At 36.1% G+C, this 133,520-nt stretch overlaps 2 protein-coding genes and 1 pseudogene across 3 annotated transcripts in view; all 3 read right to left on the bottom strand.

Moving 5' to 3' along the window:
• Positions 1–23,539: 23,539 nt before the first annotated feature.
• LOC145054869 (uncharacterized) lies at positions 23,540–97,933 on the bottom strand (annotated as a pseudogene). Its single transcript, XR_013684991.1, has 50 exons — positions 97,735–97,933; positions 97,503–97,673; positions 97,354–97,403; positions 96,949–97,033; positions 96,527–96,727; positions 96,323–96,399; positions 96,084–96,171; positions 95,379–95,440; positions 94,865–94,938; positions 94,403–94,489; positions 94,187–94,279; positions 93,577–93,694; positions 93,404–93,482; positions 89,773–89,922; positions 89,629–89,706; positions 89,148–89,203; positions 88,691–88,825; positions 88,507–88,589; positions 88,353–88,432; positions 88,098–88,277; positions 37,754–37,827; positions 37,282–37,368; positions 37,095–37,187; positions 36,510–36,611; positions 36,341–36,418; positions 35,748–35,801; positions 35,504–35,553; positions 34,703–35,200; positions 34,498–34,624; positions 33,864–33,974; positions 33,722–33,794; positions 33,235–33,321; positions 32,783–32,854; positions 31,531–31,587; positions 31,141–31,188; positions 30,965–31,036; positions 30,675–30,864; positions 29,882–30,032; positions 29,685–29,805; positions 28,555–28,823; positions 28,430–28,485; positions 28,291–28,354; positions 27,609–27,658; positions 27,117–27,279; positions 26,470–26,580; positions 26,330–26,401; positions 26,136–26,253; positions 25,413–25,474; positions 24,930–25,005; positions 23,540–24,696 (listed from the first exon to the last, which is right to left on the bottom strand). The product of XR_013684991.1 is annotated as an uncharacterized LOC145054869 (transcript).
• Positions 97,934–109,634: 11,701 nt separating this feature from the next.
• LOC145054870 (cell division control protein 2 homolog C) lies at positions 109,635–111,588 on the bottom strand. The gene is made up of 6 exons (XM_079003129.1): positions 111,079–111,588; positions 110,883–110,994; positions 110,689–110,782; positions 110,334–110,403; positions 110,026–110,164; positions 109,635–109,905 (listed from the first exon to the last, which is right to left on the bottom strand). Exons 1-6 carry the CDS (start codon positions 111,483–111,485, stop codon positions 109,813–109,815), a joined length of 915 nt encoding a protein of 304 aa, XP_078859255.1. The 5' UTR covers positions 111,486–111,588; the 3' UTR covers positions 109,635–109,812.
• Positions 111,589–132,528: 20,940 nt separating this feature from the next.
• Positions 132,529–133,520, bottom strand: part of LOC145050729 (uncharacterized) — a 9,756-nt gene continuing 8,764 nt past the window's right edge. The window contains exon 2 of the mRNA XM_078998932.1: positions 132,529–132,698. Within this exon, the coding sequence (XP_078855058.1) occupies positions 132,529–132,698 (170 nt within the window). The remainder of the gene's footprint in view (positions 132,699–133,520) is intronic.

Consider the following 133,520-nt stretch of genomic DNA (forward strand, 5'->3'; position numbering starts at 1 on the left):
AATTGGATTGTTTGTTAGTTGAAATTCATATTGATCAAGTCGATTATATTCTTTCTTTTTTCTTTCTGCAGATCGGGTTATGTTATCATATTCATTCTAATGGATGAGCAACTACTTTCACTTGATGAATAAGTAATTCCTATAAATTATGAAGAACAACAAGAAGAGTTTGATTTTTCTGAGTATGATACACTCGACAATGTAAACCTGCAGATTGTTGATACTAGTAACATCAATGACTGTGACTTTATTTTTATGTATGAAGTATCTCATTTTTTATAATGTTTTCTGTAATAAACATTTATATTTCACTTATGAATTTGTTTCTTTGTAAGGCGGTTATTCATACGCCAACCTTGGTTCTGACACACTCTACAATTATGGATTGTCAATTGGTGAAAGCAGTAAATCTAATGAAGGTGATTATTTTAATTATTTAATGTCCCTAATACCAACACAATTTAACTCTATATATTGTAATTTCATTCCTTTTGTTAGCAGAATTTGAAGATGCAGAAATCGACAATTACTCATCTGATGACGATGATATGGCGCAAAATATTGATCTACTACGTGGTAACATATTTTTTAACCCAATAATTTTACTGTATTCATATTTATGATTAATTACTTTCAGAACAATCAGCTGATGATCATGATTACATTTCCCCTGGTGGGTCACTGTATTGGACTCTAGAAGTATCTGATCATATTAAGCCAAAGATTAAATCAGTATATGATTCATATGTTGTTGCTGTTAGAATGTATAGAAACTATGCATTAGAAGCTGGATTTGATGTTAGACTTGGGACTCTTAGAACATCAACATTCTGTGTTATTACGGAAAGACATTTATTGTGTAACCGTGAAGGCAAACCCAACACTGGTAAAGTGGATACTTTGGACATTCAACACAACAAGCCTAAAAGAAGAAAAGATTCATTCAGGGTGGATTACAAGGCAAATAATGTTTTAAAGATAATACCGGACACTGTAAAGTATGTTGTTCATGATTTTACTGAGAAACTTTCTTACGCTTTGTTTATTAAGGAAACTATTCACCAATCACGTGCCAAGAGAAAACTTGATTACGCACAGGAAAGTTTTATTCACAACATGTCCAAACAAAACATTGGTGCGACAAAAGCACATAGATTCTATACTGGCATAACTGGTTGTCATTCTGATCAAGGCTTGCTCTCTGACTTCAAAAATAGTACAAGAAATCAACCCTCTATATATATATATATATATATATATATATATATATATATATATATATATATATATATATATATATATATATATATATATATATATATGGTTGAGATCGGTTGAGAACTCAAAGTTTCCCGAGAACCCGAGAACTAAAAGTGGACCGTTGGATCAAAAGTATTTCGTTAAGTACATGATCGTCATCTTACCAATTTAATTTAATGTTTAATTTTTTTTGTGTGTTATTTAATATCAGTGTTGTAAAAATCCTGATTAGGTCCCGATTAATCCCTAGGCGCTACTCGACCGATTAGAGAGCGCCTAACGATTAATCCATGCATACCAAAATGACTGAAACAGTAGAACCCAATGAAATTTTAACACTTTGAAGAAGTTATATCTCAATAGAAACTATTTGAGGTATGATTTGTGTTGTATTTATCATATTAACCTATTTTGTTATGATATTAGTGGTATTTATGAACTTTTATATGATATTAGTCATATTTAATTTTTTAAAATCTAATAAATTAGCAATTAATGGTCCCCGATTAATCTCCGCCTAGCCGATTAATCCCTTAACCCCAGTCCATCGACTAGCTAACGTTGAACGGTTTTTACAACCTTGTTTAATATATTAATATAAATTTCTAAAAATTAACAAAATAACTCAAAATTTCGGATTTATTTTTTTGTAAATAATTTTCGATTTTTTTAAACAATGGAGATTTTTTAATTTTTTTTTCAAAAAAACATGAAATTTTCAATTAAAAAATAAAAAAATATATTTTTTAAAAAACTCATCTTTTTTTCAAAAAAAAACTGCATTTTTTTTCCAAAAAAAAAACTGTATTTTTTTTCAAAAAAAAAACTGCATTTTTTCTAGAAAAAAAAACTGTATTTTTTTTTCAAAATTGCATTTTTTTAACAAAAAAAATCAACGTTTTAGGTGCATATATGTATATTTTTTCAAATGCATATATACATATTTCTTATACTATAATATTGGTAAGTAAATTATAAAAAAAAATATTTTTATTAATCATTCTATAAATATAATACAAGTATTTTATTCGATATAAAATAAAATATAAAAAAACTACAAAGATTCACAGTGTTATCGTTTCTTAATATCAAGATTTCCATATTTTCTTCAATTTATCATTTTCACCTCTTCAATATTTTCCAAAAATTCTTAGAAATCTACAAGAAAATTAAAAAAAAATTGATTAATGCAAGAACACACACATGTATATATCATGTAAGATTCACATGTGATTATATAATGTGATATTCACATGGGATTGTATATTTTAAGATTTAAATGTGAAATTCACAAGAAAATTTTAAAAAAAAATAATTAACGAAGAACACTTACACAAAATGCATGTGTGCATATAGACGTAATTCATATGTGATTCACTTGTGATTTACATGTGAATCACATGTAATTGATATGTGATTCACTTGTGATTTACATGTGAATTACATGTGATTAATATGTGAATTACATGTGAATCACATATAATTCATATGTGATTAACTTGTAAATCACATATAATTCATATGTGATTAACTTGTGAATCACATGTAACTCATAGGTAATTCACTTGTAATTTACATGTGAATCACAAATTAATCATATGTGAATTACATGTAAATCACATGTAATTCATATGTGAATCACATGTTATTTACATGTGAATCACATATAATTTATATGTGATTCACTTGTGATTTTCATGTGAATTACATGCGACTCACATGTAATTCATATGATCCATATTTGATTCACTGTGATTTGCATGTGAATCACATGTAATTCATATGTGATTCACTTATGATTTACGTGTGATCACATGTTAATTACATATAATTTACATGAGAATCACATGTAATTCATATGTAATTCACTTGTGATTTACATGTGAATCACATGTAATTCATATGTTATTCACTTGTGAATCACATGTGATTTACATGTGAATCACGTGTAATTCAAATAGATGAGATATATATCATCTGTCTATTTGACTGTTTATGCAAAAAAATAATCAGTTTTGGTACACTTAAAGTTACATGAACTGAAGGTGGATCCGTGGATGTACAGAGACTGTATCCTAAAACACAAAGAAAAAAGGGCAATGTCGGAACATATTCTTGAGGATTTACATTCGGTATTAAAAATAAGAGTTTATAGAATCACTCGCTATATGTAGTCTTTACTTTAAAGTTCCAGCCTCCAGCATACACTCACCAAACCATGAATCAAGTGGAACAGAATATCATTAAAATATAATTTGTTAACTTTAATTAGTTATGTAACATATAAAATTAACTAGCATAAATAAAACACCATGTCGCCTACATACATGGTCTCCTAACTCAAAACACACATTATAACCTATACTTCAAAGTGAGTAAGAAACATGTCATCCTCTAAAGAATGATAGATTCCACCACCATCAAAAGCAAGCAACTAAACAAACTCCACCACACATGGAATTCTCCATGCTAGTGGTAGCTAATTAATTTCATAAGTGCTAATTAACCACTAACTCATGAAGAAAAAGAAAAAAATTATCAATTTTTTTTAAATATAAGTAATCATAACTTGTCACAATAAATTTCCAAACAAACAAACCAAAATACCTTCTCCATAGTGCCATTAAACCATTAAACATGTAAAGCACTGTGTATTGGCCTGCCTCATACATACAACACAATTGGATTCCTAAATCAAAAAACAAATTAGACTTCCCAGAACTTTAGAGTTCAAACAAATTACAAATCTTTACATCTTTACATATATAATTAAACTAAGAAATTTGAACACATTCTAGGATAAGTATGAGATTTTAACAAAAAAACAATACATATTTATTACTTGCAATCAGCATATAGTCATATACGAATGAAAAAAATAACCCAATTCATATATGAATGATTCTTTTGTACTTCAAGGAACAACATTCTAGGATTAGTATATCTATAATTTTATCAAACCTCCATCCAAAAGAATTGTTAATCAACGTATCCATTTAAACAAATTGTAAACAACAACTTTAAAGTAAGCAGTTATATACTAAATCAATTGATCTTTTTTTTTTCAAAAAAAAAAAAAACTTTTTTCAGGGCATTAATTGTAAAGCTTACTATTTTCAAAATGGCAATAATGTCCTCGAGAGATGACAAAGTAGCATGGGATGATTCAACAGGTGTGGTGTAATTAGAAGCTACATGTCTTGGGATAGACAGAGATATATCAAAAAACTGGTCTAAAATCTACATGGAGTAAATAAAGTCAACATAATTTTTTAAGTATTAAGCTTTAAAAGCATTTTCTAAAAGCTTTACCTGAGCAGAAACTTTTCTAACTTTTGAATTTATATATGTGCAACGTGGAAGATACACTATGACTCTATCTCGCAAACACAATGCATCTCTATTTGGCAAAAGAAAAGCAACTGTACATATATACAAGCAATTACATAAATCAATAAATCATAATTCATAAATGATTTAAAGGAAACAGATTGTTTAGTTTATAAACTTACATGGTAAATTTGAAACATTTGACTTTGAGTTGCCAGTGACACAAAGAGTACGAAATTTTAGAAGCATTTCATAAACTACATGACATCCTCTTTTTATTTGGTAATTAAGAGGTGAAGAAACAATGTGATCGATTTATTTCAAGCTGTAAGAGTTGTTTTGTACGACTTTTTCCATCTTCCTCACTATAAAATATAAAAAAAAATTATATAATATGGTGATCTTAATTATGTAAATTGTTAACATGAATACTTTGTGAGAAGAATTCACAGCTCCAGCTGGATCATTAGGTAAAGAAAAGAAACATATATTGTGATTTCATTTTGAGATTGAGCAAACCTATTTAACGATGACATCTATAGTATAATTTGATACTAATTAAAGAAATATACACAAAATAAAATATGATTTAGCACTACAGGAAGAAATCTCCTACTACTAATCAATCGGGGAAGAAAACGTGAAAACGAGATGTTTACCGTCTAAAAGAGAGATATGTGGCTACCGCCGGTATGAGATATGTGGCCGGGTACGTTTTTGGTGAGATAAGAAGCCGTCAAAAAACCGATCGATCGAACGCGTCATTATACTCGATCGACATAGGATCATCTTCTCTAATAAAATATTCCAGAACTGAGGATCATCAATCTTCTCCAATACTCTAGATCTGGTGAAGATTCAACCGACACTAAAAAAGGAGAAGGAGGAGCAGTTGTCACGGCTTGCGGTGGAGAAAAAGGAAATCGATTCCAATTTCCAGATCAACGTCGACTAAAGATAACGACGATGAGGAAAAACATGAGAGAAGGGAGAGAACGGTGGGGGTTGAATCAGGGTAATTCATCACAAAAATGCCCCTGAATCATTTAATTATCATGCCCCCGTGTTGTTTTCTTCCCAAGTATTTACCAAAATGCCACCAAGGATCCTAACCTTTTATTATTTTGATCTAACAGCCCTAGTTTGATTCTTAGGTTTTCGGGAAACTTTGAGTTCTCAAATGATCATTCCTATATATATATATATATATATATATATATATATATATAAGATGTAAGACCCATATACTACATAGGTTAATTAAAAAAAAAATATAAAGGTCTAAATATTTAAAAACTTTGGATTTATAAGAAAATAAGAAAAATAATGAATTATTAAAATTGATTTTTTTTATCTTTAAATTTAAATAAAAAACAAAATAAACTAATGACCTTTGATTTGGAAATTTTGAAATAAAAATGTAAGTCCATTAATGAAATTGCTATTCATTTATTACTACATTTATTGTAATTATTACATTAAAGTATTGTGTAAAATTTATCAAAATAGAAAACCCCATAAAATGACATGTGGAAAAAAAATTTAATTCAAAATAACCACAAAATGACATTTGGCAAATTGAATGAGAATGTGACCCTAAGAACCATTTTTTAAATGTTTTCATTAAGGACATTTTGGACAAATCAAACATTAATATTATATTAAACAAACTTTCTACTTTTTAGTTTACAACTAGTTCGAACTTGTTGTTGGACATTCGTCGGACCGACGTTGGACTAACACCAAAGTCAATGACATTTTCTGGTCGTATTCACAACTTAATAAAATAAACATTGTAGTTTTTATTTCTTTGGTGATACTTTTTAATACATACCATCTTTTTGCAGTCAAATATATAAAAAAAATAGATTTTTGACATGACAAATTTAATTTTTCGAGTTTCTCTAAATTGTAGATTTCTTAAAAAATATAATGTGTAAAAGAAATATTAACAGTTTAATAAATATATTGATTCACTAATACACAATTTAATATTTGCATGTATACATTCATTCATATTTTAACATAAAATTTAGATAAAATATACAACTTAACATAGTCAATTTTTAGTTTAATATGTAAAATTCACAACTTAACAAAATTCATTATACACTAATGCACATATTAAAAGAAGTCAAACCCAAACTTTACTACCACTACCACCAACTACTACCACACGCCGCCGCTAAGCACTTGTGCCAGCATCGCAAACATCATTCATTCCAAATCAAATCTGTATATAAAATCATAGATTGACAACTCAAATATTATATTCAGAGTTTAATAAACCAATTAATTCACTAATTCAAAGTTTAATGCAAAATAATTATAAAAACTAATACATTCTTATATATTTATACAACACACAATTTAAATATATTCACAAAAAAAAAGCTAATACATTAATACATAAATCATTCTTATTTTAACACAAAATTTATAAAAAATTAACAGCTTAATATATTTAGTTCACAACTTAATATACTTAATTCATAGTTTAAAACACAAAATTCACGACTTAATATAATAAATTCACTATTTAGTACGCAAAAATTATATATTCACATCGATATTCTCAACTTGAAATGTATATTAATACCATTAGTGTAACAACGTAAATTTTCAAACAAAATTTTCATTTCAAAATAAAGTATTTTCATTCAAACAAGGCATAAACATTCCAAGTGTCATGTCAAAATACAAATCATATGAATCCCAAGATCACAAAACATCTATCAGTGTGTACAGATCACGCCGGCGCCTTCCAACGGTCCTCGCTAGTACCTGAAACACATACATAACAACTGTAAGCATAAATGCTTAGTGAGTTCCCCAAGATACAACTTACGCACATACACCTTTCCAGGCCCTGACCTTCCGGTCCCTGTGTCTCAGGGGACTTCCGTCCCTGCTGGGTAAACCTTCCGGTCCTACCCACGCCAACCTTACGGTCCACAACACAACGCCTTCCGGCCCATAACATAATCGCCTTCCGGCCCATAACATATTGCCTTCCGGCCCACATAAACATACATAGCACGCATAACAATTAACTTATCACATATAGCACATATATCACATATCATATCCGACCTTCCGGTCACACAGTCAAACCCTTCCGGGTACGGTATAGTGAGAAGACTCACCTCGTGAATATTGAAGGCTAGCAAATCCCGAAGTCACTCGTGCTCGATCCGCCGAGCTACAATCTCCCTATAACATCATACATCTCTTATTAACACTTTTATCTTCTAAGTTTGACTATCCCTAAGAAGTCAACCATAGGTCAACCCTGGTCAACGGTCAACGGTCAACTTGACCGGACTCGGCGAGTGCTAGGGCGACTCGGCGAGTCTAGACGTCCTCACCAATTCTCTAAGATTCCCTTTCTACTCGTCGAGTATCCCCCTTGACTCGACGAGTTCCTCCTGGAAGAATCGCGGGGCCACCCCGACTCAACTCGCCGAGTCTGAAGAACAACTCGGCGAGTCCCAGTTAATCTTCAAGCTACTCGCCGAGTCTGTTCATCGGACTCGGCGAGTCCATGCCATGCAACCGCTCAAACTGCTTTCTAAGGTCAGATCTGCTCCGACCATTCATAGGTCTGGCCTTCCTAGACTGATTCACCACGTAAAGTCCTCATTTCGGTGCTCATAATACACCCCATGACTCATAATTTACGTTTTGACCTAAGGCATAAGGATTCCAATCCAAAACCTCCATTGATTCCCGAAATACTCAGGCATGGGACATTCTGGACTTCCAAGGGTCCCAATATAGGGTTCCAATCGCTTGGGGGGCTAAGGAAACACTCAATCTAGCCACAAAAGGGTTCAATAAACCCTAAATCCATATACACATCAACATAGAAGAATGCAACTCGAAAATAATACCTGAACAACGTTGCTCTGTGTCCCCAATCCTCAGAATGTGGCTTCTCTTGTTGTTCCCTTAACCAAGCCTCCTCCTCCTTGCAAAATAACACTTCCAAGATCAATAATGGTCTTCTACCTTGCTCCAGATGCTCACAATCGAATTAGGGTTTCACTCACAGGACTAGGGTGAACAATGACGGCCATAAGGCCCCTTATATATGTCCCAAACCTGGACGGTTAGGGTTTTGCTAAACAGCGCGGACTCGCCGAGTCTATGCCCCGACTCGTCGAGTCCAGTCGCGAACCCGCGACCAGATCCGCGATCCTACTCGGCGAGTCTGAGCTCCAACTTGCCGAGTCCCCTCTTAAAACACCCAAAATCATAAATATAACAATACCTGGAATTCCGGGCTGTTACAATCAGATATATATATATATATATATATATATATATATATATATATATATATATATATATATATATATATATATAAAAGCTAGTGGTTTTTAAAGTTTATTTACACAAATATGCACAATTTAAATTTTATATACTTTATTCAAAATTAGATAAAATCAGATATATTTATAATACTTTTTCATCTCATATTTAAGAAGCGAACCTAAAATTCATAAAAAAAATCACATATTAATATAGTAAATTCACAAATTAATATAATAATCACAACTTAATACTGTCAATTCATAGTTTAATACAGTCAATTCATAATTTAATACAATCAGTAACGGATCAAGAAAATAAAACTAGAATATGCAACGAATATCCTTAAAATAGGTCAAACATCGTAATAATTTAATTTGTGAAAATTAATTAAAAAAAACATCATCGTTTTTAGCGACAAATAGACTGCATGTTATCATTTTTATTTGATCGAGTTTTTATTTTTGTGAAATTATTCCAACTTACAATGCAAAAAAAAAAAAAAAAAAAAAAAAAAAAAAAAAAAAAAAAACCTAAATGAATAAATAAATATAATAAATGATCTTTTTCAATTTCAAGCAAAACCAACAACCTAATTATATACCACCATAAAATTAACAAAACTTACTAATTTACAATTTAAATTAGAATAAATATTCCAACACACAATGAAAAAAAAAAGTTAAATGATCCTTTTTAATTTCAAAAAAAACCAACAACCTAATTATATACCACCATAAAATTAACAAAACTTACTAATTTACCATTTAAATTAGAATAAATATATAGAATTTAACAATCCATACAATTTTAAAATTAACCATCTTAAATTTATATTAGAGCTAACAAAGTTATTACCGCATTACAAATATTAATTAAACCTAGAAGAAAGACAAATACCTATATTATACTCATCTAAATAAATAAAATATAAAACAATCTATAAATAAAACAACTTATAATTATTTAAATGCTTATTATATCCACAAAGTCACATTAGTCAATAAAGCCATGACAATGACCATAAAGTTGTGACGATGACCATATACTTTTGCACTATGGATATCGAGAGAAATACAAGACTCATAATTGTTTATTCTATAATTTATTCCTCCATTCCCATGGGATGGGATGCGATGAAATAGAAGAAAGATAAAGTAGTTTAAGACTTTCGCTCATATTGTTCATAATTTTGATTTTGTTAAAACATTTTATCAAACATCTTACATGTATCACATAAATTCATAGTTTAATAAAACATTTTGAGATATTCATTTATATTTTAATAAAACAGTTTATCACTCTTATTCATGGTATTCACATCTTAAAAACATACTTGATTTTTGTTGAAGCATTCCATCAAACATTTTGTGTGCAACATACAAATTTACAGTTTATTAAAGCATTTTATGACTCTCATTCACAATGTAATAAAACAATTCATGACTCTCATTCATAATAGCTCAAAAACATACATGATTTTCAACGGTGGTCGACTTCAAATCCAGATCCGGTAAAGGTAAAGCAACAATGGCCGATTTCAGTTTCCCGACGACATTAGCAACTGTTTTTAGTGGTGGTTCGTGGTGGTGACTTCTGGATTGATATCTGATTCGTGGTGGTGGTTTTAAGATCCAGATATGGTGTGATCTGATGTAGGTGTGGTCTGATGTAGATCTAAAAGGTCTTATGCAAATCTAGTGAGATCTGATGCAGATCTAGTGATTCACAAGATATCAGAGAAGTGGTGGAAGAAGTTGTAACGCATGGAAATGGAGATGTTCCTTATTGCCCTTTCAGAATTGGAAGAATTGCATTTTGACCCTTGTAAATAGTACGTAGGGCGTACAACAGAGTACGCTTAGCGTACTAGCTAAGAAGCTAGTATGCAGGGGGGTACCTCATGTGTACGCTTAGCGTACTAATGGTGGATGATTGCGGATCCGAGGCCTCGTACGCTGGGTGTAAGAGGAGTACGCATGACGTATGAGGAGGAAAGGAAAACCCTAAATGTAAGGGTTGTACCCTATATAAGCTATAAGATAGCCTCTTTTTTCCTTGTTTAACCAGCCTCCACACCCTTGAAAACCCTAATTTGTTCATTAGCCATTGTTTGGGTGCTTTTGAGCTCGTATGAAGATTTTTGTGGAGGGTTTTGTGTATCTAGAAGAAGAAGAAGAAAGAGAAGAAGAAGTTTGAATACTTATTCTTTGGAGGAGGGATTTGAGATCCAACTTTAACACCTTCTTTTGGTGGTTTGTGAGGTATAAAGTTCAAACATTGCCATTTTTTTCTTAGATCTACTCCTTGGCATGTTTTTGGTCATTTTGGTCCTTTTTGGTTGGTGATTGGGAGTTCAGGCCGTTTTTGGAGCTTAGCCTTATAGATCTGGACATATTAAGGGTTCCTTGGGCATAAAGGTGCAAACTTTATGGTGGTTTTGGTTTCATGCATGTATTAAGTCGTTTATTAAGCTCTTTTGAGCTCTATAGCCCCATTAAGCCATGATTGCACATAAAGTTGGCAACTTTACGTGATTAACCACCTTAGGGAAGTCAGATCGGAGTTTGGATCGAAGTCTTATTGGATTAAGAGCCGAAGTGGGAAAGTTGGCGAAGCTGATGAGTATGTGGGGCATACAAGCATGTACGTTGTGTATACAAGCCTTTTAAGTTGTACGTTGCGCGTACAGGCTGAGTACACCCAACGTACCCAGCAGGTTGGATTTCTTTTGGGCTTGAGTGGGCATGTTTGTCTTGGGCCATTTTGGGCCATCATAATTAATTGGTTGGGTTGTTGAGTTTTGTTTGGATTTTCTTAAGAGAAGGCCCAACCCATGAAAGGGATTGGGCCCAATTTGGAAAATTGGACCATATTTGGGTCTTAGGTGCTTATTTTGGATTTTGGGCTTTTGGACATTTAGATTGGGCCTCGGCATTGGGCCAAGTTAGAGGATAGGTAAGAAGGTTTTGGACTCTTAGTGTGAGTCGGGACTCAGTTATTAATTTGTGGTCATTTTGGTACTTGATAGCGTGGGGATTTTAGCGGATCTGCAGTTAGAGTTTTGTCTGTGGGTTTCAGCTGTCTGAGGTGAGTCTCATCACTGTATTATGGGTCGAAGGCACCAATTTCAACCCATTTGGTTTATGTTATTGGAAGACCAGAGGGTGGCCCTTGGAATTTGTATGAAAGACCCAAAGGTGGCTCCTGGCAAAGCTGTTTGCAAGACTAGGATTCAAACTCTAGCAATTAAGTAGATAGTTAGTTGTAGATTATATGCTAGTTGTATTTGTGATGCTTGCATGGAAGACCAGGAGGTGGCTCCTATAACTTGTCTGTAAGACCTAGGGTTTTGGCCCCCGACCAGACAAGGAAAGACCATGATACGGCTCGTAGCATAATGGCAAGACTATGGTTGGCACATAGCACCTTTTATTGAATGTTTGATATGTATGATATGTATGACATGTATGTTATGTATGGTATGTGGTATTTTGAGGAACTCAATAAGCTTTGTGCTTACAGTTGTTGTTTATGGTTTCAGGTACTTCGGGTTCGAAAGGGAAGGGATCGACTTGATTGCAGCGCATACACCTATGTTTTTCCACAACAATGTGATTTGGGGATTGTACTCTGATAACTGTTTTATTATAAAATACTTCTAAGTGGTTAAGTAAATAATAAATGGGTGTTTTGATTGTATTAAAAATGAAATTTTTACCTTGATATTTTGGGATGTTACAGTAGTCGTTGGAAGAGCCGGTAGTGGTGATGTTGTCGACATAGGAGACGACGATAAAACCACCACCAGCCACTAGGAGAAGACGAGTTTTCATCATTTCTCTTCATATATGACCACAAAACAACCTTTTTGGCTTTAGATCTTAGAGCTTGCTATGTTTAAGTCGACTACCAGAAAAGTTTGACGAAGCATGAACCACAGATATGGAAGAAGGTGGAGAGGAAGCAGATTTATAAGGAGGCGACTGTGGTGGATTCTCACCGGAACTTCATAGATTTGTAGTAGAAAATTGTAGATCTAGACGCAAATATTGTATATCTAAGGTTGAAATCACAGATCAGGAACTGATTGGAACTTGTACAACTGATGATGGTAGTTCACCTGTGGTGGTCGATGGCAACAGTATATCGAAGATGCAAAAAGAAGAGGCATCGACGATTCAATCCCGTCGTCGGCGGTGATGAGGGTGTCGGTGGGGGTAAGGTCACCGTCAGCGGTGGTGGATATGGTGGTGTTCATCAGAGGTGGTTGAAAATGGTTGAAGAAAATGAGAGATTTTTTTTGTTCTTGCCTAATTATGAAAGAATTTTATCAGGTCAAAAGTTATAGAATGGATTTTACACAAAGACCATTATGCCCTTATTGTGTTATTTCTATTTATAAAAAACTTAAAAAATCAAAATGTTATAAAAGACAAAATTAATGTTAATGATAAGGTAAAAATAAGTACTTCTTAGGGTTCTTAAGCTTTTATGGTATTCATTTGATCTTTTAGCTATATATATATATATATATATATATATATATATATATATATATATATATATATACACACACACACACACTTATAAAGGAAACATTTTTCCTTTCACCACATTCATTTGAAACTCTCAAGACTTTTCAATTCTTTCTAATAATGATTATTAGTTGGTTAATAAGATCAAATAAATATCAAACCTAAAGTGTAATCATATATAAAGTAAATTTCAATATTAAAAGAATATATCTTTACTTCTACTAATAAAGTTATGTTTTTAACTTTTAACATATTATATTTAATTTATTAGTTTTAATATATTGTTTGGTGTAAACCATTATCATTTTAAAGCTACAACTTTTGAACAAATTGTATAAACTACTTAAATTATAAATTTAAATATGACATTACAGATTCAACTTAAATATAAATTTTAATTTAACTTAAACAACCCAAAGAATATTTTGTAAATAGTTAAAAGTGATAAATTGTGGTGTCTTTCTAATGATGACTATAAGTTGGTTAATAAGTTTAAATAAATATCAAACCTAAAGTGTAATCATAAATAAACTAAATTTCAGCATTAAAATAACATCTTTACTTCTACTTATAAAGTTATGTCTTTAACTTTTAACAGATTATACTTAATTTATTAGATTTAATATGTTGTTGTATGTAAACCATTATAAATTTAAAGTTACAACTTTTAAACAGTTTGGACAAAATACTTAAATTGTTAATTTAAATATAACATTACAGTATCAATTTAAATATAAATTTCAGTTCCACTTAAAAAACCCAATGAATATTTTGTGAATAATTACAAGTGATAAATTGTATTGTTAAATGCAAAAACTAAATTATAATCTCAATTTAACTAAAATGTTTCCTAAAGATATTTGTATAATCGTTAAACGTTATCAAATAAGTAGCTTAAAATAACATACAATAACAATAGTTAAAAATAACTCTATATAAATGATTATAATGTTACATTTAAAATCAGAAAACAATGTTTGATGTTTTAAATAATTATAATGATAGAAATTAAAACGTTAAACAAATAAATTTTTAAAAAATAATTAACAATAACAGCAACTATAAATAACATTAAACCATATATTATATTTAATTTTAATCATGAGTAACTTGCAGGTAGAAGTTATTCAAACGGTTGATATTATGCAATTATAATAGATGTATATATGATCATATAATTCAAAATAATCAATATATTATATCAATTTAGTATACGAATTATTATAACAAATATAACAACAACGTTATTATTATATTTTAAAAAACATATATTTGTAAAGATTTCAACTATATAGGTGTATATGCGCAACGCGCGGGCATTCGCCAAGTGTGTGTGTGTGTGTGTGTGTGTGTGTATATATATATATATATATATATATATATATATATGGTTAGGTTCATGTGAGACGGCCTAATTTTGTGAGACCGTGAGACGCATTTTTTTTATTTTTTTTAGTTAATTCAAGTTCCGAAAATAATATTTAAAAAAAGAATTTTTGTATTTTTCCATTTATTTTGCATTTTAAAATTATTTTTTAAAATATGTACAATGTAATATTCTATTAGAATATTTCACGTATTTTAAAAAAAAAAAACGGGATTTTTTTTTTATTTTTTTTAGTTAATTCAAGTTCCGAAAATAATATTTAAATTTTTTTTTTTAGATTTTTCCATTTATTTTGCATTTTAAAGTTATTTTTTAGAATATGTACAGTGTAATATTCTATTAGAATATTTCACGTATTTTTCAAAAAAAACGGAATTTTTTATTTTTATTTTTTTTAGTTAATCATGTTCTGAAAATAATATTTAAAAAAAGAATTTTTGGATTTTTCCATTTATTTTGCATTTAAAAATTATTTTTAGATTTTGTCTCACGGTCTCACAAAATTAGAATGGTCTCAAATGAACCTAAACATATATATATATATATATATATATATATATATATATATATATATATATATAGGGTCTTGCACATCGAAAAGCTCATCTTTCTCATCTCCTCATATGCAGCGTACTGCGGGACCAACAAAACCCTTTCTGTGAATTTGGCGGTAATCTCCTGCACAACTGTTCATGTTTCTTTTCTTTGAGTTCCTATGCACTTTGCATACTATAGAGACGTCTTGTGAAAGCTATCATCCCTGCACCTAAGTTCGGTTCTTTAGGCTTGGTCAGGTATCGAATGTGATTTGAGGTTTTCACGTAGTTCGGGGGTTACGCAAGCCTCGACAGTTCGGTCATTTCGAGGGTATAAGAATGGTGGTTAATCCTATATACCATATTAGTTGATGTGGCGCCAATTTTAGGGTTTGGGAATATAAGCTCTGATACCAAGTTAAACTTGGTAAACGTGAATTGTATATTGTATCTTGACCTAGGTGTGAGGCTCGTGTACTACACGCGTTGGTTAAAAAAAGGTTAAATATAAGGTGAAAACATTAAATATTTTTTAAGTAAATTTTGATATAAATACAAACGAAATGATAAATAAGTAAGTAATTCAATTTATATTAATAAAAAAAACTATTGACGTGTTTTAAATAATTGTACTGAATATCAAGGTGTAAAAATTAAACATTTTTTAAAGTGTACTTTTGAAATAAATACAATAAAAACATGAATAAATGGGTAATTGAATTTATACTGATAAAAAACTATTGATATAATGTAAATAATTCTTATGAATCACAGATTTCCAAAACTTCTTTTAATACAACATTAAATGTCATATTGCTAAGTTTACCGTTACTGTCTTAAATTAATATATTTAATTCATTTATGTTTTTAATTCTGAATAATGCAACATACAACTATCCATGAGTGAAAATTGTTTATCTAAAACACAACCATCACCTTCGATAGCGACTATTCTTAACTCTTGTTTATTATCATCTCAAAGCATAAAGCCAGTGGAAATTGTTTTCTTTGAAATGTAAAAAGAAGCATTTTATCTGAAAGGCTTCAAAGACATTTTTGGAATAAACATATGGTTTCCTATATTAGTTTCGGAAATCATCTCAGCTTCTGTAACACGCTTATCCAATGTTATAACCTGTAGCCTCGTTATTTTTTTGTTTGTGCTTATTTTTTTTACGTTTTGACATAACTTGTATCAATATAATAGCCAATACATCGAAATATATAAAAGCCAATGTACAAAAAAATAGGCATGTACATAAAAATAAGCATGAAAACATAAAAAAAATTACATTGAAATGTAGACAAACTCAATTTTATATTGACATGTAAATAAAAAGGCAAGTATTTTTTTTTGTAAAATTAATGAACGAAAGTAGTACATTTACGTTGAAACGTTAACCACATTGAATTTATACCGACAAATACATAAAAATTAATTTTTTTTAAGTTAACGCATGAAAATTATTATATGTGACCCGATTCATATTTAGAAAACACACATAAAATTAAGCATGAAAACGTAAAAAAAAAATTGCTTCGAAACATAGAATTAAATTGAAATATAATACATTTTTTAAAGTTCATAATGAATGTTATTATATGTGACTCAACTCATTCGTAGAAAAAGTACATAAAATTAAGCACGAAAACATAAATATATAAATAAATAAATAACGTCAAAACGTAGACAAACTTGAACTTAAACCAGCACGTGCATAAAGAAAAAGCAAGTAAGTTTATTTTTTAAAATTAACGAATGAAAGTCCAAAAATAACATTGAAACATTGATCACCTTGAATGTATACACACACACACACACACACACACATATATATATATATATATATATATATATATATATATATATATATATATATATAAACACGTAAAAATAGTTTTTTGGTTAATGGACAAAAGTTATTAAAGAAAACAAATTATATATACCATGAAGGATAAACAAGGAAGTTCAGAAAATTGAGGGTGAAAGTAATATTTTACAAAGTTCAGAATGAAGTGGGTCAAAGTGACATTTTAAAAATTAAAGGGGTGGAAAAGTCATAAACACATAAACATAAAATATAGACAAAATTGAATAAAAGATCTCTATGGTTTACCTATGGTCACAAACTCAACCCCTCCTACCTAAAACGACCAAAAGTAACGCTATAAGCAAAAAAGACGATTCACGCATGTTTTGGAAACCACCAGCACCATGTTCGTCCGTCAAAAAAAATTAGCAATCATTGAGTTTGTGTGTTTGGCAAACTACAATGACCATTTATGTAATTTTGTCTTTAACTAATATATACAAATAGAAGGTTACTTATCACAAATGGAAGGTTACTATGTATACTAATACATATTAATTAATATATTAATAAAATTAATTAATATGATGCGGCATTTGATTGATGGAGTTTGAATAAAAAAACATATAAAAATGACAAGTGGAAAAAAAAGAATTCTAAAACTTTCAAAAAATGGCATGTGTCAAATTTAATGAGAAGTTGACATTTGGCAAAAATCATCCTTATTTATTAGGATAGATGTGTCGATTACATAAGGTATTAATAATATATATATTTACACTATGATCCCTCTAGAATATAAATATGTAATTGATGTCTAATACTTATAATAACATTTATCTAATATCATGTCATGTAAAGCTCATCATTTCCTAAAAATAATAAATAAGCACAAGGAAGGTCATAGACTCATATCTTTTGTAATCAATGGAATGGAAAGAAGGCGTTAATTTGATAAAGCATGTTCGTAAGTAATTTCATAGCATGAAGTCATAATCACCCAACACCTTTTTTTGAGATTCAAAGGAACTAAATTTGTACCCTTTAAATATATCTTGCAAGTGTTTTTCATTTTTGTCTGACCTTAGTTGCTCTATATCACATGCAATTATCAAATTCACATATATATTCAATACTAATTTTATGCTTCAGATTAATCAGCAAAATATATTTGCTATAAATCTATAATTTAGGCTGATAAGTATATATTGAGAATTCTTCTCAAAGAGAAGACCCATCTTTTCCCAAAAAAAAAACTCTCTAAATTGTCAAATTAGTAGTGTAGTTTGTGAGGGTAGAAGAGTAAATTTACTTGCCTTTTTGAATTGTATTAGAATCCAGAGGAAACAGAAAAAGTAAATCAAGCAGTCGTTTTGTTTGAAGTAGTTATAAACTTTGTTCTGTATTTTCTCATTGTTGACAATTAGAAAACAAAGGCCTAAATAGGCAAAACATAAGAAAGGAAAGGCACTAATCTAGGAATAAAACAAGGAAATCAAATCAGAAAATATTTTCCATTCTATACTCCCCCTCAAGATGGAGCGTGTAGATTACAAACGCTCAACTTGTCTAGTAGAAGCTTCAATTGTCTAGCACCACTACCACCAAGGGCCTTTGTGAACAAATCTGCAATCTGGTCTTTAGAATTAACATATAATGGCTCAACCTCCTTTGACTCTAATCGTTCTCTTATGAAGTAGCAATCCATCTCAACGTGTTTTGTACGTTCATGAAAAATCGGGTTATTAGTTGTGCTTCACGGCTAGGTTGTCAAAAAATAATTGAGTTGGATGATTCTGATCAACATCCAACTCCTTCAAAATCCACAGTATCCAAAGAACCTCATTGATTGTGGTTTCCATCGTCTGATACTCGGCTTCTGCCAAAGATCTTGATACGACTGATTGCTTTTTTAATTTCCAAGATATTTGTGCCCCTCCTAGAAGGAGTAAAAAACCAGTTCTTGATCTTCTCGACAGCCAAGCCAATATGAATCTATGTAAGCAACAAGGCTTGTACCACCCTCCTTTAGGAGTAAAATTCCTTGCCCTAAAGTAGATTTCAAGTACCTCAAAACTCAGTTGCCTCCATATGACATTGTCGTGGATTAGCCACAAATTAACTTAATACGTTGACTGAATATGCGATGTCTGGTCTGGTTGCTTGTAGGTAAAGGAGTCTACCTACTAACTTCGATATTTGCTAACATCAACACACACTTCTTCATCATCCCTTTTAAGTTTTGAATTTCGTTCCATGGGAAAGGAACTTAGTTTGCACCCCATCATTCCACTATCCTTCAGAATATCCATCACATATTTTTCTTGACTACGAACTAATCCTTCTCTTGTACAGGCAACTTCGATTCCTAGAAAATATTTTAATGCACCAAGATCCTTGATGCTAAATTTCTCATCAAGAAATGTATTTGTTCCCTTAATTTTCTTAGAGTCATCACTTATGATAATAACATCGTCCACATATAAGAGAGCTGCCACAAAGGAATTGTTGGTTTTGTATATGAAAAGGGAATGATCAACATGTGATTGTTTAAAACCCACTTCGTTTAAAGTTGATGTAAACTTTTGGTACCAATTTCTGGACGTTTGCTTTAACCTATATAACGACTTCCTTAGCTTACAAACCTTTGTCCCTTTTCAAAGCCTTGTGGAATTTTCATATAAACCTCCTCGTTCAAATCACCATGTAGAAAAGCGTTATTAACATCTAACTGGTGTATCATCTAGTTCATCTTTACTACAACCACCAAGATAGTTTGAACCGTAACAAGCTTTGCAACCGGAGAAAATGTTTAATGGTAGTCAACTCCTTCCATTTGGGTGAAGCCCATTGCTACAATCTAGCTTTGTACCTCTCTATCTCCCCTTTCGGCTTGTACTTTATCTTGTATACCCACTTGGAATCTATTGCATGTTTTCCCTCAGGTAAGTCCTCAAGAATCCACGTGCCATTTGATTCAAGAGCGTGTATCTCCTTCTTCATTTCTTCTTTCCGATTCTCATCTTGTGTTGCTTGTTTGAAAGTCTTCAACTCATCAATTAAACTGATGGCAGCCAAGAAGGCTTTGTGAGAATCAGATAATTTTTCATATGAAACAAAATTAGCTATAGTGTATTGTCCAGGATTCTTGATCTATGACGAGTGAAGTTTGAGCAATTGATGGTGGGAGCTTGACGACATAATCATTGAATCGAGCAGGTTGCCTTCTAATTCTCTTTTCTCTTAACGTGTCATCATTCACCACACTCGTGTCTTCTGTTTGGATGATAGGATCAGTTATAGTGGGTTGTTATGTGTCGTGTTCTTGACCTTCATCATAATCAGTTTATACTTTCATGGGTATTTCATCCCCATGTATGTTTTCTACCACATCACTTCTAGGGTTGTTACCCCTATATACTTCTCTTTTATGGTTTTGTCAGCATGATCATCATGATACCATATTGGGAAGTCAAAAATCTCGTGTTCGTTATCTTTGTCATAGGATGCATCAGTGTTGTATGGAAACGTATTTTAAAATAACCTGCCATTCCTTGACACAATTATTTTGCCATGCTCCATATCATAAACTTTATAGCCCTTCGTCCCCGAAAGGTAACCCAAAAACACTCCTGGTCTCCCCAGTCCTTGAACTTATCACCTCCTGTTTCACTACTATGATAACATGGAAGAATTTTGATTCAAACTTGAAATAATCTCATACGATGTCTTATTTCGAGGGTAACTTTGCTTCAAACTTGAACGCCCTAGTGGTTTCGAGAAGGTGATGGTGTTTTCATTCAACCACACCGTTTTGTTATGGTGTGTGTGGGCAAGTTGGTCTCAAGTAAAATTCTATGCTCGGTGTAGAAACTGACCATTCGATTTGATGTAAACTCTCCACCATTATCACATTGAACCCTTTTGACAATTTTCTTAAATTGAGTCTTGATCATCTTGTGGAAAGAAATCAAGTAATCACTGGCTTATGATTTATGTTTTAAAAGAAACATCCACAAAGACCGATTGAAGTTGTCAACAATGGTTAAGAAATAGTTCGCTCATGTGAGGGATGGAGTTCGATACTTTCCTCTAATCGTTTGTGCCACACATCAACGGTGGTTATTATAGCCATCCTCTCGCTTCCTACAGTCTCCATTTGATAAAGCCCCTTTACGTATTTACCTACTCCAATTAGCTTATTTGTATGTATGTTTTACATAACACAGAAGTCCGCAAAGAAAGTTACTGCACACCGAAGATCCCTTGCCAATCGGCTAACTGACAACAAATTACATGTAAACTTTGGAACATGTAGGGTGCCCTTGATTCACAACCCGTTAGGCAAGTTGCAAACACCATTTCCTTCAACAGGAATTGAGTCACCATTTGGTATAGTAACTAATAACTCATGTGTGGTCTCTATTTTGCTTTTAAACCAATCGGCTCTGTGGGTGATGTGCTCGGTTGCACCCGAGTTTGTGATCCAATCATTAGGCCTTCCGTATCGTGTTGGCAACTATTGGTACACATTCTTCAACTGCTTGTTCTTTTGTGCAAAAATATTTAGAAATTGTTGATACTGTTCGTTGTTCAGTCCCGATATAGGACTTCTTTTGGTTTCCACATTAGTCGCCTTGATCTTTGTCTTTTGTTGTTGTCTTACCCTTCCTGACTACCACTCTGGATAGCCTATGATTTTGAAGCAATCATCACTTTTGTGACCATGTTTTCCACAAACCTCGCATTGCCCTTATTTGATCAATTGTCGATTTATCCCTGATCATGACGATTCTTTGATTTTAGGGTTTTTGAGTGAGCGGCTCATATAACCCGCTTTGATACCAAATAAACTTTGTTCTTTATTTTTTTCATTATTGACAATTGAAAAACAAAGGCCTAAATAGGCATAACATAAGAAAAAAAGCCACTAATCTAAGCACTAATCTAGGAATAAAAAAAGGAAATCAAATCAGAATATTTTCCATTCTATAGTAGTTGTGTAACGAGCTGCCATATCAAAACAATAATAGACATGTTAGAAACCGCAGCTAAGAAATGGAATCGTGGATTCCAACAGAGTTGGAATTCGAGATTCCATTTCATGACGTGTTTGGTTGACAATTGGGACGAAATTCAGTTATGTTGGATTTTCTTGAAATTCCGTTTTTAGTAATTGCTTCGCAGCCAAAAATTGGAATTCGAGATTCCATTCAATGGTGCATTTGGTTGAAAATTTGGACAGAGTTAAAATTTCAAATTTGATGAACTTCAACCATTCTTGAGGGCAGGCGTTTCCAATTTCATTACGCTTTTTATATTAAATGACCAAAATACCCTTGATCACGGTTGAAATTTGGACCTAATCTTTCCATTTAAAAAAAAAAAAAAAACAGAAAGCTTAGAGATCACTCAAGCCCTGTGAGAAAAAAAAATTTGTTTCTTACAAATATTAGCAAAATATTGTGTATAACAAAAAAAAACCACAAATAATTAACAATAAATTTTAGTTTTTTTGCAACGTTCGTCCCTGGCACTAACAGTGTAAAAAAATTGTTTAAATAAAATGACTGATTAGTTTCAAGTAAAATGGATTTTTTTCCCTTATCTTCATCTTCTCAATCTCTTTCATCTTAAATCATGAAAACCTAACTAAATTCAATCAACACCCAAAAATTAAAACAAAAACAAGATTTTAAAAAAAAATCTAACCTAACAACCTTTGGCTTTCTGTTTTTTTTTTCTTCAGTTTGTTGGTACCCATCATCTTAATTTTGTTTTAGTTTTAGTTTAATTTTTTGGGTTTTGGTTCGGTTAGAGTTTAAGATGGAGATTGAGGAATTTTAGTTTTAGAGGATGAAGGAGAAAAAAGAGAGAGACAAAATAGTCATTTCACTTGGACTTCATGCTCCCTCTTCCATAATCTCCATTTTTGTATCCATAAATTTCAGTTACTGAAAAGAACAGCATACGAACTTTCACTACCGAATCACAATTATATATGCATATAGGAGGCAAGGGGAACCTCCGAAAAGAATACATACTACCATATCATCTACCATCAATAACTTTCAAATTAAGAGAATTTTTAACATATTAAAATAGATTGAATTCTTCGCTAAATGAAAGTGAAAGCATTTTTTATCAAGTTAAGCATAGATAGACACAACAAATCCAAGTAGCAATTTATCAGTGCAACACTTATTGAAAAGGAAAAAAGAAAAAGGTTATGTGCCTTATATCAGGAACAATACACCATCTGGCATAAGCTTTTTTCCAAAAGCAGTTGGATATGCTAATATATCAGATTTCAAAATTCAAGAACCTGGAAGGAAATCTATAAAGGAAAAAATGGACTAAAAATTAATGAACCAATCTGATAGAATGCTTATTTTCTTTACAACAATGGAATAAAATGAATTTGGTTACTTCCTACTGCCTTTTCTATTTTAATATTATGGCTTGCCAAACATCATAAAGAAAGAAGTTGATTTTTGTACTGTTTAAAATTGTTAATTGCTACCAAAAGAATTTACCATTTTGATGTGCTTCTCCTTAATCTGTCTGCTTTGGCAACTGAAGAATCTCAGTATGTTTAACAAATAAGAAAGATAAACTGATATGAACATGTATGTATGTATGTATGTATGTATAAGGGAAAATTAGGTAAGTTCAATCCACCTTCTGATACAGAGATAGCAATAACTGCTTTACCATGCAATATTCACCATTTTTTTAATAAAAAGGCTCATCATTTCCTGAAGATAATAAATAAGCACAAGTTTTAGAAACTGAGGGGTATTACTGGGAATATAGAAACAGAGGGTCATAGACTCATATCTTTTGTAATCAGTGGATAGAAGGCTGAGTTTCATAATTTCGTAACATGAAGTCATAATCACCCAACACCCTTTTTTGAGATTTGAAGGGAACTAAATTTGTACCTTAAAAAACCATCAAGTGTTTTATAGTCATGTTATATAACACTTTGATTCTCGGGAGCATCTTCTTTCCCTTTTCTCCACCACAAGTAAATAAATAATTTAAAATGAATCTCTGACAAAAAGCTCAGCAACTGAACTGAAATGTCAAACTGATTAGCAACTGATCACAGTTTTAACCATTTCAAAGTATTAACTGTCAGGTGAAACTTACAATATGCAATATGGCTTGTGAAGAAGCATTGGGCATTAACTTCTGTTTGCTACATTTGCAGCATAAGTAAAGACGATTTAAAACTAAAGTTATAATTTTTTTTTTAAATGAAGAAACAATAGGAATGATGAAATCCTTCGAATACAAATTTTGGGGGAATCTGATGGGATCCAATTCCATCCATTTTGTCAACCAAACGTGTAACTCAAGGAATCTCCCATTCCAATTCCTTCAAATTTCTATGGAATCCATGAACCAAACATGCCCTAGGTTGTTCTTGGGATTACAATAGAACAACATGCTGATATAGAACAAGTGCCTCATATTGTAAGTGTGTTTTCATTTCTGCCAATACCTTAGTTTCTCTGTATCACATGCAATTATCAAATTCACAGGCTTTTATGATTAATAATTGTATATAACTGTAGTAAGCTGATGTATAGGCTAGAAATCTGTAATTTAGGCTGATAATTAGCTTGTGTATGGAGTATATATTGAGGATTCTTCTCAAAGAGAAGACCCATCTTTTTCCCAAAAAAAAACTCTCTAAATTGTCAAATTAGAAGTGTAGTTTGTGAGGGTAGAAGAGTAAATTTACTTGCCACTTTTTGAATTGGATCAGAATCCAGTGGAAACAGAAGCAGTCGTTTTGTTTGAAGTAGTTGTGCAATGAGCTGCCATATTGAAACAATAATAGACATGTTAGAAACCACACCTAAGAAATGGATTCGCGGATTCCGACAGAGTTGGAATTCGAGATTCCATTTCATGTCATGTTTGGGAATTCAGTTCTGTTGGATTTTCTTGAAATTCTATTTTTAGTAATCGCTTCGCAGCCAAGAATTGGAATTGTGGATTCCAAGGGAATTGGAATTCGAGATTCCATTCAATGGTGCATTTGGTTGAAAATTTGGATAGAATTCAACTCTGTCAAATTCCTTCAAATTTCAAATTTAATGGACTTCAACCATTCTTGAGGGCAGGTGGTTTCAATTTCATTACTCTTTTTTTATTAAATGACCAAAATACCCTTGATCACGGTTAATTTGGACCTAATCTTTCCATTAAAAAAAAAAACTACCAGAAAGCTTGTGATTCATCTTTCGTGATGAATAATGATATTGGAGAAAGATCACTCAGGCCCTGTGAGAAAAAAAAATTGTTTCTTACAAATATTAGCAAAATATTGTGTATAACTAAAAATCCACAAATAGTTAACAATCAAATTTAGTTTTTTTGCAATGTTCATCCCTGGCACTAAAGGTGTAAAAAATTGTTTAAATAAAATGACTCATTAGTCTTAAGTAAAATGGCTTTTTTCCCTATCTTCATCTTCTCAATCTCCTTCATCTTAAATCATAAAAACCTAACAAAATTAAATCAACACCCAAAAATTAAAACAAAATCAAGATAAAAAAAATTGAAAAAAAAAATCTAGCCTAACAACCTTTAGTTTTCTGTTTTTTCCTTCAGTTTTTTGGTACCCTGGATCTTAATTTTGTTTTAGATTTAGTTTAATTTTTGGATTTTGGTTTGATTAGAGTTTAAGATAGAGATCGAGGAATTTTAGGTATATAGGATGAAGGATAAAAAGACGGGGGCAAAATAGTCATATTTCACTTGGGCTTCAATGGCATTTTGCAACACCATCGGTACCACCAGGGAGAAAAGTTTCAACAAAATAGTCATACTTTATCGACCTGTTGTGCAACAAACGAAATATCTAGATGAAAACCATAAGTTTTGAAATATCACAAGGACGAAATTGTAATTTACTCTATAAATAATAATAGTGGCATGTTACCTGGCAATAACGAAGATCAAAGTTGTAGAACGAGTAAGTCAACAGTATATCATGCAAAATGCATATATTTGGATTATCATCACCCTCATAGAACAACAATGAGCTGTCAAGTCCTTACCTTAAAAACAAAAATAAAATACTTAAAATAAAAATCAACATTTTAAATAATTTGAAATGCATGGTTATTTTCATACCACATCATTCTCGATCAAACCCTCCCTTTCTCTAATTTTTGTAAACCTTTTAGCCTGTTCCGGAGAAATACTCTGCAACATAAATTGCAATAAATATAATACGTGGGTGACAGAAGTTGGAGGGCAAAATAGTCATTTACCTTCCATTGGTTTTTGACAGATATGTATTCTGATGTTTTAACTGAGACAACATACTGCATATTTGCATATGTTGAATTGTATGAAGAAGATCCTACTAAAATTGCCCAAACCTGGAATTACATGTCGATAGCAGATTTATTTAAAATTTGCCAAAAGGGTAAATGTGTGAATTGGGTAAAATTTTCAAAGTGCAATGTCTTAATAAGAAAGAGTTGAAAGTACGATAATGTAATAGAAAGAAGTGGATAGGGTGGGTGTGGGTGTGGGTGTGTTTATATTTTAGAAAAATTTTGGAATTAGAAAAATGTGGAAAACAATGATTATCGGTTTTCCAAAAATTTCCAACTTCTTTGTAATTTTAGAAAACGGAAAATTTTCATTTTCCGTGAAAAATTTAGAAAAATAGACGAACTAAATGCGTTTTCAAAATTTTCATTTTTATTGGAAATTTTTTCCGAAAAATGGCCCATTTTTCCGCAACTAAACGCAACCTAAGCATCTTTTTAGATTGATTCAACATGAAGTATGTTAATCCCATCATTTCCTGCAGATAAATTTTAGGAACGGATGGGTATTTATGGAAATAACCAAACAGAGTTATAGACTCATATCTTTTGTAGTTCAGTGGATAGAAGACGGAAATCACCTTTTTGATTAAAAATATAACTTTGTAGTAGCCTCGGAACAAAAAGCTCAGCATATAAATTGTTAAAAAAATCACAACACTTCTTGGAAGTATCCTCATTTGATTAAGATTCAAGCTTACTTTCCTCATGCCCCCAAAATACAATTTTCAATCTCTAAAAATCCTGCAGTAAGAAAATTACAAACATAAGTCCACATATTTTTGTAGCAATGATGATCAAAATCTGTTTCAAATATGAAAATTTTACACTTCAGCCTAACGTATATTAATTAGAAAGAAAACCTAACTTAATTAAACAGAAACACACAATTTTATATGCAACTTTTAGTTAGAAGCAAAATATACTTCTATTTCTAATTGAGTTAATACTACAAACAATAAATTTTCTTTCCCTGATTGAATCTCTAATAACATTAAACACCTAAAGTGCACAGAAGAAGAATCTACAACTAAACAATACTTTTTTGGGTTTCAAGACTATTTAAACTTAACTGTTGTTTGACCAATCATCTTCATTTGATGGGTGCTTTCTATTAGGTGACCTGCTTCAAAAAACCAACAAAACAAAAAATAAATGGACGAGAAATAGAAAGAAATAGAGAGATCACTCATGCTCTGTGAGATAAAAACTCTTTATTTCAATTATTAGCAAAATATTGTGTGTATAATAAATAAATAAATAACACAAAGTAAAATGACTAATTAGATAAAGTAAAATGACTTTTTTTGCCCTTATCTTCATCTTCTCAATCTTCTTCATCTTAAATCATAAAAATCAAACCAAATTCAAGCAACGCCCAAAAATTAAAGAAAAATCATGGTATTGTTTTTTTTTTTTTTTTAAAAGTTGTTGGTACCTTGGATCTTAATTTTGTTTTAGTTTTAGCTTAATTTTTGGGTATTGGTTTGATTAGAATTTAAGATTATAGTTGAGGAATTTTAGGTTTACAGGATGAAGGATAAAAAGAGAGGGACAAAATAGTCATATTTCAATTGGACTTCACGAACATTTTGCAACACCAACAGTACCACCAGTGAGAAAACTTTCAACAAAACTATACTTTATTGACCAATTGTGCAACAAATGAAATATCTAGATGAAAACCATAACTTTTGAAATATCACAAGGACGAAATTGTAATTTACACTATAAATAATAATAGTGGCATGTTACCTGGCAATAACCGAGATCAAAATTGTAGGATGAGTAAGTCAACAATGAGCTGTCAGTCCTTTACCTTAAAAACAAAAATAAAATACTTAAATAAAAAACCACATTTTAAATAATTTGAAATGTATGGTTATTTTCATACCACATCTTTCTCAATCAAACCCTTCCTTCCTCTAATTTTTGTAAACCTTTTATACTCTGCAACATGAAATTGCAATAAATATAATAATTGAGTGATAGAACTTGGAGGGCAAAATAGTCATTTACCTGCTATTGGGTTTTGATAGTCAATCATGTACTCTGATGTTTTAACTTAGACAATATACTGACTCGCTGTATATGTTGAATGGTATGAATAAGATCCCACCAAGAATGCATAAACCTGGAACTACATGTCATGAACAGATTTAGTTAAAATTAGCCAAAAGGTAAATTTCACCAAAATATAAAAACCTGTTTTTGCCCCTGTAGAATATTCTCTGTTTTAAAGCATCTGGATCCATGACTCAGCCTTCATAATCCAAAAAGCTTGACCACTGTATAACATAAATAGCATTATTTAATTTATTTTTCTCTTAATTTTTATACGAGTATACAAAAAGGCAGCTTTCTTGGAAAAGCAACATACTTTATTCTTTTTTCCAATATAGGCAATGTTCATTAGTTTTTACCCATAGCAACGTACTTTTTTTACCCATAATAGCAACGTACTTACATTTTTTTTAGCAATGTACTTTATTCTTTATCCATATTTGCAGCATACTTGAAATTATATTTTCAACCTGTAATGTACTTTATTTATTTTTTAGAGAATCTTTTTGGGGATTAGGGTATAGTTATGCTCCTTAAATGTATGACATAATTTTTTAATGAAGCTTTTTGAGGTTAAATTATGCTCCTTGAACATGGAAATGGAAGAGATGAAGAAGACATAGGCAAAATAGTCATTTTCATAAATTTAACATATGGGCTGTTTGAAGTTGAGACCCAAAGACCAAACAATACACATTATCACACAATGAAATGAGTACCACATTTTTTGTTGAAATTTCATCATGATCCGTGAAAATGGAAATGAAAGAGATTTAACATATAGGTGACGACCCAGTTACCAAAGTGTTATGAAACCATGAAATAAGGACCAAAATTGCAAAAATATTCCCTTTTGACGATAAGGACATATTGTTGAACTGTAACAAGACAAGACACTCCCAGAATCCTCCACTATATAAGTAAAGAGAAGGGAATGATATACCTGAAATCAGTAGAACACATTTTAAAAAAATGATAAACATATTTTGCCTTAAGGAATACACAAATGCACTTTAAAACCTCAGAGAATGTTAATAACAAATAAACATGATCAAATTATAGTACATAAATTTATCTGGTTAGACCTTTCATATATGGGCCCCATCCCAGCATCTATAGGGAGACTTATTTCAATTACAAGCAACTTCAATGTATTCAAAGTTGTTAAATTGGACTGTTCAAGCACCACAGCTGAATGAAGAGGTCCTGCAAAAATGGAATTTTTTTTTAACAAAATACTCATATATAATAATTTTATTCACCAACAAGAATTGAATATTACCTCATCAGAGATAAGAAGATAAACATTTCAACCCACCAAAGACCACAGCCACACCTTGTGGAATTTCCTTCCCTAATGTCCCAATTCGCTAAATTAAAAGCACATCTTTTTTTGATTGACTCGACATGAAGTATGTTAATCCCATCATTTCCTGAAGAGCACAAGTTTTAGGAACAGAGGGGTATTTATGGAAATACACAAACAGGGTCATAGGCTCATATAATCTTTTGTAATCATTGAGATTCGATGGAACTTAAAGTGTATATTTGTAGTAGAAGAAATGAAACAAGAATGCTAAAAAGGACAAATAAATGAAAGTAAGTTGTTATTTATTGCATTTAGCCTTAAAAAATAACCTACACTGCAATAACCACACACAAAATTGGGCATCAATAAGCCTTACTGACAAAAAGATTAAAAACTCAAATAAAAAATAATAATAATAATAAATGCATGTTCTTAAAGATAGATGTTTATGTCTGTTATTATGAATTTATGATAACAAGACAGAGTTAGCGAAAAGTTCAGCAAAGTCAAACACATTACATTGTGATTGAACAAAAGGATTTGAAGTTACACTAAATTGTAACAATTTTTGAAAATGACACAACCTTTTAACCCAGTGAATATGAGTTCTTGAAGGTTGTAGCATGATTTCAATAAAGAATCTTATCAGTGCAACTGATAAGAAAATGATTAACCATCATACCAGTATCAGAAGGAATCTTTGAACAAAAGCTCAGCAACTGATGACAACATTAACCATTTAAAAATATCAACTGGAGAAACTTACAATATGTAATGTCTGTGGCACACAAAATATGGCTTGTGCAGAAGAGTGATTCACTTGCTCTGTATCACATGCAATTATGAACTTCACATATACTCCTCCAATACAGGATCCATGTTGCAATGTTATACAATTGAACTTTTAAGACATAGTATAAAATCAGATACAAAACCAATTTGTATCTTATGAGAAGCTGCAAGGGCAATAAATAAATAGTTTTAAAATGATAAATTTTAAACTCTTAGAACTGTGTGCAACTTTCACTAGGTATATAATTAGCTGAAAAAACATACCGATGGGTATAGTTTCTATAGGTTATGGCTCTATGCATCAGTACTAACCTGTTTTAACCACTCATTTGTAGCCTACTTGAAAATAAATAAATAAATAAAAACATTTCTCAGAAACATCTAAAACTACATGGTGAAAAATAAAAGAAGAAGAAAGTACATGAATGCCATGATCATACCTTTTGATTCAAGCTAAATGCAAAACTGGCTTCTTTTTTTTGTATCATCTATACATCACACAAAGAGATTTAGAAACAGAGAACATTACACATATACAAAAACATTTTAACGTAACAAAGACTTTGTGTTCTTTATTCTTGGAATCTCAGAAATAAGAAGAGAGACGATGACATAAACAGGCCCACAAAACCTCTTGGAAGTATCCTCATTTGATTAAGATTCAAGATACACGTCTATATCTAATTGAGTAAAAATACAAATAATAAATTATCTTTACCTAATTGAGTCTTTAATTAAGACATTTCATCAAACACCTAAAGTGCATAGTAGAAAGATCTACAACTAAACAATACTTTTTGGGGTTTCAAAAATATTAAAATTTTACCCACATCACCACTTGCTTGACCGATCATCTTTGCTTGATGGAATGCTTTGGATTAGGTGACCTAATTCAAAAAACCAACAAAACAAAAAATAAATGGAGGAGAAACAAAAAGAAACCCAGGGAGGTTGTAGCGTTAGTTAAGGCTGCAATTAAGTAAAATCATGTCATTAATTTACCTTTTAGTGATGATGATGCAATTCTTAGAAAAAAAAAAAGAAATCAGATGAGAAAGATCTACAACTTTCTTTTTATATATATATTCTAAAACTTGGTTTTTTAATTTTTTTTTTTTAGAAAATTATCTTCTAATAAATTTCTTTTATATGAAATCATTTGTAAAACTGGTTTTTTTACAAATATTTTTTATGTGTGTTTTTAACATATATTCTGTCCCATCGAATTTTCTTTGTTTTACAATTTTATACAAATTTTGATAGGAATTTCAAACCAAATGTGATAATGTGATTAGTTTCTAATTAGCTTTTGCCTTTTATTCACACAAAACTTTTGCTTCCACTCCAATGCATAGAGATAATAAATAAGCACAAGCACAACACCCTTTTTGCAGATTCAAAGGAACTAAATCTGTACCATAAAAAACCATCAAGTGTTTTACAGTCATATGTTATAACACTTTGATTCTCGGGAGCATCTTCTTTCCCTTTTCTCCACCACAAGTAAATAAAGAATTTTAAAATGAAATGTCAAAGTGATTAGCAAATGATCACAATTTTAACCATTTCAAAGTATTTATTAATCGGGTGAAACCTACAATATGCAATGTCTGTGGCACACAAAGTATGGCTTGTGAAGAAGCATTGGGTGCTAACTGCTGTTTACTACATCTTGCAAGTGTGTTTTCATTTCTGCCAATACCTTAGTTTCTCTGTATCACATGCAATTATCAAATCCACACACACACACACACACACACACACACACACACACACATATATATATATATATATATATATATATATATATATATATATATATTCAATACTGATTTTATGCTTCAGATTTTTCAGCAAAATATATTTCCTATCACATGCTTTTATTGTCAATAACTGTATATAACTCTAGCAAGCTGATTTATAGGCTAAGAATCTGTAATTCTGGCTGATAATTAGCATGTGTATTGAGTGTAGATATTGAGGATTCTTCTCAAAGAGAAGACCCATCTTTTTCCCAAAAAACTCTCTAAATTGTCAAATTAGTAGTGTAGTTTGTGAGGGTAAAAGAGTAAATTTACTTGCCAGTTTTTGAATTGGATCAGAATCCAGTGGAAACAGAAGTAGTCGTTTTGTTTGAAGTAGTTGTTCCACCAGCTGCCATATCAAAACAGTAATAATAGACATGTTAGAAACTGCAGCTAAGAAACGGAATCACGGATTCTGACAGAATTGGAATTCAAGATTCCATTTCATAACGTGTTTGGTTGACAATAGGGACAGAATTTAGTTCTGGTGGATTTTCTTGAAATACCATTTTCAGTGATCGCTTCGCAGCCAAGAATTGGAATTGTGGATTCCAAGGGAATTGGAATTCGAGATTCCATTCAGACAGAATTCAACTCTGTCAAATTCCTCAAATTTCAAATTTGATGGATTTCAACCATTCATGAGGACAGGTGGTTTCAATTTCATTACTCTTTTTTTTTATTAAATGACCAAAATACCCTTGATCACGGTTGAAATTTGGACCTAACCTTTCCAATAAAATAAAATAAAGAACACCAGAAAGCTTGTGATTCATCTTTCGTGACGAATTAGCATGGAGAGAGATCACTCAAGCCCTGTGAGGAAAAAAAAATGTTTCTTACAAATAGTAGCAAAATATTGTTTTAGTAAAATGACTCATTAGTTTTAAGTAGGCTTTTTTTCCCTTATCTTCATCTTCTCAATCTCCTTCATCTTAAATCATAAAAACCTAACTAAATTCAATCAGCACCCAAGAATTAAAACAAAATCAAGATCAAAAAATAAAATTAATCTAACCTAACAACCTTTAGTTTTCTGTTTTTTTCATCAGTTTGTTGGTACCCTGGATCTTATTTTTGTTTTAGTTTAATTTTTGGATTTTGGTTTGATTAGAGTTTAAGATGGAGATTGAGCAGTCAAGTCCTTTACCTTAAAAACAAAAACAAAATACTTAAAATAAAAAACCACATTTTAAATGTATGGTTCTTTTCATACCACATCTTTCTCGATCAAACCCTCCCTTTCTCTAATTTTTTGTAAACCTTTTAGCCTGTTCCGGAGAAATACTCTGCAACATGAAATTGCAATAAATATAATACGTGGGTGACAGAAGTTGGAGGGCAAAATAGTCATTTACCTCCCATTGGTTTTTGACATACATGTATTCTGATGTTTTAACTGAGACAACATACTGCCTCTGTGCGTATGTTGAATTGTATGAAGAAGATCCTACTAAAATTGCCCAAACCTGGAATTACATGTCGATAGCAGATTTAGTTAAAATTTGTCAAAAGGGTAAATGTGTAAATTGGGTCAAATTTCAAAGTAGAATGTCTTAATAAGAAAAAGTTGAATGTACAATAATGTAGTAGAAAGAAAATGAAACTAGGATGCTATAAAACACTTACATAAAATGCCCATAGATTTGATTCATGATCAAATGCAAGTGTGTTTCTCTTGCTTTGTATCACATGCACTTATGAACTTTACACACACACACACACATATATATACATACATACATATATATATATATATATATATATATATATATATATATATATATATATATATAAGGAGTGAAAACCTCTTTATGGACTAAAACAAATTCTTTTGGAACCTTTGGATCCATTGCACCATTACTCTAAAAAGATGGATAAATCATTCATATATTCGATAATGAAAATTATCTATTAAGTACTAATTGGAAAACAAAATTATCTTCTATTAAAGTATTAAGATATATGATAAGGTAACAAAAATTGCAATACCTGATCCCATTTCTTGTACAGATCACCACCAGAAAGAATGAGATGAAATCCATACTTTCTTAACATAATTCGTTTGGCTAAAATAAAAGGTAACAACAACAATAATCACAGCTGAATGAAGAGGTTCCTACAAAAAAAACTGAAGTTTTTTAACAAAAATCCCATATATAATACTTTTTATTCACAAAAGGGAATTGATTATTACCTCATCAGAGATACGAAAGTATACATCAGCACCTCTTTATATTAATTGACCACTTGATTTTAACATTTCAATCCACCATGAGGCATTTCCTTCCCTGATGTAAAGATCTACCAGGCATACTAAATAAGTACTGAAGGTGTTTCTGTGCAATATTCAGCATCTTTTTTGATTGATTCAACATGAAGTAAGTTAATCCCATCATTTCCTGCAGATAAGCACAAGTTTTTAGGAACAGAGGGGTATTTCTGGAAATAAACAAACAGAGTTACAGACTCATATCTTTTGTAATTCAGTGGATAGAAGACAGAAATCACCCAACACCCTTATTTGAGATTCAATGGAACTAAAAGCGTATCTTTGTAGTGGCCTTGAAACAAAAAGCTCAGCATATAAATTGTTAAAAAAATCACAACACCTCTTGGAAGTATCCTCATTTGATTAAGATTCAAGCTTACTTTCCTTATGCCCCCAAAAATCAATTTTCAATCTCTAAAAATCCTGCAGTAAGAAAATTACAAACATAAGTCCATATATTTTTGTAGCAATGACAATCAAAATCTGTTTCAAATATGGAAATTTAACACTTCAGCCTAACGTATATTAATTAGAACCAAATACACTTCTATTTCTAATTGAGTTAAAACTACAAACAATCAATTTTCTTTCCCCAATTGAATCTCTAATAGCTCAATAATTTAATCCAATAACATTAAAACATTTCATCAAACACCTAAAGTGCACAGAAGAAGAATCTACAACTAAACAGTACTTTTTTGGGTTTCAAGACTATTTAAACTTAACTATTGTTTGACCAATCATCTTCATTTGATGGGTGCTTTCTATTAGGTGACCTGCTTCAAAAAACCAACAAAACAAAAAATAAATGGAGGAGAAAACTGTACTTTATGAAAAACTCCATGTCATTCAAGTTTTACTTGATAAAAAAAATTAAAAAAACAGATTGTATCACAGGAAATGTACTTACATAAACAAAACCATGTAATTTTAATGTGAAAATGAGAAACAATGGACTTTAAAAACTTACATGTAACAGGATGATCAAAGGCTTCATGGTCTGAGAAGGATAAACGGTAGCAACCTGACAATAAGAACATGTTGTTTAACTGTATCAAGAATGAGAAATAAATTTCAGAAGTAAAGAGGAGGGACTAGAATGAGAAATAAATTTCCCCTTATGGCACATGAAAATTTCAGAGATGTTTAATATCAATTAAACAAGATCAAATTATAGCACAAAAGAATGTAATATCAGAAAATGGTACTGCTTTTATGTTATGGTATAAAATTTTTTGTCTGACATCAAAATCATATGTGTATATTATCTTACTACTATACTATAACAACATACGCTAAAATAGTACTTTGGAGGAATAGGACATTTTCCATCAAAAATGAATTGTCAAATTATCCATGAGGCAAACTATTTGATGAGCCATGGAACATATTAAAAATAGGTACAACATAAAGATACAAGATGTGGGCTTCTAAATAAAGTCAATGTAAGAATATGTGTATATGAATATGAAATCTAGAGTTGATAAAAAAAAAAACAATCATGGAACAATTAAAATGCTGTTCAATAAAAAGAATTGACTAAATAACAAATATAATTTGTACCAGGTGTACCAAATAAGTTCTGATGGCGTTTTCATGCAATATTCAACATTTTTTTTTGATAAAAAAGCACATCAATTCCTGAAGATAAAAAATAAAGCACAGGTTTTAGGAACAGAGGGGTATTTCAGGAAATACACAAACAGGGTCATAGAGCTACCTGTTCACTTACATATTGTTTCCATGCTTTGTCAGGTTGTAATCAGTGGCAATTTGATAAAGCAAGTTCATAACATGAAGACCCAACACCCTTTTTTGAGATTCAATAATGTACCTTTAAACATTAACACAGAAAAGCTAAATAAGAACATAAAAAGCATCAAGTGTTTTATAGTGTTAAGGTTAACTTTGATTCGCAGAAGCATCTTCTTTTCCTTTTCTCCACCATAAAAATGTTATGTATTTCTAAAACCTTTTCTTGTTGCAGAGTAATGAATGCAATTTGTCAAAGGAATTGGAACTAAGAATATCAGAGTAATGTAAGGGAATTTGTGCTTCACAGAATATTTTTGAAAAAATCAGCTACACAACACTCAGTAATATTACTCTAAGAAGATTGATAAATCATTCATCTATTGTTTCCAGAATCATTGATATTCGATAATGAATAATAGTAAAACAAAATTATCTATTTAATTATTCAGATATACAAAAACTGCAATACCTTGATCGCATTTCTTGTACAGATCACTAGAAAGAATTTAAGTTTTTTTAACAAAATTAACATTTTTATTCACAAAAGGGAAACGATTATTACCCCATCAGAGATACAGCATCCTCTTGTTTTTAACATTTCAACCCACCAAAGAACACACCATGTGGCATTTCCCTTCCCTGATGTCCCAATTCACTAAATAAAACAACAATTTTTAAATAAATAAAAGAAATGAATAAATTACAAATATATTTTTTTTCAAAAAAAAAAAAAAAAAAAACAGGTCTACTAAATAACTGCTGAAGGTGTTTTCCATGCAATATTCAACATCTTTATTTGATTGGATCAACATGAAGTATGTTAATCCCATCATTTCCTGAAGATAATAAATAAACATAAGTTTTAGGTTAGGAACAGATGGGTATTTCTGGAAATACACAAACAGGGTCAGAGACTCATATGATCTTTTTGTAATCAGTGGTAATCACCCAGCACCCTTATTTGAGATTCAATGCAATAACCACACACCTTATTGAGCATCAATAATAAGCCGTACTGATTATAAAATACAAATGAAAATACAATGTAAATTTAGGCTGCTCATTAAGTCTACAACAAACAACAATTTTGACATGATGTGATTAAGTCCAACTGAGCCACCATAATACCATCTTTTTCCAAAAAAAAAAAAAAAAAAAAAAAAGCCTTTCTAAATTGTCAAATTAGTAGTGTAGTTTGTGAGGGTAGAAGAGTAAACTTACTTGCCTTTTTGAATTATATCAGAATCCAGTAGAAACAGAAGCAGTTGTTTTGTTTGAAGTAGTTGTGAAATGAGCTGCCATATCAAAACAGTAATAATATACATGTTAGAAACTGCAGCTAAGAAATGGAATCGTGGGTTCCGACAGAATTGGAATTCGAGATTCCATTTCATGACGTGTTTGGTTGACAATTGGGACGGAATTCAGTTCTGTTGGATTTTCTTGAAATACTATTTTTAGTAATCGATTAGCAGAATATTGTGTATAATAAAAAACTAAAAAAAAAAAACACACAAATAATTAACAATCAAATTTAGTTTTGCTGCAAGGTTCGTCTCTGGCGGCATTAAAAAAAAAGGTTTTAAAGTAAAATGACTCTTTTGCCCTAATCTTCATCTTCTCAATCTCCTTCATCTTAAATCATGATAAAAATAAAAAAATAAATAAAATAAAAATTAAAAAAAAAAAAAAAACTAACCTAACAACCTTTTGGTTTTCTGTTTTTTTCTTCAGTTTGTTGGTACCCTGGATCTTAATTTTGTTTTAGTTTTAGTTTAATTTTTGGATTTGGTTTGATTAGAGTTTAAGATAGAGATCGAGGAATTTTAGGTATATAGGATGAAGGAGAAAAAGACGGGGGCAAAATAGTCATATTTCACTTGGACTTTACTGGCATTTTGCAACACGAGCAGTACCAGGGACAAACCTTGCAACAAAACCATACTAACGAAATATCTAGATGAAAACCATAACTTTTGAAATATCACAAGGACAAAATTGTAATTTACTCTATAAATATATCATGCACATTTGGATTATCATCACCCTCATAGAATGAGCTGTCACAAACCACACTTTAAATAATTTGAAATGTATGGTTATTTTCATATATTCGATAATGAAAATTATCTACTAAGTACTAATTGGAAAACAAAATTATCTTCTATTAAAGTATTAAGATATATGATGATAAGGTAACAAAAATTGCAATACCTGATCCCGTTTCTTGTACAGATCACCAGAAAGAATGAGATGAAATCCATACTTTCTTAACATAATTCGTTTGTCTCAAAAAAAGGTAACAACAACAATAATCACAGCTGAATGAAGAGGTTCCTACAAAAAACTGAAGTTTTTTAACAAAAATCCCATATATAATACTTTTTATTCACAAAAGGGAATTGATTATTACCTCATCAGAGATACGAAAGTATACATCAGCGCCTCTTTATATTGACCACTTGATTTTAACATTTCAATCCACCATGAGGCATTTCCTTCCCTGATGTAAAGATCTACCAGGCATACTAAAAAAGTACTGAAGGTGTTTCTGTGCAATATTCAGCATCTTGCTTTGATTGATTCAACATGAAGTAAGTTAATCCCATCATATCCTGCAGATAATATATATAAGCACAAGTTTTAGGAACAGAGGGGTATTTCTGGAAATAAACAAACAGAGTTACAGACTCATATCTTTTGTAATTCAGTGGATAGAAGACGGAAATCACCCAACACCCTTATTTGAGATTCAATGGAACTAAAAGCGTATCTTTGTAGTAGCCTTGAAACAAAAAGCTCAGCATATAAATTGTTAAAAAAAATCACAACACCTCTTGGAAGTATCCTCATTTGATTAAGATTCAAGCTTACTTTCCTTATGCCCCCAAAAATCACTTTTCAATCTCTAAAATCCTGCAGTAAGAAAATTACAAACATAAGTCCATATATTTTTGTAGCAATGACAATCAAAATCTGTTTCAAATATGGAAATTTTACACTTCTGCCTAACTTATATTAATTATAGGCAACTCTTAGTTAGAGCCAAATACACTTCTATTTCTAATTAAGTTAAAACTACAAACAATCAATTTTCTTTCCCTAATTGAATCTCTAATAGCTCAATAATTTAATCCAATAACATTAAGACATTTCATCAAACACCTAAAGTGCACAGAAGAAGAATCTACAACTAAACAGTACTTTTTTGGGTTTCAAGACTATTTAAACTTAACTATTGTTTGACCAATCATCTTCATTTGATGGGTGCTTTCTATTAGGTGACCTGCTTCAAAAAACCAACAAAACAAAAAATAAATGGACGAGAAATAGAAAGAAAAACGAAACCCAGAAATCGGAGGAGAAAAGAGACAACTAAACTCACAACCTAGAAATCAGAGGAGAAAGACGGACTCTTTTTCTTGATCGATGATGACGGTGAACCAAACTGACATCGGAACCAGACGTCATACTACAACGACAAAGAATAAAGGTACAACCCAATAGCCCCAGTGATGAAGGGAGGCCTGAAGATCTTAGCCGAATTTAAAATACCTAACAAAAACAAAAACGAAATCAATAAAATACACACACAAAAAAATCAAGAACGTTAACCTAACAGAGGAAGAGGGGAACGCAGAGGATTGTTGAACGCCGGAGAATGAAAGAACGAGGAAACGGTGGTGTCGATAGAAGAAAAAGAGAGGAATGTGATACCTCCAGATAAAACCCTCTTCTTCAAAGAAAGATGTATGGTGTTTGGAGAGAAGCGAGAGGGATGAGTGAAGAAGGTTATTTTAAGCGCGAATACACCGACCCAACCCTTTCGACTTCCGATATCTAACGGTTCTTTTTATAAAACATTCCTAAATTACCATACTAACAAAATAACATTTCCATTTATCTTAAACCCCTTAACTTTTGTTTTTTACTTTTTTAAACCACATTTTTATCTTTTACTAAAAACTGGTCCTTACATTTTTTATTCTAGGCTTTAACCTGTCTTTTTTTAATTTTTATTACAAATTAGGTCTAAACTTGTTTTTTTTACAATTTTTTTTATATGTTTTCTAAAATTTAGGCTTTTTAAAAAAGTTTTTTTGTTACAACTTTACAAAATTTGATTTTTTACAAATATTCTTTTATTTACGTTTTACATATGTTTTTTTTAGATTTCTCTGATTTTATAAATTATATTTTTTTTAATTCGTTTTCTATATTCTACAAAAATTATTTTCTACATCTGTGTTTTTTTTTTCAAATTGTTTTTAAGAAATTAGTATTCTTTAGAAAGTTATATTTTACAAAGATTTATATCTTCGTTTTTATGCATGTATTAAAAAAACTATATTTAAATAGTTATTATTTTTAAAATTTTATTTACTATTTTTTACATATTCGTTTTCATGTGTCTATAGTTATAAAAACGTGTAGGAGTTGTGATTTTTTTTCTTGATATATTTGCTTTTAAAAACCAAAAGAGAATCTTTTTAAGGAAAGTATTTTTATATTACAGTTAAATATAATCCTACTATGGATGCTTATTGTACAAACTATATTTTCCGCAAGATATATTATGTCCCATCCAAATTTCTTTGTTTTACAATTTTGGAATTGTGGAAACATTTAAATATTTTAAAAGGATGTTCATCCTTAACTCGGAACATTTAAAAAGTCTCTCGTTTCATAATCTTTAAAATATATACCATTATATAACTAAATAATATATAACTAAAGAAAAAGAAAATGTTGAAATATTTAAAAATATCGAAAAATTCAATCACTATGTTGAAATAACTAAAGAAATGATCTAGGTTTATTCTATTATAGCAACTTATTTATGAAAAATAACAGAAGAATTACTAACCTCTTGATGTTCTTGATCTTTTGGAATATTCCTTAACTGAGATATGATCACAACCATATTTTCTTGGATGAAGAGGACCGGTAGTAGGAATCCCTGTTTGTTTCACACCCAAGACTCCAAGAGAGTACCAAAAAATAAACTAGGATGAGGGTCAATTTCACAAACCCTAAGAGGGTAAGAAATCGTCTACTAAGAAAGGGGAGGAAGAAGGACGACAAAAAATCAAGTCAAGGTTCAAGGAGAATGAAAATCCCAAGTATCTTATTTATAACATGGATCCTTGCATTAGTTTCATCCTCCATCCCATGTTGGATGGAGTGAACTGTGAGTTTCATCTCCTATCCTATGTGGGATGGAGTGATTTTCGAATTTCCCCTTATCCTTAAGTGTTTAGGAACATTCCAGTTAGTTAACATTTAACATTTAACCTGTTAATATTCAACTATTTAATTAAATAAAACTATTTAATTAATTTCCAAAATAATTTCTAACCAACTGGTCTAGATCAATTGGTCACCAGGGTTGCCTGGGTGGTTTTCCTTTGGGAGGTCTCGTGTTCGATACTTCTTGGAGGCTTTTCCATAAGTGAAGCGGGTAAAAGGGGTAATGGGGTAACTCCCATGGGCGAAGGTTCGGGAAAAGCATACTGCCCACTTGGATGTCACTGCCGACTAGAACCACTAACATAATCTTACTCTTTCGTTCTAAAAAAATGCAAAATAATTTCAAATTAAATTATTAAACTATAATAAATTAACAAACTTATTTTCTCCTACTTCTTTTTGTTCAATTGGGTTGTGAGGGCAAACTAAAAGGACCCTGTTATTATTAGAAAATTTTACCATTAGCTAATGACATTGGACACTATTTCCAACAAATAAATTATTTTTCCCTAATTGAATCTCTAATAGCTGAATAAGTTGTTTAATATTTTAATCTGACTTATGATTATTTACTTCTCTTTACATAATTTAATCGGAAAATGACATTGTATCCCTATAATGTTTCCGGAGTTGGTTTAATCAGTGCCTAAATATTTTTTAAACATTTTTTTTTGTTGCTTTTATGGGGAGCATAAGGTCATTTTTGTCAGGTCCAATTGGTCATCATGAAAGAATCGAAGGAGTAAACCAGTGTTTGGTGTGTCAAACCAATAAATATAGGGATATAATAATAATAATTAAACACGATTCACTGTACCAATATACTAAAAGATAGTATAAAGCAAGTAGGGTCGGTCCACAGAGATACGGGACTTAATGAATGACCATATTTTCACATGATACACTATTACCAATTGTTAAAAAAATAATGGGGAATTTTGTTAACTTTAAATTAAACTTCGCTAAAAGATAAATCAAAGGCTAAAATTCAGAAATTAGCATGACATTTTCGATTCCAAGATCTATTTGATTACTATGTTGTAAGATATGACATGATTTCAATTTATGTTCAATTTAGGTTGGTAATTAAGACATTAACATGCTCTAATATCTCTAAATTGACAAAAGTATTTTATTCAAAACAGGATCTTTAAGTAAAACTTCATTTAGTTGATAAAATCCAAACGAGCTCTTAGATTAGATCACCAAAAGACTTTAAGTTCAAACAATTATTACCAACAATGTCCAATCTTCCTCATAAACTCAGGAATATGAACATACAATCTTTGATTACACTAATTTGCATTATGTTAAAACCAATTAAGTGCTTGTTACCAATTACAAATCATAAAACATATACGAATTTCACAATTTGACGAACAAGAGTGATACGAACCCTAATTTTATTGATCAAGTGAAATTAGTACAAATCAAACATATAATGAAGACCAGATCAAAGATTACTAGATAAAAACATAAAATTAAGTTCACATCATAGTCTAACAACAAGTAATTTCGGATCTAAAACCGGAAATGAATAAAAAAATTGCCAAACATGACAAATTTAGAACATAAAATCAACAAGTTTTGATCTTAAAACAAACTTATAAAATGCAAATCAAAGTGTTTCCAAAATGCTAAATGGTGATATGATCTCCCAAAATCGCCCTCTTGACGTCCCAAGTCGAAGTGTCTCAAAAATGCCTAAAAAGACAAGATAAATCAGAAGTTGCAAAATTCAAAAGCTGTCAGACTGAATTACACAGCCCGTGTAATTTTTTCCTTGAGAAAGTGCGGGCCGTGTAACATGTTATTATGCTGAAAGATCTCCAAAGCGCGAGATGCATAATGTATGCTTTGTGAAAGCACGATCCGTGTGAAAACCTGGAAAATGCTCATTTTCCAATTTTTTAATTTCTTCAATTTAGCTCCGAAAATTCTGAAACTTCACCGAGAGCTTCCCTTGAACATCCATAAAAAATGGTGAAAAGAATATAGATCCTCGATTATGTCCTGAAAATGTAAAATGCATGTAAAGTTACACTAAATGTTATGCAATACTTGAATTAAACATGAAATAAGCATGTAAAAAGGTGCACTTTATGCACCTAACAAATCTCCCCAAGCTTTAACCCTTTCTTGTCCTCAAGAAAACAAAACAAGAATCATTTTGGAAAATATGAATTCAAATGCAAATGTAAATGAAAACATAGAAAGAAAAAGAAAGAATGCCTCAAGGTATTTATCCCGACAACATAATCATGATTAAAGAGTTGTCAACCTATACCCCATAGACATACGAATGTACTGCATTCCAAATCAGGACTGTACAAGACATGGAACACAAAGATTTGCCAATTACTCGGCTTAAATGCATGGAACCATAGTATAAGGCATCTCCTAATAACTTTTACCGACAATGCAGGTGCATCTCAATCTATAGGACGTGCTCACTAAAGCACTTAACTCGTCTGTTCACTCATTTCACAAGATGTGTGAACTCACTCATGTTGAAGACTCTACACTCGTTATTTAAGGTGGAGGGCACTCAGGGTCGATAAGGCATATCCCATTCTTCTTAGTATGAACTCCATGCTCTTCAATAGCTTGCGGTTACACAATCTTCATATCTTCTTCCAAAACCTGTGTCAACTCTCGGCAATCCATAATAGGAGATAAATCCATCACCATAACAAAAGCGCAGAAGAAATATATGCAACAACAAATATACAAAACAAGCAAATATCTACAAAGACTCAACTTAACTACTACGGAAGAAATGAAAAACTAACATAAACTAAACTCTTATATATATATATATATATATATATATATATATATATATATATGAACACAAAGCCCCCTACTTTTGATAGGACTCAGGACCCCATCAAAGCCACGAAGTGGCTATCTGACGTGGAGGGGTGTTTCTTCACGTGTTCATGTCCTACTGACCAGAATGTCAAATGTGTCCTGAACCTGCTGAGGTATGGGGCAAAGGACTGGTGGAGATTGATAACTGGGTCGTATTCTGATGACCAAAGAGTTGCAGTTACTTGGGAGTAGTTCAGGGATATGTTCCGCGCCAGCTACATTCCACGGGTCGAGCGGGAACGGTTGGCTCAGGAGTTCTTGAAGTTGAGATAGGATGGTGAGACGGTGACGGAGATCACCCGTATGTTCATGGAGAGGGCGATGTTCTGCCTGGAGTTTGCTTCTGAGCAGGTTCAGATGACTCGTTATCTGAGCTTGCTCAAGACTGACATTCGACAGTTTATGGCGACCCTGCGTTGTGATACGCTTTTGGAGTTACAGGAGGCCGTTAGGCGGCGTGAGTTAGAGATTGAGTTGCGGTTGAAGGAGCAGCAACAAGCCCCGACACAATCACAGTCGGCGCCAAAGCGGTTTAAGACTGCTGATTCCAAGTTAGAGGGACAGCAGGGCCGCACTTGTGGCAAGTGAGAGAAGGGTCACTCGAGGGTTTGCAAATTTAGCGGTGCGTGCCGCAAATGCGACAGGGAGGAGCACTATGCAAAGCATTGTCGCCAGACAACCCCGGTTTAGGATATGAGGATTTGCTACCACTGCCATTAGGTTGGTCACGTGAAGACCAACTATCCACAACTCATTGCCAGGCCGGCGCAGGCTCCAGTGCCGGCTACACTTAGGATTACTAACAGGAGTCAGGGTCGAGCAGCGCCCTCGAGGGCCCAGGGACACGCCTTCCAGCTTATGACAGAGAAGGCCAGGGCAGCACCAGACGTGGTTGTTGGTATGTTTCTATCCCTTAACTTACTGATTATATATGGTTTATGCTTATATGTTTGCATATGTGATTAGGTACGTTTTTAGTGAACTCCTTACCTGCTTTGGTATTATTTGACTCGGGGGCGATTCATCCATTTGTTTCTCAGTCATTCAGTAGGGAGTTCGGGTTGCGAGTAGGAGAGCTAGAGTGTCTGTTGCGAATCTCTATCGCTAACGAACAGGGATATCCGCTTCTACGGTCTATCAGGGTTGCGTATTGGAGATCTTCGGGGTATCTTTCCCGATATACCTGATTCCGAATCCTATGGGGGATGTATGTGTGATTATGGGTATGGACTGGCTTAGTCGCTTCGGTGTCATGATCCACTACGAGGGTCAGTGAGTGGTGGTTCGAACCCCAAGTGCGGGAGAACTGATTATCTATGGCGAGGGCACCATATTGGGATCAGGGTTTTGTTCAGCTGCCAGGGCTCGTGTCACAACTAGCATTTTAGCTAGGAAATTATGTTTTCATGTAAAAATCAATTATCGTAAAACTTGTACACTAAGTGGATATCATATTCTATGCTCAATCAAAATCATCCATTTGAATCAAAACTCCAGAGTGAAGTTCAAAACCTAATACAATGCATCTCATATACTTAACTATGGGTCTGAAACCCTAAATATCCCGGTTTGAATTTAGTATGGACTATGATCCTCTTATTGGACCTAATGGGCCAGTAAACCTTATATTTGATGATTTTGGGCCAATGAACCCATTTGGGCTCTAGTTGGATACACATTCGTCAAACCATAGCAATTGGGCCATGTTGGGCCTAAAATAACTCACTTATTTATCATGGGCCATAATGGGCCGTGAACCCACCTTCTCACCTCAATTGGGTCGTGAACCATCTTCTCGTTTTCAATTGGGCCGTGAACCCCATCCTTCCCCATTCACGGCCCAGTTTCAAAAAAAATAACAAGGTGATAATTAGGGTATTGCCACCTAATTATTGTTTAATGGATAACTAAGCAAATTATACACCATGTCTCTAGGAAATCTCATGTTTCCATGCAACAATCTTGTCATCTCTCTCTTCCCTACCTCTTCTTCTTATTCTCTGTAACATCCAGTATTCCAGGTATTACTATTATTCATTTTGTTTGTAAGAAAAGAGAGGGACTCGACGAGTTGAGTCATAGACTCGTTGAGTAGGACCGCGAAAGCTAACTGGATTGATGAACGGACTCGAAGAGTTAGGAAGAGCGGACTCGACGAGTCCGCGCTGTAAGCTGAAACCCTAATTCCCCGGGCCTGAGCCTTATTTAAAGGACCTTATAGCCCTCTTGTGCGGCTACCTGTCCAGAGAGAGTGTCCCTTAAGAGCTTGAGCGAGTTGAGAGTGAGTTAAGGCCATATTGATCGATTTTTGTGTGTTTAAGCAAAGGAGAAGTCATTTCCACCAAGAATAGGTCAAGGGAGCTGTGGATCTAGGGTTTTCAAGTTCAGATCTACACGTTTGAGGTATCAAATTGAACTCCCTTTTTGTTTTGGGTTAAGATCCATGATCTAGGGTTTTCTATAGCCCTTTTTGGGTTTGATAAATGGAGTTTATGGTCCCTTGCTATGTTAGACTTCAGATCTGGATCCATAGAGGTCCAGAGAGCTTTCCCCGTTCTGCTTTATGATGGTTTATGGAGGAAACGAGACTAGGTTGCCAATTTAGATGGAATTTCACCAAAATAAGCCTTGTACACGTTGCATGGGGGTCAAGATTCAACCTTTACGTGGTTATTGGTCGTGGGGAAGTCATATCTATAGATTAGAGAAGCAGATCTGACCTCAAGAGGTTAGATGAGTGTTATCATGGAAGGAACTCGCTGAGCCCATTAAGGACTCCACGAGTCGAGTCGGGTTGCCCCGCGATTCGCGACCTGTGATGACCCGGGGATTGAAGGGTTGACTCGGCGAGTCGAGTGAGGACCAGGGACGAAGAGACACGCATGTACTCACCGAGTCACGCGAGTGCACTCGACGAGTCGGGTCAAAGTTTGACCGTTGACTTTGGTTGACTTTTAGGGTTTAGTCCGTGTTTGGACTTATGAGCCATTAGAGGGGTAGAATGGCCTTTTACCCTTCTTAGAGAGCTTATAGAGAGGGGTTGGCCTAGTCTGTAGAAGTTGTATTAATTAGAGTAATTATTTATGTGATTAGGCGGAGGCTAGTGCAGTATTTCAGAGTTCGAGGTTTACCACGTTACCCGAGGTGAGTCTTCTCACTATACTTTACCTAGAGCGGTAATTAGAGTTATATGATAGAGTATATTGTATGCTATGTGTTATTTATGTGATTCTGTGTTATATGTGATTCAGAGTTTACAGAGTTAGGGCCGAATGGTCCACAGAGTTAGGACCATAGGTTCCATAGAGTTATGGGACTGGAGGGTCCCACTGAGATATTCTGACCAGAGGGTCATACAGAGTTATAGCCTCGAGTGGCTAATATATGTTGTATGTGGTATTTTGGGGAACTCACTAAGCATTTATGCTTATAGTGTCTGGTGTTATGTGTTTCAGGTACCAGCGAGGATCACGGGAAGGCGCCGGCATGATCAGTACACACATGAGGAGTTTTTTTATACATTATGATCTTGGGCTGTGTTTTATGGATTGATTTGTGAAACAATGAAATTTTATAATATTGATAAATGGAAATATGTTTTTAAAAAAAATGTGAAAAATTGCTTTGAAATTTACGGTGTTACAAATTGGTATCAGAGCCTTGGTTTGAGGGATTCGGGAGCACCTTCGGGTGTATCTAGACTCAAACTGAGGATTTAAGAGATTTTCAAATAAAAATCACAAAATTTTTCTCAAAGAGTAAAGTTTTAAAAAGAGCAGAGCAGAGCAGTGTGTACGATCAGCTAGCGCCCGAACGGTGATTTTCCCAAATAACCTTATATTATGTGTTATGAGATATGAAATAACATGTTATGCATGCTAGAGTAGGCTAGGTATTCTTATTAGGACTAGAGTGGCCTGATTTGTGATGCCTTAGCCTAGGGGGTTTGCTGCTAGGAGATGCTTGAGAGTGAGTAGATTGCAGCGAGGAGCTATGAGGGATCTGCTAGAGAGTAGACTATGCATAGTGAGAGTAGAGTACTTGGGATTTGGGATCCAAAGAGGAGGAATTGGGGTGAATATTGATGCAGTGTGGACGGTAGTATTGGGCCCGTACTACTAAAGACACCAGATCAGTGCGCAGCCCAAGTAAGAATCCTTAGGGTACCAGGGATCGAGTAGGAATGGGATATCGAGTGTGTATACGCTCGAGCGAGTCTCTGATATTTTGTGTTGTATTTCAGAGAGACATCATGGTTGGGACACGCCACACACCTGAGAGCAGTGGTGTCAGTGATGAGGAGATCCGTAGGTTGATTCATGAGGAGGTGGCTGCTGCCATCCGCACAGAGATTCCAGAGATGTTCGGGATATTAAGACCATGCTGATTGAGACTTTTGATGAGAGATACGCAGCGGTTACTAAGGCTGTAGCCGCTGCAGCTACCGCAGCTGTTGCTGCTGCCAGACCTCAGGGTAGTGATGTGTTGTTGTTCTGAGAGTTCAGCAACACGAAGCCACCAGGGTTTGATGGGATGCAGGATCTGATTGCTGCGATGAGATGGGTTTTTGATATTAAAGGATGCTTCTATACGTGTTCATGTCCGGAGCATCTGAGGGTTCGGTTCGCGCTGAACCGGCTTCGCTTGGGAGCGAAGGACTGGTGGAAGTTTGTTACAGTGCACTATTCGCCTGCTGATCTTGCTGCGGTGACCTGGGAGAGGTTCACCGCCATGTTCCGTGATGAGTACGTTCCCCCGGTGGAGAAGGAGCGATTGGTAGGGGTGTAAGTGAGCCGAGCTACTCGGGATCGACTCGTTAAAAGCTTGACTCAAGATCAAATTAAACGAGCCTGAGCCGAGCTCGAGCCTAAATATGAGGCTCGTTTATTAAACGAGCTCGAGCCGAGCTTCTATTAATGTGCTCGCGAGCCTAAACGAGCTTAAACGAGCCTATATATATATATATATATATATATATACACACACACACACACATATATATATATATATATATATATACATAGAGGGTCGTTTAGGCTCGATTAGGCTCGCGAGCCCACTAAATTGTTCACGAGCAGAGCTCGCGCTTCACTTTAAGGCTCAAATCGAGCTCAAGCTCGAGCTTCCTCAAAATTAAACGAGCCGAGCTCGAGCTTGGTCAGGCTCGGGCTTAGCTCGGCTCGTTTACACCCCTAGCGATTGGCCCAGGAGTTTTTGACCCTTAAGCAGGGTACTGAGTCTGTTACTGTGATCACCAAGATGTTTCATGAGAGGGCGATGTTCTGCCTTGAGCACGTGTCTACCGAGCAGGCACGTATGAGTCGGTATCTGAGTATTCTGAGGAGGGATATACGAGAGTTCGTGGTGAAATCATCATACCGGACATTGGCCGAGCTCCAGGAAAATGCTCGAAAGAGGGAGATAGAGCTGGAGACTCAGGTTAGAGAGGAGGCGGAGTCTCAGGGGAGGGATCGGCGACCAGATCAATCCCAGCTAGCAGCCAAGCGGGCCAAGCCCACCAATTCGAGATCAGGGAACAAGAAGGGCCGCACTTGTGGCAAGTGCGGAAAGGGTCATGAGGGAGTTTGCAGAGCAGGGTATTGCTACAAGTGTGGCAAGGAGGGGCACATGGCCAAGGATTGCCCCAAGGGGTTTGCAGTCTATTTTCATTGCAACCAGACCGGACACTGGAAGTCCGAGTGTCCACAGTTGCGGGGGTCATCCCAGGGGGCATCGCAGGGATCTGCCCTTGCTGCCGTTCGAGCTGTAGAGAGTCGGCCAGTGAAGGCCGAGGCGCCAAAGGCTCGCGGGAGAGCCTTCTAGTTAATAGCGGAGGAGGTCCGTGCAACGCCAGATGTTGTGGCTGGTATGTATTCTTTCATTTATTTATTTTGAATTTGTGGTGTTATGATTATATTATGATATGCGTAGGTACATTTCTTGTGAGTTCTGTACCTGCTTTGGTGTTATTTGACTCGGGTGCGAGTCGGTCTTTTATGTCGTTAGCCTTTAGTCAGCATATTAGTATCGGTCGAGAGGCGTTGAGTCAACCTTTGAGAGTTTCCATAGTTGACGAGAGAGCGGTGTATGCCATTGATGTGATCCGAGGATGTGTACTCGAGATCTTCGGCGTTGAGTTTCTGATTGACCTGGTCCCGATTGCGATGGGAGATGTCTGCGTCATTGTGGGCATGGACTAATCTAGCATATTGATAAATGGAAATATGTTTTAAAAAAAATGTGAAAAATTGTTTTGAAATTTACGGTGTTACATTCTTGACGCAAACAACCCACCACCACTTTCATTTTAATCTCAAATCCACTCAAACATTTCTCTCTAAGAACACTCAAAGAAACCTCCTCTATACTTCCTAGAATTCGTGTGGACTTGTGTGTGTCTCAAGGAAAATCTCTTCAAGCTTCATACTTAGGTAAGATCATGTAAACTCAAAGTGATTTATTTCATTTTATGATAGATCCATCCTCATGAACACATGTTTTCATGATCATACTCTTAAAAACTTCTTAGAACTCGAAGATCTCCTCTCAAGAAGACTTCTAGGGCCGAGATCCTTCTCAATCTTCATCCAAGACCGAAAACAACAACCCAAAGTGAGTTCATACCCCTATTTTCGATTTTTACTATGTTTTGGGGAGGAATACAAGTTGTTTCATGTAGATCTATGTATATATGCATGATTTTGTGTGTTTTTCATGTCATATATGTGATTACGTGTTATAAACTCCATGAACTTAAAGATCTACTAAAAGATGATGCTATTTGTAGAACATAACACTCATTTCAACTTATCTTACGAGGAAATGGTTTTAAAATACTTACAAGTTACCTAAAACTAAGAAAAATTGCATAAGAGGGCCAAAAGTGACAAAATGACCAAAAATGGGTATATTTATGCAACTCACGGTTAGCAGGGGTTAAAAAAAGATTATTTTTGATAAACATGGTTAGTTACAACATTTGAGACCCTAAAAGGAATAAAAATGTAAAAAATTTCATAATTGGGCCTTATTTGGGCTTCTCACGGCCTTGGGCCAAAATTTGTAACTTTTTGGGCTCTTGTGGGCTTAAGTGTCATTTTCAACATAGTTGTGTCAAAAATGTAAATTTTTGCTAAGAAAAACTAAAAATATAAATTTGTTATAACTTGGGCCAAAAAGATAAAATTATTTACAAATGGGCCACGAATGCACATTTTCATAAAAATCAAGCCAAAAATGATTTTTTGACAAAAGGGAGTTAAAATTGTTACTTTTACAAAAACCAGCCTTAAATGCAAGTTTTGTCCTTAAAAGGGGCCTAAAATGGTGTAACATCCCGAAATATCAAGAGTAGAGTTGAAGGGCTAAAAGAGTAAATGGGAAAGGGCAACTCGGCGAGTCCACGAGTGGACTCGGCGAGTAGGGTCGCGACTCTAGTCGCGTGTTAAGTGACCAACTCGGCGAGTAGCATGGGTGGACTCGGCGAGTTGGTGCTGAGTGGAGAAAACCCTAATTTCGAAGGTTGAGCACTTGAGCCCTATATAAAGAACATCATATCTTCTCCCCAGCCTCCTTATCATTCCTTGAGTTCCAGAAGCCCTAAATTCGTGAGGAGACCCCATTGTTGAGTGAATTAGAGCTTGGAGAAGGATATTTGGTGCTTTAAGCTTGAAGATTGGAGGCTTGTACCAGGAAGCTTGGGGAGATCCGAAATCTACAGTTGGTTAGGCTCATTCTAGGGGTAAGGAACCATTTCCTTAAGCTATTTTCTTCATGGGTTCATGTGTGGTGGTTGATATGACATCTAATTTGAGATAGAAGCATGGATATGAGGATGCTACTTCAGATCTAAGCTTGGGATGGTCTTATATGTCATAAAGTCCCTATTGATGAGTGATTGGTGAAGCTACCTTGTCCCAAACCCTAGCCCTAGGGTGTTAAATGCCTAGATCTCTTTGGATTCACGTAAAGTTTGCTACTTTACATGATGGATGGATTGTAAAAGAGTAGATCTATGGTTTAGAGCTTCTGCATGGCTTGGAAAGCCTCTGTGTGGTTTCAGATCTAGGGGTACTCGGCGAGTCACAAGGGTGTACTCGGCGAGTTGCTTGAAGATAGGCTGGAACTCGGTGAGTTGGTTGAATATGGGCAGGAACTCGGCGAGTTGGAAGAACAACTCGGTGAGTTGGTTGCAGATAGCCTTGGACTTGGCGAGTCTGGTCGTGAGGCCCTAACCTCTCTTCTGGTTGAGTTGTGAATTGGTGAGTCGAGGGATGACTAGGTGAGTCAAGTGTGAAAGGACTTAGAGTTGTAGACTTGGCGAGTTGAGTCACGGATTGGGGAAGTGCTGTGCATGGGGACTCGGCGAGTCATCGGGTTGACTCGGCGAGTAGAGTCAGTCAGGGGTTGACTTTGACTTTGACCAAGGGCTGACCAGTTGATTCCAGGGGCATTTTGGTAATTGTTGGTTATTGTTTTGAGTTCAGTGTTTCGGTGGTTGGCGAGTGGTGGAGATCTTATTAGTGGTCGGAGCAGCTTGGGTTTATCTATTCGGTCGGCAGTTGCGAGGTGAGTTATCCTCACTATATCAACGGGGTCTAAGGCACCAAGGTCGGCCCTTTGTCGGATTGAGATCCGGATATTTGTTGTTATGTTATTGATTTGATATGTTTGCATCCTCGTAGTTAGGATGGTATGTGTTAGAGACCTGGTTGAGGTCGGTATCTTGTTATGTAGGGTGATGCTATGCTAGTGACTAGTTAGGTCGGTATCCTGGTTAGGATGATGATATAATATGTGATCTGTTTGATCGGTTTGTTGACTGTGAATTGTTATATGATTGTATATTTATGTGCACATGGTTGTTTGGACTGGAGTTGGGTTGAGGCGGGTCCTGCTTTGTGCTGTAGGCCAAGATACCTAGGGCGGACCGGTTGTCCCGAAGGCCCAGCGAGCGGTCTGGATAGGCTGTAGGCCCCATGAGGGCGGACCAGACGTGCCGAGGCTCAGAGAGTGGACTAGGCCGACTGAAGGCCCAGTGCGGGCGGACCAGTCATACTGTAGACTCAGAGAGTGGACCAGGTGGATTGAAGGCCCGGTGCGGGCGGACCAGTCATACTGTAGACTCAGAGAGTGGACCAGGTGGATTGAAGGCCCGATGCGGGCGGACCAATCACATTGCAGACTCAATGTATATGGCTAGACTCGGAGGGTGGACCAGGTGGACTGTTGGCCGGTGCAGCGGACCAGTCACACAGTAGACCCGAAGTACATGGCTGTTCTGTGATCAGATATGTTGTGGCATGTTATGTGTGTATGGTATGTGTGGTTGGTATTTTGGGGATATCTCACTAAACTTTCGAGCTTACAGTTGTGGTTTAATGTTTTTCAGGTTCTTCAGGAGACCGTGGCAAGGCGAAGGCGTGATCGTACCGCTTGTGACATCCCCTAATTTCTCGGCCAGAAAAGACCGATTTACTTTATGCTTTTTAAAATAAAATCAGAGAAATCTTTTTAAAAGATGTTGCGGAATTGGTCCCCAAACAAAATATGATAAAAGTTTATCAAAACCCTTCATTAAGAAGGTATATGTTTTCCATATATATATCAAAACCTCGGGATGTCATGTTCCGATACAGATCCAAAAGCATAAACAAGACATTATAAGCCTTTTAACAGTTATTTACAACTACTGGCCTATAATCCAAAAATCTCTCGTTGTCCTCCGACTATGCTCGGGGTCCACTACCTGTAACATAAAAAGTTGAGTGGGTCAGGCTTGGGAGCCTGGTGAGCATATAGGGTTTTCAACCCACAATAATATTAAACTTACTAAGTTCATCAATCAACAATAACCCTGATTACCCGTTCCCGTTATCCTCACTTTATGTCCCTAAACACTTGTCACAAGGGACCTAGCCTAAAGAATATCATCGGGATGGACACTACTGCCAAGGGGTTTCCTCAGCCATACATGTCCTAAAGGCAACCATGAGGGGGATGGAGTACAGTGAATGAACACTCTTAGTTCATTAACACATACAGGTTGTGGACCTGCTAATGTTTCCCACTGGACTGTCTAGAAAGTCCGTGGTCGTCATCCAAACTCCGCTAGATGACTGGATCTCAAAACACATCGAGGCCTTTCATCAATTTTATTTTATCACACATCACAATCTACCCATGTTCTACCCAACATATTTGTAGATAAAAATACTTATACAGTTTAAAACTTGTATAAAACATCAACACAACAATCACCTCAAATAAATAATTAATATATTTACACATAGCACGTATTATAAGGTAAATACTTCATATCTATGTGTAAAATGAAAGTGACTATACACTCACATGATTTGATGATAATCGGGCAGCAATTCGTTTCCTAAAACGATCGTTTCTAATAAAACCGGGAGTTTTATTGAGAAACCGGGCTTTGTAAAAGTCGGGCTTCGAAACCGAAAAGATAAATTTTTCGGGCTTCTCGGGCACTTCGTGGGGTATTCCGGGCTTTACAATCGATACCGGGGCTTTGCGGGATGTTAATATGAAGAAAATATGGGTTTAGGGGCTAAATATGGCAAAATTCCAAAAATACCCGGGAGGTCTCGCACCCTCCTATTTATAGGGGGAAGCTTCTAATCGGACGGCCAGGAGGCTTCTGATCCGACGGCTGAGAAGGCTCGCAGAGGGGGAGGCTCGCATGAGGGCTGCGCGTGCGAAGGGCTCTCTGGCGGCTTGTGATTGGACCGAGGTCTAGGGTCCGAAGTAGGGGGTTCGTGGCGCCTGCGAGGGTTCGGACTCATGAGTCACTACACACGCGTCGGATGCGAAGCTCGCCACCGAGGCTTCTACGTGTAGTCAGCAAATTGGACCGCAGCTCGGACTCGGAAGGACATGACACGCCTCGCCAGGTGGCTTCGTGACCCAACAGCCTGGTGACTCAGCAGCTTCGGTGACTCAGCAGGACACGTGTCACATGCGAGGCGAGGGTGACGTGGCAAAGTGTGACTATGCGAAATTTCTCGGTTTTCGCGCCAAAACTTCTAAAATCCATAACTTTCGCATACGAGCTTCGTTTTTGACGTTCTTTATATGCACGCGTAGCTAAAATTACGATCTACAACTTCCGTTTAGACTTCATTGGCTAATTTGGACTTTAAATTTTATATTATTATTTTTAACAGACCAGGACAGGAAATCCGTTAAAAATTCATAACTTCTTCATCCGACGTCCGTTTTCGTCAGACTTTTTACCGTTTGTGCTCCTAATGACGAGACCTTCAATTCTCGTTTAGGTTGTGTCGGCTAAAAATCGCTCGATCTAAAATTCGAGTTTTTAGCTGTCTACTGCTACGCTGAAACTTCGAAAAATCATAACTTCCTCATACGAAGTCAGATTTGGGCGTTCTTTTTATCGAACTTATCGGTTTAACGAATACTACGACTTTCGTTTAGATTACTAAGGCTAAAAAGTAGTTTATCAAAAACTCACTTTTTACGACATTCAGCACCGTGTCGGTTTTGTCGCGAAACTTCGACAGGTCATAACTTCTTCGTTATAACTCGGATTTTGGTATTCTTTATATCCCCGAAATCCTTGTTTCGACCAATACAACTTTATGTAAAGATATCGGGCTTATCTCACACTTTAATTTTGACGCTTATTTTTATTCTTAATTAATTAAGCCCTAATAATTAAGCATAAAACACATAATTCACATAATATTCACATAACTCCTTTTCATTTCTTCAAAATGAGTTACAAAGGTTAACCTAGACTATCAACTCAATATAAATGCCTAGGCTAGAAACACGAGTGTTACAATTCTCTCCCCCTTAGCATGATTCCGTCCCCGGAATCATATATCACCAAACAAATGCGGGTAGCGACTCATCATGTCACTCTCCGTTTCCCAAGTGAGATTTGGTCCATTCGTATGTTTCCAGCGCACAAGCACTAAATCGACCATCTTGCGTCGTAACTTCATAGTCTTACGGTCAACGATTGCCTCAGGTTCTTCGATCAACCTCTTGTTTTCATCCAACCTCAACTCAGAAATCGGAATTATGTCGGGCACATCTCCTGTGAACTTTTTCAAATAACACACATGAAAGGTGTTATGAATACCCTCTAGTTCTTCCGGTAACTCTAGCTTGTAAGCTTGATTCCCGATTCTCTGAAGAACTTTAAATGGTCCAATAAACCTTGGACTCAACTTCCCTCTCTTACCAAATCTTATAAGTCCCTTCCACGGCGAGACTTTAAGTAAAACCGAATCTCCAACATCGAAGGATATCGATTGTCTTTTCTTGTCAGCATAACTCTTTTGTCGATCTTGAGCAGCTAACATCCTTTCCCTTATCACTTTCAACTTTTCAGAAGTCTCATGGACTATTTCAGGTCCCATAAAATGCTTTTCCCCAACTTCCAGCCAACATGATGGCGTTCGACACTTCTCCCCATACAAAGCATGATAAGGTGCCATCTTAATGCTTGAGTGGAAAATATTATTATAGGAGAATTCTACTAAAGGTAAGTGTTCATCCCAGTTACCTTGGAATTCTAGGGTACATGCTCTCAGCATATCCTCCAATGTTTGAATCGTTCGCTCGCTCTGACCATCGGTTTGCGGATGGTAAGCTGTACTCAAACACAACTTGGTACCCAATTCCTCTTGTAGACTCCTCCAAAACCTTGAGGTAAAACGGCTGTCACGATCGGACATAATCGTTAACGGAACACCATGAAGCCTCACAATTTCCTTCACATAAGAATTCGCAAGTTTATCCATAGACCACTTCTCTTTGGCTACTATGAAATGCGCACTCTTAGTGAAGCGATCAACGACCACCCAAATCATGTCGTGACCGTTCCTTGTTCTAGGCAGTTTAGTCACAAAATCCATGGTGATGTCTTCCCATTTACCCATGGGTACGGGTAAAGGTTCTAAACTCCCATACGGTTTCTGATGTTGTGCCTTAACCCTAGCACAAGTTACACACTCGGCCACGTACTTAGCAACATCGAGCTTCATCGTCGGCCACCAATAATAGGGTTTTAGATCCCTATACATTTTCGTACTGCCGGGATGAATCGAGTACATGGTCTTGTGAGCTTCTTCCATTAGAAGATCTCTTATTCCGCCTGTCTTAGGTACCCAAATTCTATCTTGAAATACCTTCAACCCTTGGTTGTTTGTACCGAACACTAACTTTTTGCCTAAACGTTCTTCCTTTCGGTCATTTTTCTCTAAAGCTTCCTCTTGAGCTTTCTTTATACTTTCCACAATTGTCGAGACAACTTCAATTCTCAACGCTCTTGGCCTTTTCTTTTCAAGGTTTACCTTCCGACTGAGAGCATCGGCAACAACATTTGCTTTACCAGGGTGGTAAAGTATCTCACAGTCGTAGTCCTTGAGTAACTCTAGCCAGCGTCGTTGCCTCATATTCAATTCCTTCTGATTAAAGAGATATTGGAGACTCTTATGATCAGTGAAAAGTTTACACTTGGTGCCATAAATATAATGCCTCCATATCTTCAAGGCAAATACTACCGCTGCCAACTCCAAATCATGAGTGGGGTAGTTCTTTTCATGTTCCTTCAGTTGCCTCGATGCATACGCGATCACTTTATCCCTTTGGGTCAGAACACAACCTAACTCAACTCCGGATGCATCGCTATAAACTGCAAAGTCATCAACTCCTTCAGGCAATGAAAGAATCGGTGCTTCACACAATCTCTTCTTCAACTTCTCAAAGGCTTCCTTATGCTTCTCATTCCAAGCATAATTGGCTCCTTTGTGGGTCAAAGCTGTTAATGGAGTAGCAATCGAAGAAAAGCCTTGGATAAACCTTCGGTAATATCCAGCTAATCCTAAAAAGCTTCGAATCTCCGTAGGACTTTTTGGTTGTTCCCACTTCATTACAGCTGCAATCTTTGCTGGGTCAACCATTATTCCTTCTTGGTTAACCACATGACCTAAAAATTGGACTTCTTGAATCCAAAATTCACACTTGGAGAACTTTGCATACAGCTTCTCCTTTTTCAGGACTTCAAGCACTTCACGCAGATGCTTTTCATGCTCCTGCTTGCTTTTTGAATAAATCAAGATATCGTCTATGAATACTATCACGGATTTATCTAAGAATGGTTTACAAACCCTATTCATCAAATCCATGAAAGCTGCTGGGGCATTGGTTAGTCCGAACGACATAACCAAAAATTCATAGTGTCCATATCTCGTTCTAAAAGCAGTCTTTTTGATATCTTGCTCTCTCACCTTTAGTTGATGGTATCCCGACCTAAGATCGATCTTCGAGAAATAGCTCGAACCCTGCAACTGGTCGAACAAGTCATCAATCCTTGGCAACGGGTACTTGTTCTTTATCGTCACTTTGTTCAGCTCTCTGTAATCGATGCACATTCTCATGCTTCCGTCTTTCTTCTTTACAAATAACACAGGGGCTCCCCAAGGTGATGAACTAGGTCGAATGAAACCTTTGTCCAATAACTCCTGAAGTTGTGTCATAAGTTCTTTCATTTCGGTTGGCGCTAATCGATAAGGTGCTTTCACTATCGGCGTCGTTCCTGGTAACAAGTCGATACGAAATTCTACTTGTCGATCAGGGGGCAATCCGGGAAGATCTTCGGGAAAGACTTCCGGATAATCGTACACCACCGGAATATTCTGCACCTCCTTGTTTTCCATCTTGGCATCGATCACGAACGCTAGATATGATGTACATCCCTTGGCCAAACACTTTCTGGCTTTCATTAGGGAAATGATTCCAGAGTTTACTCTGCGTTTGTCTCCGTACACCATAAACGACTCTTTCCCTGGCGGGTTTACTTTTACTATCTTATTTCTACATAGTATTTCTGCATCATTGGCGCTAAGCCAATCCATTCCTAAAACTATGTCGAATCCATTTAACTCGATAGGCAATAATTCCTCTTGGAACTTATTCCCATCCAAGTCAATGAGGATGTTTTTCATACGATGGCTAACAGGTACAAACTTGCCACTAGCAATCTCAACTAATAAGGCATTAACTAGCCTATCTACAGGCAAAGCTAGCTTTCTACCAAATTCATGCGATATAAAGGAGTAATTGGCTCCAGAATCAAACAAAATTTGGGCAGGCAATTCGTTTACGAGAAAGGTACCTGAAGCGACATCGACTTCTTCTTTTGCAGCTTCGAGGGTCATCTGAAAGGCTCTCGCCTTCGGCTTTGGTGGTAGATTGGGCTTTGCGGCATCCTTCCTCTTTGGACAGTCTTTAAGAACATGCCCTACTTCATGGCACTCAAAACATACCCTCTTGTCGGACGGACACACATTGGCATAATGCCCAGTCTTTCCACATTTGAAGCAAGTCACCTCCTCACTACATCTCCCAGAGTGCTTTCTCTTGCACTTCTCACACCATTTCACTTCACCTCCTCCTCCTCCAAACTTCTTGGACTTAGAAAATTTGCTTTTCTTGTTGGAACCCGAAGTTCCTTCAAATTTTCTCTTTTCACCAACTTCTGCCCTCTCCAGACCCTTCTCCTTGATCTGAACCTCGACATTCTTAGCAGCCCAGATGGCGGCTTTCAAAGTGGTTGCTTGCTTAACCATCGGACCAAAGTCCGCTGGTAATCCGAGGGCAAACTTGTTGACCTTAGAGAGTTCAGTTGGAACTAGATGAGGAACTAGCTTCATCTTTTCCATAAAACTAGCAGCGTATTCAGTAACGCTCATCTTTCCTTTCTTTAAATTCTGAAACTCATTGTTGATTTCCAAAAGATCCTGCTCAGAACAGTACTGCAATTTCAGTTGGACCACAAATTCTTCCCAAGACATCTTACTAGCTTCACCCTTGGGCATCGAATCAGCTAGTAACTTCCACCAGCTCAACACACCAGACTTTAACAGAGGAATTGAAAGTGCGGTCTTTTGTTTGTTGTTGCACTCGCAACTTTCAAACATCGTCTCCATTTCGGAGATCCAATTCATGACTTCCACCGGTGTCGGACTCCCAGATAGACACGACGGTTTGGATGCCATGAAATCTTTGTATTTGCATCCGCGTCCATCAACTCCTCCATCCTGGTTGTTTTGTCTAACTATCGGTGGATTGGCTTGACCAAGAGTCCCACTGTAGTTCCCTCCTACTGATTGCCCTTCATTCAATACGAGCTGTTCAACAGGCATCGTAGTCTCTTCCCTATGTTGTTGTAGTAATCGCCTTGTCTCCTCCATTTGGCGATCTAACATCATTTGCATCATTGCTTGTACCCCAGCCATCGTCATTGGCTCAGGTGCAGCTCCTGCAACAGGTACTTGCTTAACTACTTGAGGTTGAGGCTGTTGATCCCTGTTTCCATTTGCATTTGCAGCTCCACTACGAGTTATTGCCATTACAATCTATATAACGAATAAGGCAAATTTAGGTCTTTATCCTTGTTAGACATGTCAATTCCCTTATCACTCCGAAACGTTTACATGTTAGTTCTAATCTCGTATTCATACGCTTAGAATCCTACACACATAAGGTTTCCAGATCCGGTCGGCAACAGACCATAGATCCGAACAAATAATGGCACACATGGCAAACACATAGCATTTAGCACATAAGGGCATTTTAGGCATCTTCCCTAAAATAAACTAGTGCTCGTGTCTAAAATATGGTAGACACTCATCTCACAATCATCACTTAGCATTCTAAGTTCAAGTCTTAGAAATTCTACAATTTCTTAGTTCGCTTAAACTAATGCTCTGATACCAACTGTGACATCCCCTAATTTCTCGGCCAGAAAAGACCGATTTACTTTATGCTTTTTAAAATAAAATCAGAGAAATCTTTTTAAAAGATGTTGCGGAATTGGTCCCCAAACAAAATATGATAAAAGTTTATCAAAACCCTTCATTAAGAAGGTATATGTTTTCCATATATATATATCAAAACCTCGGGATGTCATGTTCCGATACAGATCCAAAAGCATAAACAAGACATTATAAGCCTTTTAACAGTTATTTACAACTACTGGCCTATAATCCAAAAATCTCTCGTTGTCCTCCGACTATGCTCGGGGTCCACTACCTGTAACATAAAAAGTTGAGTGGGTCAGGCTTGGGAGCCTGGTGAGCATATAGGGTTTTCAACCCACAATAATATTAAACTTACTAAGTTCATCAATCAACAATAACCCTGATTACCCGTTCCCGTTATCCTCACTTTATGTCCCTAAACACTTGTCACAAGGGACCTAGCCTAAAGAATATCATCGGGATGGACACTACTGCCAAGGGGTTTCCTCAGCCATACATGTCCTAAAGGCAACCATGAGGGGGATGGAGTACAGTGAATGAACACTCTTAGTTCATTAACACATACAGGTTGTGGACCTGCTAATGTTTCCCACTGGACTGTCTAGAAAGTCCGTGGTCGTCATCCAAACTCCGCTAGATGACTGGATCTCAAAACACATCGAGGCCTTTCATCAATTTTATTTTATCACACATCACAATCTACCCATGTTCTACCCAACATATTTGTAGATAAAAATACTTATACAGTTTAAAACTTGTATAAAACATCAACACAACAATCACCTCAAATAAATAATTAATATATTTACACATAGCACGTATTATAAGGTAAATACTTCATATCTATGTGTAAAATGAAAGTGACTATACACTCACATGATTTGATGATAATCGGGCAGCAATTCGTTTCCTAAAACGATCGTTTCTAATAAAACCGGGAGTTTTATTGAGAAACCGGGCTTTGTAAAAGTCGGGCTTCGAAACCGAAAAGATAAATTTTTCGGGCTTCTCGGGCACTTCGTGGGGTATTCCGGGCTTTACAATCGATACCAGGGCTTTGCGGGATGTTAATATGAAGAAAATATGGGTTTAGGGGCTAAATATGGCAAAATTCCAAAAATACCCGGGAGGTCTCGCACCCTCCTATTTATAGGGGGAAGCTTCTGATCGGACGGCCAGGAGGCTTTTGATCCGACGGCTGAGAAGGCTCGCAGAGGGGGAGGCTCGCATGAGGGTTGCGCGTGCGAAGGGCTCTCTGGCGGCTTGTGATTGGACCGAGGTCTAGGGTCCGAAGTAGGGGGTTCGTGGCGCCTGCGAGGGTTCGGACTCATGAGTCACTACACACGCGTCGGATGCGAGGCTCGCCACCGAGGCTTCTACGTGTAGTCAGCAAATTGGACCGCAGCTCGGACTCGGAAGGACATGACACGCCTCGCCAGGTGGCTTCATGACCCAGCAGCCTGGTGACTCAGCAGCTTCGGTGACTCAGCAGGACACGTGTCACATGCGAGGCGAGGGTGACGTGGCAAAGTGTGACTATGCGAAATTTCTCGGTTTTCTCGCCAAAACTTCTAAATTCCATAACTTTCGCATACGAGCTCCGTTTTTGACGTTCTTTATATGCACGTGTAGCTAAAATTACGATCTACAACTTCCGTTTAGACTTCGTTGGCTAATTTTGATTTTAAATTTTATATTATTATTTTTAACAGACCGGGACAGGAAATCCGTTAAAAATTCATAACTTCTTCATCCGACGTCCGTTTTCGTCAGACTTTTTACCGTTGTGCTCCTAATGACGAGACCTTCAATTCTCGTTTAGGTTGTGTCGGCTAAAAATCGCTCGATCTAAAATTCGAGTTTTTAGCTGTCTACTGCTACGCTGAAACTTCGAAAAATCATAACTTCCTCATACGAAGTCAGATTTGGGCGTTCTTTTTATCGAACTTCTCGGTTTAACGAATACTACGACTTTCGTTTAGATTACTAAGGCTAAAAAGTAGTTTATCAAAAACTCACTTTTTACGACATTCAGCACCGTGCCGGTTTTGTCGCGAAACTTCGACATGTCATAACTTCTTCGTTATAACTCGGATTTTGGTATTGTTTATATCCCCGAAATCCTTGTTTCGACCACTACAACTTTATGTAAAGATATCGGGCTTATCTCACACTTTAATTTTGACGCTTATTTTTATTCTTAATTAATTAAGCCCTAATAATTAAGCATAAAACACATAATTCACATAATATTCACATAACTCCTTTTCATTTCTTCAAAATGAGTTACAAAGGTTAACCTAGACTATCAACTCAATATAAATGCCTAGGCTAGAAACACGAGTGTTACACCGCTCCTCATGTTTATATGTGATGTGATTCTGGGAATACTCTAAATAAACTGTATTGAAAACCTTTTTGTAATAATCTAATGAAATCTAGGTATTTTTTAAAAGTTTAAATTGGTTGGAATTTTTCGGTCTTTCAAGTTGGTATCAGAGCCTTGGTTTGAGTGAATTGGAGGAACACTCGTGTGACTCCAGTCTCAAATTGAGGAGGGTTTTCAAAAGAGAATTTAAAATGGTTTTCAAAATAAGTGAAGGAGGACGCGGAGGTACGATCAGCCGGAGCCAGTAAGTAACCCCAAAGTACCATACATGATATTTGTTTTTAAGCTTTGATAGAACAGCATGCTAGTGCTAGGCTAGGGATCTTCAGGATTTCATGATATGTTGCCTGATTTATGATGCCTGTTAGCCTAGGGTTTCCTTGTGGGAGATTTCTAGTGTTCCTCTAGTAGTGAGGGTTGAGCGCTTGTTTTGTATGTCTTTCACTAGGTTGTTGTGGTAGTACTTCATACAAACATGGGTAGGTGTGGAAGGTAGTATGGGCCCGTTCTACTGAAAGCACAGGACCCATACGCGTATCAGGGAAACCATGACCTCTAGGGTTGGGTTGAGAGTTGGTTCCCGGGTTGTGGGAAGTGTCTGAGATTTTGTGGTGTTTTTCAGTATGGAGATTCCGAGGCATGCTGGGAGTGGATCCGAGTCAGGATCGGGAGAAGGAGAGGGAGTTCCGGGTGGGTCAGTACCGCCCGAGGTTATTGGTCAGATGAGCTCGTGCGAGTTGGATGCGAGGATTCACGAGATCCTGCATGATGAGGTTGATGCGTTGTTCCGGGCTGAGTTGTCGGAACTGTTTGGGTCGATCAAGACCACCATGATTGATTATTTTGATGAGCGCTATGCAGCTCTCACAGAGACGGCTACCGCGGCAGCTACCGCGGCTGTAGCAGCGGCAATGGGAGGATTTGGTCGGGGTTTTCAGTATCGGGACTTCGATAATACGAAGCCTCCCACCTTTGATGGAGTTCAGGATCCGATTGTTGCTATGAGATGGTTATCGAACGTGGAGGGGTGTTTCTTCACGTGTTCATGCCCTGCTGATCAGAGGGTGAGATGTGCTCTGAACCTTTTGAGGCTCGGGGCGAAGGATTGGTGGAGATTGACCACGGGGTCGTATTCGGATGCGCAGAGGGCTGCGGTTTCATGGGATCAGTTCAGAGAGATGTTCAGCACTTGTTATGTTCCGTGGGTTGAGAGAGAGAGAGAGATTGGCTCAGGAGTTCCTGGAGATGAAGCAGGGTTCGGAGTCGGTGACTGAAATCACCAGGATGTTCACTAAGAGGGCGGTGTTTTGCCCTATGTTTGCTTCGTAGCAGGCTCAGATGTCCCGATACCTGAGTATGCTCAAGAGGGATATCAAACAGTTCGTGTCTACACAGAGGTGCGAGACTTTGTTGGAGTTGCAGGAGGCCGCCAGGCGGCGCGAGTTAGAGATTGAGTTGCAGTTGCGTGAGCTGAGGCAGGCTCCGGTGCAGTCGCAGCCAGTGCCGAAAGGGTCCAAGACCGTTGATTCTAGGGTGGGAGATCAGAGCAGCCACACTTGTGGAAAGTGTGGGAGGGGTCACACCGGAGTTTGTAGGTCCGGTGGTGCATGCCGCAAGTGCGGAAAGGAGGGGCACTATGCGAGGGATTGTCGACAGTCAGCGCCGGTTCGGGATTTGAGGATTTGTTATCATTGTCATCTGGTTGGGCACTTGAGGGTCAACTGTCCGCAGCTTGCTGCAGGACCGGTGCAGGCTCCAGCACCGGCCACTTTGAGGATCATAGGTGGAGGTCAGGGTGGAGCGGAGCCCCCAAGGGCTCGGGGTCGTGCTTTTCAGCTTGCAGCAGAGGAGGTCAGAGCAGTGCCGGATGCAGCTGCGGGGTATGTTTCTTTCTTGATGTATTGTTTATCTTGTGATTATTGTGGAGTATTGTTTATCTGTTGGTCTCATAGTATGGTTGGGTTAGCATTGGGAATTTCGTTGGTTATCATTCATGGGGGTTTTAAGTGGAAATCTGGCGTCTGGTTTGAAGGCTAGGTAGCATCTGCATTCTGAGGAGTGGTTAGCTGCAGGTCGAGTTTCTTTCAAATTCGGGATGATCAGTGTTGATGTGTGATTTTGTGAAGGTTGTTTGTGCTTGCGGGACGCAGTTCGCATGTGAGTGTTTGTGTTGTGTAGGGTTATTGAGGGAGGTCGGTGATGGCGACCGGTGGTTGATAGTCAGTGCCCTAAGTGGGGGAGAATTGGAAAATTCTCCGGAAGATCGATGAGCATGAGAGGTTATTTAACTGCTTGGGATTCAGCAGTGGTTCTGTCAGTCAAGAGTATAGGCCGATATGAGTAAGTGGCAGTCGTGCGGGGCGGGATACAGACCTAGGGAATGTGATTGAGGAGGGCCTGGGATTAGGCCGGGATTGAGTATGTATGATGGAGATAGAGTTCGGAGCCCTTTGAGGGCTAGAACAGTATGCATGGGAGGAATTCCCGGAGAGGTAACTCAGAATGATGGATGCTAGTTGAGCGGTCCGGATAGACTGAAGGCCGGTAGGCGTACCAGTCAGGCTGAAGGCTCGGAGAACGGTCCAGCCAGACAGAAGGCCCTAGAGGGCAGTCCAGATTGGCTGAAGGTTCTGAGAGTGGTCCAGATTGGCTGAAGGCCTGGTAAGGCGGTCCAGTCATGCTGAAGACTCTGCAGGTATTGTTAGATCGGTGCGAGGAAATGGTTTGAGTATGTTGCCTTGTGTTAGCATTAGAAGGTCTAGCCCCGGGTATTGATCTTGATTAGTGGAGATGGCGCATGGGCTCGAGAGTCCTTGCAATCAGATTCAGAGCATGTGTGTTGCATGGATAGTGGTTATGCTATAAGGGAATGGTGTAGCGTTGGGCGAGCACTGTGGCACTTGTCGTAGTGACAGGGCGGCCAAGTGGATTTCCTTGGTAAGGAAAGAGAAAGGAATGTAGCTCTAAAGGGGGGAGTGTAAATTCATGGAAGTGAAAGCAGCAGTGCAGAGTTATGATTGGAGTGATCCAATTATGGTCATTGAGCAGCGTGTTGCGGCAGTGGTATGGAATCGCATCTAGATTGGATGTCTGCCGAAGTCGCGGAAGGAATTCCGAGGGTGTAGAACCAAGAGGCTCGGAAGGGATGCAGGGATGGAGTCTTGGATTCCAGTTTGATTTGATCAAGGAATTGTGTATGTAGTGGTAATTCATCCGGGGGGTGTTTGGAGATGTCGTCTGTGTGACGGGTTTTCCCAACCCGAGGGTGCTAGAGCTAGATCAACATGTGCATGCGATTGCAAGAGGAGAACTCATGGGAGTTGCTCTGAGACTGAAGAATGTGTCATTCTATCAGCATGGAGTGGATAAAGTTGGACTCGAATCGGGAATTCGGTGGTCAGGACACCGCAAGAAAGGAGAAAGTGAGTTTTTGGATTCGATGGTTGTGCGTTAAGGAGCCTGGTCTGGTTAATGGCGGGTGGTGCATTACGGGAGTAGTTCTGGAGTTGAATTGCCGCAGGCTTCGAGGACAAAGCCTAATGTAAGTGGGGGAGAATTGTAACATCCCGGAATATCAAGAGTAGAGTTGAAGGGCTAAAAGAGTAAATGGGAAAAGGCAACTCGGCGAGTCCACGAATGGACTCGGCGAGTAGGGTCGCGACTCTAGTCGCATGTTAAGTGACCAACTCGGCGAGTAGCATGGGAGGACTCAGCGAGTTGGTGCTGAGTGGAGAAAACCCTAATTTCAAAGGTTGAGCCCTATATAAAGAACATCATATCTTCTCCCCAGCCTCCTTATCATTCCTTGAGTTCCAGAAGCCCTAAATTCATGAGGAGACCCCATTGTTGAGTGAATTAGAGCTTGGAGAAGGATATTTGGTGCTTTAAGCTTGAAGATTGGAGGCTTGTATCAGGAAGCTTGGGGAGATCAGGAATCTATAGTTGGTTGGGCTCATTCTAGGGGTAAGGAACCATTTCCTTAAGCTATTTTCTTCATGGGTTCATGTGTGGTGGTTGATATGACATCTAATTTGAGATAGAAGATTGGATCTGAGGATGCTACTTCAGATCTAAGCTTCGGATGGTCTTATATGTCATAAAGTCCCTATTGATGAGTGATTGGTGAAGCTACCTTGTCCCAAACCCTAGCCCTAGAGTGTTAAATGCCTAGATCTCTTTGGATTCACGTAAAGTTTGCCACTTTACGTGATGGATGGATTGTAAAAGAGTAGATCTATGGTTTAAAGCTTCTGCATGGCTTGGAAAGCCTTTGTGTGGTTTCAGATCTAGGGGTACTCGGCGAGTCACAAGGGTGTACTCGGTGAGTTGCTTGAAGATAGGCTGGAACTCGGCGAGTTGGAAGAACAACTCGGCGAGTTGGTTGAATATGGGCAGGAACTCGGCGAGTTGGTTGCAGATAGCCTTGGACTCGGCGAGTCTGTTCTTGGACTCGGCGAGTCTGTTCTTGGACTCGGCGAGTCTGGTTGTGAGGCCCTAACCTCTCTTTTGGTTGAGTTGTGAATTGGTGAGTCGAGGGATGACTCGGTGAGTCAAGTGTGAAAGGACTCAGAGTTGTGGACTCGGCGAGTCTCGGGGTGACTCGGTGAGTTGAGTCGCGGATTGGGGAAGTGTTGTGCATGGGGACTCGGTGAGTCATTGGGTTGACTCGGCGAGTAGAGTCAGTCAGGGGTTGACTTTGACTTTGACCAAGGGTTGACCAGTTGATTCCAATGGCATTTTGGTAATTGTTGGTTATTGTTTTGAGTTCAGTGTTTCGGTGGTTGGCGAGTGGTGGAGATCTTATCAGTAGTCGGAGCAGCTCGGGTTTATCTATTCGGTCGGCAGTTGCGAGGTGAGTTATCCTCACTATATCAACGGGGTCTAAGGCACCAAGGCCGACCCTTTTTCGGATTGAGATCCGGGTATTTTTTGTTATGTTATTGCTTTGATATGTTTGCATCCTGGTAGTTAGGATGGTATGTGTTAGACACCTGGTTGAGGTCGGTATCCTGTTATGTAGGGTGGTGCTATGCTAGTGATCGGTTAGGTCGGTATCCTGGTTAGGATGATGATATGCTATGTGATCTGTTTGATCGGTTTGTTGACTGTGAATTGTTATATGATTGTATGTTTATGTGCACATGGTTGTTTGGACTGGAGTTGAGTTGAGGCGGGTCTCGCTTTGTGCTGTAGGCCAAGATACCTAGGGCGCACCGGTTGCCCGAAGGCCCAGCGAGCGGTCCGGATAGGCTGTAGGCCCCATGAGGGCGGACCAGACGTGCCGAGGCTCGGAGAGTGGACTAGGCCGACTGAAGGCCCGGTGCGGGCGGACCAGTCATACTGTAGACTTAGAGAGTGGACCAGGTGGATTGAAGGCCCGGTGCAGGCGGACCAATCACACTGCAGACTCGATGTATATGGCTAGACTCGGAGGGTGGACCAGGTGGACTGTTGGCCGGTGCGGCGGACCTTGGATGCTCCTTGCGTGCTTATTGGGCCTGTAAACAATATACATGTTAAGTGGGCCTTAGTTGTCCTTTTACACATATATTAGGCCTGGAACATATATAATCTCATTCCTTTTGATCCTAGAGGTAAATTACATGCTTAGTGGGCCTTAGTTGTCCACTTACATGTCCATCGGACATAAAATGTACCTTATATGTTTCTTTTCGCGTAAATTCGATTAAGGATCTAGTGAGACGTGTCGGTTGACACCTATTGAGTGTACGATCATAGCCTGTAGTTATAACCAGAGTCTCTTGGAGGGAGAGTGGGGGTTTGTGTATAGATCTATACAGGGATGACACCCAACACCTGAGTTGTTCGCTACAGCTAACTAGACCAGTCTAGGGTGACAAAAACCTTCTTCTATTCCGTCGACGTCCAACAATGCCATGAAAGGCGAAATTGTCATTATCTAGTATGGTTATAACGAATCACTTAGAGAAATTAACGTTATAAATTTTACAGGGAAACCATTCTCTTTTCTCTTATGGTTACTCGGTAACATACTCACGCTGGTACTCAACCTCGAAGTTTGAGATACCAACATTCTCTTTCGCAGACATCATCAGGTTTTCTGGGGTCATTCTTTTTATATTCTCTTGGTTATTCCCTTCATACTTTTTTTTTTACATTCTAGCAAACATTAACACACATGCATTAATACAAGATTAGACACAAACATATCAAATGGTTTTTTTTTTCAAAAAATATCAGATTTTCTAGTGTTTACAAAGTAATACAAATCATTTTCTCAAACATGCTTATGAACTCACCAACATTTTTATGTTGACCTTTTAAATTAACTTGTACTCTCAAGAAACCGTTGAGCAGGTTAGGAGAAAGGAATTTAGGGATATTTTATTATGTTTTGTTTCATCATATTTTGGAATGTAATATTGAAATACAATACTCGATGTAAACCAATGACAGTTGTAATATTCTATGTGTGGTGATGATGATGTTATGTTTCAATTATATACATTGTGATGATACCATGAGAATGAAGTCACATAAAGCCCCCGAATGTTTCCATCGTTTGGTTCGGGAGTGTCACAGCTCGGCAGTACATTCATCACGGGTGTGCGGGTTATCTAGCGTATGTGGTGGATATGTGGGTCACGGATCGGGTTTCAGTATCAGAGGTTCCAGTGGTCAGGGAGTTTGCTGACGTGTTCCCGGAGGAGTTACCTGGAGTGCCTCCGTAGAGACATGTCGAGTTTAGGATCGACCTAGTGCCAAGTGCGGCCACTATCGCCAAGGTGCCGTACAGGTTGGCACCACCAGAGATGCATGAGTCGTCATCACAACTGTAGGGACTACTAGGCAAGCAGTTCATTCGTCCGAGTAGTTCTCCGTGGGGAGCGCCGATTCACTTCTTCAAGACAAATGATGGTTCACATCGGATGTGCATTGACTACTGGGAGTTAAACAAGTTGACGGTGAAGAACCGTTTATCCTCTCACGATGATAGATGATCTTTTTGATCAGTTGCAAGGAGCATCTTGGTTCTCCAAGATAGACCTGAGGTCCGGGTACCATCAGGTCAAGGGTAGAAAGGAGGACGTGGAGAAGACCGCGTTCCGGACTCGTTATGGACATTACGAGTTCGCGGTGATGCCTTTTGGGCCCACCAATGCGCCGGCAGTATTTATTGATCTATTGAATCGAGTCTGCAGATCGATGTTCGATCGTTCGGTCATCGTGTTCATAGACAACATCTTGGTGTACTCCAAGATCCGAGAGCAGCATGATGAGCATCTATAGGAGCTATTGGGAGTTTTGAGACGAGAGCGGCTTTATGCCAAGTTCTCAAAGTGCAAGTTTTGGTTACGAAAGGTTCAGTTCCTTGGACACCTCGTTAACCAGGAGGGGATTTTGGTCGATCCAGCCAAAATCGAGGCTGTAATGCAGTGGGAGGTTCCGAAATCTCCCTCGGATATCAGGAGCTTCTTGGGATTGGTAGGGTACTACCAAATATTCATACAATATTTCTCCAAGATTGCAGTATCCCTCACTCATCTGACGAGGAAGGGGGTGGATTTACAGTGGGGCCCCGAGCAGCAGAGGGTGTTTGAGACCCTCGGACAGCGACTATGCGAGGCTCCAGTCTTGACTCTCCCGGAAGGAGTTGAGGATTTTGTGGTATTCTGTGATGCATCCATCATATGACTGGGAGCGATCCTCATGCAGAGAGGATGAGTGATAGCCTACGCATTGCGGTAGTTGAAGCCGCATGAGACGAGATACCCTACTTATGATCTGGAGTTGGGAGCGGTGGTATTCACTCTCAAGAATTGGAGACATTACCTCTATGGGGTCCGTTGTACAATATACACAGACCACAAGAGCCTGAGACATATCATGGATCAGCCAAACCTGAACATGAGACAATGCAGGTGGTTGGATGTAGTCAACGACTATGACTCTGAGATCCTTTACCAAGCGAACATGGTTGCGGACGCTCTGAGCCGCAAGTCAGCTGGATCTTCTACCCCAATGACATGTATGAGGATCTCAGTGGATTCTCCACCTGTGAGCTTGATCCGGGAAGCTCAAGCAGCGGGTATGCGTCAGGAGAACTGGAAGCTTGAGAGGATTAAGGGTGAGAACACCCGGTTTGTGCAGGATAGCCAAAGATTATTGACCCGTTGTGGTCGGATTTGGGTTTCGATTTCTGGTGGGATCAGACAAACTATTTTGGAGGAGGCTCATAAGTCTCGCTTCTCTATTCACCCAAGGGCCACCAAGATGTATCGGTATTTGTGATTGAGTTACTGGTGGCCGTTCATGAAGCGAGAAATCTCTTGGTACGTGGAGAGGTGCCTGACTTGCAGGATGGTCAAGGCCGAGCACCAGAGGCCGTATGGCAAGCTACAACCTCTAGAGGTTCCCATGTGGAAGTGGGAATAGATCATGATGGATTTAATTACCAAGCTATCGAGGACGGCGAAGGGCTTCGATGTTATTTGGGTCATCGTGGACCGATTGACCAAGAGCGCCCACTTTTTAGTAATACGGGAGAGTTCATCGGCCGAGAAGCTGGCTGACATGTATATCCACAAGATTGTTGCTCACCATGGGTGGTCGGTCTCTATTGTCTCAGACCGCGATGTTCGGTTCACCTCCCGTTTTTTGGTAGAAGTTCAATGAGGAACTGGGCACGTGGCTGTAATTCTGTACGGCCTATCATCCACAGACGGACGACCAGAACGAGCAGACCATACAGACTCTCGAGGATATGCTGAGACCCTACGTTATTGACTTTGGTGGGAGCTGGGACTCCACAAATACATAAGAGTTGTTGTATGGGCGAAGATGTCGCACCCTAATATGTTGGGGCGAGGTTGGTCACAGGGTGATGGGTCGGACCGAGGTAGTTTTGTTGGAATAGTGTCTAAGGCTGCAACTATATTAGGCAAGTATGTGACCCGATTATGCATGGTCCTTTTGGGTTGTCTTCACCATAACAACTTGACAGGATGATTTATTATGAGAGAATAAATATTATTAATATATTATGAGAATAATTTAAGGAATAATAATATTGTTATTTGATTAATATAAGTCATAAAATTAATTAGAATTAATTTGGTGACTTAAAGAGATTAATTAAATAAGAGGGTATAAACTGTCAATTGTTTGATAGTTACACTTTGGGCTGTAAATCCTTCATGGATAGGGTTGGACAATTTCTAGGGCTTGGGATAAGCCACAAATCGTCCAAGGGCTTATCTTGGAAATGATTTGGATTGCTTTGAGTAAAAGTTATCCAATTAGGGTTTAAGGGTGAAACCCTAGGAGCCTTACAAGTATAAATAGACCCTTGGGGCAAGGGAAATTGGCACCTCTGAAAAAGCAAAGAAACCCTGGCCGATTTCCTCCGTCTCCTCTCTCTCAAATCATCCTCTTGCTAGTTGGTGTTTGCAAGCCATTAGAGGAGTGACATTTGTGACTCTAAAGCTCCAAGAACAAGAAGATCAAACAAGTGTTTTAAGGTAAGCTTCTAACTCTGATTTTGTATTGTTCTTATACTCTATTAGCCATTAGAAGTCTTGGATCCAATGCATGTTTAATTAGAGAAACCTAGATCCAAGCATTAGGGTTTGTATGTGCACATAGGAATGTTAATATGGCCAAAAACCCATTAGTGGTATCAGAGCCTAGATTGGTTTCTATTAAATTGATGCATGGCTGTTTGTTTCTTGCTTGCAAAATTCGAATTTTGTGATTCTGAGTCATGGACTTGGCGAGTCCCATGGTGGACTCGGCGAGTTGGCCTGACTCGGCGAGTCCAGTTGGGCACTTGGCGAGTCCGAGCGTCAGGAAGAGCAAAAATCGGGATTTTTTTGATATTTATCTTATGGAAACTTGCCTTTATCATACTAGATCAACCCTAATCCGATTTTTTTGATATATATGACTGTAATCTTGATCTAATTAAAGATATTTACCAATTAATAAAATATTTAATTTCCTTATGTGATAATTACTTAATTATTTTGATTAAATTGGTAAATCATTTAGCAAGAAATCATAAATAAATCAAATATGGATAATTATGTGATTAATTGTTAATTTAGATTATTTGTTATTTGATCCTCTATGTTTTGAATAGTTTAAAAATTGCCCTCAAGTTTTGAAATTTATGTTTTGTGATTAAAAGTTTAATTTAGACAATTTAAATTTAAAACCCTAGAATTTTACAAGTTTAAAATCCAACCCTATACTAATATAAGGTGGGTGTACACTCACACCTACCGCTTGCTTGATCGGTGGAGGGTCATTAGCTGAATGGGTAGGATAGGGCAACCTCATCTCTTCTTTAAAAGTATAATATGAAATACAAATTAACTACATGTTTTTCAAAAATTTCCCAATCTTAGTTACTTTAGGAAAAGTGAATTGATGCAATCCCATGAAATTACACTTTGCACCCTTGCTAAGAAGTTAGTGGAGCGTGTGTGGTTTACCGGCACACTAATTGGTTCTAATCAAAGGTGGCAATGGGTGACTCATTGTTTATCATAGTTCGATGGAGCGTTTGTGGTTTACCGGCACATCGAATAGGTGATCGTTACAATGAAGGCACCATGTAAATTTGCATGGTAATTCACACCCGCTTTGTGATCCTCGGTATCCCAGTCACAAACAAGAGGGGCATATCGAGATTTAAACATGCCATTGAAAAGTTTCAATGAATCTCATCTAAACCTAGGAATTCTCAAATACAATTTAGAGCTTAAAGTAATATTTTGTGGTGGAGAATTAGTGAATCGTCATTCACTTACCTTCATATTATTTGCATATTGGATTACGGCATCCCTTTTCTAATATGTAAATATTGTTGTTGGATCCTAGCCCTAATTTTTCTTATTGGGTGATAATTAGGGATTCATATTCTAATCTATCTTTGTCCTTTCTATTTGTAGATGTTGAATGCAAACAACGCTGCTGCTAGTTCATTCACATTGATGAGCCTTTGTCAAAAGGTCACTTTCGATGGGACGAACTTTAGCGAATGGATAAGATACATTCGCACGATTGCTCGCTATGAGGACAAGGAGTATGTCCTCGATGAGAAGCTCGAGAAAATCAACCCAGAAATCGCTACTCCGGCTGAAATCACCGCTTTTGAAACTCATGAGCGTGATGCAACGAAGGTACATTGCATCATGATAGCCACTATGAACTCCGAATTCCAAAAGTCCTATGAGGACATGTACCCGTACGAGATGCACCAAGACTTGTTGGAGAGATACCACCAAAACACGAGACAAGAGCGTTATGAGATTTTCACTAACATGATTTCCGCTAAGATGGGTCATGGAGAGTCTCTTACCATGCACCTGCAAAAGATGCAAAGGTATGTCGACCATCTTCGCAAGTTGAATGTTGACTTTGGGGAAGACTTGGCGATCGACATGGTGCTTCACTCTTTGCCTCCAAGTTACAATCAATTTAGGATGACCTACCACATGAACAAAGAAGAGGTCACCCTAAGCAAGCTCCAAGGTCTCTTGAGGGTCGCTGAAAGCAACTTCAAGGACAAGTCTATTGCACCAACTCCCAATCCACCCGCTGCTCCTATGTTGGCTATTGGACAAGGAAAGGGAAAGAAGAGGAAGGCTTCGTCTAAGAACCATCGCAAGGTTAAGCCCCGAGATGGTGCCTCTTCTAGTGGGACCAAAGTTGATCCTGCTAAACCCTGTCCTAACCCAAAGGAGGCAGAGTGCCACCACTGCCACAAGATAGGACATTGGAAGAGAAGTTGCCCAGAGTACCTGCAAGCCATCAAGGAAGGAAAGATGAAGCCGTCTTTCGCAGGTATATACACAATTAAATCTAACGATTCATATCATGATATTTCTTGGGTTCTTGATACCGGTTGTGGTTACCACATTTGTTCTAATGTGCAGGGACTAAGAAGAAATAGAGACGTGGAGCATGGAAGAATAAATCTAATCATGGGGAACAGAAGATCGTCGCATGTGACCAAGATTGGAGTGTATTCTTTAGTGCTTAGGAATGGTTTATCTTTAGATTTGAACAATTGTTGCTATTCGCCAGAAATGGCTAGAAACATCATTTCATTTCATGGTTTGTTTAGACAAGGTTTTAGATTTTCTTTTAATAATGAGAATGGTTCTATTTTGGCTTATCTAAATGGCGTCTTTTATTTTGAAGCTATGCCATGTAATGGAATTTATGAAACCGTTATGATTGTAGATAACTTAGGAAATGATGTTTTATGCATGGATTCTTCCAATAGTATGGATAGAGCATCCTTGTGGCATTGTCGTATTGGACATGTCAACAAGAAGCGCATAGCCCAACTCCAAAAGGATGGAGTGTTGGAGTCATTCGACCTTAGGGAAGATGACACATGCGAGTCTTGTTTGCTTGGAACGATGACTAAGTCACCTTTCACAAGTACGTGTGAAAGGGGTGAGGGTCTATTGGAATTAATACATATCGATGTATGTGGACCGTTTAGATTAACCACGAAGGATGGGAACCGCTTCTATGTGACTTTTACCGATGACTATAGTAGATATGGGCATATCTACTTAATCAAGAAAAAGTCAAAAACTTTTGAAAAGTTCAAAGAGTTCAAGAATGAAGTGGAGAATCAATTGGGTAGGAAAATCAAGATGCTTCGATCCGATCGAGGAAGAGAGTACCTAAGTCTTGAATTCCACGATTATCTCAAAGAGTGTGGAATAGTTTCACAATTGACGCCACCTAGGAAACCACAATTTAATGATGTGGCAGAAAGGCGTAATCGAACCTTGTTGGACATGGTTCGCTCTATGATGAGTCGTGCTTCACTACCTATCTATTTTTGGGGGTATGCCTTAGAGACTGCCGCCCATATCCTTAACCGAGTCCCTACTAAGAAGGTTGCCAAAACACCTCACGAGATGTGGACAGGGAAAGTTCCCTCGTTGGCACATATCAAGGTTTGGGGTTGTGAGGCTTTCGTAAGACGAGATACTCACGAAAAGCTCGAACCTCGTAGTGAGCGATGTATTTTCATCGGCTACCCACAGAAATCCTTTGGATATCTCTTCTATAGACCGAAGGACAATGTTGTCTTCGTTGCGAGGAGATGAGTTTTCTGAGAGCGAGAACTCATAAGCCAAGGAGACAGTGGGAGGCAAATTGAGCTTGAAGAGATTCAAGAGTCGATAGATGAAGGAACCTCTACCGCTGGCACTCAACCCGAGGAGGAAACTCCGGTTGAACCGATTGACGAGTCCTTACCTCTTAGACGTTCCGAAAGAGTTCGAGTTCAACCCCACTTTTATGGTTTTCATATTACTACCGAAGGGGACACGTATATTAGTGATGGTACACTAATAAATCTTGATGAACCTAATAGCTACAAGGAAGCCATGGCAGGCCCGAAGTCTGTAAAATGGAAAGAGGCAATGGATAGCGAGATCCAATCCATGTATGACAACCAAGTTTGGAATTTGGTTGATAATGTACCCGGACGTAAGACCGTTGGGTGCAAATGGATCTTCAAGAAGAAGACCGACGTGGATGGAAACGTACACACATATAAGGCGCGATTGGTTGCGAAGGGCTTTACTCAAACTCCTGGAGTTGACTATGATGAGACCTTCTCACCAGTTGCGAAGATAAAATCTATTAGAGTGATGCTAGCGATTGCCGCATTTCATGATTATGAGATTTGGCAAATGGATGTCAAGATCGCTTTCCTTAATGGCAAGTTGGCCGAGGATGTTTACATGGCTCAGCCAGAGGGTTTTGTCGATCCGAAGCATCCGAATAGAGTATGTAAGCTTGAGAAGTCCATTTATGGACTTAAGCAAGCATCTCGCAGATGGAATCTTTGCTTCGATGAGAAAGTCAAAGAGTTTGGATTTGTATGAAGCGAAAATGAATCGTGTGTATATGTCAAAGCCAGTGGGAGCATAGTTAGCTTTCTCGTTTTGTATGTCGATGACATACTACTCATAGGAAACGACGTCCCGACTCTGCATGAGGTTAAGTCCTGGCTCAGGAAGTGCTTTGCTATGAAGGACCTCGGAGAGGCTTCCTATATTTTGGGAATAAGGATAGTAAGAGAAAGAAGTAAGAGACTAATAGGATTTAGTCAGAACACTTACTTAGATAAGGTACTAAAACGTTTTAGTATGGAAAACTCAAAGAAGGGAGAATTACCGATACAAAGTAACGCCAAGTTGAGTAAGACTCAAAGTCCGAGTACCGAAGCTGAAATAGCAGAAATGAGCCGAGTACCATACGCTTCCACAATTGGCTCAATCATGTATGCTATGACTTGTACTCGCCCTGATGTAGCCTTTGCTTTGAGCATGGTTAGCAGATATCAAGGGAATCCTGGCAGAGCTCATTGGATTGCGGTGAAGAATATCCTTAAGTACCTTCGGAGGACGAAGGAATGGTTTTTAGTCCTCGGAGGGAGTGATGACTTGAAGGTGCGAGGGTATAGTGACGCCAGCTTTCAAACCAACCGAGACAACTACCGTTCGCAGTCAGGCTGGGTCTTTACCCTGAATGGAGGAGCAGTGACTTTGAAGAGTTCCAAGCAGGAAACTGTAGCTGATTCAACGTGTGAATCAGAGTACACTGCAGTGAGCGAAGCGTCGAAGGAGGCAATATGGTTGAAGAACTTCATTGGTGATCTTGGAGTTGTACCCGTCATAAAGGAGCCCATGGAGATTTTCTGTGATATTGAAGGAGCGGTTGCCTTGACCAAGGAACCGAGAGATCATGGTAGATCACGACATATCGACAGAAAATATCACTTTATTAGACATCGGGTAGAAGAAGGACAACTCGTAGTGAAGAGGATATCATCGGAGGATAACCCAGCAGATCCGCTTACGAAGGGACTGAGTATGGTTAAGCACTTGCAGCATGCTAGGAGTATTGGGCTGAAGGATGATATTAGCATAGATTAGATAGTAGTAGAAACGTGTAATAGATAAATGTAATTAACATTTGATGATTAAATAAAAGAGTATTATTTATGAGTAATGTTACTGTCTTATGTTAATTGTTTAACTATTGTTTCATTTTGCATGTTTTGACTTCCAGAATAATTGAATTTATTAAGAATAATCGAATTGTTCAAATTGTCCACAATCGTTCATATGTTGGAAGTAAATATGAATGAAGATTGTCATGAATTGGTGTGTAGCTTGTCTAAATGGTATTAGACATAGCAAAGGGTTGCTGCAACGTTCATGAGTGCTTATGAACTAGTTTTGAGCATTGGAACAAACCCGCGCTTGCTGGAATCACCTTATGGAATATGATAAAAAGGGTGATCGCAAGACGATAATATCATATGGTCTTAAAACCTAGATATATGGTTTGTTATTTGTTAATTGGTTGTACATTGAGAATGCGAAAACGCATCAGTAACTCGGTGTTATAAAACACATTGTTGTGTATAGTTGATTAATGAATAAGTAAATGCATATAAGTCGAAGTTTATCTGTTACTTTTATCCTAAGAGGGTAAAAGCGATATCTCGGCCGCTCGATGATTTGATTTGACTTATGTGTCGGGCCCGGTCAGAACTGAATTGATGTGTTCGATTAAGTTCTATGTCAAATGAATCGGAGATCGAGAAACCAAATGCTAGACAAATTATTCCATAGAATTGTCAGCATGATATCTAACAGAGGACTGTATGATCCCTTATCTAAAGGACAAGATTGATTAGATCAGAGTTTGACAACGTCTTTGAGAGCTACGATTGCAAATCGAATTGTACTTGTGCATATAGTTACTAGACTTATCCAAGTGGGAGACTGTTGGAATAGTGTCTAAGGCTGCAACTATATTAGGCAAGTATGTGACCCGATTGTGCATGGTCCTTTTGGGTTGCCTTCACCATAACAACTTGACAGGATGATTTATTATGAGAGAATAAATATTATTAATATATTATGAGAATAATTTAAGGAATAATAATATTGTTATTTGATTAATATAAGTCATAAAATTAATTAGAATTAATTTGGTGACTTAAAGAGATTAATTAAATAAGAGGGTATAAACTGTCAATTGTTTGATAATTACACTTTGGGCTGTAAATCCTTCATGGATAGGGTTGGACAATTTCTAGGGCTTGGGATAAGCCACAAATCGTCCAAGGGCTTATCTTGGAAATGATTTGGATTGCTTTGAGTAAAAGTTATCCAATTAGGGTTTAAGGGTGAAACCCTAGGAGCCTTACAAGTATAAATAGACCCTTGGGGCAAGGGAAATCGGCACCTCTGAAAAAGCAAAGAAACCCTGGCCGATTTCCTCCGTCTCCTCTCTCTCAAATCATCCTCTTGCTAGTTGGTGTTTGCAAGCCATTAAAGGAGTGACATTTGTGACTCTAAAGCTCCAAGAACAAGAAGATCAAACAAGTGTTTTAAGGTAAGCTTCTAACTCTGATTTTGTATTGTTCTTATACTTTACTAGCCATTAGAAGTCTTGGATCCAATGCATGTTTAATTAGAGAAACCTAGATCCAAGCATTAGGGTTTGTATGTGCACATAGGAATGTTCATATGGCCAAAAACCCATCAGTTTTGCAGACTACCACGATGATTCAGCAGATCAGACAGCGGTTGCAGACCGCATAGAGTCGGCAGAATAGTTACGCCGACCGGCGCCGATCTGAGTTGGAGTTTCAGCTCGGTGACATGGTACTCCTGAAGGTTTCACCCTGGAAGGGTGTGATTTACTTCAGGAAAAGGGGAAAGTTAGGTCCCCGATACATCGAGCCCTTCAAGATCACTGCCAGGGTTGGCAAGGTGGCGTATAGACTAGATCTTCTTGAGGAGCTTAGTCAGATCCACAACACTTTCCATGTTTCACAGATGCGGAACTGCATTCTAGATGAGGAGGCGGTAGTGTCATTAGATGATATTCAGGTTGATGAGTGCCTGAATTATGTGGAGAGGTCGGTGGCCGTTCTTGAGAGGAAGGTAAAGGTTCTATGGAACAAGAAAGTACCTTTGGTAAAGGTACAGTGGAAGCACAAGAGGGGATCAGAGTGGACGTGGGAGCCGGAGACAGAGATGCAGGAGCACTATCCGGAATTTTTCGCACCAGCAGACTTCGAGGATGAAGTCTAATTCAAGTGGGGGAGAATTGTAACACCCCGACTCCCAGGTATATGTCTTAAAACCTTATATACATGTTTATGGACCTACTCGACAAGTTGGTTGCCCCAACTCGTCGTGTAAAGGCGGGTTAGCCCGCGTGGATTATTGGACCTACTCGACGAGTCGAAGGACTCTGACTCGACGATAAGGAGTTGGAAAATGAAACTCTATTTTTTAGTGTTTGTACCCTATTTAAGGTTCCTTAAGTCCTTTCCTCCATCCTCTTACCACCTCTTGACGGCCAGAAGAAACCCTAATCAACCTAGACTTGTTCTTGAGTGTTTGTAAGACTTAAAGAGTGATTTTGGTGCATTTTGTGAAGAAGGTTTAAAGTTTAAGGAGCTTCGAGCAAAGGAAAACTTGTGGATCTGACTCTACTTCATCTTGGAATCATTTTGAAGGTAACAAGTCGTTACCTTGACTTCCCTCTACCTAGATCTCTCCATACTTAATTTTAGGGCCATTTTAGCATATATGTGAACCATTTCTAGTATTGGTCATGATCTAAAGTTTTAACTTCAAATCTGGACTTCTCTAAGTCCCTATAGCCATAAAGTTATCTGATTTAGCAAGCTTGGGCCTTTCTCTTTGGGTTAAACCTTTCCCTTAGCTTGGTTTTGGCATTTAGGACCATGCATGTACGTAAAGTTTGCAACTTTACGTGGAAACCATGCCCTAGGAGGTTAGATCTGCGACATGGAGATTTGGGGTGGCTTAAAAACGTCTGGATTAGAAACGGACTGCATGAACTCGACGAGTCACATAGCCGACTTGGCGAGTCGGATGAAGATTGTCGGTATTTGATTCTGCATGAACTCGACGAGTCAGTTAAGGTTTTTCCAGACATCTGGACACGGATGGACTTGACAAGTTGGTTGAAAACTCAACTAGTCAATTAGGTTTTTGGTGATTTTTGAGCTCTTAAGGAAGTTGACGAGTTGCTAGCTGCAGGCTCATTATGCATGCTGTTTGTTTATATGATATGATTATATCTGTATGAAGATGGTATTTTGGGGGTAACTCACTAAGCCTTCGAGCTTACATTTATCGATTATTGTTTCAGGTACTTCTGATGATTACGGGAAGGCGAAGCCGTGATCGTGAACCTCCTTATATTTTTATGATTGGATTCTGGAATACTCTGACATGTTATATATTTTGTAATAATTATTGGTTTTGAAATATTTTAAAAAGTTTAAATTTGGCATGATTTTTATAGATGTTACACATTCCCACTAGTGGTGGTATCATCATGACATGTTATATAAATTGAAACTCTCATGACCTTTCAAAATTCCCATAAACTCTCGTAAGCTTTTAAATTTCTAATAACATATAGAATGTTTAATTAACGTGAGATAAATAGATAAAAAAAACTTTATACCTATGTTTTAATCTTTTACAAAAATTTGATAATAATAAGCGACTTTAAAATTAATTAATAATAACATACTACAATAACAAAAAAAATTTAATTACATTACATTATGTTATAAACATTGATATTTCAAAATGATAAAAAAAATTTTAAAAATAGTCAAATACGTAATTTTTAAATCACTTAACCATAACAAAAGTTAAAACTAACACTAAATTAATAGTTATATTTAAATTTATTCACGAATATGCCGCAAGTAGACGTCATTAATTGATTTGATTCTAACAATTGTTTATTTTGTTATATCCTTCAAATTAAATAGTTACAATTTTACATATCAAAACAATATAAAAATTATTAATTCATAATTAATGTCAATAACATAATCATTTTCAACAACACATATTTGTCCAATTTTACCTATATATATGAATAACGTTTAGTTATCATTGCGACATATTTTATGATGATGTTACTAACTTCAATCCTACTAGTAAAAATATTGTCGTAACCTGTTATTTAACTTATTTGAATAAACTATACATTTTGATTTATTCAATGAATACAAATTTTATTTATAATACACATAACACCCAAAAGTCTTGTCATATACCCTTTTCAATAAATAAAATATTGGCTCGCAATAAGGTTCACATACTCCACTGTCACTCGTAATAAAAACGAAACCAAACGAGTTAAGTGATAATATTGAAAATATAATCCTACAAGTGGTAACCAAAATCAATCATGTTTAACTTTCTCGATAACAAAGGACTATGTGATAAGTGTTTAGATTTTCAGAGTATATGTTAGAAAATAGAAAGAACATTTTTTATGAATGTCTTAATAAGAAAAAATTAGAAAGATGCAATATTATCATAGTGCACCGTCTTATTAAGAAAAAGTTAAATGTTAGATTTTGAAGATATAAATCTATAAAAGTTGACCAAAATAAAACAAATTATTTTCAAAATACAAAGTCTTACAATGTCTTAATAGGTTAGATATTGAATCTATAATGCAATACTAGAAATAATAAGGGCTAGTTCCATATAAGCCCTTAGGTATAAAAAAATTATTGATTTTACCCTAGTACGTCTTTTAGGGTTAATAAAGCCTGCGGTTTTGTTTAATGAGTTTATTTATTGTATTTACAAGGTTTTACCCATTGTTGGCGGTATCCCTCTCTTGAGTTGGCGAGTTGGATCCTATGTGGAATCCTACATGGCAGTCAACGTGATATCCCCCTTTATATCAATTTCATCCACGCAAGACTCAGCCGACATTTCTCTCCCATGTAATAATGTCAACATCCTTTCCAAAATCAAGCTCCATAGGGATTTCATGAGGTAAGAAGAAGGGCAAAGTGAAATTTTAGCAGTGCCCTAATTATAAGGTAACAATGAATTTGATTTATTTCATGATCCTAAGTCGGTACAAGGAAGTTGTGGGTTTTTCAATTGAGTTGACGATCAACAAGATAAGGAAGACTTAAATAGGTTTACAGAACATAGACGGATGATGGCATTTATGCAGATGGTTGTTTTTTTGTTGGGAGCTATATTGTTCATGCTTGTTTTAGTAATGTACAAGATATAGTTGAATTTGATTTTTCGACATTGGTTGTTATGATAATGGTTGTTTTTAAAAGTACATTGCATATAATGGTGTTTGAATTGTACTAAATGGTGTTTGGATGGTACTAAACGGTACATATTATAAGTACATTGCATAAAATGGTTTTAAAATCACTTTGCATAAAATGGTGTTTGGATAGTATTTGGATGATTTTAAAAGTACATTACAGAAAATGGTGTTTTAATTATTCTAAACGGTATACCTTAAAAGTAGATTGCACAAAATAGTACACCCATATTGTACTCTTTTAAATATACATTGCACAAAATGGTATTTGTAATTAAAAGTACATAATAAAAAGGGGTGTAACCATTACATATAGTTAAATTCCATAATACCAATATGTAGCAGCCATCCATTTGTACTAAAATGCCTAAGCAATTCACAAAAAAGGCATCCTAAAATGGTAAGAAAAGAACAAGTGGAAGTACGATGCAATCAACGGGTGTACTAACAAAAATGCCAAAACATGTTTACAAAAGTGGCAACCTATATCATCCCCACTACACCCCCTTTCTACCTAACCAGCTACTCCAAAGTGACTAGATTTGCAGACGAAGAAGAACCACCATCCTCATTGCCAAGGGGGGGGGGGGGGGGGGGGGGGGGGGGGGCAAGGGCTTAATGTAATGAGTTTGGAGCCAAAGGTTGTTTCCATTAACATGTTGTATGTTTGAAGAGTAACATTCAAGAAATTTATCTTTAGGAAAGTATTAATTAATATATACATAAGGTGTTTGATGGATGAAATTAATTCCAATAATTGTATGCACACATGGAATCCCAGACAAATCATCATGTAATTTTCACATCCTCATCTAGCTTCAAACACATTTCCTTGACTATGAAAAATCAACCAAAAGTTTATACAGCTAGTAACAATCTTTGTTATGATTAATATAATTGTTAGAATGCATAAAATTAGTAATATACCCCTCATATTCTTTCCAAAGCGGTTCATTTTCCTTATCACTGTTGGACAAACATTAGAATTCCATCTTTGACTTTCCTTATTCATGTGGCAAACCTGTTCATAAAAGTATATCTTAGATTTTCAAAGAGGTTAGGCTTAACAAGAAAAAACCTGAAAGGTACAATGTTTTCAAAATGTATTATCCTAATAAGAAAAAAAAAGTTAAAAGATAACATTTAAATATGTTATATTTCAAAAATAAAATGTTGTCTTAATCAGGAAAAAGGTTGAATGATAAAAAAAAAAAAAAAAAAAAAAAAATTCAAATCTAATAATATTAGATTTTCAAAGTGTATTGCTTTAATAAGAAAAAGGTTGAATGGTAGAAGTTTTTAAAGTTACAAAGTCTTAATAGGTGAGATTTTTAAAGTGCAATGTCTCCATCAGGAAGGTATTAAATGAGCGTCTTAATATGTTAGATATTAGCAGTACAACACTATAATTTAAATAGTAATATTTAAGATGCTTAAAGCACATTGTCTTAATATGAAAAAAGATATACAATGTTAGTGATGGGAACATAAATCATAGATGCTTAGATTTTCAAAGTACAATGGCTTAATAGTAAAAGATTATAAGAAAAAAAAATCTTTATAGCTATATTTTACAATTGTCTACACATTCAAAGTACAATGTTATAATTGTCTAGATTTTTCAAGTATAGTGTCTAAGTAGGGAAAAAATAAAAGTAAAATGTCTAAATATGTTAGATTTTCAAAGTATAAAAGTCAGTGTAAAGTTTTAATGCGGTTAATGCAAATTCCAAATTTACCCTTCCGAGTATATTTTTAAATTATCTTAATACAACATTTATTTTTATTTCAAATATACATGCGTCTCGTCCTTAATGGTTGTTTTCGTTTTCACAAATCATTTGTGTTTGTGTGTGTGTGTGTGTGTGTGTGTGTATATATATATATATATATATATATATATATATATATATATATATATATATATATATATCAGGTTAGATTTTAAAACACATTTTCTTAGTTCAATTTCTTAATTTAGATTTTCAAAATACAATGTCTTAATAGGAAAAAAAAAATAGAAGAAAATATCTTAATAGGCCAGATTAAAAGTACTATGTTGTAGTTGTCTAGATTTCCAAAGTACATTATCTATGTAGGAAAAAAAAGTATAATGTCTAATAATATTAGATTTTCCAAGTGTAAAGTTTTAATAAGAAAAAGTTCAAAGGTAAATAATTTGCAAAGTTTGTTGTCTTAATAAGAAAAAGAAATACAAATTACACTGTTTAATTATGTTAGATTTTGAATATAAAATGCTATATATGTTTACCAAAATCAAACAAGTTTAGATTTTCAAAATAATAAAAAAACAAACATGTTTAGTTTTTCGAAGTAGAGTGTGACTAGATAGAAAAAATAATAAAATTACAGTGTCTTAATAAAATGCTATATATGTTTACCAAAATCAAACAAGTTTAGATTTTCAAAATAATAAAAAAACAAACATGTTTAGTTTTTTGAAGTAGAGTGTGACTAGATAGAAAAAATAATAAAATTACAGTGTCTTAATAGATTTGATTATGAAAGTACAATGTTTTAATAGAAGGTTATATACCTTATTAGACATTTTATTGTTACCTTATTAGACATTTTACATGTATATTAAGTAATCAGCAAAGTATAGTTTGGTTTATTACCTTGTCTGTAACACCTCCCATAACTTTAATGTTTTATCATATTCAGATACCCTGAAACCATGTGATACTTTTTAATTAGTATTTTAGTTAGTGAGGGTAGAAGAGTAAATTTACTTGCCTTTCGAGTTGGATCAGAATCCAACAGAAACAGAAAGCAGTTGTTTTGTTTGAAGTAATTGTGTAATGGGCTGTTGAATAGTTCCACCAGCTTCCCTATCAAAACAATAATAGACATGTTAGAAACCACAGCTAAGAAATGGAACCGCGGATTCCGACAGTGTTGGAATTCAAGATTCCATTTCTTGAAGTGTTTGGTTGACAATTTGGATGGAACACACTTCTATTGGATTTCTTGAAATTCCATGTTTGATAATCACAGCTAGGAACTAGAATTGTGGATACCGGTGGGATTGGAATTCGAGATTCCATTGAAATGGTGCCTTTGGTTGAAAATTCGGATGGAATGCAACTTTGTCAAATTCCTTGGTATTTCATATTTGATGGACTTGAACCATTTATTTATAGGGGCAGGTGGAAGGAATGCCAGTTTTGATTCATTCCTCCCTCTTTATTAAAAGACCAAAATACCCTTGTTATATATTGAGATAGAGGGAGGACATTTGATAGCGCAAAGAGAGAGTTGAGAGTGCATGCCTTTTTGATCACGGTTGAAATTTGGACCTAATCATTCCAATAAAACACCTGAAAGCTTATGAATCATTTTTCAAGATGAATAATAATGGATGGAGAGAGAGAGAGAGAGAGAGAGAGAGAGAGATCACTCATGCTCTGTGAGATAAAAATTCTTTATTTCAATTATTAGCAAAATATTGTGTGTATAATAAATAAATAAATAACACAAAGTAAAATGACTAATTAGATAAAGTAAAATGACTTTTTTTGCCCTTATCTTCATCTTCTAAATCTCCTTCATCTTAAATCATAAAAATCAAACCAAATTCAATCAACACCCAAAAATTAAAGAAAAATCAAGATCCAAAAGTATAAAATAAAAATAATTCTAACCTAACAATCTTTTTAGTTTACTGTTCATGGTTTTTTTTAATAAATTTGTTGGTACCTTGGATCTTAATTTTGTTTTAGTTTTAGCTTAATTTTTGAGTATTGGTTTGATTAGAGTTTAAGATTAAAGTTGAGGAATTTTAGGTTTACAGGATGAAGGATAAAAGAAGAGAGGGACAAAATAGTCATATTTCACTTGGATTTCACGAACATTTTGCAATACCAATAGTTCCACCATAGAGAGAAAACTTTCAACAAAACTATACTTTATTGACCCCTTGTGCAGCAAATGAAATATCTTAGATGAAAACCATAAGTTTTGAAATATCACGAGGACGAAATTGTAATTTACTCTATAAATAATAATAGTGGCATGTTACCTGGCAATAACCAAGATCAAAGTTGTAGAATGAGTAAGTCAACAATATATCATTACCTTAAAAACAAAAATAAAATACTTAAATAAAAAAAACCACATTTGAAATGTATGGTTATTTTCATACCACATCTTTCTCAATCAAACCCTTCCTTTCTCTAATTTCTGTAAACCTTTTTATACCCTGCAACATGAAATTGCAATAAATATAAAAACCTCTTTTGGGTGATAGAACTTGGAGGGCAAAATAGTCATTTACCTGCAATTGGTTTTTGATAGTCATGTATTCTAATGTTTTAGCTGAGACAACATACTGCCTCTGTGTAAGAATGCATAAACCTGGAATTGAACAGATTTTAGTTAAAATTAGCCAAAAGGGTCAATGCGTAAATTTCAACAAAATATAAAAAAACCTCTTTTTGCCCCTATAGAATATTCTCTATTTTAAAGCATCTGGATCCATGACTAAGCCTTCATAATCCAAAAAGCTTGACCACTGTATAGCATAAATAGCATTTTTTTTAAATTTATTTTTCTCTTAATTTTTATACGAGTATAAGCAATGTTCATTAGTTTTTACACATAGAAGGCATGTACTTTATTCTTTATCCATAATAGGAGCATATTTTCAGAGAATCTTTTCGGGGATTAGGGTATAGTTATGCTCCTTAAATGTATGACAGATAAGCCAGACTCCTCCACTATACAAGTAAAGAGAAGGGAATGATAGACCTGAAATCAGTAGAACACATTTAAAAAAAAAAAAAAAAATGATAAACATATTTTCAGAGAATGCTACAATCGGGTAGACATCATCTAAAAGTATAATGTTGTAATAAGAAAATAGCTAAAAGTAGCATGCTAAAATTGGGAAAAAATTTCAAAGTACAAACAAAAAGTCGAAAGTCCATTACTGTAATAGAAAGAAAGGATGGACAAATAAATGAAAGTAAGTTGTTATCTATTATTGCATTTAGGCCTAAAAAATAACCTAGAAAAATATTCTTTAAAGTATGGAAAACTAAAAGGCACCCTTGTTTTGTATATTTGTTACCTTTAACTTTGCATCATTAAATAGTGTTTCTCTCAGACTTCACTGCATTCTTACACCTTGCAAAAACCACACACCTAATTGAGAATCAATAAGCCTTGTTGATTGAAAAATACATAAATTTATCTTTCCTATATGGATGGGCCCCATCTCTTCTGCATCTATAGGGAGGGAGACTTATTTCATTACAAGCAATTTCAATGTATTCAAAGTTGTTGTTAAATTGGACTATTCTGCTAAACTTCATTCTCTACTTATCTCACAAAAATCCTTAGATATGATAATTCTGCAATTAGTTTTTCTAACTACAGTGACTTTATAGGAAAAATAATAAATGTAATATTACCCTAAAAAGATTGATTATATATTATTGTTACAGAACCACTGATATTCGATAATGAAAATTGTTACTAATTGGAAAACAAAATTATCTTCTATTAAAGTATTAAGATATATGATGATAAGGTAACAAAAATTGCAATACCTGATCCCCTCCGTTTCTTGTACAGATCACCAGAAAGAATGAGATGAAATCCATACTTTCTTAACATAATTCGTTTGGCTAAAAAAAAAAGGTAACAACAATAAGATATAATATTTTTATTCACAAACAAGAATTGATTATTACCTCATCAGAGATAAGAAAGTACACCCAAACACCCTCTCTTTATATTGACCACTTGTTTTTAACATTTCAAACCACCAAAGACCACACCTTGTGGCTATAATTGGGTAGATTCAAGCTAAATGCAACATTGGCTTCTTTTTATTGTATCATCTACACATCACACAATGAGATTTAGAAACAGAGAACATTACATATACAAAAAAAAAAACACAACATTTTAACGTAACAAAGACTTTGTGTTCTTTATTCTTGGAATCTCAGAAATAAGAAGAGAGGCGATGACATAAACAGGCCCACAAAGAAATCACAACACCTCTTGGTTTGATTAAGATTCAAGACACACTTGTATTTCTAATCGAGTAAAATTACAAATAACAAATTATCTTTCCCTAATTGAATCTTTAATGGCTCAAAAAGTTGTTTGATATTTTAATTTGGTTTGGTTTCAACATTTTCACCCGAAAAACAACTCTTTAACTTAATTAAGACATTTCATCAGACACCTAAAGTGCAGAGTAGGTGATCTAATTCAAAAACCCAACAAAACAAAAGATAAATGGAGGAGAAAAAGAGAAAGAAACCCAGTGAGGGTGTTTGATCTGTTTAAAATTGAATTTTGTACTGTTTAAAATTGTTAATTGCTACCCAAAAGAATTTACCATCTTGATAACTAGCTTGTGTATTGAGTATATATTGAGGATTCTTCTTAAAAAGAAGATCCATCTTTTTCCCAAAAAATTCTCTAAATTGTCAAATTAGTAGTGTAGTTTGTTTGTGAGGGTAGAAGAGTAAATTTACTTAATTGTATCAGAATCCAGTGGAAACAGAAGATCCATAGTTTTGTTTGAAATAGTTGTGCAATGAGCTACCATATCAAAACAATAATAGACATGTTCGAAACCACAGCTAAGAAATGGAATCGCGGATTCCAACAGAGTTGGAATTCGTGATTCCATTTCATGACATGTTTGGTTGACGATTGGGATGGATTTTAGTTATGTTGGATTTTCTTGAAATTCCATTTTTAGTAATCGCTTCGCAGCCAAGAATTGGAATTGTGGATTCCAAGGGAATTGGAATTCGAGATTCCATTCAATGGTGCATTTGGTTGAAAATTCAGACAGAATTCAACCCTGTCAAATTCCTTCAAATTTCAAATTTGATGGACTTCAACCATTCATGAGGGCAGGTGGTTTCAATTTCATTCATTACTCTTTTTTATTAAATGACCAAAATACCCTCCATCACGGTTGAAATTTGGACCTAATCTTTCCATAAAAAAACAAAACACTAGAAAGCATGTGATTCATCTTTCGTGATGAATAATGATATTGGAGAGAGACCACTCAAGCCCTGTGAGAAAAAAAAAATTGTTTCTTACAAATATTAGCAAAATATTGTGTATAACAAAAAAAAAAAAAACCACAAAAAATTAAAACAAAATCAAGATCCATGGTTTTTTTTTTCCAATTTGTTGGTACCCTGGATCTTAATTTTGTTTTAGTTTTAGTTTTAATATTTGGGTTTTGGTTTGATTGGATTATCAGATGGAGATTGAGGAATTTTTAGGTTTAGAGGATGAAGGAGAAAAAGATGGGGACAAAATAGTAATTTCAATTGAACTTCACAGACATTTTGTAACAGCATCAGTTCCAGGGAAAAACCTTGCAACAAAACTACACTTTATCAACCACTTGTGCAACAAAAGAAATATCTAGATGAAAACCATAAGTTTTGAAATATCACAAGGATGAAACTGTAATTTACTCTATAAATAATAATAATAGTAGCAATAACCAAGATGAAAGTTGTAGAACAATTAAGTGAACAATAACATATCATGCAAAAGATAGATACTTTTTTAAGAGAAGTGGTGAATATCTAACATCTGTGTTGTTAAAGTTATTATGCTCCTTAAACATAAAGACAGCTAATTTTTGAAGACAAGTGGTGAATTTTAACATGGAAATGGAAGAGATGAAAAAGACATTGGCAAAATGGTCTTTTTCATAAATTTAACATATAGGCTGTTTGAAGTTGAGACCAAACACATTACACACCATGAAATGAGTAGCGTATTTTCAAAAAGATTGTTATGTTTTTTAGGGAGTTAGGGTTTAATTTGGCTCCTTCAACATATATGATGATTATTTCTAAGGATCTAAGAGAGAAATTTAGTTGAAAATGGAAATGAAAGGGATGAAGATGACAGGGACAAAATGGTCATTTTCATTATTAATTTAACATCTAGGTGGCCACCCAGGTACCAAAAATGTTATGACACCTTGAAATAAGGACCAAAGATTCCCTTTTGGACCTAAAACAATAAGAACATGCATGCTGTTTAACTGTAGCAAGACTCCTCCACTATACAAGTAAAGATAAGTGAATGTTAGACCTAAAATTACATATCAAAAATACAACAGACTACTATCTGTTAGTACTTATAATCTCCATTTTTGTATGCATATTCCATACATTTCAATGAGTAAAAAGAACAATTAACATCCAAATTTTAACAATAATTACATATGTACATAGGGGGAAGGGGGTTTCATGGAAGAGCAAGAGAAAGGCCACTGATATAGACAAGAAAGCATCACTTAATTATGAATTTGACATTAATAACTTTTTAATTAAGTGAACTTTTTAACATAAAAAGTAGATTGAATTCTTTGCTAAAAGAAAGCATTTTTTATCAAGTCAATCATAGATATAGACACAAATCCAGAAAATATAAGACATCATTATCCAGGTAGCACTTTATCAGTGCAGCACATATTTAAAAAAAAAAAAAAAAAAAAAAAAAAAAAAAAAAAAAAAAGGAGGAGGGTTATTTGCCTTGTATCAGGAACAATCCACAATCTGATATAAGCTTTTTTCCAAAATCAGTTGGATATGCTAAATATCAAACCCATCAGATGATGTAATATATCAGGAAAAATTAAAACCCAAAATTTACAAAACATGCAAGAATCTGAGCAAAACCTTTGAAACATGGAGAAACGTAACAGAAATGAGTATACATACAGATTTTAAATGAAGTCAATGTAAAGCATCATGATCTGTGGATGATGCTTATAATCTCCATTTTTGTATCCATAATTTCTTAATAGGTTGAATGTTGAAAGTATAATATTAAAACAATGCCTCGTTAAGTTCGATTTGGAAAAAGAAAACTAGGAAAAGAATTAATAGTATAATGCTATGATTTGAATTTACCTGAGCAATAAGTTTTAAAAATTATACAGCCTTTAACCCCACCCAGTTGCTGATGGAAGAGTGGCATTACCTATATTTCTAGTCAATATGAGTTCTTGAAGATTGTAGCATCATTTCAATAAACTATCTTATCAGAAGGAATCTCTGAGCAACTGCAACTAATCGCAATTTTAACCATTTAAAAGAATTAACTATGACACACAAAATATGAGTTCTTCAATTTATCTGCCACTAAAACAGCGTAACTATGGTGATGAAATGTGGAGCAAAAGAAGAGAAATTACATTAAGAATGTGTATATGAATATGAAATCTAGAGTTGATAAAAAAAAAAACAATCATGGAACAATTAAAATGTTGTTCAATACAAAGAATTGACAAAATAACAAATATAATTAGTATAGAATTACCAGGTGTACCAAATAAGTTCTGATGGCGTTTTCATGCAATATTCAACAGTTCTTTTTGATAAAAAAAGCACATCAATTCCTGAAGATGAAAAAATAAGCACAAGTTTTAGGAACAGAGGGGTATTTCAGGAAATACACAAACAGGGTCATAGAGCTACCTGTTGTTCACTTACATATTGTTTCCATGCTTTGTCAGGTTGTAATCAGTGGCAATTTGATAAAGCAAGTTCATAATTTCATAACATGAAGGCATAATCACCCAACACCCTTTTCTGAGATTCAATAATGTACCTTTAAACATTAACACAGAAAAGCTAAATAAGAACATAAAAAGCATCAAGTGTTTTATAGTGTTAAGGTTAACTTTGATTCGCAGAAGCATCTTCTTTTCCTTTTCTCCACCATAAAAATGTTATGTATTTCTAAAACCTTTTCTTGTTGCAGAGTAATGAATGCAATTTGTCAAAGGAATTGGAACTAAGAATATCAGAGTAATGTAAGGGAACTTGTGCTTCACAGAATATTTTTGAAAAAATCAGCTACACAACACTCAGGGACCAAAAACGTAATATTACTCTAAGAAGATTGATAAACCATTCATCTATTGTTTCCAGAATCATTGATATTCGATAATGAATAGTAAAACAAAATTATCTATTTAATTATTCAGATATACAAAAACTGCAATACCTTGATTGCATTTCTTGTACAGATCACTAGAAAGAATTTAAGTTTTTTTAACAAAATTAACATTTTTATTCACAAAAGGGAAACGATTATTACCCCATCAGAGATACAGCATCCTCTTGTTTTTAACATTTCAACCCACCAAAGAACACACCATGTGGCATTTCCCTTCCCTGATGTCCCAATTCACTAAATAAAACAACACTTTTCAAAATAAATAAAAGAAATGAATAAATTACAAATATATATATATATATATATATATATATATATATATATATATATATATATATTCAAAAAAAACAGGTCTACTAAATAACTGCTGAAGGTGTTTTCCATGCAATATTCAACATCTTTATTTGATTGGATCAACATGAAGTATGTTAATCCCATCATTTCCTGAAGATAATAAATAAACACAAGTTTTAGGTTAGGAACAGATGGGTATTTCTGGAAATACACAAACAGGGTCAGAGACTCATATGATCTTTTTGTAATCAGTGGTAATCACCCAGCACCCTTATTTGAGATTCAATGCAATAACCACACACCTTATTGAGCATCAATAATAAGCCTTACTGATTATAAAATACAAATGAAAATACAATGTCAAGTTTTGTCCCCCCATGAAGTCTAAAACAAACAACAATTTTGACATGATGTGATTAAGTCCAACTGAGCCACCATAATACCATCTTTTTCCAAAAAAAAAAAAAGCCTTTCTAAATTGTCAAATTAGTAGTGTAGTTTGTGAGGGTAGAAGAGTAAACTTACTTGCCTTTTTGAATTATATCAGAATCCAGTAGAAACAGAAGCAGTTGTTTTGTTTGAAGTAGTTGTGAAATGAGCTGCCATATCAAAACAGTAATAATATACATGTTAGAAACTGCAGCTAAAAAATGGAATCACAGGTTCCGACAGAATTGGAATTCGAGATTCCATTTCATGACGTGTTTGGTTGACAATTGGGATGGAATTCAGTTCTGTTGGATTTTCTTGAAATACTATTTTTAGTAATCGATTTGCAGCCAAGAACTCAAGGAAATTAGGGTAAGAAAATGGAATTCAAGATTCCATTCAATGGTGCCATTTGGTTGAAAATTCAGACAGAATTCAACTCTGTCAAATTCCTTCAAATTTCAAATTTGATGGACTTCAACCATTTATGAAGGCAGGTTGGTTTCAATTTCATTACTCTTTTTTTTTATTAAATGACCAAAAAGCCCTTGATCACGGTTAAAATTTGGACCTAATCTTTCCATTAAAAAAAAGAAGAAAAACAAAACACCAGAAAGCTTGTGATTCATCTTTCATGATGAATAATGATAGTGGAGAGAGATCACTCAAGCCCTGTGAGAAAGAAAAAGATTATTTTTTACAAACATTAGCAGAATATTGTGTATAATAAAAAACTAAAAAAAAAAAAACAAACACAAATAATTAACAATCAAATTTAGTTTTGCTGCAAGGTTCGTCTCTGGCGGCATTAAAAAAAAGGTTTTAAAGTAAAATGACTCTTTTGCCCTAATCTTCATCTTCTCAATCTCCTTCATCTTAAATCATGATAAAAATAAATAAAATAAAATAAAAATTAAAAAAAAAAAAAAAAAAAAAGAAAAAAAAGAAACTAACCTAACAACCTTTTGGTTTTCTGTTTTTTTCTTCAGTTTGTTGGTACCCTGGATCTTAATTTTGTTTTAGTTTTAGTTTAATTTTTGGATTTTGGTTTGATTAGAGTTTAAGATAGAGATCGAGGAATTTTAGGTATATAGGATGAAGGAGAAAAAGACGGGGGCAAAATAGTCATATTTCACTTGGACTTCACTGGCATTTTGCAACACGAGCAGTACCAGGGACAAACCTTGCAACAAAACTATAATTTTATCGACCTCTTGTGCAACAAATGAAATATCTAGATGAAAACCATAACTTTTGAAATATCACAAGGACAAAATTGTAATTTACTCTATAAATAATAATATTGGCATGTTACCTGGCAATAACCAAGATCAAATTTGTAGAACGAGCAAGTCATCAATATATCATGCACATTTGGATTATCATCACCCTCATAGAATGAGCTGTCACAAACCACATTTTAAATAATTTGAAATGTATGGTTATTTTCATATATTCGATAATGAAAATTATCTATTAAGTACTAATTGGAAAACAAAATTATCTTTTATTAAAGTATTAAGATATATGATAAGGTAACAAAAATTGCAATACCTGATCCCATTTCTTGTACAGATCACCACCAGAAAGAATGAGATGAAATCCATACTTTCTTAACATAATTCGTTTGGCTAAAATAAAAGGTAACAACAACAATAATCACAGCTGAATGAAGAGGTTCCAACAAAAAAAAATGAAGTTTTTTAACAAAAATCCCATATATAATACTTTTTATTCACAAAAGGGATTGATTATTACCTCATCAGAGATACGAAAGTATACATCAGCACCTCTTTATATTGACCACTTGATTTTAACATTTCAATCCACCATGAGGCATTTCCTTCCCTGATGTAAAGATCTACCAGGCATACTAAATAAGTACTGAAGGTGTTTCTGTGCAATATTCAGCATCTTTTTTGATTGATTCAACATGAAGTTAGTTAATCCCATCATTTCCTGCAGATAATATATATATAAGCACAAGTTTTTAGGAACAGAGGGGTATTTCTGGAAATAAACAAACAGAGTTACAGACTCATATCTTTTGTAATTCAGTGGATAGAAGACGGAAATCACCCAACACCCTTATTTGAGATTCAATGGAACTAAAAACGTATCTTTGTAGTAGCCTTGAAACAAAAAACTCAGCATATAAATTGTTAAAAAAATCACAACACCTCTTGGAAGTATTCCTCATTTGATTAAGATTCAAGCTTACTTTCCTTATGCCCCCAAAAAATCAATTTTCAATCTCTAAAAATCCTGCAGTAAGAAAATTACAAACATAAGTCCATATATTTTTGTAGCAATGACAATCAAAATCTGTTTCAAATATGGAAATTTAACACTTCAGCCTAACCTATATTAATTATAGGCAACTCTTAGTTAGAACCAAATACACTTCTATTTCTAATTGAGTTAAAACTACAAACAATAAATTTTCTTTCCCTGATTCAATCTCTAATAGCTCAATAATTTAATCCAATAACATTAAGACATTTCATCAAACACCTAAAGTGCACAGAAGAAGAATCTACAACTAAACAGTACTTTTTTGGGTTTCAAGACTATTTAAACTTAACTATTGTTGGACCAATCATCTTCATTTGATGGGTGCTTTCTATTAGGTGGCCTGCTTCAAAAAACCAACAAAACAAAAAATAAATGGACGAGAAATAGAAAGAAAAAAGAAAACCAGAAATCGGAGGAGAAAAGAGACAACTAAACTCACAGCCTAGAAATCAGAGGAGAAAGACATGTGCTCGTTTTCTTGATCGATGATGATGGTGAACCAAACTGACATCGGACCAGACGTCATACTACAACTACAAAGAATAAAGGTACAACCCAATAGCCCCAGTGATGAAGGGAGGCCTGAAGATGTTAGCCTAATTTAAAATACCTAACAAAAACAAAAACGAAATCAATGAAATACACACACAAAAAAAAATCAAGAACGTTACCTAACAGAGGAAGAGGGAAACGCAGAGGATTGTTTAACGTCGGGGAATGAAAGAAAGAGGAAACGGTGGTGTCGATAGAAGAAAAAGAACCTCCAAATAAAACCCTCTTCTTCAAAGAAAAGAAACATGTATGTATGTTGTTTTGAGAGAAGCCAGAGGGATGAGTGAAGAAGGTTATTTTAAGCGCGAATACACCGACCCAACCCTTTCGACTTCCGATTTCTAACGGTTCTTTCTTTAAAACATTTCCATTTATCTTAAACCACCTCACCCTTAAGGCCTTAACTTTTGTTTTTTACTTTTTAAACCACATTTTTATCTTTTACTAAAAACTGGTCCTTACATTTTTTATTCTACGCTTTGACCTGTCTTTTTTTTTATTTTTATTACAAATTAGGTCTAAACTTGTTTTTTTTACAACTTTCTTTTTATATGTTTTCTAAAATTTAGGCTTTTTAAAAAAGTTTTTTTTGTTACAACTTTACAAAATTTGATTTTTCACAAATATTCTTTTATTTGTGTTTCACATATGTTTTTTTTAGATTTCTCTGATTTTATAAATTATATTTTTTTAATTCGTTTTCTATATTCTACAAAAATTATTTTCTACATCTTTGTTTTTTTTTCAAATTATTTTTAAGAAATTAGTATTCTTTAGAAAATTATTTTTTAAAAAGATTTATATCTTCGTTTTTATGCATGTATTCAAAAAAACTGTATTTAAATAATTATTATTTTTAAAATTTTATTTACTATTTTTTACATATTCGTTTTCATGCGTCTATAGTTATAAAAACGTGTAGGAGTTGTGATTTTTTTTTCTTGACATATTTGCTTTTAGAAACCAAAAGATAATCTTTTTAAGGAATGCATTTTTATATTACAGTTAAATATAATCCTACTATAGATGCTTATTGTAGAAACTATATTTTCCGCAAGATATATTATGTCCCATCCAAATTTCTTTGTTTTACAATTTTGGAATGGTGAAAACATTTAAATATTTCAAAAGGATGCCTATCCTTAACTCAAGCAATAGAACATTTAAAAGGCCTCTCGTTTTCATAATCGTTAAACTATCTACCAATATATAACTAAATAATATATAATTAAAGAAAAACGAAAATGTTGAAATATTTAAAATATCGAAAAATTCAATCACTATCTAGACTTCAACCATCATCCTAAAGAACCAAAAATTATGAATCTTTCAAACTCAAAACTCAAAACCCTCACTCCATTCCTATCATGAACTATTTGTTTTCTTCTCTTTCACAATCATTTCTTCTTCGGCCCCATTGTGTCGTTAAGTTTATATCCACGTCATCGAGACACTACTCACATTGATACTCTCTATGTGGACGAGCGTGTGTCGCTTCATAATCATGGTTTGTTGATTGCTCGCCGCTCTTGCGAATTGTTTCTCATACTCGCTATTTTTTGTTCTCATCGCTCCTCTTTTTTTTATCAAACTTGTAGATATTTTATCTTTATTTGTTAGAAAACATAGGTTGAAATCTACTCTATTGGTGTAACGGAATATAGAAAAATAAAAGTTTATTAGCCTATTGAGTGTAACTAAGAGACAAATGACTTCAACAACAATTTGAGAGTTATTGATGGTTATTTTGTAACATCAAGCAAGTAATAGTTAGATATTTAATTTATATATAATATTTACTGAAACTTAAATAAAATTTGAATAGAAAAGAAAGTTGTCAATTAATTATATATGTCGTCATTAGGGATGACATCGGTCTGAAACCATATTGAACTATATCGAAAACCGAAAACCAAGAACCAATTTAGTGGAAAATGGAGAATTGAAAAGAGGATTATATACCTCATTTCCGGTTCTAGTTCGATTCTACAAGTGTGCTCTTTAAGGATGTGCGGTTTTGGACCCAGCCCCATCCGGACTTAGAACCAAAGAGATTTAAAACAAAGAGAACATCACACATATACAAAACATAGGAAGAGGGGCGATAACATAAAAAGGCCCACAAAGAAATCACAACACCTCTTGGAAGTATCCTCATTTGATTAAGATTCAAGCTTACCTTCCTTATGCTCCCAAAAATCAAATTTCATTCTCTAAAATCATGGTAAGAAAATTAAAACATAAGTCCAAATTTTATTTGTAGTAATGACAATCAAAAACTGTTTACACTATGCAAATTATACAGTTTATCCTAGTGTATATTAATTGGAAAGGAAACCTAACTTAATTAAATAGAAACACACACTTTTATATGCAACTTTTATTTAGAACCAAAATACGCTTCTATTTCTAATTAAGTTAAAAACAATAATGATATGTTTTCTAACATTTTATACACACTAGTTATGGCAACAGAAGCAATATAAAATCCTATGTGTACATGCACCCTAAAGGATATAAGTTTATTCTATTATAGCAACCTACTTATGAAAAATAACAGAAGAATTACTAACCTCTTGATCTTCTTGATCTTTTGGGAGACTCCTCAACTGAGATTTGATCACAACCACCTTTGCTTGTAGGAAGACTCCTCAGAAGGAATCCCTTTTTGTTTCACAACCAAGACTCCAAGAGAGTACCAAAAATAAACTAGGATGAGGGTCAATTTCACAAACTCTAAGAGGGTAAGAAATCGTCCACTAAAAAAAAGGGGGGAGAGAAGGACGGCGAAAAATCAAGCCAAGGTTTAAGGAGAATGAAAATCTCACGCACTCTATTTATAGCATGGATCCTTGCATTAGTTTCATCCCCCATCCCATGTTGGATGGAGTGAATTTTGAGTTTCCCATCTCATATGGGAAGAAGTGATTTTCGAATTTCCCCTTATCCTTAAGGGTTTAGGAACATTCCAGTCAATTAACATTTAACTACTTAATATTCAACCATTTAATTAATTAAAACTATAATTAATTCCCAAAATAATTTCTAATTAAATTGTTAAACTGTAATAAATTAACAAACTTATTTTCTCCTATTTATTTTTTCTCAATTGGTTCATGAAGGCAAACCGAAAGGATTGTGTTATTATTAGAAAATATTATCAATAGTTAATGACCTTATACACTATTTCCAACAAATAAATTATATTTCCCTAATTAAATCTCTAATAGCTTAATAAGATGTTTAATATTTTAATATGGCGTGTGATTATTTACTTCTCTTTACATAATTTAATTGGAAAATGACGTTGTAGTCCTATAATGTTTTTGGAGTTGGTTTAACCAGTGTCTAAACATTTTTTGTTGCTTTTATGGGGAGCATAAGATCATTTTTTTCGGGTCTAATTGGTCATCATGAAAGAATCGAAAGGGTAAACCGGTGACATCTTTGCCACCTCATTTAATTTTTTCCATGTATATACTGATTGTATTGGTTAGGTTTTTAGTTATCCCAAATTGTCTATCCTTTTACTTTATCATTTTCCTTCGAGTGAAAACCCTTACTCCATTTTCTCTCTTCAAACATGGTTGTATACATCATTGTCGATCTGCACTTCCAAGGTATATTTTCCAAATACCCCATACGATATACCGATGATATTAATTAGAGGTTAGAGAACATTTGTAGCATCCCAAAAATCACAACAATTTAAAACTTTAAAAAACAACCCATAATTATAAAAATATTTACAAAATCAGTGTTTCCAAATTGTTTATCGAATATCAGAGTAGCCCAAAATCATAATGTCATCAGACGGGAGGATGTGTACAGTCACGTATTTGCCTTCCCGTGATCATCAGAAGTACCTGAAACCATAAACTAAAACAATAAGCCAAAGCTTAGTGAGTTCCCCAAAGTACCACCATACAAACGGATAACATATACAATCAAACAATTCGGGTCCAAGCAACCATTGGGTTGGAATACCCCAGGCCCAATCAACATCCGAGTCCAGTCATCCTCGGGATGGAATACCCTTGGGCCCAATCAACCATTAGGTTGGAATCCTAGGCCCAGTCAACCTCCGGGTTCAGTCGTCCTCGGGATGGAATACCCCAAGTTCGAATGCCAATATACAACGGGTCTATTCATCCTCGGGATGGAATACCCTTGGGACCAATCAACCATCGGGTTGGAATGCCCTCAGTCTGTTGGCTCACGCATATAGCAGTAAAGCCTCAACCACAAATCAAAATATGTGCACATATAATAGATAAGCATATAACCGGCCAACAAACTATCAGATAGATCTAACAAATCACCACAGCATAACAACATACTATCACAAAGTAGGATATCCAATCCAATGGGCCGACCTTGGTGCCTTCGACTCGTAAGTATAGTGAGGAAAACTCACCTCGCAGTCTGACGAATACCTGAACAACACACCGCTCTGAATACAAGTTCTACAGGTCTCCTATTCAACAGATATAGACCCAGGCTTAACCATAGCTTGAAATACCCAAAATACCCTTAAGTCAAACTTGGTCAAAAAGTCAACGGTCAACGAAAGTCAATAGTCAACAGACCCTCACGACATGACCATCTATAGCTCACGCCATGAGCCACTGCAGGACAAAATAGTCGGGTCTTGCACTCCTCACGACATGACATGCATCTTCCTCACGTCGTGAGATTCTTCTGAGTGCCAATTTGATCCAAAAACTTCTTAATCCATTAAACCACTACTCCATCTTTTCTAGGAGGCTTCCTAGCACTCCTAGGGTCATAAAAACTGATGCTTTAAGGTTTTGCATGGCCAATACAAGACTTGAGCTCAAACTAGGTTATTTATGAAAAAAAATGAAGTAATTTCTCAAGCATGGACTCAAACATCCTTCAAACTTCAGATCCATAACATATAAGCATCAAGGGACCCTAAGGACCCATAAAGTTGCCAACTTTATGGAGTCCCAACACTCTAACTCTCAAGATCCTAGATAAATATGAATAAAACCTTAGATATATCAAGGAGGAAACATAAAGCTTGGATCTTGATTAATCACATTGGTCCATAAGTGTAGCTAAAGGTTGCAAATGGAACTCCCAAGCTGAAAATATGCTTTCATGGGGATCTCTTCCTCTTCAAACCACCAAAACTCCACCAAAAGCTCAAGAAACACAAAGAGAGGCTAGGTTTAGGGTTTTTCTAAGTTTAGGGACAAAGCAGGTTGTTTGGAACCCTAAAATGAAGTTAATGGGGTTTTAATACGAAGGAAACCCTAAAAGATCGTGGGCTTGGGTTGCAGCGTATCTCACGTCGTGAACCCCCCCCCCCCTCATGGTCACGTCGTGAGTCTTGGTTTTACCCAAAAACCATGCCTTTGAATCCTTGAAACCCTAAATCCATCCAATCAGGAAACCAGGTGTTACAACATTGACTTCGCATGCATGGAAAACGATGAGTGTTATGAATTCGTTGAAAGATTCACAGAAGAAATTTATGAGAAGCTCCATTATTGTCTTCTTGATGTTAATTTTCCAAAAGGTTTGAGTTTAATTTGGATTGGTCTTGATTATGCCGACTTTTATAGCCATTGCGTTGAATATAGTTGTGAAATCCCCATATATGTTAACCATTTTGGTAATACTAACATACATTTTGGAGTGATATTAGTGTAGTGATGGCGCTAGATCAAATATCATGTTTGGATGGAAAGTTTCTAGTGATGGGGAACAATGATTAAGTACCACTTTCGAAGGATGACGCATATACCTGTAAGTTACATCGTCAGAGTAGCGAACGCAACACATCAGGGGAAATGTTACGAGTGAGAGTCGTGCCTCACTTTGTGCACCAGGTCAAGTCGGTCACATTAGTAGTGAATGAGATTCTTATCTCTTGGGTTACTGTTGGACCTAAAGCGAGGAAGGGTCGAGTCGATCACTTAGTAATGAACGGGGTTTTATGAGAGGAGGTTTCACGTTCGGGTTAGTGATGGACCCATACATTGGGATTGTGATGATAAATATTTATAAAATATTAAAATATGAATATAAAGGTAAATAACAACTAAGGGTCTGTTTGGTAGGATCTGAATTTTTTAGATTTGAATTTTTAAGAGGTCTGAATTTCTAAGAAGGTCTGAATTTTAAGATCCGAATTTTAATATGTTGTTTGGTTGGAACATTTGAATTGTTGTGTTGAATTCTAAAAATAACCATTTTACCCTTTTGTATTACTTTTTGCTGAATAATTATAAAAAAAGTATAAACACCATACAGAATCCAAATTAACATAAATCAAAATTTATCTTCAATAATTTGTAATGATCTTTTTGAGATATATTTGCAAAAATATCATCATTTTTTATATCCCAAGGATCTAAAAGTAAAAAAAAAAAAAAAAAAAAAAAAAAAAAAAAAAAGACAATATACTTGACATTGAAGGTTAAAATTTGGTCCATCATTACGTCAAACACGCTAGTCCATCAAAAATTTCTTTCAAACATTTCAACCTGTAAATCCAAATTCAACAAATAAGCTCAACGGAAAGTTATATAATCATTAATGTAAATTGAATGAATGATCTTTACATAAGTAGGCTTAGGTTGAAATTCAACATTTCCAAAAATCACTTTAAACATATATATAGAAATTGCATACCAAATTCATCACCAACTTTTCAAAGTATGTTGTTATAATCGATAGTTTGTCAAAATCTCCAATTGTTATAACTTATAGAAACTACTTTCAACTCACACAAAGTTCACGCAAAATTTCTAGATAATGATGCACCATCACTTATGTATCAAACTCCGTATGATAACCACAAAGCTTAGTGAGTTCCCCAAAATACCACACACAAGATATCACAAATAATCAACCATGGGTTATCAGCAACCCTGAAGACTACACGAAGTCTCAGTGGGCAAACAGCACGCCCGGTGGTTATCATCAACCCTAAAGACTACTTGAATTCTCAGTAGGCAAACAACATGCCTAGGTGGGTTATTAACATCCCTAGAGACTACCCGAAGTCTGATTACACGGTAACACATATCACAATAACAACAAGTGAGACCCAACTACATCACACATACACACACATACACATACACACACACACACACACACATATATATATATATATATATATATATATATATATATTACCACATAGGCTCATACAAACATTCAAGAGTCACAAAGACAGTTAGCATCCTACATACACAATTTAGTCAGTCGGCATTGATGTCTTCGACTCACAAGCACAGGGAAAAGACTCACCTCAAACTGCTAAAACAACCAGATAAATGCTCGGACTACTGTTATGGGAAACCTCTATACTAAATATCATTAAATAATATCCTAATTAATAATCAGGTCATAAACCATAACCGGGCCCTGCCCAAAGACACCCAAAAGCCTAAAGCGGCCCAAATTCCTAAATGGTGCCCAAAGCCCATTATGGACCAAAATCCAAGGAGGCCCAAGGCCTATCAATGACCCAAAACCCTAATAGTCCAAAAATGGTCCAAAACTCAAAAGTCAACAAAAGTCAACAGCCGTTGATTACGCCCGCAGTACTCAAACTTACGCCCTGCATACTCCATCTTTGGCTAGTACGTGCGACGTACAAACTGGGTACACCCAACTTACTCCATAGCCAACCCACATCACCATTAAGTGCTTAATTAGTTAAGCCATTATGTCTAATTCTAAATCTGATCCTAAATGATGTCTTAACACGTAAAGTTGGCAAGTTTACTCCTTTACATGTCTTAATGGGAGCAAATACTCAATAAAATCCATAATAAGCACCCTAATTCATGCATGATCAAATATAACTCATCAATATTGCATTTTTATAAACAAGGGACCTCAAAAATGTTAAGATCTATTATCCTTATCTTCTAGAGTAGCTCATACTCTCATGCAAGACTTACAGGACCATAAAAAAGCACAAAAAGAAGCCTTAACTAGATCTAACAAAGAGAACCATCAAGTTAAGAGCTTCATACCTCAAAAATCTTTCCAAGTTGATGATGATTCTGGATCCACAAGCTCTAGCCACATCAATGCAACTTCCAAGAGTTCCTCTTCTTTCAAAATCACCAAAAATACCCTCAAAGTTCACTTCTAAGCTCAAAATACTCAAAGAGCAATTAGGGTTTCGTTCTTATGGTTTGGGGAGGTGGGGGTGAAAGATCTAATATGTCCAAGAGTCATTATAGAATGATATTGCTAATAACATATGATCATATAGGGTCACACCTTATAGCAAGTTACCATCAATTGATTATTTATTAGTATAATTTGGTTATTAATAAATATATAAACACTTATATTTAATTGGAAGACAACTATTTCATGGAAATAATATTTTACTAATTAGGCATTTATATTTGTGGAAATAATATTTATTAGAGAAATAACAACTTATAAAATATATCATAAAATATGATTATTTATAAGTTATATATAATTATAACTTAATAAACTAGCTAGAGTTTATTTATATATAAAAGGTGGTTTTATAATTGATGGTTTTCTCTTAATAAACTAGCTAGATTATTTGTTTAGTTGATGAAATCTTTGTTTTTGGAAAACATGGATAGTTTTCTCTTTGCAAGAAAAATTCATACATATTTTCTATGACAACTTTAAAATGTTTATAATTGTTATTTTTGACCAAAAGTTTAAATGCATTTTTTTGGTCATAAAAGTTGTCTTAGAAAAACAAATAGTTGTTTTATATGTTTTTGAGTATATAAGTATGTATGATGTGCATAAACTAGTTATGGACCTTTGTGTTATTGCATGTGTTGATTTATTTAAAACTAAACTCAAGCAGTTGGTACTTAAATGTTAGTCTAATATTTGTAACTTGATTGCAGATATTTAGAGAAGAGTAACTAGCTGAGCACAAACAAGTTGGAACTGCACTCTCGAAGTTTAGTTTATTATTTATGCTTAGAACATCGATTGCTTTTAATATAAAATAATGTTTGTTTTGGAACAATGTATGTTTTAAATTTAGCATGTCTAAATATTTATGTCTCAATTATTTATTTAAATGTTTGATTATTTACTGGATCGTTTTTCATAACGATAATAGTCATATTCTGAAATGATTAACTTTTATTTATGAAACTAGATCTCTTAATAGAATTATAAAGTAAATATCAATATTTTACAAATAAAATCAAGTTCTATACACAAGCACTTTTGACTTAAACTTGTTTTAAATCAAACTCATCTTTGACATTGTTATCTTTATTATATAAATGGGATTCATATATTCCAACTTCAAGAAAAGGATCTTTGAAAGCAAATAATATAGTTTATTTGACATATGTGAACCTTATTTATATATAAAAGATTCCTAATAATATTTTCACTAAAGTGTAAAGAAAATAATTATTGAGGAACTATACACCTTGGTGTATGACTTCATTTCTAATGAATGTCTATGATTAAGCACAAGATACAATCCAGTAATACCATCTAAAGCCTTCGTGAATTAAATTTTACTTGATATAGTTTACTTTCTAATCAGTAGAAATGTCCTCATTTTAACCTTTTTGGGATTATACTTCAGTCGTTATTAATTGTATCTAGAATACAAACACCAACTAATTACATAATTGTAGAATATTCTAAAAGGGCATTTATATTATTATATACAAACCCTGCAACCAAACCCATCCCTTTTCTTCCTCCGGATATGAGAGACTCAATGTTAGAACTAAGACAATGCCGATGATAAAAATATCGAGTCCCACCATCCCATCCCCATTTCTTCACCCTCTTTCTTCATTTTTGTTACATGAACTCCGATAACCACCACTAATATATTAAAAAAAAACGAGCACCATCGATATATTCAACCTAACACCATCAACACTACAAGATGAATCAAATTTGGAAAACAAAACCCATTTGATTTCAAACCCAGAAAAAGAAAAACGATTTATATCCTCATGATTTCCAAGTTTTCCGACCCTCGTTGCGTTCTTGAGGTCTGAGATGTTGATTGAAATGAATTCGGCCCTGATGATGGAGACGATATCGTTGGAGGTGTCGATTTCAAACTTTTACATGCCAAACTTTCATATGAATTAAAAATGAAGGTGTCGTCGGTACCATGGATAGGTGTCGCTGGTTGAGATAAGAAGGACAACATATGATGGTTTGGATGGTTAGCTGGTTTAGGGTAAAAAAAAAAGGAATGATTGGAAGGAGGAATGACCAACGTCTTTCCCCTGAACACAATCGCCAACGAAGTTTTTGGTCGTCGGCGGCAATAATTTCAGTGGAACAAAGGAGGTGGCGCCGAAGAGAAAGTAGAAGAAGGAAAGGGGAACTAATGTTGGTCCGGAGATTTAGGTTTTCTTTTCATTCTTCACTACAATGATCTTAGAAAAAGACTAGGGGCCCACGTCTATTTTATAATTTTCTTTTATAATTTTATTTAAAAAGTTAATAAAAACAAAACAATTAAAATTATAGATAAGGATATATTGGTTATTTTAAGTCGGCTAGGGAAATAGTATTAGAAAAAAGTTAGGATTGAAATGATTTTACAAAAAGTTCGTTACCTAGATGTGTACAAAAAAAATAGTTACCTAAATGTAAACATACCGAAAATGTAAGAGTAAATTACACGAATGGTTCTTGTGATTTGGGTAATTTGTGCGTTTGGTCCCTAACTTATTTTTTAACTTGGATGATTCTTGTTGTTTATTTTTGTTGTGGGTTTGGTCTCTGTTTTATCTCAAAAGACTATCATGCCCTTTTTAATTTATTTTTTAAATAATTTTCTTATTTATGTTGTTATTTTTTTATATATTTTAAAAAGTTAATAGACCTCAGATATACATATCTCCCCACCCTAAATCTGAATCCACATTTGAGAAATTTAAGTTGGGTCCCATCCGTCGCCATCCTATCTCTCATCCTCTTCAACTTTTATTTCTTTTCCATCTTTAGTGACATCGACATCTTCACCATCCATTCTTTTTTCAGTCCTTCAACTCCGGCGAACCAACATCACAACCCAATAGTTATGGTGGTGGAAAATTCAATGAAGAGACAGTGGGTTATAGTGTTAGTTCATCGGAGTTGAAGGACCGAAAAAAAAATGATGGTGAAGACGTCGATGTCACTAAAAATGGAAAGGAAATAGAAGTTGAAGAGGATGAGAGATTTTAGTGACTTGTGGGATCCAGCTTACATTTTTCAAATGTGGTTTTAGGTTTATAGTGAAGAAATACAAATACATAGAGTCTATTAATTTTTTAAAATATATAAAAATATATATACATAAATAAGAAAATTAATTAAAAAATAAATTAAAAAGGTCATAATAGTCTTTTGAAGTAAAACAAAGACCAAACGCACAACAAAAATAAACAATAAAGATCATCCAAGTTAAAAAATAAGTTAGGGACCAAACACACAAATTACCCAAACCATAGGGACCATTCGTGTAATTTACTCTTACCTTTTCGATATGTTCCCATTTGGGTAACTATCTTTTTTTTTTTACATAACAAACTTTTTGAAAATGTCCGCATATGACCCTTATGGCCTGACCGAATATAACCTGCTACAACTAATCATAATAATTATATGTGAAAACTTCCAAAAAATTCGTTATCTAAATACGTACAAAAAAAATAGTTACCTAAATATGAAAAAACTGAAAAGTTAATTCTATTTCCCAAAATAACAAGACTTGAGTAGAGTTGGATAAGCCCTAACCTCTTTTGGTTTGAGGTCTAACATTAGTTAATTACCAATAGCTTAAAAGCTCAAAATTCATAATAATACACCTAATAATTACCATTTTCTTATATTTTTATTCATAAATGTTTCTTAATTAACATCCTGAACTGTTAAACAACATCACATCTCGCCTTTTTTTGGTAAAGTAAAACCAAACTGAAGTTAGACCACGAGGAGTTGAGGACTTTCACAACCCAACCAACAACCACGATGAACCCCAGAGCTCTATCCCATAACAAATACTAACAATAATTTGAGTGAACTTTAGCACACTAAAATACACATATATTGTGAAATCTCTTATATCAATCAATCATACACTAAAATCACCAAGGTGATGATGACATTCTTCACTTGAAACCTCAAACCTCAAACTAGAAACTCAATCAGATAGATGATGTGGTTTAGAACTGAGATTTATCAAGGCTATCAAAATAAGGATGATCCATAGCAGCTTTGGCTGAGATTCTGTCAGCAGGGTCATATTTCAGCATTTTCTGAAAACAACAAAATCATGTAATCATGTAATAATATCACACAAAAAAATACATCTTACATTACACAACTGAAAGAAAGATATCAAGAATCTTGTTTGAGAGAAGTATCAAGTATAATACCGATAGAAGGTCAACCCCATCAGGTCCTAATGATGGAACTACACGTGCCAAATTCTGGGGCTCCCACCTCGGATATACATGCCAGTCCCTTAGAGATGTGACACCTGGCCACTGCTGGTCTGTTGGTGTTCCAAGCAACCTGCAACCACAAACCAAAAATGAAATAAAATCAATGTTGCCTTCTTCTTCACTTCATAAAAATAAATCCTTCAGAAATGCAAACAATTTGCCACCCTTTCATATTGTCTAGTTTGAGATAACAGAGAAACATGTCGTTTCATGTAAAGTTGTATGTATCAAGTAAAAACCTGAATATATGAAGCAGTTGCTGGAATTCAGAATCACCAGGAAACAAAGCTTGTCTTCTTGCCATTTCAGCTGTGAGAAATTACTATCCAGGTTAATAACATGAAATGGCCTACAATCAAGAAATAGACAGGACTTTGATAATTGGATGCCATCTGGGTTTGGTCCCAAATTTAAAACCAATGTGTAGGGGGAAAGATTATGACAACAACTCCAAATAAGAAACAATTGGGGGTATTCATTTAAGGCTACTCACAGAGCCCATGAGATAGAGATTACGAACAAGAACAAAAGGAGAAACGCAGTTGTAGATTGTGTTATATAAGAAGGTGGAATAAAAGATCTGGAAGTACTGACCGAAGATACAGCCAACAGACCACATGTCAACGCCAGTGGAATAATGAGTTGATCCCAACAGAACCTCTGGGGCTCTGTACCAAAGCGTAACAATCTGCAAACCAAAACATCAAATTTTACATTTCAAGTCAAACCTAATCAACATCACTGAAGAAGAAGAAGAAGAAGAAGAAGAAGAAGAAGAAGAGCAAAACCTCATGAGTATAACTCTTGAGAGGAACAGTAAAAGCCCTTCCAAGACCTAGATCGGCTATCTTTAGAATCCCCTTTTCTTTGTCAACCAGCAAGTTTTGTGGCTTCAGATCTCTGATATTTTTTCCAACAGTTATTAAACCAAACAAAAAAAGAGGGCAGGGGAATATGAGAGGTAGAGATTAAGGAAACGGATACCTGTGAAGAACACCGTGACCATGGCAGTGAGCAACACCTTTACACAACTGAAACAGAAAGCTCTGGATCTGAGAAGGAGGGAGAGGAGAAGGATTAGGGCCCTTGCGATGAGAATCGATGAACTTCTTGAGATCGGTGTCCAGATACTCAAAGACAAGGTAGAGAAGGGGTTTGCCGTTATGGTGGATGTGTTGGACGCAGATGAGGCGGACGATATAGATGGAATTGGAGAGCATCTGGAGGAGGGAGATCTCGCGGAGGGCGGTGGGTGGGATGCCTTCCTCGTCCATCTCCAGACGGGTTTTCTTGAGGGCTACGAGTTGGCCGGTTTGCTTGTCTTTGGCTTTGTAGACTTTTCCATAGGTGCCTTCTCCTACCTTCTCCAGTTTCTCGTACTTGTCTTCCATGGCTGCTTGCAGAATGAGGGTGGGTGTGACCAGAGATGAGAGGTATTATATCAAATATAATATGAATATCATTTCAAATTGAAATCGCAACGGCAGTCGAAGTGTTTGTTTCCCACTTTTCCCCCGCTCTTCCAATTCGAATTCTTTCATTTTTGGGTTGGGCCCAAACCTATCATTTCACCATAAACTAAAAAACTTAGAATATTGATTAAACTACATAATGGAGTAAATTATGCAAATGGTCCATGTGGTTTGAGGTAATATGCGCTTTTGGTCCTTAATTTTTTTCTTAACTCGGACGGTCTCTAAAATGTAATTTTGTTGTGTATTTGGTCATGTCAAACCTAAAAGACCGTATTGCCCTAATTGAATATTTTTTAATTTATTTCTTTTTTATTATTTACTTAAATATTTTTATTTATTTATTTATTAGGACTCAATATTCTTATCTACCATTATCTTTCATCGTTCAAGATCTCGTACTCCTAATTCATCACTAACCTCCAGTAACCGGTTGACTTCCAGCAACTAATTAACCTCCACTAACCACTACCAATACAAACCTTAAAATCATATCAGTACAAACCTCAAAATCAAACTAATACATATCTCGTATATTAAATTCAACCTCCAAATCAAAATAAAAAACACATATTATAAACCATAGAGTAAATTAAGGAAATCGTCCCTATGGTTTGGTCAAAGTTGCAAGTTTGGTCCCTAACTTTTTTTTTGCACTCGGATCATCCCTGTTTGATTTTGTTGCGTTTTTCGTCCCTTACGTACATAAAGTTAGGGACCACACGTGTAATTTTGACCAAACCATAGGGACGAAAAATGCAATAAAATCAAACCACAAGGACGAGCCGAGTGCAAAAAAAAACATTATGGACCAAACATGCAATTTTTACCAAACCATAAGGACGATTTCAGTAATTTACTCTAAACCGAATTCTTCAGATCATAAACCAAACGATTCACATCCTAATACCAGGAATTCGAGTTTCCAAGTTAAATCACCAACCCAATGGAAAAACGAATCATAAATCTTAATCCAAATGCTTTAGATCTTAATATACCTAAATCACCAAGAGAGTTAGGAGACATATCTTTAATCATGTGATTTAAGGGTTTTATTTTTTGTTTGATTTGATCATAATATACATCATGATGGGTAAGGAAAGAAATGAAGGGAAGCAAACGGATCAGTTCGTGGGGCATCATCTAAAGCAATTGTTGAACCTTAACAGTACCAATGTTGGTCTGTGGCGAACACTGCTCCTCATGCTAAACTAAAACTAGAAACAAACCCAATCAATAATTAGGGTTTAACCTAAACCCATGGTCTAGTCCATTTCCTCATCATGATGAGGGAAAAAGACCATTTTGCCCTTTATATGCAAGCCCAACTAAACTAATCCCAAAAACCCTAATGGCCCAAGGCCCAACATCGATTCATTGGGCTTCTGTTGAGAACGCCTAGCGTCCGAACGTCGAGCGTTTGCTCGCTGATTACCAACTTCCAAACCAGTGTCTTGATGGCTTAAGATCTCATGTCCAAACTTCAGATCCAATCATAATGGAACATCTAAAGCCATAAAGTTGCAAACTTTATGGCCATGCATGGTTACAATGAACCCAAAAGCTAAAAATCCAACTCCTTAACCCATTAAGACACCTCAAAACTTTCATGGAGTGAAAGGAAGGTCCAATATCACACTTTTATCACTTAATCTACCATAAAACGTTCAAAAGGACAACTCCTTTGGTCTAAGGTAGCTCCTACACAAAAAGACCAAGAAAATGGGGCTACTAAGCATAAAGTTCTAACATAAGCAAGTGATGGTTTTTGAGCAGTCTAACACTCCTAAGTGTACATGCAACCCTAGAAAACCTTGGATCTATGTTTGTCTAAAATACATGCAAAATACTTTTTCCAAGGTTCATAAACCTGTCTAACATACATGGGAAACTTTAAACATAAAAGATGACTAGAATTACATACCTTGTAGTTGATTTGATTCCTTGAAAACCTTGAGAGCCTAGCACCCCAAGTGTGATGCCTCAAATGTTTCACACAACACCAAATACTTTGGAATGACTTTGAGAGTATGTAGAACACTTCTAAAAATTGGCCTAGCCCTCTTTCTTTCTTGTGTAGCCGATTTTGGTGGTTAACATGTTCTTTATATAGTATGTTACATTTAGGGTTACACCATGTAAGCCCTAATGTAACATGACTCTTCATTTCCATGACACATGGGTTTAAACCTCCATGGAGCATCCTATATACCTTAGCCCAACTTGATAACCGATGGACCCTTTAGCCCACTATACAAGTTATAGATGATTTACATAATCAACCCATATATTTAATTAGTATTCTTTGGATCACTTAATTATTTCCAAATTAATCTTTGATCTATAATAATTAAATAAGACTATTAATATATTAGAACTTATAATATATTAATAAACCACAAGTGTTAATTCTCTTATTTAGTCTATCCAAATGCATGATGCCATGCAACCCAAATGGACCATGCCGGGTCGGGTCAAGTACATACGAGATATAGTTATGGACTTAGACACCTTATCCAACAGTCTCTCACTTGGATAAGTCTAATAACTATAACTGCAAGTATGACTTCAGGAACCGATCAGCAATCGTAGCTCTTTTCAATGTCTCTCGGAACTGAGAAGATGATGTTACGCCATTTAAGATAAGTGATCATATAATCCTCTGTTCTAGATATCAGCCGGACAAATACATGGAGCAATGTCTTACTTATTGTCCAACAGTTTGTTTCCCGATTTCTAATTTGTTTGACATAGAACTTAATTGAACACATCAATTTAGTTCTAACCGGGCCCGATACATAGGTCAAAACAAAATCATCGAGGGGCCCAGATATCGCTTCTAATCCAATGAGGAACAGATAAACTTCGACTCATATGCTTGTTCTACTACTTGTTAAATCACACACAAATGTACTTTTTATAACGTCGAGTTACCAATGCGATTTCGTACGATCAATGCATAACCAACTCATAGGCAACAAGACATATCTCTAGGTTTGAAGACTTATATGATATTATCGTCTTGCGATCACTCGAGATAAATTCTATAAAGTGATACCAACGAGCGTGGGTTGAATCCAATACTCAAAACTTATGAGCACTCATGAGTGTTGGATCCATGTCCAACAACTTAGACCTCTGCAACCAACTCATGACAGTTTTGATTCATACCTACTTCCAACATATGACCGACTGTAGAGAATTCGAATAATATGATATACCAAACATAATTATTCTGGAAGTCAAAACATGCAAAAGAAATATAGTAAACGATTGACAAAAGATAGCAACGCCTTACTCATAAATAAACAAAACTTTTATTTATCATCAAATGTCAATTACACTTTACAAATTTCAAAGTTATCTAACTACTAAAACTAATATCATCCTTCAGCCCTATGCTCCTTGCATGCCGTAGATGCTTAACCCTACTCAATCCCTTCGTGAAGGGATCTGCCAGGTTTTCATCCGATGATACCCTCTTTGCCACGAGGAGTCCTTCTTTTATTCGATGTCTGATGAAATGGTATTTTTTGTCAATGTGTCTAGATCTCTCGTGATCCTTTAGTTCCTTCGCCAAGGCAACTGCACTTTCACTATCACAAAAGATTTCCATAGGCTCCTTTATAGCTGGTACAACTCCAAGGTCTCCAATGAAGTTATTCAGCCATATTGCCTCCTTCGCTGCCTCGCTTGCCGCAATATACTTTGATTCGCAGGTTGAATCAGCCACTGTCTCCTGCTTGGAACTTTTCCAAGTGATTGCTCCTCCGTTTAAGGTAAAGACCCAACCCGACTAAGAGTGGAAATTATCCCTATCAGTCTGGAAGCTAGCATCACTATACCCTACAACTCTCAAGTCATCACTCCCACCAAGGGTAAGGACCCAGTCCTTAGTCCTCCACAAGTACTTGAGGATATTCTTTACCGCAGTCCAGTGAGCCTTACCAGGGTTCCCCTGATATCTGCTGACCATGCTCAAGGAAAAGGCCACATCAGGACGAGTACAAGTCATAGCATACATGATCGAGCCTACAGCAGAAGCATAAGGTACTCGACTCATTTCTGCTATCTCAGCCTCAGTACTCGGGCTCTGAGTCTTACTCAATCTGACGTTACTCTGGATGGGTAACTCTCCTTTCTTGGAATCTTGCATGCTGAACCTCTTTAGCACTTTATCCAAGTATGTACTCTGACTAAGTCCAATTAGTCTTTTACTCCGGTCTCCCAGAATCCTTATCCCTAGGATATAGGCAGCTTCTCCAAGGTCCTTCATAGCGAAACACTTCCCAAGCCAGGACTTCACTTCTCGCAAGGTTGGGATGTCATTTCATATGAGTAGCATGTCATCCACATACAATACCAAAAAACCGACTATACTCCTACTAGCCTTGACATATACACAAGATTCATCTTCACTCCTCGAAAAACCAAACTCTTTGACTTTCTCATCGAAGCAAAGATTCCATCTGCGAGGTGCTTGTTTCAATCCACAGATGGATTTCTCAATCTTACACACTTTATTAGGGTATTATGTATTGACAAAACCCTCTAGTTGATTCATGTAAACATCCTCAGCCAACTTTCCATTAAGGAAGGCGGTTTTGACATCCATTTGCCATATTTCATAGTCATGAAATACAGCAATGGATAACAATACCCTAATAGATTTAATCTTGGCTACTGGTGAAAATGTCTCATCATAATCAACTCCCGGAGTTTGAGAAAAGCTCTTTGCAACCAGTCGCGCCTTATACGTGTGTACATTACCATCCATGTTGGTCTTATTCTTGAAGATCCATTTGCACCCAACTGTCTTACGACCTGGTACATTGTCAACCAAGTCCCAAACTTGGTTGTCATACATGGACTGTATCTTGCTGTCCATCACCTCTTTCCATTTAGCAGACTCGAGGCCTGCCATGGCTTCCTCATAGTTGTTAAGTTCATCCAGACTTACCAGTGTCTCATCACTGATAAGTGTCACACCTTCCGCAGTAATATGGAAACCATAGTAATGCTCAGGTGCATTCCTAACCCTTGTGGAACGCCTCAGAGGTACAAACTCGTCAATTGGATCAACAGGAGTTTCCTCCTTAAGTTGATTGCTAGGGTTTGAGGTTCCTTCACCACTTGACTCTTGAATTTCTTCAAGGTCAATTTGCCTCCCACTGTTTCCTTGGCTTATGAACTCTCTCTCTCTCTCTCGAAAGACAACCCTCCTTGCTACAAAGACCACATTATCACTAGGTATGTAAAAGAGGTAACCAAAGGATTTATGTGGGTAGCCGATAAAAATACACCTCTCACTTCAAGGTTCGAGCTTATCATGAATGTCACGTCTCATGAAAGCTTCGCAACCCCAAATCTTGATGTGGGTTAGATTAGGAACTTTTCCAGTCCACATCTCGTGAGGTATTTTGGCAACCTTCTTTGCAGGGACCATATTAAGGATATGGGCAGCAATCTCTAAGGAATACCCCCAGAATGAGATTGGTAGCAAAGCTCGACTCATCATGGAACGAACCATGTCCAATAAGGTTCGATTACGCCTCTCAGCTACACCATTCAATTGTGGTGTCCTGGGAGGTGTCAATTGTGAGACAACCCCACATTCCCTAAGATAGTCAAGGAACTCTGTACTAAAATACTCACCACCATGATCGGATTGAAGCATCTTAATGTTCCTGCCCAATTGATTCTCGACTTCCTATTTAAAGTCTTTAAACCTTTCGAAAGTCCTTGAATTATGCTTAATTAAGTAGACATATCCATATCTACTATAATCATCTATAAAAGGCACATAATAACGATTAGCATCCCCTGTGGCAACTTTAAAGGGTCCACACACATCCGTTTGTACTAGATCCAACAAACCTTCACCCCTAGCATAAGAACCTGTGAAGGGTGACTTTGTCATTTTTCCAAGTAAACATGATTCGCAGCTATCATCTTACTTTAGGTCAGATGACTCCAAAACTCCATCCTTTTGGAGTTAGCCTATGCATTTCTTGCTTACATGTCCAAGACGACAATGTCATAATGATGTTTTATCCAAGTTATTATCATTAGTAGAATCAATACACAACACATTATTTCCTAAGTTGTCTACAACAAACATAGCTTCATACACACCATCACAAGGTAATGCTTTAAAATAAAACACATTATTAAAGAAAGCATTTATTCCACCAACTTCATTATCAAAAGAATAGGTAAACCCTTGTTTGTACAAAGCATGAAAGGAAATAATATTTCTTGCCATTTCATGCGAATAATAACATTTATTCAAATATAAACTATAATGTAAACCCACTACTTAGCAACAAAGTATAAACTCCAATCTTGGGGACATGTGAAGCTTTCCTATTCCCCATGATCAAGTTTATCTTTCCATACTCAACATTCTCACTTCTTCTTAGTCCCTGCAAATTTGAACAAATATGAATACCACAGCCGGTATCAAGGACCCAATAGTTAGAATAGGGTTAGTTACTAGATAATATAGCGTAAATACCTGCATGGTTAGGTTTTACTTTCCCATCCTTCAAGTATTGCTAGTATTTTGGGCAGTTCCGCTTCCAGTGTGCCTTTTCATGGCAATAGAAGCATTCAGCCTCCATGGGATCAGAAGAAGGAGTGACGAAACCTTTCTTGGTTCCGCTTGAAGAGGATCCATCAAGGTTCTTACCCTTGGTACCCTTCGAAGGGTTCTTCCTCTTCTTCCTTTTACTCTTCCCGACTGCCAGGATAGGTGCGGAGTTTGGAGTAGGAGTAGGAGTGGTAACAACCGACTTACCCTTTAGACCACTTTCGACGGTCTTCAAGAGTCCTTGAAGTTTTATGAGGGTGACTTCTTCCTTTTTCATGTGATATGTCATGCAGAATTGATCATAACACGATGGTAAGGAATGCAAAATGATTTCTATTGCCAACTCCTCGGGGAAGTTCACATTCAGCTTCATTAAACGGTCCACATATATTTGCATTTTCTGCATGTGGCCCATGATGGCTTCACCATCCTTCATTTGGGTTGTTATCATGGAGGAGATGATTTCATATCGCTCTTGAAGAGCACTCTGATGGTAGCGGTCCATCAAATCCTGGTGCATCTCAAAAGGATAGTAGTCCTCATAGGACTTTTGGAGCTCGGCTACCATAGTGGCCATAATGATGCATGCCACTTTGGTAGCATCTCTTTCATGTGCCTCATATTCAGCAAGCTCCTTAGGAGTAGCAGTTTGCTCGGGTACCTTAAGCTCCTTTTCGAGAACATATTCTCTGTTCTCATAACGAGTGACCATCCTGGTGTTCCTGATCCAATGTGTAAAGTTGGATCCATCAAAGATGACTCTCCTACAAAGATTCATGAGAGAGAAGGAGTCGGTATGGTTTGAGCCATAAACATCATTGTTGGAAGACATCTGAAAAGAAGAAAACAAGTTTAGTTTAGATATAGAGACAGTCCTTAATAAAACACCCAAATGTGATATTAAGGCTAGGATCCAATCACAATGTATTGTAAATTAGAAAATGGATGTCGTAATCCAATCTATTACATATTTGAAAGGTATGTGAATGACGATTCACCAATTTCCACCATGAAAAATGAAATAGAATTAGGTTTTTATTTGGTTTTAGAAACTCCTAGATTCTTTTGAGATTCATTGAACTTTTCAATGGCATGTTTCAATCTCGAGTGTGCCCTTCATGTTTTGTGACTGTGATACTGAGGATCACAAAACAAGGTGTGAAGTAACCATGCAAATTACTTGGTACCCTTAATGTTTTTCACTTAATCAATGTGCTGGTTAATCACACGTGCTCCACCGACCTATGAAAAAACATAAGTCACCCTTTGCCTACCTTGTTAAGTCTTAGTTAGTGTGTCGGTTAACCACACACACTCCACTAACGACTTAATCAAAGTGCAAAGTGTAATTTCATGGGTTAGCATCTTATTCATATTTTCTTAAAGTAACTAAGATTGGGAATTTATAAAAAACACATTTAGTTACTTTATAATAATCATTATACTTTTAATGAGAATTTTAAGTCGTTGTCCTACCCGTTCGGCTAACGACCCTCCACCAGTCAAGGAATCGGTGGATCAGAGTGGACACCCATTAACCTGCCATTTTATAGGCAACAACCTTATACCCCCTTATAGATCGGCTTCGTGAATGAGGCCTACTAATGGTAAAATGACTTGATCTTATATATATATATATATATATATATATATATATATATATATATATATTAAACTTATAATATTATAAAGTATAAGGGTTGAATTTTAACTTTTAAAATTCTAGGGGTTGGAACTAAAGTTTATTAGATGACTTTACATGTTCCAAAACTTGAGGGAAAGTTTTGTAACTTTACAAAACCTTTCAATTCATAACTTATGAGTTATTAAAATGAAGGTTCTTCATTTTTGTAACTTATGTGTTCTTTTAATGGTTTTAATACAAAGTGACTTTTGGTTATCCATAACTTGAGGAAAAGTTATGGACTCCATTAAAACACATAAAGATTATGAATTAAGCATTAAACAAGTAATTCCTATGATCTATCATGAATTCATAAGAATATGATTAGTCATATCAAAATTTCCAAGAACATATGAACACATATAATCATGTAATTTTGATATTAGCCATTGTAAATGGATTAGAACAACCATTACACCATCTAACATAAGTTTTATAACACCAAAACAGTTTAGGGTAATGTTTCTAGTCCATTTCCAGCAGCAAAAGTTGAAAATATACACTCTGACTGACCAACTCGTCGAGTGCATGAACTGACTCGCTGAGTTGGTTGAATTTATGCTTGGACTCGTCGAGTCCCCCCATGGACTCAGCGAGTCCCCTGTGCAGACATCATGAAATTCGACTTTTTTTCACTATTTTGCATCAAATATCAAACAAACAAGCCTAGGCTCTGATACCACTGATGGGTTTTGAGCATTCTAACACTCCTAATTGTACATGCAACCCTATAAAACCTTGGATCTATGTTTGTCTAAAATACATGCAAAATACTTTTTCCAAGGTTCATAAACCTATCTAGCATACATGGGAAACTTTAAACATAAAAGATGACTAGAATTACATACCTTGTAGTTGATTTGATTCCTTGAAAACCTTGAGAGCCTAGCACCCCAAGTGTGATGCCTCAAATGTTTCACACAACACCAAATGCTTTGGAATGACTTTGAGAGTATGTAGAACACTTCTAAAAATCGGCCTAGCCCTCTTTCTTTCTTGTGTAGCCGATTTTGGTGGTTAACATGTTCTTTATATAGTGTGTTACATTTAGGGTTACACCATGTAAACCCTAATGTAACATGACTCTTCATTTCCATGACCCATGGGTTTAAACCTCCATGGAGCATCCTATGGACATTAGCCCAACTTGATAACCGATGGACCCTTTATCCCACTATACAAGTTATGGATGATTTACATAATCAACCCATATATTTAATTAGTCTTCTTTTGATCACTTAATTAATTCCAAATTAATCTTTGATCAATACTAATTAAATAATACTATTAATATATTAGAACTTATAATATATTAATAAACCACAAGTGTTAATTCTCTTATTTAGTCTATCCAAATGCATGATGCCATGCAACCCAAATGGACCATGTCGGGTCGGGTCAAGTACATACCAGATATAGTTATGGACTTAGACACCTTATCCAACAGCATGATCTAGAGATATGTTGATCAAGTTCAGAACTTTATACCACAAAATGATGCTCCAAGACGCCAAGAGTCCAAATCCACAGGCTTGAGAGCAACACCAACACTCCAATGATTTTCCTTCTCTATCAAGAACACTAAAATGATACCAAAAAGATGCACAAGGCTTCAAACACTCATATATAGTCAGGTTTTTCGAAATGATGACGGAGGTTTGAGTGGTGAAGGGTTTTGAGGTCAAAATGATCTTTAAATATGTTGCAAACCTTAAAATTAGGGTTTGGTCTCTACGTGTAAACGCATAGCATCCATCATAGAATGCCTGTCATTTGAACATCGAACATTCTATGCCAAACGCTTGACGTTTGGACCAAGGACCCTATCATCGGGATGTTACAATTATCCCAAACTTGACTTAGACTTCATCCTCAAAGTATGATTCATTAACTAACCCATGGTAGTGTTTCCATATCTCCACCTCAGATCACTCAGACGGTCCTCCCATAACCCGATCCGAACTAAAAGTTGGCTCATTCAGGCGGTTGACTACCCATCCCATCCTTGACCTGCTAACTTCATCACTGGAGAAATCATCACAATTATCTCGGAACACGATTATTAGAATATCTTTACCATCTAAACAATACAGAACCCTTCCAATCCTGACTTACCGTGCTGATTCTACTGGGAATCATGACTCCTACCCGCTCTCTGTTGTTGAACCCTTCATCCGAAAACAAGGTGACTCTAAACACGAGCCTCAACTAGATAACCAGTGCAAAGAGGCACAAAACAATGCTAGCATATTCCACAATTCCCTGGTTAAGACCAAAAGTCTAGAGAGAGATCCACAAAGTGGGGGACTCTCAAGGCTACTAACGCCGAATCAACTCTATCCATATGCTTCCTAAGACCGGAAACCCACTGAATCTAAATTTCAGAACCCATATTCCAAGACTGATATTCATCCATTTGTTGAATCCACCCCTTTCCCTTGACTATGACCACTACCAAACGCACGGAAAAAAACCCAAACAGACCAATCGCGAATTTCCACAAATTCCAAATCCATAATATGTATCAAAAGCCATAAATAAACCCTTGACTCCCTGACCCTCCATTTCAAACCACTGCTCCTACGAGAAAATATGAGAAATCCAAGAATTTTCACATTTGCCTCCAATCCTTATGAACTCAGGGGTACCCCCACCTGTCAAATCACTCGAGACATTCACAACGAACTTTATGATTTGAGACTTCATAACCGATACCCAACCTTAATAGTCTAACACCTAATAACAACTTGCAAACAAACAAGATTCATAATGCAAACACTCCACATAGACTTTCTGATGCACGACTTATCCTCCCAACAACCCTTAACTGCTCACTTTATCCAACCAGCTGATTATTGAGTCTCCCGATTTCCATCAATGCGCCAACACCGAAAGTATCACAAGTAGAAGAAATGAACATCCATGATCATTGGGCCCTACAAGGTCCTCAACATAGGTGTGGATTGCCTCCGAGCCTACAAGATGAGTCTGGAATGCTCCCGATATTACACCGATCTAATCGACATTACATCTTTGGCCTGGAAACTCATGACCGGCACCATGGGGCCTAAAGATACTCAGCCTCATTCCACCGCCTTGCATGTACACAATCGACGTCCCTCACAGCGCCAACTGAGTGCAACAATGTCGTACTCTTTTACCACACACAATTTATTTCATAGAACAAGTTACCACCAACGTAGATGTAACACCCCAAAATTTGGAAAGCCAAGAAAAGAAAGAAAACCTCAAGTTTAGGGGAGACTCGGCGAGTCCATGGAGGGACTCGGCGAGTCCGAGCGGGATCCCGGTTGATGTGTTAGCGACCGACTCGGCGAGTCGGCCAAGGAGACTCGACGAGTTGGGTCTGAATGAGGAAAACCCTAAATCCGGGACTTGGAGCCTATTTAAGCGTCTCATTCTCCTTCCTAGGGTTCCTTTACTGCCTCTTTACCTCAGAACACCAAACCCTAGCCGCCATATCCGTTTTTGAGCTAGATCTTGCCTTGAAGAGTGCACTAAAGCTTGGAGGAGGAAGAAAGACCTTGGAGGTGCAAGAAGGGACTGTAGATCTGGGATTGAGGAGTCATTTCAGACCAATTGGAGGTAATAAGTTGTTGCTTGGACTCCCTTTGCATCTAGATCTATTCTTATGTGTGAGTTTTGGTCATTATTGGTATGATATGTAACCAATTCGAGTTGGAGGTTCAGATCTGAGGTTGCTACCTCAGATCCATGTTTGTTTTGGTCTTGAATCCCCTAAAGTATCAGCCCTTGGTATGTTGAAGAGGCATGTTTGCCATAAACCCTAGTTTAGTGTGTTTTGATCTTAGATCTCTCAATCTACACGTAAAGTTTGCCACTTTACGTGGGGAATAGGCCCTAGAAGTATAGATCTATGAGTTGGAAGCTCTGTTTGGCTCGAAAAGCCACTGCATGGATTGAGGACTGGATAGACTCGGCGAGTCCTTCGAGTGGACTCGGCGAGTAGCTTGAAGATGAGGAGGAACTCGACGAGTAGGATGAACAGCTCGTCGAGTCGGATGAAGTTAGGCATGGACTCGGCGAGTTGGATGAACAACTCGACGAGTTGGTTGAAGATTGTCTAGGACTCGGCGAGTCTGTTCTTGGACTCGGCGAGTCAGATCGCGAAACCCTAAACCCTTTGAGTTGAGACTCGAATCAGTGAGTCGGGTGGTGACTCAGCGAGTTGGACAGGTCAGGACTTGGAACTAGTTGGACTCGGCGAGTCATGGACTGACTCGGAGAGTCGGGTCGCGAATAAGAAAGACCCTGAGCTTATGAACTCGGCGAGTCTTTAGGAAGACTCGGCGAGTAAGGTTGACCTGGAAGGTTGACTTTAACCAGAGTTGACTTAGTTGACTGTCAGATTAAGTGTTATATGTATATTGATAGCTCGGAGAGCTAGAGGAGCAGCGGTTCAGGGGATTGTCGAGTAGCAGCCAGAGGTTTATCAGCAGGGCTCAGCAGTTCAGGTGAGTCTCCTTCCAGTAGGAATGGGTCTAAGGCCACAATGCCGGCCCGTTTAGCTAGCAGTAGTTTTCGGATGTTGATCTGATATAGTAGTTAGTATGTTTGATGCCTTCGTGGCTCAGACAGGATTTATGTGTTATGTGTTCCGGGCTACGGCCCGAAGTAGTATGCAGTATACGTGTGTTCATGCTAGTTGATATGTTTATGTTATGTTCTGTTCAGTTAGCCCGGACTTCGGTCCGATGCAGGGGACAAGGTCCCAGTTAGTCCGGACTTCGGTCCGATGCAGGGGGCAAGGCCCCAGTTAGCCCGGACTTCGGTCCGATGCAGGGGACAAGGTCCCAGTTAGTCCGGACTTCGGTCCGATGCAGGGGACAAGGTCCCAGTCAGTTAGCCCGGACTTCGGTCTGATGCAGGGGACAAGGTCCCAGTTAGTCCGGACTTCAGTCCGATGCAGGGGACAAGGTCCCAGTCAGTTAGCCCGGACTTCGGTCCGATGCAGGGGACAAGGTCCCAGTTAGTCCGGACTTCGGTCCGATGCAGGGGACAAGGTCCCAGTCAGTTAGCCCGGACTTCGGTCCGATGCAGGGGACAAGGTCCCAGTTAGTCCGGACTTCGGTCCGATGCAGGGGACAAGGTCCCAGTCAGTTTCCGGACTTCGGTCCGATGCAGGGGGCAAGGCCCCAGTTAGTCCGGACTTCGGTCTGATGCAGTGGGCAAGGCCCAATATGTGCTTTATATGTTTTGTGTGGTATGTGGTAGATTGGGGGAGCTCACTAAGCTTCGTGCTTACGGTTTTCAGTTTTGGTTTCAGGTACTCGGTTTTCAAAAGAGGAGCTCGGGAAGATTGCAGAGCACACACCATAGTCAGTTAGCCTGGGAATGTTTGACTCTGATAATGATATTATGTTTTGAATTTAATACTCAAAAGTTATGTTTGACTTATGATACGTTGTTATAAATCTATTTTTTAGTAATGTTTAAAAGAAATTTTTAGTCATGATTTTTGGGTCGTTACAGTAGAATCCGAAGAAAACACGGTCGCACACGACCTAAGAATAGGATAAACAGTCGTACTCTTGTTCCAATTCACATGATATATTCCAAAAAGAACCAGGCAAATAATTCGATCTCGGTGCTCTAATGATATCTTGACAAACTCATAAAGACTCCTCTCGACAATGCATGATGAATTAACCACAATGCACACCCTAAGGGAACCCATAACCTCATCCAAAAAGGGAAGAAATACAAGTGTTATATCGAAACGACAAACCTCAATCATTAATAGAAGACATCCTCATGACCAATCGAAACGAGATCCGATACTTGATTGAGACTGAACATATCCCATCAATACAAAACTATCTTGCTAAAAGTTTAAGGGTCATCCGAAAATGCTACTAAGGCTCTAGTTAGGTCCATCCAAATAATAACCCCAGATTCTGGACTCCCAAAAACTAAGAACATCGTCTAAAATCGAGCCGAACTTGACGATATGTTAATGAATCCGTTGAACTTCGTCCGATATAATCCAACACTTTCGAAGAATCTCCATTTTGATGATGCATGAAGTGACCAATGGTCGAGAACACATTAATACTTAATCCAGAGAACCAAAACCCATGCAGAGCTGAACATATCCATCTCTGGAACTAATTTACCGGTCGACACATGTCCACTCTAAACTGAAAAAAAAAAATCAATCCAAACAACGAGTTGACAAATCCTTCAACAACCGATACTCAACCTAACTGATCCCAACGACTCCTCGTCCACTCATTGGCATTCCAAAAGGAAACAATAACTATAATGATCTCTTTGACCAACCAATTCCTACTGAGAGACAAATCGTGTACCACCTGAACACCTATATCCGATAGTCGCTTGCTCTATGCCTCCAGCTTGACCAAACTTTGAACCGAGATCCCACATACTCGCACCGCTGATCCCTATGAACCATTCTTACAATATCACAAACTCAAACATATCGATGATCCCTCCAAGAAGAATACCTAGTTCTCCCATATTTATGGTTCGAACTACCACCCACTGGTGTTGAACCAAACCATAACTCAATCGGCTCAACCAGGTACAAACCGTCCTTGACTCTTGGAATGCATATCACACTCGGTATGATCTTCTAGATAAGGACCAATCAAATCCTAAGAGAATTCTGGATTTCAGTTGAAGACCTCTGAAATTCCCAATCATATCCACTTTAACATTAAGGATTTCATGCAAATGTATACGGAAACACCGACTTATGATCCAAAACATACACACCTTGCCTGCAATCCCCAATCGTCAATCTGGTACCTGACTTTCCTATATCCAATGAAAACAGACCCTTGATCGCATCATTAAACATCCATACCACATCAATCCTCCTGCGCATTCCCACGCTGGCATACTAATTCTAACAGGTTACTACACTAATAACTATTCATTAAAAAATTACACTGAGGATCAAAATTTCATACCTATTATTTCTTGTGTTTCAACCTTGACCTCTCACAGGACAGCAGGCATCTGGGCTTGCACTCCCTCCGTTATCCAAGAAGGACAGTCAGGTTTAAGATGACCCGACTGGTGACAGTGGAAACACATATGATCCTTCTTGCAGTCACGAAATACATGCCCTCTTTCTCCAAACTTATAACATTCGAACTTGTGACAAACAAACTCGTGGGTTCCCCCATACTTTTTGCATATATCAGAGCTCACTTAGCTTCCAGCACCCATGTTAGCAGCCTCAAACTCTTCATCCACCGCTGAAATAGCCCTCTTCTCTTTTTCGAGTCATGTCCCCACATCAAGATCTACCATAATAGTCATCTCGACAGTCCCTCCTATAGGTTGCAGTTCGCTCCTCGAGCTTGGCAATTAGCTTGCCAGTGACCCAATCCATGATACCCGACAATTCTTCCTGTAATATTTGTGAAACCTCAACAGTAATCATCCCCCGTATCTGATCAACAGTCCACCCCGACCTACCTTGGCCATCAGCTCCACATCCCGAACCAGATCCCCTCATGAACTCTGATAGCTTCATTTTATTTACTTCTTTTAATAGTTTTTTAGCACATGTCATTCGCATTTTAGTTGATTTCCATGCATATTTTCCTTTTTGTTATATTTATGACCATTTCGGGTACTTTCTAGTTTCTTGAGTATTATTGTAGATTTTTTGGAGACTAGCGGAGCGGGATTTTTGGGAGGTGATTGTGATTGAATGGAAATGGGGATTTCATGCTTGATGGATATGGAGGTGATTCATGGAGTGGACTTGTCAATTGCTTGAAGGCGTAGAAGTGTTGAACTTTAAATTTGAAAGGCACGGGAGAATTCTTGAGTATGCAAGATCGATGTTTAGGAGTTTGTGAAAGCTTTGAGTGATGTGGAGAGGCAAATTGGGCTCAAATTGAAGAAATATTGAAGAAAATTGGGCTAGAAGCTGATTAGACTCGAACTGGGCCAATGGTTAAGCTGTGGGGGGCGGCCCACGTAGATTCCTGACAAGGGCAAATTCGGGATTTTGTCTAGAGCTTTATATTGGGAAGGTTGGTGTGCCTTTTCAGCCTTATCTTTTAAATCCAACTTGGAGGCATTCTCTCTGGAGTTTTGGAGCAATTTGAAGGCCAAAAACCTTGAAGAACTTCATCTTTTCATCTCTTGATTCTTGTCAAATGTTTGGTACAATCTTAACTAACTTTACTTCTTTGAGTTTAGTCATGCTTGACTAAACTAATCTTGGTTGACTTTTTGTTGAATCCTTTGAACTTTTGTTGAATGTTGAAGAATCCATGAACTTGTTCTTAAATCTTTATGGAAATGTTTTGTGTTTTAACATATTATCACTACTAGTATGTTTTTATTCATGAGTTTAAATGTGTTTGCGGTGATTAATTGGCTAATTTCTTGATTAAGTAAAGGATCCTCAAATTAGCAATCAACAAATGATTCTTGTGTTGTTTTTGCTTCACACAATCATAAAAACATTTTCTCCAACATGGTAGTGAAAGCAATTGACTCCTCTTGGATTTGGTGACTTTTTAGTTCTTAATGCTAGTTGACTTTCACTAATTACATGCTTAATGGAAATTGTAACTTTGACTAAGGAAATTGTTATGAGCTTCTCTAACCATTTTAAAAACTAAGAAAAGTCTAGGTAATCTCAAGCTTCTTGGATTACTATGGCCAAATTGAGGATTTAAATCAAGTATTGCACCATTGGATTCTAATGATATGCTCATCAAAAGTTAAAGTGAGGAACCTTAAGTCAACCATCCTTCTCTTATTGATTTTACATCAAAATCTTATTTTTGTTAAAATTGTTTATTTAAATTAGTTTAATTCTAGTTTATTTCAAGTATTTCAAAAGAACAAACCCCCCATTTTTAATTTATTGTCATTCTACAAGTATTTTTACGAAGAGATTTTTCATAGAGTTATAAAATTGAACCAATTCTTGTGGATACGATCCCTTTACCACTATACACTATTTTAGTGTAAAAGATTTAGGGTTATTAATTTTGTTGGCCTCGACAACCACCAAACTCCATACTGGAAATGAACCAAACGCATCATAAATGCCACAATACATATTCCTACAACCACATGACGAGACTACCCTTTGGGGTTGTGACTTCCTTGCTATGCATACAGGTCTTGTGCTTTCAGTAGTATGGGCCCATAATAACTTCCACACCTACCCGTATTTGTCTCAAGGATCATCACAACCACCCAAAACTAATACAACAACTAGGATACACATACATCCTATCCTTACTCTCTCGATAGTGTCTAAAATATTCATTCGCAGGACAACCGCTCACACACATACTCATTCATAATGATACTCCCAATAGTTTCTAAAAAGCACATCATGAGTATTGCATACTCCCTAGGCTATCCTAGGATCCACACCTTACCCTGCCTTCAACTACCAAACGAACCCCATTGGTTCTGGTTAACGACTACATGAATATAATCACATGCAACATGAATTAAATAATTTTAGATTAAAAGATTCAACTCTACAACGGTTGGACTCATACAAGAGTTGCGCAATAGGACCAAACCCTACACTCTAAAATTATTTAACCCGTGTAGCTTGTGACTTAACGTATTCAATTAGTAGTTAGTTCACACCCGAAAGATTCATACAAAAATCAGCAAGAGAACTCTATAAGAACTAAGGCATCATGTATCGGACAATTCTATCATGCAATTCCTTAAGATCCCTAACGTATCACTAGCATATTGTTCTACCATAAACATAATATCAAATAACAGTGTGGTAACTTGGGGTATACTTACTGGCTCTGGTAGATCGTACACATTACATCCTTTCCTGATTAATATTGAAAACAATCTTGAAAAACATTTTTACAACATTTGTAGTTCCTTAGTTTGAGACTAGATTCACACAGAACCAATGCTCTGATACTAACTTGTAACATCCTAAAAATTTCAAGAAATTTAAACCTTTCAAAAAAACCATTTACTAATAAAAGTGTTTACAAAACCATTATTTCCAAAACATTATTTAAAATTAGAGTCTCCCAAGATCCAGTCAGTCGTAAAACCAAGGATATGTACGGTAACACCTTCGCCTTGCCACGGTCCTCTGAAGTACTTGAAACCATAAACTAAAACTGTAAGCATGAAGCTTAGTGAGTTCCCCCGAAGTACCAACACACAACAGATAACATATACAAATAACATGTATTGGGTCCACATCTAAAAGACTAGATTACCCATGAGCTCACAATATGAGTATGACTTGCCTGTCGGGCCCACAACTCATAGCTGGCTTGCTCCTGAGCCCACAACATAAGTCCGACTTGCCCTCGGGGCCTACAACTTTTGTCTGGCTTGCTCCTTGGACCAATCAATCATCGGAATGGAATGCCAATATACAACAGGTCAACTCAGTGATCGAAATGGTATACCATCAATCCCTTAGTACGATTCTGGCATACCAACCGGTCCCCAACTCGTATCTAGAATTCTCTTGAGCCCTCAGTATGAGTCTGGCATGCCCTACCCGACCCTCAGTTCATATCTGGAATGCTCCAGGGTTTGCTGGTTACAAAACAAAGCAATACAACCTCAACCTAACACAATATGTCGACATATAACAGATAACAAATATATTCACCAGACAGATAATCATGCAGACAGAATCACCGGTAGTCCTACAGATCTACCAAACTAAGCATATCGACAACTAACATATAATCATGTAGATCTATTCCATACTCAACATATCAATGTATAAAATGATGTTAATCCAATGGGCCGGCCTTGATGCCTTAGACCCATGAGTGGAGTGAGGAAAATTCACATCTACTGAAACAACAGTCGATCCACAACGAACACTGCTCCTCACGCAAAACCAAAACCAGAAACAAACCCAATCAATAATTAGGGTTTAACCCAAACCCATGGTCTAGTCTATTCATCATCGTGATGAGGTAAAAAGAACATTTTTTCCTTTATATGCAATCCCAACTAAACTAAGCCCAAAACCCCTAATGGCCCAAGGCCCAAAATCCATCCATTGGGCTTCTGTTGAGAACGTATGACGTCCGAACGTTGGCGTTCCGATGCAAACACCTGGCGTTTGCTCGTTGATTACCAACTTCCAAACCAGTGTCTTAATGGCTTAAGATATCATGTCCAAACTTCAGATCCAATCATAATGGAACGTCTAAATCCAACTCCTTAACCCATCAAGACACCTCAAAACTTGCATGGAGTGAAAGGAATGTCCAAGATCACACTTTTATTACTTAATCTTGTTGGATTAGATGTCTAAGCCCATAACTAATACTGGTATGTACTTGACCCGAGAGTAGCATGGTCCATTTGGGTTGCATATCATCAGGGCAATTTGTTAGGATGGACTTTTGAGAGAAGATGTTGGATATGATTTATTAATATATTATAAGTTATAATATATTAATATGAAATCATGTGTTTTAATTAGTATTGATCAATAATTAATTTGGAATTAATTTAGTGATCAAAAGAGACTAGTTAAATCTATGGGGACTAATTATGTTAATTAGTTATATTTATATGTGTTGGGTTATGATCCATGTTGGACCAAGTTTATGTATGGATACATAAAGAGTTGGGCCACATGAACCATGGATCATTAAACCCATGGGTATGGATTTGGGTTATAGGTTATACCCATGACCTTTGGATTCCTCACACATATAAATAGATGCTTCTAGCCCAAAAATCGTGACTTACTCTATTCTTAGAGTTTATGGAGTTTTTGGTGCATGGAGATTATCTCTCAAGTTCATTCTTTATCCATGATGTGTTGTGGTTCCACTTGAGGCTTCCACACTATTGGGGATAAGCTTTTAAGGCTAGATACATCAAGACTTCAAGCTCCACAATAAGGTATGTTATCCTAACTAGATTCTTGTGTTGTATATGACAATTGTATGCTAGTTATAGGTAATACCTTGGAAAGTTCATATTTGCATGTATAATAGAGAAAACATAGATCTATGGTATTTAGGGTTGCATGAACACCTTAGGAGTGTTAGAATGCTCAAAACCCAACAAATCTACCATAAAACGTTCAAAAGGACAACTCCTTTGGTCTAATGTAGCTCCTACCCAAATAAGCATAAACTTCTAACATAAGCAAGATCCAGATACATGTTGATCAGTTTTAGAACTCTATACCATAAAATGATGCTCCAAGATGCCAAGAGTCCATATCTACAAGCTTGAGAGCAACCAACATTCTAATGATCTTCCTTCTCTATCAAGAACATTAAAATGGTTCCCAAAAGATGCACAAGGCTTCAAACTCTCATACACACTTAGGGTTTTCGAAATGAGGATGGTGGCTGGAGTGGTGAAGGATTTTGAGGTCATAAATCTTCTTTAAATAGGGTGAAAACCTTAAAATTAGGGACTGGTCTCTGTGTGCAAACGTTTGGTGTCCATCATAGAACACCTGACATTTGAACGTCGAGCGTTGTATGCCAAACTCCTGGTGTTTAGACCAAGGAATCCATCAACGGGATGTTACACGGTGAGAACACCTCATGATAATCAATTCATTCTTTCTGAGAAAACCCTTTCGCCACCAACCTTGCCTTGAACCTAGTTGGTTCAAATCCTTATATCCCTTCCTTCTTCTTACAGATTCATTTTCATCCCACCGACTTCGCTCCCTTTGGTAATGGAACAAGATCCCATGTTTCATTCTTCTCTAAAGATTGTATTTCTTCATTCATGGCCATCAACCAGTCCTTTGCTTCTTTACTCGCCACAACCTCTTTATACGATTGAGGCTCCTCAATGTCAATGTCTTCTCCATTTGCTAAAGCAAAAACAATGGTGTCAAGTTCACTTGAATTCACACATCCCACATATCTATTATGTTGTCGAATGACCCTCCTTGATCTTCTCTTTGATATAGATTCAAACACATCATCATTCCCGACATTAACACCATTGTACAAAGATCTAATAGGTTGCTCGTGGGTTTCATTTTGTCTAGGCTATTCATTGCCGCCTTGCTCCTTGTCACTTATAATAAATATGTCTGAAGTTAGAGTTGCAAACTCCACCTTTTGGCTAGCACCCTGATCTTTGTTCCCTACTTGACTTGTTTCACCTCCTCCCTGGTTACCCATGACAGATTCATCAAAGGTCACATCTCTGCTCATGATAAATTTAGGAGTTCTTCCTTCTTCTATACACAACAATCGATAACCTTTTATTCTGTCGCATATCCTAGATATATGCACTTCATTTCCCTTGGCTCAAGTTTACCATCATTCACATGAGCATATGTGGGTCATCCAAATATACGTAAACCAGAGTAGTCAGAGGGTTTCCCAAACCATACCTCTTGAGAATTCTTCAAGTTTATTGCAGTTGATGATGATATGTTCACCAGATAGCAGGCAGTGTTAACTGCTTCCGCCCATAATTGCTTAGATAAGTTAGCAAATATTCACATGCACCTTTCACGTTGCATGAATGTTTGGTTCAACCGTTATGCCACTCCATTTTGTTGTGGTGTGTGTCATATAGTATGGTTCCTCACTATACACTCTGTCTTGAAGAAATTGTCAAATGGAGCATTGCAGAACTCCAACCCACTGTCAGTCCTTAGAGTCTTAACCTATTTTCCAGT

Source organism: Lactuca serriola, chromosome 5, assembly GCF_051521515.1.
Source record: "Lactuca serriola cultivar US96UC23 chromosome 5, Lser_US96UC23_V15, whole genome shotgun sequence".
NCBI classification, from domain to species: Eukaryota; Viridiplantae; Streptophyta; class Magnoliopsida; order Asterales; family Asteraceae; genus Lactuca; species Lactuca serriola.

Excerpts from the sequence above, each read along its gene's own strand:
- LOC145054870 (XM_079003129.1), bottom strand. The coding sequence starts at position 111,485 with ATGGAAGACAAGTACGAGAAACTGGAGAAGGTAGGAGAAGGCACCTAT. Across the intron at positions 110,404-110,688 it reads GTCTGTTGGCTGTATCTTCG|CTGAAATGGCAAGAAGACAA; the intron begins GTCAGTACTTCC and ends AATTTCTCACAG. Across the intron at positions 109,906-110,025 it reads ATGGGGTTGACCTTCTATCG|AAAATGCTGAAATATGACCC; the intron begins GTATTATACTTG and ends TGTTGTTTTCAG.